We start from the raw sequence: 144,179 nt of genomic DNA on the forward strand, positions 1-144,179 counted from the left end.
TAAAAGACATTATGAGGAAACATCCTACTCTAGTATTGCCCTCAGTTTATTAACCATTAATGCTTTTTCTTGTAGGCAATGATGAAATTGCAATAAGGAATCCAAGGGCAATCAAAAGAGACTTCAGCACCTTGGGACCAACTGGTTAAGACATCACAAGCACATGTGTATTCTCCTCTGTCATTCCGGTTGCAAGGAATGATGAAGGAAGTTGGAAGACCCAGCAGATCAATATCTGACTCTGAGGCTGCTGTCACTTGCAGAATTTTGGGAGGTTTGATCATCAGGCCTGCTGCTGACAGATGGTGTGCACCTGTCTTAAAGGGAGGAATGCATCCTCACTCAGGAGTTAGCAGGGCTCATTAAAGGAGTTTTAAACCAGATTGGAAAGTGGAAAGGGATAAACCCAGTCTCACTAGAGATAAGCCTGGGAGCGGTATGCTAATATTCAAGGGGTGCCCTGCCAGTGAGGTCCTTCAGTCTACTCCACAGTGTGCTGACGAAATTTGAAATGCATTGAGGACACTGTAGCACCTTTGAATTGTCCTTGTACTAGTGCATGCAGTGGGGGTGGACGTTGAAATGTTGGAAGGCATGGAAGCATCTGAGGACAGTCACCCAGGAATTAGGGCTTCTTACCTTCTAAAGGTGGCAGGATTGATAGCCTAACTGAAATTCATCTACACCAAAGCATACAGCATGGGCAAAAAAACCTGACACAGTGGAAAATATTGTGCAGATGGAAAATTACAATGTGAGCAATCATGGAAACCTGGTGGGATAACTTACACTTCTGGAGTGCTGCAACAAGTGGCTACAAACTATTCAGAATCATCAAGGAAGGAGAGATGGTGGAGTAACCCCATAAAGTAGCGAGTGTTTCGACTGTCTAGAGCTTGACATGGTGATGAAAGGGTAAAATCAGCTTTCTTGCAATTTATTATGACTTTCCTTAAATGCACGTCTTGTCTCCAAACTAAGGACAACTCCAAACAGTAGGGACAACCTAATGACTCCCAGGCTTCAATAACCATGCTAGAGTTGGGAGGGCATCTACATGGAACAGTATAAAGACAATGGTGGTATAAAAAAGATTTTAAATGTTATTGCCCTTTAGCACACTCCTTTTTAGTAATTTGTGAGATGCTTTTCAATCTGTCTGAAAAATATAGACTCAAAATCCCCAGGATATAACAGTAATTTTTTTCTTTTTTTAAAAAATCACTGAGAACAAGTCACAAAATAGCCTGTTTCAACTGCAGTCAGTTTCTGTAACATTATATCAATGTGTGTTTCTTTTTTCTGAGTTTGATCTGTTAATGCACCTTAGGCACACTAGTGTCATTATGCTTCTCTTTTAGGAATAGAATTCGAACTGTAGCACTTTCAATATTCATTTGTCAATTTATAATCCAATTTCCATGAAGAAGATAGAGATTCTCCAATATCTTTTTCTCCATTACCGGCTTCACTTATCCCACACCTCTAAGGAAACAGTATAATTACATTCAGATGAATACAAATTATAAGTTAGTTAATAAATCAAATCAAGTAGAGAATATTAGGTACAATATTTCAGTTAAGATTGGTTACAAAATTTTCTTCAGACAATGGTTGAACTAATTATTGAATTAATAATTTATGAGTGGTATTATTAAATATTTTGGTCAACATTTTCTGGGTTTTGTTTTTTCTCTTTGTTTTAGAGGCTGTTAAGTTATAACAGTTCTTCATAATTATTAACTGATTTTCTTTGGTGTGGCTCTTTTTTTTTTCAATCACAGCTTCACTTCCCATGACATCACATGTCAATTTTGTCTCCACCTATTGTCTAATCTCTCATTTTACAAGGTTACTTACTCTGCCTTTTTTACTTCATTCTCTTAAATGATAACTTTAACATGTATTGCCATTAACATTGAAAAATTTGTACTTGCTGCATTCCCAGTTGGCTTAGGATAATTTGTTTAGTTTTTATTTAACCTGTCTTGCATCCCCTTTAACACCCGAGCATTGTTCATGCAGAGGGCATAATATATGGCTGTATCCCTTTGTAATAGGGATTTAAAATGCGTGTAAAGCGTAACGTGTGTTCTGAAAGGGTGATATGAACTAGTCTTCTTATGGTTGTTTGGTTACACTTTGGAGTACTTCAGAAGTATCCTTAAATGTTCTATTCTTTCTTATCATAATCAGCCTCAGTAAGATTTATATGGATGTTGAATATGACAAAATATTTTTAAATATTGTCTTTAAGGCAAAATTTAGAACTGGAATCACTGGTCCTCAGTGCACAACCTGGAAGAGCAAAACCATCATTTAAAAAAAGGAAATTTAAATTTAAGGTGAGAGGCAGCTGAAGCCTCTTTTCAAAGACTAGATTAGGAAAACAGTAAGTTTTATCCTTCTGAAAAAGGGAGAAACAAATGGTGAAACGTATTGCTTCAGAATAAGTAAGAAAATATTATTTCTTCTCCCCTGACAGCTGTGGTATGTGTAACCAAATCGTATAGATGTCACTGGAAAATTCATTGTAATGCCTAATTCACACAAACTGTACTCATGAATAGCGATAGCAAGGAAAACTGGAAAAGCTGTTGTATTCAGTTTGGATGGCCAAGTTTTTGTAGTGGGGGGACTACACGGATGATTTCTGTGAGAAGCTGCCAGAAGCTTCCCCCATATTTAACAGAGTCAATGCCATCCAGCTCAAAACTGGACCTGCCACTGGCCAAGGCTGAGCCCACGAGCAATGGCAGCAGCACCTCTGCCAGTTAAGAAGGGGGAAGAATGGCTGTGAAACAGAAGTTGGGAGAGGTGTTGAAAATATATGAGAGCAACAGCCCTGCAGACCAAGGTCAGCTGAGAGGGAGGGGGAACAGGTGCTCCAGGTGCTGGAGCTGAGATTCCCCTACAGCCCATGGTGCAGACCATGGCGAGGCAGGCTGTACACCTGCAGGAGGATCATGGGGCAGTAGAGATCCACCTGCAGCCCACGGAGGACCCCACAATAGAACAGGAAGATGTATCCAAAGGAGGCTGTGACCCTTTGGAAAGCTCACAAAGGAGCAGGCTTCTGGCAAGACTTGTGACCCTGTGGAGAGAGGACCCCATGGAACAGACCTGCTCTGGAGCAACTTATGAAAAACTGCCACTTACTGGAAGGACCCACATTTGAAAATTTTGTGGGGAACCATCTCCTGTGGGAGGGACCCCACTCTGGAGCAAGGAAAGAGTGTGGGGAGTCCTCCCCCTGCAGAAAAAGGAGTGTCAGAGACGCTGTATGATGAATTAATCACAGCCCCCACTACCTGTCCCACTGTGCCGCTGGGCAGAAGAGGCAAGGTCTTAATATAAATCATGATATTAGCTTTCTTTTTCAAAGAGGGCATTTGTGAGGCTGAACTTGCTTTTTAATGTAAGAAAGGACAAATCAAGGACAAAACTATCAAAATACTTCTGAGGCCTGTGGTCAGTGACAGCAAAGATGCTAAAATGAGATATTTTCAGAACAAGTCTGGTATTCCAGTTTGAGTTGTCACCAGGTCCACTGTTAATAACAGGTTGTATGCATCTAATTAATTTATTCAGACTTCATAGGTTAAGAGTAGGGAGGAGCACATCTGATGAAAACCAAAAGGGAACATAGAAATTACTTGGATGCTGCACAGGAGTTTGGCTATGCTTGTCTGTGCTAAGGTTACATTAAGTATACTTTGAACATTAAGTGAAGAAAATAAGGAAAAGAAATATGTTCAGTGCAACAACTTTCCTTCCCAATTTCTCTATCACAAGTAGCAATGTATATTTAGTTTAAAGGACATAAGTGGAAGACTCAGAGTAGGCATTAATAAGTCAGTTGAAAAATGCAGTTATGTAGTCTTAACAAACTAATTACAACAAGAAGCACTAGTGCTCTTCTGCCCTGAGGAAATGACATTAATCAAAAACTGCTGGCACTCGGTCACCTTTCTAACGCAGCATTATATTTCTTCCTATAGATATATGATTTCTAAGATTGTATCTGTACAGATGCCAACCTAACATTCTTGAAAAATTAGCTGTTACCATGGGGCACTCAGATATGTAGAAAAAAGGAAAGGAATGTCAAGTACATCTCTGTGATTGTGACACTAAAATCAAGTGAAGCAAGTTGCATTCAGGTACCTGTGTTAGTCTGTATAATAACTCCTTACATAAGATTAAATTAGCAACTGGTCTTTGCTATATTCTATGAATAACAGAACATGGAAGGTATGTATGTAATATCTACTTAACAAAAAATGACAAGTATGTATGTTGTAGTTCTGAATACCAGAATACTGAAAGTGTGCTAAAGTTGATCTTTAATGCAGAGGTGACTTCATTGTGATGATCTGTATAGATTATAGAAGTAATACATCAGGAAAAGGCAGTCTAAGTCCCAGGGAGTTTACAGTCTACCAAACAGTAATCTATACTTGCATTTGTATGGATTTGGTCACACAAATTATTTTTGTAACTGGTAACTCTGCCATTAGTATGAGTTAGCATCTGATCTTGGACTAGATAGACAGAGAGTTAGAGACAGGATTTTCAATCCCTTTATAGAGATGGATAATGGTGTAATAGAAGGATTTTATGACTTGCTAATGGATGCTTAGAAATTACAAAACCATTAATTTATTCATCTTTTCCACATTCCACTATGGTATCCATATTACATGAAAAGTTACTTTTTGATCTAATTATCATATATTGTTAATTTTCTTCTAGACAGCATATGCTCTATTATATATATTGTTATATTATATATATATTGTTATATATTTAAATTTTTTCCTTCTAGTTGCTGTGCAAGTTGGGATTTACCTGCCTTTTAAATCACCAGAATTGTGTCAAAAATTCCAACTATCATGTAAATGAATAGACTCATTCCTTCTTTCTCAGAAAGTTTATGTAAGCTACTGTTTGAGTGAAAAGTACTTATGAGATGGTTAAATATAGGCTATAGAACCACAAAATTGAAATCCCTGAGTTGAAAGGGACCCATGAGAGTCAATGAGTACAATTCCTACAGGACAATCTGAAGACAAGTCATCTCCTTCTTGAACACCAACAGACTTGGAGCCACGACCACTTCCCTGGGGTGCTTGTTCCAGTGTTTGACTATCCCCCCATTGAAAAACATTTTCGAATATTCAGCCTGACCTTCCCTGGACATTAAACCAATCCCTTGCATCCTATCACCTGACATCAGAACGAAGAAGTCAGCATCTCCCACTCCACTCCTTTGGTACCTGTACCTAAACATTATCTTCAATGTGCTTCAGGAATTTCCTGAACCAATTCGTGTCTGCTGTATGACAGTCCCAGCTAACATCTGTGAATTTCAAGACACCTAGAAAGACAAGAGTAGCAGCTCTGGAGACTTCCACTATTTCCATCTGGAATAACATATTGGTGCCATCATTCTGGCTGTGTGATCTATAGTAAACTCCCACAATAACATCTGCTTTATTTGCTTTTCCTCTAATCCTGGCACAGAGGCTCTCAATAACATCACTCCCAACCGCAAGCACTGTACAGTCCAACCCTTCCTTTACAGGGACTACCCCTCCTCCTTGCCTGCCCTGCCTGTCTCTCCTGAAGAGTCTATACCTCCCTTTCCAGCACTGCAGTCACAGGACTCTTCCCACTAAGTCTCACTTAGGCCAATCTTGTAGGTCTGGGACTGAGCCCAAACTTCCCGCTCCTCCTGTTTATTCCTCGTGCTGTGGGCATTATTGTACAAGCATTTGAAAAGCACTCCACTGCATTTGGTGCATGGTGGAGCAGAGGGAAAGCCCTCACTTGCACAGCCACTGAATCCTCACTATGCTGTCACAGAGTTTGTCACTGGTAACACTGTCCAGCCTCACAGCTCTGCAGGGTCACCTTCCCGAGCAATGGCCATGGCTTCTGCAGGAGGGAGTAGCCAGTGCCTCTGGCAGCAGAGGACTGTTATGCTTCAGTGCAACACTTCAAGCAACAGACCACAGCATGTGCCAGCTGAGTCCTCGGTCATTGGAAAGGAAAGCCAGGCTGAGGAGACAGGCTAGGCCCTTTATCAACCACCACCTTGCACCAGGCTGCAATGATGATGTCAGGCTCATTTTCTTTGGGGCTCCTGCTTGTCCCCATTGCACAAACACCTTAGAGCTCCTGCATGGAGAAGTCATGGGAAGGCCTCCTTCTTGTTTCCCATATGCTGTGATGGCATGTTAGGGAATCGTCTCAGAGCAGAGCAGGGAGTGCAGAGCAGAAAGAGGCGCAAGAACCTGATGTGGAGCAAGGTTTTCTCCACGCCCCTGGTGCACCACCCAAGTGCCTAAAAGGAGACCTGAATGGGAAGAAATTTGATTGCGCAGAGCACTAGGTGCTAAAGCAGCTCTTAGCACATCCCTCAGACTGAGTGGGAGTGGCCAGGTGGCAGTGACCAGACATTCCTTGCACTCCAGATGCAGAGACACCTTGACCCAGGCCAGGCTTGGGCAACCAGCCAAGCTCCCAGCTTTGTCAGGGCACTGCCAGGACTGTGGGAATGAGCAGGCATATCATTGCTGACAGCACAGCTACAGGACAAGGCTCCTGGACCAAGACCAGGACACACACAGCATGAACACAGACCTGGAGAAAACTGCACTTTTATTCACTGTGGGCACAAATGGAAAGTGTCAGATCCTGAGAGATGCAGGGTACCCGTGGTGTCTTTGTACTAAAAATACAGTGGGAAAGCCCTTAGGCAAAATGGCCCAGAGGAGCCCCAGCAAGGGGCAGGGCTCAGTGTGTGCAAGGAAGACAAAAAAGCCACATGGAAAACAAATCTTTCCAGATTCAAGCCCCCAGACAAAAATGGCATATTCATGATTCAAGAGCAGCTAGCACTTACTTAGCCACAATGGCCCAAAGAAACCATGAAAAGAAAAATCCTGCTGGGGATGAGTGCTAATCTATCCTGGGGAAAAATCCTTCCTGACCATAGACCCAAGGCACCCACATCATCTTCATGCTGAAAAAGAAGCATCTATTTGCTGCAAGGTCAGCAGGTAGGAACTTACTCAAAATGGCTCAGAGGAGCCCTGGCAAGTGGCCATGCTCAATGCTGAAGAGGAATACAAACCCCCCCTGGGGACCAGTCTTCCTCATGGGAAAATTCCTTCCTAACACCAGAGCTGGCTGTTCTCTGAGCATGTGAGCAAGATCTGTCAAGATCTTCTCCTTCTGTGCTGCAAACAGCCAGGTAGCCCATGAGTTATGGACAATGTTGCCTGTGCTCTCAGCCTGGAAGAGTCCAGCAAAGCTCTTCTCTGCTAGGACCTCAGGAGACTCCCTCAGCACAGGCCTTGGGCACTCCTGCAAGCCATGCTCCCTCCCCAAGGCTCATGTGAGCATCATCCAAGGACTTGCTGTGACTAAGTCCTGGTGGTCATCTCCTGCTCTGCTCATACTGTTCAAAAGGCATAGTGGCTGGACCAAGGACGATGGGAAACATTCTCCCTAGACTCACCAGTGTCCATCTACCCTGGGGAAAAATTTCCTCCCTGATCCCAGTCCCAGGGCACCCATGGGGTTTTGAGGCTATAAGAGCAGTGAGCAGGCACTTACCCAGAGTGTCATAGAATTCTATTCCTGTTTCTGAGTTACTACGATATAACTGTTGTACTTAGTAATCAGGTAGTCTCCAAATTAGGCCTGTAAAGAGACATTCTACATGTACATTACCTAGCAAGGAGGAAATGTTCATGGTTGATACTTAGGTTAATGATATCTGCAGATTGACACAGATTAGGTGAAAGATCTGGAACTTGGCCTGGTTGAACTTCATGAAGTTCACATGGGTCTACTCCTCAAGCCTGCCAAGGTCCCACTGGTTGGCATTCCTTCCGTCCAGTGACTCAACCACACCACCTAGCTTGGTGTCATCCATAGATTTGGTGAGGATGCACTCAATCCCACTGTCTAGGTCATTAATAAAGATACTGAATAGTACTCATCCTAACATGAAAGATTGTTGCTGATCTCCATTTGGAGGTGCAGTTGACTGCAAGCCTATGGATGCAAGTCTCTGGATGTGTCCATTCAGACAGCTCCTTATTCATTGATTAGTCCATCCATCAAAAACATACCTTAGATTCAGTGATAAGGATGTTTTCTTTGACTGTGTCAAAGGCCTTACAGAAGTCAAGACAGATGACAGCAGTTGCTCTTCTCTTATCCACCAGTGCAGTCATTCTGTTGTAGAAGGCTACTAGATTAAATAGGCATTGTTTGCTCTTGGTGAAGCTAGGTCATCTATCTCTAATTACCTACCTGTATACCTTGATATAGTCTCTAGGAAGATCTGTTCCATCTTCCCAAAATAAAGTTTGTTTTTCTTGTGATGGTAATTGGTGAGTGATCTTCCTGTCCTTACCTTGACTTGTGAGCTTTTTTGTCTTATTTGTCTCCCTGTCATGGTCTGGAGAGAGCAGCTGGGTAGGCATCCAGTAGCCAACCAATTTTAATCTGTCACAGAACTGTGTTCTTGAAGAATAAAGATTTTATTCATGATTTGAGAATTAAGGAATGAAGAAATGGCTGTTTATCTTTGCAACATTTTATCATAATGGAAGTGTAGAAAATTAGCATATAAGCAATGTTTATTATGTGACAGTTTTACTTGTGCTAATTTGGTGTCTGTGAGAAATGACCACAGGAATTCAGGATTTATTTCTGTTAATGCCATCAGTGCAGACTAGTGGTTTAAGTTGAAACTGTTTCCATTGGAGCACATCATACATAGATACATTTTCAGAAGTGGCATACTTAGCGCATTTTGCTTTCTGGATATCTCATTCAAAATACATTATTCATGAATGTTCTGTGGTGCTGCAAAGACAAGACTATCACTGATTTCATTTGATATTGTTCAACTATCCATAAGACAGAAACTTTTGAAAACATTTATCTGAATTGCCTCTCCCTTGGCTAGGCAATTACTCGCATTGTACAGGTTATTGTGCTTATGTTGACTAGACAATTACATAGTTATTATTTTTCACTGGTTTGGTATTGCAGTTTTTCCAAATACCCTCTTGGATTTTGATATTTTGTATCAAGTTGTCTTACACTACATCTGTGATACTGCTGGAAGGATGTCTTCCCAGTAATCTTTATAGAAAGCTTCTAAAATTCTGATCCAACTTCCGCTAAACATGTTGGAACTGTTACATGCCAACTGCATTCTCCTCAGAATGAGATTGTCCCATAATTATTTTACACATTTTTTAAAAAGTTATGTATGTTAATTTCACCACCATCCCCAGAAATTTTGTGCATCCTCTCTCACTGGTAAGGCAGAACCAAAGGCTTTCACTCCTTTGAGAACAAAGAATGAAATCCCCTGTGAGATACTCAAAGAAGAAAGTTCCTTTTCTTCCTGACTTTAACGCCTTTGGAGCTCAACAAATTTGTGTTCAATGAAGTCAATCTACAAGGACACAGAAAACAGGAGCTTGACTCAGTTGCCTATTTTGACCTCAAAGACCCCTTACTTCATTGGTGCAGATTAAAAGAACAGTTAAAATGCAACAGAATATGCAGCAATGAAACAACTGTGCTCTTTTTAACAACATAAAACACTTCTGAAAATTTGTACAGTTTGTAAAAATGAAATGAAGAATAGGCCAAATTATTTAATGCATTGTGCAGTCAGCTTTTCATCAAGTATCCAAAACTGGCTGCAAATTAACTTGTACGCTGGATTCAAGCACATGTTCCTTTCATGTCTCAGGAAAGCTCACCAGTGTGAGAAACAGAGGTGATAACCATATTTTAAGTGGCTATCAAAAAGAACTGCAGCAGACACAATTTGGACCCAATTTCTTTATCCTAGTCTAGTTAGGAAAAAAACCAGAAAGATTTGGAGGTGGAGTATTTTGAAAAAATGAACTAGCAGCAACAAATTCTTCATAGGTAAATGTGTGATATATATTTTCCTCCTCCAATTCATCAAGGAGTTATGCTCAGTGGTGTTCTCTGCAAAGAGCTTTTCAGCTGTCCTTAGGATTTCTGATGATTACAAAATTTCTCATAGGTAAGCAAAATGTAAATATTTCACATTTTTAAAGATTATTTCTCATAGTAGTTATTAGAATGTCATCATCTACTCAGTCTTCAAGAAATTCTAAAGGAAGCTGAAACAAAGGAGTATAAACATGTAACTCTTTATTTAGTGACCTTCCTGCAGCTGTAAAATGTGTATCTACAGTTATCAAGTTTCTTAATGTCTGTCAGATATGTTATTTCCCATACAGTTAAAATCAAACTGAAACAGATTTTTAGTGAAAGATTAGGTGTTACAAATATATTACCAACTTCTGGCCTTGTCAATTCCATCTGTAGTGTGCATACACACACAAGATGTTGCATGTGGGTGTCCGATTGATTCAATCCTATTGATAGTTTAGGACTTCATAAGGACACTATTTTTACATTGAGACTGGAGACCGAGAAGGAATATAAACAAATACTTCTGCACAGTTTTTAAATACGAATAGTAAAAATTGTACATCCTAAGTACCAGAAAAAGAACCCCCAACCAATAATTGCAGTTTCATAACATACATTGTGGCCTGCAATTAGTTTGAACAGTGTTTGTTAAAATTGTTATGGTGGTGAGTGCTTTCCTCCACTATCAGAATGATAATTTTCTTCTCTAAATACACATTTATAGGAATTGTAATATGATTAACTGTTGCTGAATTCAGAGACCAATCTTCATCTGATCTTTTATTTCAGTAAACTTGAATTATTGTTCTCTGGACTACTACTAGTAGTCAATAGGAAGAAAAGGAAGATATATTTTAGGGATAATTAGATTGAAATTAACTATCTTAATCCTCCTTCAATACACCATGACCATTCAAGGTAGTATTATTAATTGAAAAAACCCTAGTAAATAAATTCACACTACATGTGAGCCATTCTGAATTTTGTTAAAAATATTCTCCAATGTGTAAAATGATGGTGAACTATACTGCAAATGGCTACTGCTAAATATATTTTTAATGAGAAAAATAAAATCCAGGTAAACTGCTTAGATGAAATGCCTAGTCTAAACCCACAGAATGTTTCTGTAGGTATAATACAGTTTATCCAAGGCTTGCATGTTCTGCCTACAAACTTTTATAAATTACAAAAATGTGACTCAATTATGCTTTATCTGAGGCCTCCTTCTTCAACCACTGTTAGAAAGCATATATCATTTTTATTGGAACTACCTGAGATGGAAGTGTAAAATGTGGCCATTGTAATTATTATTCATGATAAAATGACCATGAATATTAACTGTTTAGATTTTTACAGTGTTGAACATCTAATGTGGCATGAGAATGCATGGAATCAGAGTTAGTTGTAGAACTACTGTAAATCAACCATAGTTGGTTGGGGTTTTTTTTCATTGGTATAAATTCCTAGATGTTTCAAAGAAGGATCTAGGTCCCTTTGTACAAAATATTGACATATATTAAAGGAAAAAGATGGTTTTTTGCTCTCTTCTCTATGAAGGAAAGCATATTAATTATCAACTATCTGTCAGGCATAGCACTCTTCTGAATCCTCACTTGACTGCAAGCCCAGAATAAGTGTTGGAGACTATTTAATGCAAATGACAGTGTTGATTTTTATGTTGTTACGGAATATTACATAACTGATTATGCTGCATGTTAATATTTTTACACTGCAAACAACTTACACTTGAAAACATAGGAACTTTGTCTTGCTAGTCATTATAATTCTTTTGAAGTGTTCTAGCCTGGATCATTCCTTTCTGCTCTTGCTTTCATAGCAGAATCAGAGTAACATTTTAAAGTCTTAAAACCTGTGGTTAGAATGGGCAGTGTACAAAAACTCAAAAAAATATAATTTATTTTTTAATATTTTACTCTTTTTTTCTATGTCTTCAGTATTCATGACATAAGGGATTTTAGTTTTGCCACTGCCTTCAATCTAAATGCTATCGGGTTATAAAAGTAATTTGTAAAAATCAATAGTACTCACTTACAGTTCCAGATAAGCAAAATTTAGCAGTGCCTGTATATTTAATTTTGCGTCCTCTAACCTTGAAAAAATTAGAATGAAGCAATTTGAATTATAATGGAATGCAGCCAGAATAACTAGAATGCAAAGGGCACTGCTCCCAAGAGATTAATTTTTAGTAATATACAGAGTTCTAAGAAGATGACTTCCATATCTTTCCACCTCTGGGGTGAATAAATATACTGAATGAATTTGCAAGTTAATATATTCTGCCTGTGTTAATATTTGTCAGGACCCAGCAATTTCTCTGCAGGAATTTAATAAGGCCTCCACGTCTGAACACCCCCCCCCCTCCCAGCCCCAAGATTTTCATATATTTATTTCAAATCCTACAATCTTTTATTAGTTGCTAATTCAAAAAGTATTTATAGGATGTTCTGGTGCTTGTTCTTTTCTTGGATAAGACTTCATTAGTAAAATGTGAATGATATACCAATGTAAAATAAAATAACATCTGAGACTCTAAAGTGACTGAAAACTTTTCTTGTACCATTAAAATGAAATATTTTTAAATCATAGAAGCAGATTCCTTTCCAGGTGTTTTATCACCTTTCCCCATCCCACCCCCAACCCCCACCTCCCACTCCCCCAATCTGTAGTTTTATATTTATAACAATCCTCTGAAAAAACAGAAATGGTGCTGGAAATATTTTTTTAAAAATCAGTAGGTTGGCAGAATATTTTTTTTCTAGTTTATTCCTCTGAAGAATGTGATGAAAATTTTCTTACTAGTGCTGTGTCGTCATCATCATGGCTAAGGCTTTGCCAACGAAGATTTGGGAAGGGCTCTACCCAAGTGGGTGTATCCTTTGAGCCTGCACAGTGGTTTTTTTTTTAGCTGGCAATAAAAATACTCAGGATTGTAGAGTATCAACACCATGTAGTTTTGCTTTTCCTGTTTTAAAACAGATAAATCACTCTCACATTAAGGATGGATCTCTTGACTAGAATAATCTACCTTTTAATTGCATGTAATCAAGGCTCCAAATAGGAATTTGGGGAGCTGAAGTCAAGCCCATTGTCACCGATCTGTGATGGACCCCAACCAAGGGATTAGATAAAATCACATGAATGCCTCAGAATCAAAGGCTGAAATGTATTAGTAAGAAGCATGTTTTGATGACAGAAGAAACATTGGAGAATTCTGATCTATGAGACAAAACTAAGACTGAAAAAGCAGTAATTTAAAAATGTTTCATTTTACTTTATACAGGTATTATTTAAATCTGGTTTATTTGCACTGGGTTTTTACTGTATTATATTCCGGGGACAATTTAATATGTTTTTGTGGTTTCCTAACACTAATAACTTTGTGCCTTGGATTTATCTTAAGAGATTTTTTCAACATGATAAAAATGATAATCCTCACCCCATCACAACTGAAAAATGTAAGCAGTCCTAGTGAAATCAACAGAATAATTCTCATGGAAGAAAAGCTATTTATATGCTTGGGAGTGTTCAGGTCTTAAATTTTTTGCATGACTTCCTTTCAATAGTGAGAATGCATATAACTTTACAATTGGCTCACAGTAATTCTACATGATAGAGAAATGTATATCCTCCAGATCCCAAAAACTGTTATACTGGGAAAGAAAATTATACTTGATGATTATTTCCCATTTTTGTTCCATGAGAAAAAAAATAATTACATACATTCCTGGAGAAAAAGAATTTTACATGAATAAAATAATTAATTTTCAAGTGAAATGCAGATTAAAGTATCAATCTGAATGTTTGTTAGCATCTCAACTTCCAACATTTTTCCATTGAAATGTAAAGGGGTTTTGCTTAGGACATTAATTAATTAATTCCAAATAAAGCTACTGCATTACTAACTCATGCAGTTCCATCTTCCTCTTTTTTGCCATAGAAATTCATGTGCAAGTATGGACTATATACTTTTTCTAAAGTTAACTTACAGATCTGTCTTTTTCTGATAGAGTTGGCAAGCAATATAACAATATAAACATAATCCTCATGAAGAAAATGGAGGGGTTTTTTCTTCCATGGTTTTCAGTAATATAGAATTTATCAACTGATATACCACTAAAAGCAAGGACAAGTTTTGGCCTATATGCCCAGTTACATGGCCATTGGAAATATTTTGGGAAAACATTAGGTGAGCATTGACTTGAATTAATGTAGGTGTAGTTTTGAGACAGGGAGTTGGAAATTATGATCTTGAAGGGTCTCTTAAAAATTTATTTTTTAATTTAACTGTGCCAAATTGTTACATACCTACAATACATGTATTGACAATTTAAAACCGATAATTTCAAGATTTAATTAGTTAATGATTTCAATAAATTACTCAACAAAGTTATGGACAGGAGGGGAATGATTCCTTTGAATAGCAGTACTGTTCAGATGGTGTACAAAAGAATGTTTAGTTCTTTCACCCTTTGGCTGAATGTTGAAAATACACTGTCTGAGCAACACTAATTTTGTCAACATTGTGTTTGGACACAAAAAGCAGTTCCTCTTGCTGTGATTGCTTGGGTTTTTTATTTGTTTGATTGTCTAAGTTTTTGTGCTTTTTTTACTTGTATGTTTGTTTGTTCACACAATCCCAATAACTGAAAAAGTAGTCTAATACAAGTTGCTATTAAAATTTTTACACTGGGCTACCTGAGAGGGGATAGCATATTAATGGAATAGCAGAATAAGGAAAGATTTAAAAGTTGCTATGAATTCTCAAGGTTCCACTATTGCTAGACTTGCCAGAGGAAAAAATAAAATACAAATAACTAGTGAAATAATTGAAAATTCCCTCTATAAAAATAAAACTATTGCAGCTCATATGAAAGTTTATCTATTCTAATCGCAGAGACAAAGTTATCAGGATAAATGTAAAATATATATTTATCAATATACAATATAGCTTATACTACAGCAGTGCTATAGCCTGTGGCTTGATAAGGATGCATAATAAATTTTATATATATTTAAAATGATATCTCTACAAGAGTATAGTGCATGAAATTGCTGTAATAGAAATAGCTGTAGAGAAATAATAGTGGAAAGATGTCTCAGAACATTTACATTGAAGTTGCTGAAAAATAAAGCATTATTGACAGATCTTACTAAAACTACAACTGAATAGAAAACTGAAATTATTTCTGCAGGATTTATGTTAGGAATCAACAGCCATAAAGTAGATTAGATCATAACACTTTGAGGACGTCATATCACAGGAGGGAACCACAGACATGCATACTGGAAAGATTAGAAAATATTAAAATATAAGGACATTATCTCCATGACCTTTTTCAAGGGTTGGCATGGTCCTTTTAATTCATTCTACTCTTTTACCTGCACCAATCTGATTTTTCAGATGATCTAATGCTAAAACTTTCTGGACAACACTACACCTTATAAGACCAAGTCACCAAGCAGCTGAAATCCCAGGTGAACTTCAAGACAAACAAACATGAAGTAATGGACCTAGGGCAAAACAATGTTTTGTTTTAAAAAAAAATATTTCATGCATAAAATGGTCAGCTGATCATAACTATGCCGAAGATTGACCTTAGCTTATGAAACATCTGTGCAAAACTTCAACGTAATGCTCTACAGAGGCCAAAAAAAAGAAATTGAAAGTTAGGAATTATTTGAAAACTAATATGAAAAAACCCTAGGAGGATAATTCTGATGCCTGTATCTCAGAAAATCTGTATTGGAACTAAAACAGATGCAGAGGAGGGTAAGAAGGATGGCCAATGCATGTAACAGCTTTCCACTTCTTTACAAGGAACAAAAGAATGAGATGAGATTTTTCAGTCTGAAAAAGAAAGAAGGAAAAGCAATTTATTATGCATTATAGCAGAGGCTACAAAATCACTGGTGGCATAAATTCAGTGGGACCTCTAACAAGAGATAAGGCCAGGAGGAGCCAGGTTCAAAAGAAGCAAAAGTCTTCAGGCAGTAGCTATATTTTCTGTGAATCTCCTCACCATAGGATGTTGTCAATGCAAAGACTTGGCCTGAGTTCAAAAAACGGAGCCTGGACTAGCATTGTAAAAGAGACCTATTGAAGTTTACTAAAGAGAAAAAGCAAAGGAATTCCCTGACCTGAAAGCAATTAGTCACTAGGTAAAGTATGCAGGGGCAGCCTCATATGTGATTGCTCTGTCCTTACTAATCACTGGGCTTTGATGGTTCAGGTCCTTCGGACAAATAACAAAGATCCTGTCGAATGCCAATTGCATTTGTTCTCATATAAAGGCCAAAGGCGGATTCCCAGAGATGCTGTAGGCTTCCAGTCTTGCTGGCTCAGGTGGAAATCACTTTGTATGCCTTTAAATCAGACTAGTATTATCCTACTGTGTTTCTTCAGATGGGATTGCTATGAATACAAAGCAGTTACAATGAATCTTATCGAAGTAATTTTCCTAGGGGAAAACTTAATTGGAAAGCTTGGTGAAAGTGAACTTTTTTTTTTCAAATGGAAATAAGAGCATGCAGTGTTAACTCTGAGCACTAACAGATCTTTGTCTTCAGAGGGGCAAACAACAGAAGTGAAATTAAGAACTACATGACATAGTCCATTCAGGGATACACTGGCTGCTATAAGAGTTATATTCCAGTGCCTTGATAGCTCATAGAAGGTATAAATCAGGATATATTTACCTTGCAGCCTTTAGAGACAGAGTACAACTAAGGACAAAATACGACACTTAGAGCCAGAAATTTGCTCCTGTAATTTCAGATTGACAAAAAAATTCTCTTTTCAGTTTAATTGATTTAGGTAATAACTATTACTGAGACACCACTGGCACCCAAAAAATCAATGAATGAACCAACCAAACAAAAACACCCTTGAAAAAAACCAAAGAAAACAAACAAAAACCCCAAACAGGATATCTGATTATTTATGTATAGCAATCTATTTGTGAAAACAAAAAGCTCACAATGTATTTATCTCTCTATCTTTCCCAAACAATCCTGTTTTTTCCTTTTCTTTTTCTTTTTGCCTGCCAGTACAGCAGCTGCCAGAATTTGTAGATTATAAATACAAGGATTTTCACAGAAAAACATTCATAGAAATGTCCTTGATCTTTTAATAGTAATCATCATCCCCTGAGCTTAGCATTTTTCTGAATATACTATTATTTTCATGAATAAAGAAGATGAAATCTGTGGAAATACCCATGTTTTCAGCACATCGTTAACAAGTTTCCAGAGAAAATGATATCATAGCAGCAATATAAAGCACATAAGCAGTCCTTAAAAGTAGACTTCTATTGAATTAATGAAAAGACAATGATGCGAAGGAAGCCAAGCTACTTCATCTCTTATGTTCCACCTCCTGGTATAAATGGTTTCTATTTCTGCATGGAGCAGGAAATCTTATTTTGTCCTCAAAATCCATGTGAATTCAATTGCCAAAAATTTAATACTCATTTCTTAAAAAGATACATAGGTCTTCTTTATTAGTGGAAGAAACTCTAGGAAATCAATAGTATAGATAGAAACATAGATAAGCCAAGAGTACCTCCTTCTGAATGTGATTTAGCAGCAAAGTTATTTTCTAGGGCCAGTCCTTCCTTGATTTCCTATCTGTGAAATATAGCCCATTGATCTCAATTTTCAGAGAAAATACAAAATACAGTGATTGTCTTAGTTTAGAAGAAACTAAGATATTTATATGGACCAGGAAACGAGGAGCTTCCCCAAAGAATCACCACTGCTTTGAAATTTAGGAGTTTTAATCAGAAAAATTTATAAAAGCGGAGGATAACAGTTCTTAACTACAAATACCTCTATTTGTAAGAAAATATAACCAAATATAACCAATATAGCTAAAACTAGGATAGAACAAACAACTACACAGTATGCCCAAAGAAAAGAACAACCCCTTAAATGAAATGGAGTATTTTGTCATTGCTCCTTAGGTGCAATTATGTTTACAGACAGCAGGGGTCGCTGTCAGGCCTAGGCTGGATGCCAAGTCACTGTCCTCCAGTAAAACAAAGATGAAGGAGTGGAAGTGACTCCTCCAATGACTCACATGGCAACAGCAGTCACACGGGGGCAGGAGGGCATCTGTCCTGCCACTTCATTTCCAGGAATTGGATCTCTTGGGCAAGTCCGTTAACCATACTCCGTTTGATGGCAACACTGGCTTCCAGCAGGATCTAGATGATTTTCTTTCTTTTCTCAAAAACTTCTTCTGCTGTGTCCCCCTATACAATGATGCTGTCAATGTACGGCAGATGCTCTGGAGCCTCACCCTTTTCTAGTGTAGCCTGAATCAGGCCGTGGCAAATGGAGGGACTGTGATTCCACCCCTGGGGCAGTCGGTTCCAGGTGTACTGCATGCCCCTCCAGGTGAAGGCGAATTGTGGCCTGCACTCCGGTGCCAGGAGGATGGAGAAGAATGCATTAGCAATGTCAATAGTGGCATACCACTTACTTGGCTGCCTTGGACTCCATCTCATACTGGAGCTCCAGCATGTCCAGCACAGCGGCACTCACCCCTTGGCCCTCCAAGGATCACAGTGTCACGATTCGTTCAGTATTGCCGACTGTGCACTGTTGTGGTGGCAATTGGCACCTGCTGTTCCTCAGCTTTCAACAGTCCAACAGCAGAAGGACTTTCTGAGAGACCCAGCAATGAATTCACTGTTCAATTCCTTCTGTCTCTACAGCAGTTATTCCAAAAGTCCATCTATGTCCTTTTGCGTCCTTGAAATATCCATTCCTGAGATAGTCAATTCCCAGGATACATGGGGCGGCTGGACCAGTCACAATGGGGTGTTTCTGCCAATCTCTCCCTGTCAAGCTCACTTCAGCCTCCAGCACAGTCAACTCTTGAGATCCCCGTGTCACCCCAGAAACAGAAATAGTTTCTGAGCCCACATGTCCTGATGGCATTAATGTGCATTGAGCAACCAAAGCTTTGTATTTCAGTGGGTCTGATGTGCCAGGCCATCGAATCCACACAGTTCAATAGACACGGTTATCCTGCACCTCTACCTGGCTAGAGGCAGGGCCTCTCTAACACTGGTCTTGCTCATAGTGGTCAGAATTTTTTCCCAATGAATACATCTGGGAGGTGCCCCCTCCACTGGATTGGGACTTTCCTTAATCTCCTAAGTTTCCTCTGCTCATCCTTTACCTTTGTAGTTAGTGTCTTGAGACTGTCAACCAATGTCTCTGCAGTAGAGATACGAGCCTGTACTGGGCTGTGGGGCACTCCTTCATATATCTGGAGTTTACTTGCTACAGAGCCCACTGTTTCTTGGTTCCCTTCTGTATACATGGACACCAGAAAATTAATATATTTAGCTGGTCCCTGGCGTGAAAGGCTCTGCTACATCTGTGATGTGCATCTGAACTTGTCAGGGTTGTTATTGGGTTGCCTGTCCCTTCCAAAAAGAACTTATAATAGTGTCATTTCCCTCAGACATAGAATTCCTTCTTCCATGGTCTTCCAAGTCTTTTAAGGTGATGTTCCTGCAGGATGTCTCTATAAACAAACTTCTCTTTTACACTCATTAGAAGACACGCCCAGAGTGAAAGGGGTTTTAAGTCCCTCAAAAACACCTGTTCAATAGCCACATCATGGGCAAAGAGCCCCCAAAAACCTGGCTTCAGCATCATCCAGTTGAAAGTTTCACCCATAAGGTCCCAAACTCGGATCAACCAAGTCAGGATGTGCTCACCTGTGTGTTGAGCAATGTCTTTCCGCAAACCATGGAGGCTGTCAAATGACAACGACTTAGTAAGGACCTCTGGCTCTGGGTCTGCTGGTAGTGAGGGTGCCACTACCCCCTCATCATCAACTGGACAGACTGATTTGGTCTTATACTTCCTTTTCTGGATAGGGGCAACCTCCATTGTCTTCGACTGTTCTTCTGGTTTAGCCACGTCCTGCATCACTGTGACATCAGGGGTGTTACTCTCTTCCTTTTCTCCCTGTGCTGGGCTGGGCTTGTGAGTGCATTCTCGAAAAGCCCTGGCCTTACCTTCAAACATAAGGGAGGCCATAATAACACAAACTTGCAGACAAAACACAAAGAGCAAGGTATCTCTGGCATCTAGAGAGAACTTAAGCCTCCCAAAAGTGGTTGTAGCAAACCTAAAGGGGGAATGGTATGATTGGATTTAAATGCCAAGACTGAGAAAACAGAAAACCTGCAGAATCTATTCTGCTTGTTTAATAAAGTGACACACTTGAGTATCTTCATCATTTCCATTAATCAAACAAACAGTTTTATAGAAAGGGCAAAATGGAAATGTACTCATATTCTGTAGAACAAGGCTGGAAAATGTCTCCTGGAATGTAAATAAGAAAAACAAATGATATAGCTTTTGGCATGTAAGGATAAAGGAGGAAAAGAATCCTTGTGATTTTGTGTATCAAAATTAGGCTATCCATAGACTTCAAAATATCCTTAAGGAAAACTGGCACACAGGGGGCTTGTGTTGAAATGGAGGGAGACCATGATGTGTGCAAGAAATCTGGTTTACAGAGATTACAGAATATATGTTCTCATACTAAATAACAGGATATTCTTGGTAATGTTATATTATATTGAAAGAAAAAGCATCAGCTTTGGGAAAGAACTGCAGTGAGTCAGAAAGGTAGTGTGCCTTCATCTGAGTACAGTTCTGCTATCCCGCATTCTCTCCATTTAAGTGATCTCCTACTGTACTTGGTGACATGGACCATACTCAGCACAATAGCACACAAATGAATGTGGTGTTATTATGAAATACTTTGTTTCATCTCTCAGACTGAGAGTGTCATGGGAAGCTGACAGAATACATGTAGATGGTGCTGAGATTTCCTTAGGAAAAGACTGAAGACCATCGTCTGACATGTGGAAAAGACAACAGCTCTAAGAAAGGGTGAGATGGAGGTAGAAACATCTATAGAAAAAAAGGAAAGAGTTTATTCTGCATTTTTACCAGCTGCTTCTAAGAAATAATTTTTTTGTTTTGTTTGGTGGTGGATTTTTTGGTTTTTTGTTTGGTTTTTTTTTTGGTTTGTTTTGTTTTTGTTTGTGTTTCTTGGTTGTTTTTTTCCCCTCCCTGCTTTGTTGCTTCAATAATCTGTTCTGGAAAGGACTGGGCAGCACAGTGGGTGAGCCAGTTACGGAGGAACAGCAGTTGGAACAATGCAGAAGAGTCCCCTTGTTAGTACTCTGTGCAGTAAGAATTAGTCCTTTGTGACTGTTTTATTGATTTTCTAAGGTAAAATTTAAACAATTAGTAAACTAGAGAACAGATTTGAGGGCAGTGTGTTGAGTGTAACAAGGGTAAAGATCTAGATTCAGTCAAAAGAATATTCATTTCTGTTCTTGAAGGGAAAGGATTAGGAAGAACTACAAATATTGGCAAAGACAAATCATGAACCACTTAGCAGCTGGCATAAAAATTAAGTCCAATTTCTAGCGTAGCTTGTGACATATTAGCAAATATAACATTTTAGAAACCCTGACACTAGACTTACTATTCTTATGAAAGGAAGCAGGAATATTGCAGAATAGCTTGAAGCATTCAGAGAGGTTATTTGTACTCCCTTACTGTCACATTGAGAGAGGAAAATAATCACAAAGATGCAGTGCTTGAAAAAGATTGAAAAAATTTGCTTCATAGCAGTATTTATTGTTTTGTGGATTTTTTGTTTGTTTGTTTTGGGGTTTTTTTGTTTTGTTTTGTTCTGTTTAAATTCATCTTCAAAATTATGGAGACGTTTCTAAGATACTGAAAACAGAAAATGGGATAAAGAGAATATAAGAAAACTTATACTATTGAAAAAGAAAAGTTACTCTTAAAAATACCTTCTTTATATTAATAAAAGAAAGCTCCATTTTAATTTTTTAAAATCAGCTTTAAATTAGAATAGTTACACTTGGAGTCATAGAATGAAAGCAAAGAAGCAGCTTTATAATGAAACCAATACATTTATTTCTAAATACTCTGAAAAAGGACCTAGTTTTATTTGCAGCAGTTACTGGGAAGCTGAGCCTTGTAAGTGCCTATGGGAAGGAAAACCTCAAGTGCCTCTGAAAATTTTTGCACAAAACTTTGCACCTCTGTTTTTCCTTTCCCTTAAACTTTGAGCTTTGATCATCTTCTTAAATGAAAATATATGGAATTTCTGTTCAACTTCTTGGATAAATGACAAAGTGATTAGCATTTGTTGAAGCAGGTCTGTGCTTAAAACAAACCAAATCCTCTCTGTACATGAAGCAGCCTTAAGTCAACAATCAAATCACTGATCTCTATCTCAAACTTGAAAATTCTAGCACTTTGCCAAAGTGCCTCTGTTTCTGTAACTCATCATGTGGTTCTTATGCATGTGGTGTTTTGAGCACTTTCTCGACATGACTTGTATCTTTCTTCATTATACAATTCAACAGGCTAATTCCTCAGTGGTATAGAAACAATTTTGATGCAGCTGAGGCATGACACCAGTAGAGGTGCCCATATTTTTTTTGTTGTTGTTGTTTTGTGCAACTCTAATTTCCACCAGCTTTTAAAAGCTCATTTTTATCCATTAGTATGGAGGGGATCAACCTGATCACGGAAATTTTGCCCCATCTTTTTTCTCATATAAGAGTATTCCTCCCAGGTTACAAGGATTTCTTCCAAAGAAAAATGGAGAGCAGCAAACTGCTGAAAAGCCAGCTCAACCATCAACTTCAGGATTGCGAAGAGAAAGCAGTATAGCTTGTATGTGGGTCAGATGACATAAATAGCCAAAGAATGTTTTTGCTTTTTTATTTATCATTCTATCAATTCTTATTATTGTATGATGTAAGAGGTTGATGTATTCCAGGAATTGTCAGACTGGGAATGCTTTTTGCCACAATCCTTAGCAATGGCAGCACTACACCAGGAATTGCACAGCTCCCAGTTTCTCTCACGTGGTATTGACAGATCTGTGTTCCTTGCTGTGCTCTCTACATTCAGAAGGAGGCTATAAAATACTCCTTGTGCTCCTAAAACTTTTGAATCTATCTACAAGTGGACTTCAATCTGCAAAGTCTGGCCACATATGGCTTCCTCCCTTACATCAGAATGCTGCCAAACTGGATGACCTTTAGAACAAATGGAAGGTACCCAGTATTGTTTGTTTGCTCTGCTTGTAGGCACACATTTACAGCAGCCAGCAGCAGAATCCCTCCCCCACCTCTCCACATAAGCCTAAAAGTTGGCTAAGTGCTGGCTCATGATGCTGTAGTTTACTATGTTGCAGTAATTTTTATTTCCCATACTGGGAAATTGTAGTCCAGAACAAAGAACTTAAGGTAAAGATTAGTCAAACAGAATTTGGATCATACATAAGCAAGAATTAATTTACTGCAACAGCTTATATTACTGCCTGATTAGCTCTATTTTTAGGTGTTGAGATCTTCTTAGGAGACAGATTAAGTTACAGGATCCTGAAAGGACAAAATTTGAAGGGACTGTGATTGAGCTACCCCAGTGAGAGCAATCATTTTAAATGAGCTTGACTGGCTTCGATCACATGGCAGTGGAGAAAAGAGCAATATTCAGAAATGAGTTTAAAACATAGGATGAAAGGAGGGTTTATACAATTATTTCTTCCACAAGTGTGAGATGAATGAAGATCTTAACAAGCTGGAAGAACTTATAAGTTGTCAAGGGAAAGCTGAACTCTAATACTTAAAAGCTAGGTGTTATGCCTGTGGATTTCCAGTGCAAGTACCCAATTTATTAACATCTAGTAATTAAATACTTTAACATCGCAAGGAGATATTAGTTCCTTAGAAAAACACAGCATGGATGAAATTGTGGAGGCTACTGGAAGGAGCTGTTAAAATACTCCAGAATGGTGAATATTAAAATGAAAATTGAAATAGTATAGTCAATGAACTATCATGTCACCTTTATAATACTTTAAGAAAAAAAAAAGTGTGTTGGAAAGTGAAGAGATATGGTATCTGGCAAACTGTGTCATTTTTTGGTGTGTGCAGGACTCTCCAAAGGATTTCATGAAGGCAATAATGCTCCATCTAAGATTAGATATTGGAAGTACTTTTTCCTTCACTTGGAACGGCATCCATGAATGTACATTGCAAAATGCATCACATTTTGTGATGGCCACATGATGGTTTTGGCTGGGATAGACTAGACTGTTTCCATAGTAGCTAGTATGGGGCTGTGTTTTGCATTTGTGCTGGAAACAGTGTTGATAACACCTGTATAATTTAGTTAATGCTGAACAGTGCTTGCAAGGAGTCAAAGCCTCCTCTGTCTGTTGCTCGTGGCTGTTTGGTTTCCTGCCTCTCAGTACAAATAGGCTGTGGGTACACATGGAGTTGGGATTGGACACAGCCAGAACAGCTGACCCCAGCTGACCACAGGGATATTCCTAATTACTCACATGGTGTCATGCTCAGCATATAAAGTTGGAAGAAGAAAGACTTGAGGGACATTTGGAGTGATGATGTTTGTCTTTCCAAGTCAGTGTTATGTGTGATGGGGCCCTGCTCTCCTGAAGAGGCTGAACACCTGTCTGCCCATGGGAAGCAGTGAATTGATTTCTTGTTTTGATTTGGGTGTGTGCGTGGCTTTTGCATTCCCTATTAAACTGTCTTTATCTCAGCCTAGTTTCCTAGATCTTATCCTCCTCTATCTCCCCAATCCCACCGGTGGGGAGGAGTGAGTGAGTAGCTATGGGGGGTTTGGTGGCTGGCAGAGATTAAACAACAATGTTACATAGTTGAAGCCACTGCATTCCTTTCCTATTTTATGTACTTGACATAGTACATGGTATGTCTCCATTGTTCTTAATGATTAAGATTGGAAACATATTTTACGTGTAGCAATCACCCACTTTCTTCACCACTGCAGCCAGGCTGTAATTCTAACTACCCCAAACAGATGCACTTTTTATTTAAAATTCTGAGATGTAGAGGACATCTTTCCCTTTTGCCTTATGTCCTTCACCTAAATCTTGGAATTACAGGTTATTAACTAAGCGATTGAGTTGAACTAAAGGACACTGACTTTTTTTTTTTAAGTCAGAACTTATAACTTAAATTTTGAATAAAAAATAAGTCTCCACCTGCAAGGTTATGACAGCCTATTTAGAAAAGATTGGGAAAGCCAGTAGTAGTACTTGCAAAAATGCATCCACTGATGCCACATTTCCTGTAGATGGAAAATTTGAGGTCAGATTCTACAAAAATGAATCTGGAATCACAGTAAAGCAAGACTTCTCTTTTTCTCTGCCTAGCTGCTTGTCAGTGGAATGTTTGTGCCTGTCAGTATCTTGCAGTACTAATTGGAACTAAGTATATGCTGTCTCCTCTTTGATTACGCTATCTATTACAGAGGGGAAACATTTAATGCAAAATAGCACAAACCTTTCTGCATTGTCCTAAGACTGCATCCCATATGATGCTAGAGAACAGCAGGTGAACTGTTGGAAGAAACATAGACGTTCTGATAGTGAGTTTATGCTCCACTGTTACACATTTCTGAGAATGAATGAGAATGATGTTCCTGAGACCTGCCTTATACACGAGCACACTGTGAAACAGCATAAATATAGGGCAATAATCAATGGGCCTAAATCGCAGGATTACAGTTAAACATCAGCTACATCTTTCTTAAGAGGAGTAACAGCATAAACAATAGAGGGCTTTTGACAAAATTCAGTTTAATAGACAAGGAATCAAAGTCTGAGCAAACGACTTCTGGAAGTCTCTTGCATCTACATTGCTTCTAATTCCTTGTTCTGCAAGGATTTCTGGAATGTTCTGGAAGATACCAACTTTACCTAAGTAATTATTTGAATGACCTATACTCCAATATCTGTCAGAACCTCCAACACTTATCCTTTGCGTTCTCTCTCTGCCATATTTATGACTGCAAACCAAGCTCTTAATAAACTTTTAAAGTTGTTTCTAAGCTTTCAAATGTAACAAGACATAATTCTTTTACTTAAAGCCTTAAATTCTCAGTGTCTTAAACGCCCCTCTCCTGACTGGAGAACAGAAGAAAGGGTCTGAAGATCTTTTCTTTTGCACGCGTGTTCGTACAAAGTTTATTTTATAGCATTTGTAAGTGTATTTTTGTTTTACAATAATTACATTTTGGCTCTTGCAGGCCCCAGGCGAGTTCCGGGTTCTGAAGGTCCCGTTTCCTGCACGGATCCAGGGAATGGAGGATCCCCGGAGTGCCTGGCATGGTGTGACATCTGCCGCTGGAATTGCAGTGCCAAACTACTGATCGCGAGCGCTCCCAGACTGGCAGCAGCACTTTTGGGAACCGCCATAGGCAGTCAGGGCGTCGCCGAAGGATGGGCATTTCGGGGGCAGGTACACAGCAGGGCATTAGAGAGCTGCGTTCCAAGCCGCGGCGGTCTGGCACTGCCCGGGCAATCCCTGGAAGTCAGCTCTTCCCATTTTAAACAAGCATCTTAGCCGCTGCTCAGAAGAGGCTTGAGGTGAGTGGGTTGCGGAGGCCCCACCCGGCCCGGCCCGGCCCTCCTTGCGCTCCGCGGGCAACGGCGCGGTCTGGACGCGCTCACCGACCCGTGCGGCGCGGCCCCGCCCACCGCGCCCTGATTGGCCTCCCGCTGATTGGCTGCGCCCTGATTGGCCGCCCGCTGATTGGGCGCGCCCTCATTGGTCTTCCGCTCCGCCCACGGGTGAGCCCCGCCCCCTGCCGCGGTGCGAGTGGCCGCGCCCGCCGTCAATCACGCGCTCAGGAGCGCGCGGCGCCTCTCGTCTCGCCCCGCTCCTCCTGGGGCGCCCCCGCTGCGCAGGGAGGAGCGAGCCCTCCGACCGGACCTGCCGCCAGCGCCGCTGCCGCCCGGCGCCCTCCCCCCTCCCTGCGCCCTGCGCCCTCCCTGCGCCCCGAGTGCCGCCCTCCCCCCTCCCTGCGCCCTCTTCCCTCCGCCCTCCCTCCGCTCCGAGTGCCGCCCTCCGCCCTTCGTGCGCCCTCCTCCCTCCGTGCACCCTCCCTCCCCCCCGAGTGTCGCTATCCGCCTTGCCTGCGCCCGGAGAGTCGACCTCCTCCCTGCGCCCTCCGCCATCCCTGCACCCTCTTCCCTCCTGCGGCGCCCTCCTCCCTCCCTGCGCCCTGGGCGCCGCCCCGGCCCCTCCTCGCAGCACCCTCCGCAGGGGCAGCGCGGGTCGGGCAGGGCAGCAGTGCCGGCGGTGAAAGGCCGCACGCCGAGCCTGTGCCCCGCTCCCCTCGGTCCCGGTAGGTCGCTGTCCGTGGGCGCCTCTCAGATCGGCGCTGGCCGTGGCGGCCGCAGCGCCTCTTCAGGCCGAGGCCTGGGACCGCCTCCCTCCCCCTTCGCCTGTCCTCGGGGCGGGCGCGGCCGGCGCTGGAAGGGCCCGGCGCTCCCGGAGGGCACACGCCATTCCCGGGAGAGCTCGGGCTGCCCGCCCGAGGGAGCGCTGCGCCGCGGGCACCGAGCCGGGCGTGTAGGAACAGACGAGCGAGTTCATTCCCTGGCTCCGCAGAGCAGGTTGTTGGAGTGCCATTGTGCCGGCTTAGCAGATTAGCAGGTTAGAGCTCCCAGCGCTCTTTTTATTTTGATTTTTAAAACGCTATTTACAAACACACTTTGAATATAGTGATTTTAAGTTTGTTTAATCTGTTTAATTAAAATACCGAGAAGACTCGGCATGGAACTTGCACAGAGCTTATTTTCAGGCATTCCTGTTGACTTTGCTGGTACAGCCTTACCGAGCATTAAAGTGACATGCAAAGTGTAAGGGAAGTGGGAATATAATCGAAATTTTTTTTCTTAGTTCGCTTCGTACATAAGAACTTTTGTAAGTACATACATAGTTAGCAGTATATACTGTGCAAAAATATTCTTTTCTTTTGCGTGTCCTTGAGCATGATCGTAAATGAAACAACTTCCCTGCTCCGTATACTCCCACTTTTCCTGAACACAAATAAATACCTTGTGTGTACAGTTTATCATGAGCTGCGTTGAGATGTTAAAATCCAGGATGGGAGTAATACAATTTCACTTTTAGAGTGAGAAGATGTTGTAGGAGGTTTCTTCTCTTGACCTCAACATCCTTTAGTCAGTTGCTTTTAAACTGAGGCGTTTCAACAGTAAAACAGTATTTGCATTGTAAATAAGTGGTATTTTATTGTGCTGTCCTGAAATGGAGAAATTACTTTAAAAGCAGCAGACTAGTTACAGCATCTGAGAATGACTTTCAGCTAATAAAATTAGTCTTTTTCTCTTGTCACTCTACTTTAGCATCAAATAGATATATTTTCTTATAAAATGTAAATGAATTTCAGAATCTAGAATACCAGTTCTCATACAGTGATGTATCACATTTTCTGTAGGGGATTTTTTATTATTTTCTTGGGCATGTTTAAGGTCAGTTAAGATATTCAGCCTCTCTGAAAGAATTAGAGGCCCTGTCCTAACCCATTTAAAGTTGTTCTTCCCTACAAAGAAAAGTGACTGAACCTACAAAGAGTTTTTCCTCATGCAGTTTAATTACTTACAATTAACAAGACTGAATTTACTTCCTGTGGTATTTTTTCAGTCTTTAATAGTTTTGTAATTAGATTAAGTGCATTTTTAAAGCTGAAACAGTATATTAAAACTTAGAGTCCCCACTGCATCTGCAAGGTTTGTCCCATGAAAATAAGGCTGTTCATGGTTCAGTAGTTATCATGCTAAATTGTTCTGTGATTAGAAGTATCAGAGTTACACACATTTGTAACATCTTTTGTCTTAAAAAATCGTTTAAAAATATTAAGATGTCTTCTGAGGTTGAAGATATATTTAGTTTAGTTATGTCTTTGAGACAACGATACGTGAAATGTGAAGAATAGGGATGTGACAATGGTTGCTTTTCTCCAATATCTTCTTATTATAAAAAAGAACTTTATAAGGAACTGATCAGCTCTACTAACTTCCTCTATTTAACTTTTCTGAAGTCAGTCCAGTTGAACATTTCAGTATCTTATAAACCAAACATACAGCTGCATCTTGTTCCTTAGTTTTTCTTTTTACTCTTAACTGATCTTTTGGAGTGTATGTAAAAGTAATGCTGTAATTAGAGGCATATGTAAACTACAGCAATAACAAAGTTGTAAAGGAGTTTGACATTCTGTTTCTTCAAAATTTAAGCTTACTGATGGCAGGAGTAATCAATCAATCCTTCATACTTCACCTGAGGTTGTATGAGCAAAATACCTGGCAGTGCTTAGGGGAGGAGTGGGACAATGCTTTTCAGTGGTGAACTGTGTTTAGATGATCTTGTGTATGGCCAGACTTGGCGAACACAGTTTTGGGAAGGGCTCTCCCCACGTGGGTGTGCCCTTCCAGCCTGTGCAGTGGATTTTTTAGGTGAGGCACAGCGTGAGCAGAACTGGCCCCACCGTTTCAGTCCCAAGGTCCATCTGCCACGGCCGAGCGAGCTTGGACAGTGACAGTGAAGTCTTCAGGCCTGTCACAGCACCCAGTACTAACGGGGGCTGAGCCTGCTGAGCATCCAAGATCTGATGGGACGGGATGGCAGGGAGGCATTTAACTGCCTGGTACGGTCTCCACTGAGACTCGAACTCAGGTCTTTGGGATTCAGAATCCAGAGTGCTCTCCTTTACACCACGGGACTGCCTTAGATGATCTTGAACTGATGATAATATCTGGGAATTGTTTAGTAACATAATGGAATGATATGTTCCCAACTAGTGCATCCTGGAAGACTGGGAACATGACTTGCTTTGCTTCTGGGCCTTTAGCACTCTTTCAAAATTGTTTTGAGACTTCTGTATAATTTTTTTCACATTCTATTAAAAGGCAAAAAAGTAACTTTGATACAATTGTTGTGTACTTTCTGAAAATCCTTAATTGGATTTTTTTTGTTGCTATGCAGGCATTTTAATGCTTCCTCAGTGCTGCTGCAAACCTGAGGAATTTTCTATATGCAGTGCTTTCAGGGGAAGTTCTGAAATTCTTACTAAGTAGTAAAGCATTGAGCTACATTTAAAAAATACCAAACCATGATTCATTTATTTTGGTGAGATTTAGTCACCTGTTATGTTTAGTTCTAGTGTTTTAGAGATGATATATTCATTGCCTTAGTACTAAGTAGGAGGATTCTTTCCCAGAAAAGGTGCCAAGAATATTTGTAAATATTAAATATGCAACACTTTGAGAATCTTATGGATGTGTTTATCAGCAGTGCTTTTGTCTAGGATGTTTATTGAATTTCATATTCCTTCATCTGTTACAGAGAGCATTTGTCACAGCATTTTTAAAACACCCACTCTTCCCTCTCGTTATTGCTTTATCTGTTGTTTTTGAGTCTGTTTAGAAAAGCTTTTATAATAGAGATAGATAAAATCTCTTCTCCGGGGACACCCCCTTGTCGCGGGGGAGAAGCTTGCGTGCCCTCATGAGGTTGAGAGCTATGCTGGAGGTGGTTTGTGCCGCCGGTAGGGTCTCCCATTCCAGACAGGTCTCAGCTGAAGGGTCAGACAAAGTGTGTCCATGGGCAGGATGGGCTCGCTAGCCGTCTGGCAACCATCCTAGGAGAAGGACAACTCCAACCCCAAATCCGGGCAGATGGATCTCGTTTAGCCCTGTAAGGCCATCCATCTAAGAGAAGGATACTCTAACCAAACCTACATCCTGAGGTATTCACTGTCACCGTCTGAGCTCTCTAGGCTGTGGCAGATGAACCTTGGGAGTAAAGGGTGGGGCCAGTTGTGCGCATGCTGTGCCTCACCTAAAAAATCCATTGCACAGGCTTGAAGGGTTCACCCACATTGCAAAGCCCTGTAGCGACAGGTGAGGGTTGAAAACGGCAGGTGATAGGAAGCAGCTGGAAGCCGCAGACCCAACCCTGCATGCAGGCGGTTCAGGATATGGGTCATTAGAGACTTGACCCCGGAAATGACAGTCTCTTGTGGCAGCATCCTGAATGACCAAGCAGCCTTTTCTAGGGACAGCACTGCTTGCTCCACACGGAGAGGGGCCTAGCAAAGGTGGCCTAAACAAAGCTCATCTCCACACCCGGTTGGATAACCATGGCCAACCGGCATCTTCCATGCGGTCAAACAAAAACAAAGAGATTTCAAAGGCATGCACCTGCCTGCAAAGGTGTGCTCAAACTAACACTCGCATGTTGGAACATCAGAACCATGCTTGATACTGGGGATAGTGGACGTCCTGAGCTTCGTTCTGCTCTAATTGCCCACGAACTGTCATGGCTCAACATTGACATTGCTGCTCTCAGTGAAGTTCATCTTCATGAGGAAGGCAGCCTTAAAGAACATGGTGCTGGCTACACACTCTACTGGTCAGGCAAACCCAAAACCAAAAGACACCTTTCAGGAGTTGGCTTCATGATTAAAAACTCCATTGCCTCCAAACTTGAAAATCTGCCAACAGGTCATTCTGATCGCATTATGTCCTTACGCCTTCCCCTACACAACAAGCAACATGTTGTTCTTTTTAGCGTATATGCCCCAACTCTCCAAGCTGACCCAGCGGAAAAAGACAAATTCTACACAGACCTGCGCCGCCTCACCCAAAATGTTCCTGCAGATGATAAGATCATAATCCTTGGCGACTTCAACGCCAGAGTAGGTAAGAATTCTGAAGCCTGGAAAGGAGTCCTGGGCAAGCATGGCGTTGGAAACTGCAATGACAACGGACACCTCCTGCTAGAGTTTTGCACAGAACGGCAGCTTGCCATCACCAACACTATCTTTCAACAGAAAGACAGCCTGAAGACAACCTGGATGTATCCTCGATCCAAACACTGGCACCTCATTGACTATATCTTAGTACAACAGAGAAATGTCAGTGATGTCCGTCATACTCAAGTGATGCCGAGTGCAGAATGTCAAACAGACCATCGCCTTGTGCGCTGCAAACTTAACCTCCACTTCAAGCCCAAACCTAAGAGAGGCGGCGTTCCAAGGAGGACGCTCCAAGTCAGCAATCTTCAAACAGCCACAGTGAGAGACAGCTTCCAGGTAAACCTTGAAACTAGACTTAAAGATAATCCCATAGATCCCTCTCCTGAAGCGCTTTGGCAACATATTAAAAGTTGCATCCTGCAGTCCTCTGAAGAGTCCCTAGGGTTCTCCTCCAAGAAAAACAAAGACTGGTTTGATGAGAACAATCAAGAGATCCAGGAATTGCTGAAGAAGAAGAGAACTGCTCACCAAGCACACCTTGCTCAGCCATTTTGCCATATAAAAAAAGCTGCCTTTCGTCTTGCATGCAGTAAGCTCCAACAGAAACTTTGAGACATCCAGAACAAATGGTGGCTCGACCTAACAGAAAAGACACAACTATGCGCAGATTTGGGTGACCAAAGAGGATTCTATGAGGCCCTGAAAGCAGTGTACGGACCCACACACCAGGTTCAAAGCCCCCTACTCAGTGCGGATGGTCAACTGCTTCTAACAGATAAAACCTCCATCCTGAACCGATGGTCTGAGCACTTTCAGACTCTCTTCAGTGCCAACCGTGTAGTCCAAGGCTCCACCATTCAGCACATTACACAACAACTGGTGAAACATAAATTGGATGCAGTCCCTACTATGGGAGAGATACTCAAGGCCATACAACAGGTGAAAACTGGCAAGGCAGCTGGGATTGATGAAATTCCACCTGAAATCTGGAAGCATGGAGGTCAAGCACTCCATGCCAAATTCCATGAGCTTGTTGTGCGTTGCTGGGAACAAGGGGAACTACCACCAGATCTCTGTGATGCAGTCATTATCACCCTGTACAAGAAGAAAGGAGAAAAATCAGACTGCTCAAATTACTGAGGTATTACTTTGCTCTCCATTGCTGGTAAAATCCTTGCAAGAATACTTCTGAACAGATTAGTACCCACTATTGCAGAAGATCTTCCACCTGAAAGCCAGTGTGGTTTCAGAGCCAATAGGAGCACCACAGACATGGTGTTTGTTCTCAGACAACTGCAAGAGAAGTGTAGGGAACAGAACAAAGGTCTCTATGTAACCTTCGTTGACCTCACCAAAGCTTTCGACACTGTGAGCAGAAAAGGCCTGTGGCAGATCTGGGAATGTTTAGGATGTCCCCCCAAGTTCCTCAATGATCATCCTGCTACATGAAGATCAGCGTGGACAAGTCAGATATGGCGATGCACTCTCTGAGCCCTTTCCTATAACCAATGGTGTGAAACAAAGTTGCGTTCTTGCACCAACTCTATTCACAATCTTCTTCAGCATGATGCTCCAAAAGGCCACAGCAGACCTCGATGAAGAAAACGGCATCTACATCCGATATCATACCGATGGAAGCCTATTCAACCTAAGGCGACTGAAGGCCCACACACAGACCCTAAATCACCTTGTCCATGAGCTGCTTTTTGCTGATGATGCCGCCCTCATTGCTCACACAGAAGCAGCTCTGCAGCGCTTAACATCCTGCTTTGCAGAGGCTGCTGAGCTTTTTGGGCTGGAAGTCAGCCTGAAGAAGATGGAAGTTCTCTACCAGCCTGCACCTCAAGAAGTCTTCCATCATCCTCACATCACCATAGGCAATTCAGAGCTTAAGTCAGTCCAGCAGTTCACCTATCTGGGAAGTATCATTTCCTCAGACGGTAACATTGAAAAAGAGATAGACAACAGGCTGGCAAAGGCATACAGAGCCTTCGGAAAACTCCATAAAAGAGTCTGGTCCAATAAACACCTGAAGAAAAGTACAAAGATTAGTGTCTACAGAGCCATTGTACTGTCTACTCTTTTATATGGGTCTGAATCCTGGGTCATCTACCGCCACCACCTGTGACTTCTCGAACGCTTCCATCAGCGCTGCCTCCGTTCAATCCTAAACATCCACTGGTCTGATTACGTGACCAATGTGTCTGTTCTTGAACAGGCAGGGGTCAGCAGTATCGAGGCCATGCTGATGAGAACGCAGCTGCACTGGGCAGGGCACGTCTCCAGGATGGAGGATCACCGCCTTCCGAAGATTGTGCTCTATGGTGAACTCGCCACCGGCTGCCGCAAGAGAGGAGCCCCAAAGAAGAGATACAAGGACTCCGTGAAACAACACCTCTGCCTTGGCCATATTGACTGCCACCAATGGTCCACTCTGGCCTCCAATTGGGATTCATGGAGACACACCATTCACGACGCTGCTGCTTCCTTTGAGAATGCACGGAGAGTCAGTCTTGAGGAGAAAAGACAATGCAGAAAGAACCGTTCCTTGCCAATGTCACCTAGGGAGACGTTCCGCTGTGCCTTCTGTGACCGGGTCTGCCTATCCCGTATCGGCCTTTTTAGCCACCAGCACGCTTGCAGCAAGCGTGGGTAGTGCCCTTCTCAAATCTTCGTTCGCGAAGCCTGGCCATGATGATGATGAGATAAAATCTACTTTAGGCTGTTCAAAGAAAGATGTTTTATGCAAAATAAATATAGGTATGGAAAACAGTCACATTTTCTTGCTATTTGTGTATCTGCTGTCCTGCCTTGTGCAGTGGGGTTAGGAATGGGAAGAGACAGATTGATCAGTCAGAACTGTCATTGCAAAAATGTTTACTCAGAAAGCTGTGGGTCACAGAAGTCCATGCCAGACACAGAGGTGAGATTTGCATATTGAACTGGGTTTATTTCTTAATCTGACTTTGTGTATTACATCCCTAATACATTTACAAGTGTTTTCCTGTGCTTTATGATCTCTGTAAGCTTTCTAGCCAGTTTAGCTTTTAACTTACCAAGACCATTTTAGTAACTGTTTTACTTAACTGAAATCTATTAGTAATTTAATGTAGTTTTCCTAGAAATATTTTTTCCCCCCAGATTACCTGGATGGTAGTTTATACCCTTCATCAACCACATGTTTAAATCTTGTTATTTTTGATTAAGACAGGATGTGGACTGTTACAGTGGAGGATGATGTCCTTTTCAGTAGTCCAGAAGTACTGAGATGTTTTATGACAGGCAGAGGACAGATTTCAGTTTGAAGTATGTAGTTTGTCACACTTTCTTATAGTCTCTGTAGTTACTCATTGGGTAATTTATGAGGTACCATGCTGTTTACTCAGTAAACCATGTGCAGTAACAGAATGTAGATGGAACAGATACCAGCAGCAGCGTTGTTAAAGGTGCTGTTTGAGTGCAGTTTGCCTGTGGAAGTCTCTGTGTGTGTTGTCCCTTAAGAGATGCCCTTGACTGTGGAGCGCCAGTCAGTCAGCTCTGTTCCAGGCTCTTAGGCTGTCCCTCTGTACTTGGAGGTGTTCCCCTGCTCCATTCCTGGCTGTGCAGTTTTGTGCACACTCTTGCTCTTCATCCTGTTGTTTGTGTCCTCCACTGAGTTGATTCAGGTTCTGTTCAGTATGAATTACTGTCAAGTGTGAGCTTTCTGTGGGGTTGGGAGGTGTGGTGACCTCACTGAGATGTTGGAGTGCTGAGGCCGGTAAGCAGCAGGAGCCACAGGTGGTGTGGCCACGGGCAGTAGCAGGAGAACGATTGTGCTAATCCCTTATATTGTCTAATTGCGTTTTTCAGGACAAAGTTTCAGACATGAGTTCTATTGTAGCCTTAAAACTGTTTTTTTTTTGGTTCAGTTTGTCTTTGAGTTTGAGGTGCTAATTACCTAAGAAATGTTGCATCTGTGGAATTCTGAAACCTGCATGGGCTGTATTTTTGTCTGAAAGGCTTTAGAAGTACAGGCTTCTTGGCAGGTTACCTCTGTGATGCTGGAAGCTGTGATTGAGTCCAAGGTAGGGCACACTTCTGTGGCACAAAAGAAAGTACTTTTTAAAATTCTACTGTTATGTGTAGAAAAATCCTGTGAATATTTGAGACACTAAGCATTTTCTGTTTTACATCTTTGAATTTAAATGAGACATCTAATATGACTTTGTAAAGACATGAAAGCCTTCATGTTTCAAGAGCTTTTTAATGTAATGACACCAAGCAATCTTAGAAAGGCATTCAGTGTTGCTTAAGGGGAGATCTGCTAGCTTAAAATGAAGTACATATTTAATTTCATATCCTGTTGATATTTTTGATGGCAGTATGTTGTCCATAAAAATCTATCTTAAATCCCAGGTAATTATGGAGTAATCGTGGGAAGATGAAGTAATCCTATAGAGGCTGGAATCAGACATGACTGCATTAAGGGTCATGTTTCACTCTAACCTCATCCACTAGTATTTTCTTAGTTATGCCTTGCAAATATTTTCTTCTGAAAACAAAGAAGTTCGGTATAAAACGTTTTTTTCTTTCTGTGGAAGATCACCTCAGTTGGTATTCATTAATTTCTTGCAATGTTCCAGGAGCAGGTTGCTCAGTGCATGAGGTTATGCATGTTTCTGTTTAACATTTGCTGCCAGTATGTTGGGCATCTGTAAATGTGGAGGAAAAACAGATGATGAAACTCGAATTTACAGGTAGCAGTAAAGAGGGATGGAACAATTTTTCCCTCAGACAGTAGGAAGACAGAATAACTGTATTTGTTCTTAAGCTTTTGTCAGACTGAGAGATAAATGTATTTGGCTTCCAGAAATGCTCTCTGAAGCGTTGAATTTGATTTGCTAACTTTGAGCTGTAAGGAAAATCTATTGATTGTACTTTAAATTTTCTTCTAAGAATAAAAGGTTTTTTTAAGAAGATAAGCTATTTTCTGCAGTTCTCTCATCTGCTGTGGAACTTCTTGGGTGGTTTTAACCAAGGTTAGATTGCCTGTGAAGACATGTTCCTATAAGCTTCATAAAATCAATTTAGAAAGTAGATATTTATTAGGTATCCCTAGTGATTCTTCATGTTATCTGTTCTGTGTGATAGTAGCTCAAGAGCTGTTCAGCCTGCAACTGTAGTACTAGGCAGGCTATAGTAGTACATCTCTCTTCACTGAGGGAGAAGGGAAGGTTTTATTGTGGGAAGAAACGAGGATTTTTGCAAAAAAAGAGAGCTCAGGATGTATCATAGAGAGGCCTGGGATTACTATGGAAACATGGAAAACATCCAACAAGCTGAAATTACTGCATTGAGTCTGTGTGGGCATTGAACACTAATCTGTAGACAGTTTAGCTGAGCTAATGTTGGTGCTTTTGAGGAATGATTTGCTTAGTCTGAATCTGTCGTAGCTTTCCTAAGTAGTACATTAGAAGTTTGCTACACAGTGCCCATGTCAAGATACTGACATTTTCTCATTTTGGTGCTTGAGAATTTTGTTTTTAACTAAAATCTGTGTAGTTAAGTAATTGCCACCAGACCATGGCAACACTGATGTCAATAGCATGAAATTTTTTTATTCTCAGAACTTTTAATTTACACCAGATCATATTCCGTATTGTTTGGTTTTGTGTAAAGTATTGGGAGACTTGTTTTCATCTCTGAGTTCCATAGGAAGTCATTGGTTTAAATATGTTTTATGTTCTACGACTGTTGATGAATCCAAGATCTTCACTGTGGCTAATGTTCTTCATTAAATTCATGTCACTGTGCACCTTACTTGCTCAGTATGAAGGCAGCAAGCATGATTCTAATTGGTGAGGTGTCTGAGATTTTATCCGTAGCGTTTTATTTCATATGAAACTGACAGAATGAGGTAAAAAAGTCTGTAGCCTTTTAGAGACTCTAGTGCTGTAGTTTGTTTGGTAGAGACATGTTACAAGGCAGTTAAATACCTCCCTGAAATCCGATCCCGTCAGATCTCAGAAGCTAAGCAGGGTCAGCCCCGGATTAGTACTTGGATGGGAGACCTCCTGGGAAATGCCGGGTGCTGTAGGTTCTAGGCCTGAGGACTTCACTGTCACTGTCCAAGCTCACTCGGCCATGGCAGATGAACCTCAGGACTTAAATGGTGGGGCCAGTTCTGCGCACGCTGAGCCTCACCTAAAATCCACTGCGCAGGCTGGAAGGGCACACCCACGTGGGGACAGCCCTTCCCAAATCTTCGTTGGTGAAGTCGAGCCAAACACACACACACAGACTTGTGAGGTATATATTGTGGTGAAAGCCATGCAAGTGAGGAGGGACTTGCAAGTATATTTCATAGTAAAGTACTTGGAATGGCTGTAGAAGTTGCCTATTTAGTTTGTGAAGCCTGTTAAGACAGCAGAATAATTTGATTGCCATGTAGTTTGTTATTGTCAGAAAACCTTGACAGATTTGTAGCTGCAAAACTTATTCTGGAGGCAATTTCTGTACTGTGGGTTATTCTTTTCCTTATGTGTGGGGCTTTTGAAGTAGAATCTGACCACATCAATACAGAGAAGTGAGAGGAGTTGTCTCAGTGAGTTAGAAATACTTTTATTTTAAAATATGTTTAATTTTGAGAAGTGACCTTACAGTCAATGTAGAATGCTAAAGCACACTATGTACTTTATCCTATCCAAATTGTAACCTAAAGACAGAATTATTGTCTTTTAGACTCTTAGAAAATGGTGTTGGTTTTTCTTTTTTTTTAATTTTTATTTCTTTTTTCCTTCCCTTTTTTTTTTCCTACGTAGCACTGGAAGGCTCACTGTGGTGATTAATTTTATCTTCAGATATAGTTATGGCATTAGAAAAAATGCAATGCTCTCTTTGCTTTGTTTTTTAACTTTTAGTTGTGTAAACTTTACAGATTCCCTTGCCTCGCTTGAAGATAATCTCTACCTGTAAGTTATTCTTCTGTGACAGTTTGAGTGCTGTGGGACAATGTTTGATGTAGAGAATGGAATCCTGCATTATGCAGCATTAGCCAGCTCAGCACTACCTTTCTGTCAGCTGTGGACAGTGTGGCCCATTTAAGTCTGTATGGGTGTGGAAAAGTGAAAAAACAAATGACTGAAATATTGGTTAACCATCATTTCTCTGCTCTGCAGTAAATCAGTGTTAATACTGTCTTTGTTATATTTTAATAATTATTCCTTGTGTTATGCTTCTTCTTTCTGAAAACTGGCTTTAACTTTTACTCTAAAGTCATGATTATTATGATGGTGCAAGAAGTATGCACGAACCGAAGTTAAGTAATCTCATTTTATTTGCATGGAATCCTAAAGTGAAGTTGGTGAGATTTTGTAGTGAAAGCCTCTGATGAAGTGAAATTTGTGGATTAGGGACGAACATGTTTTCAAGGTCAATGAGAACACAAATGTTTATGCCATGATCAGAGACAGCAATCTCTAGGTAATGTTCATTTTGAGTTAACAGAGATGAGGAGATTGCTTTGAGATTTTAATTGCTGCATAACTAGTCCAGTGCGTCATTTGGGTAAAATTGGGTTGAGTTAGGGTGACCCTGAGTACTTGTTTTGGTTTGAGGGGAAAAAACCCAAAATGTTTACCCACAAGCGGGGGAGGGGGCCTTCTCCACAATAATCATGCCACTCTTTATCAAATTTAAGGAAAAAGGAATTTAATACAAGAAGGATAACTGTTCTTATCTGCTGTATATAAACAGGCTAGTGCAAACCGCTTCCCGAACACCACAAGAGAAAGAAAAAAAAAACCAAAACAGCAACAAAACCCAGCAGGTTTTCCTCCAGGAGGAAAGTTATACTTAAGCAGTGTCAAATGTCACAGTCCGGCTGGCTGCGGAGTGAGTTCCCAGTAGTTCCCAGTCCCTCTCCAGCGAGACAGACGAGTGGTGAGCTCCCAGATGAACTCTGTGTCTCTTGTCCCAGATGAGGGAGAAAGAAAGCTGAAAGTGGGGAACCACCACGTGTCCTGCAAAAGCAGCTGCACACCTCTCTCTCCCGGGTCACGGCCCCAGCCGGGGCGGGCAGGCCGTGACGGTGCAGGCGGTGGTGAGGCTGGAACAGAGGCCTGGGATCCCAGATGCAGGAACCAGGAGAAACAGCCGCAGTGAGGAGAAAAACAGCGTCTCAGCCAGAAGCCCTAGCTGTAGCCAGCAGAGCAGCTTCCCTCCTTCTACTACTACTTTTGTTAACTGCTGGCATGGGCAGTTAGTGGCAGGGGAGAGAATTTACATAATAATCCCAAACTACAACAGTACTGTACATGTGTTCTGATGTGACAGTATTTTGACCAGAACTGGCAACTGGGTGGTGGAGAACAGTCAGGTCTGTTGGGGAGTAGCCTTTCAATGGGCAAAGTTAAACGTACAGAACAGATACTGAAGTCTGTTTATTGATAGTCCTCAGATTTGTTCCTGTGCCTTTAAACCTCGGTGCAAGAAAAACTACACTAACTTAAGTAGAATACACTTTTTAAACAAGCTTCAATAAAGATGAGCTATATTTTTGGTTAGTTTTTGTATGGGGGAAGGTTTGATTAAATGTGTTATAAAGCTGTTTTTCTGATAGATCTTGTGCATTAAAGGAGGATTGTATGTGGCCATTTGAGGTTTGCTGATGACCTGTCCTTAGGGAAACAGCTTTATGCATGCAAATTGAAAAGCTGCTTTTAGAATCTCAGACTAATTCTATGCATTGACAGTAGTGTGTGGCAGTTGATACTGTAAGTGATAGATGCAATTTTTGTTCTTCTTTATTATAATTTATAACTAGGGAGGAAAACATGACTTTAGAGAAGGCTTGGTTGTGTAAATTTTATTAATGAGAGAGCCACTTGGATTTATCTTGACATTTTCCATTAGGCTTTCTTCTTTGAGTGCATCTCATTCATACGTGTTTGTGGACTGACTGTGTGAGGACTTAGATTCAGTTACATAAAATTTGGTTTTGTTGGGAAAATCATACAAATCTGTAAGAGTAAACAAGTATTTTTTTAAGTTGTAATTTTCAGGCATGCTGACAATCTAATTTGTACACTAATGTTCATAAATTTCGTTCTTGTTCTGGTTTGCAAAACTATTATGCTACTCTAGAATGGCTTGATACTACAGATTGTACACGTGGAAGATGACTGGACACTGCCTGAACAGTACAGTTGTTTGAGCTATTCATAGAAAGTGAACTGAAGAATCTGTGAAAAACTTAGAAGTAAAAAAATGTGGTAATGGAGAAGGTTCTTGAGACACATTGTATTGTTGGAAGTTCTGGTAATGCAAACAGAGTTTATATGCACTTGAGACCTGTAAGTTGCCTTGGAGGGATGAAGAGCACAAATCAAAACAGAAGTGTTTTGAGGCCGTGCACACTGAGAAACAAATTGCAGTGCTGAGCTCCTGCATGATCTAAGGAGATTTCATTTGCCTTTGAAATTAGGGTATTATATTTGCTTTCTTAAATAAATATTTATGTCTTCTGAAGTGTGAAGAATTTAATGTGCATGTCATCAAGAAGCAGTGGTTGTTTTGTGTGTTTTCCTTCTTTTGCTGCTGAAACTCCAGGAAGGTTTTCCATCTTAGGAATATGTTACAAACTTGGTGGAATAAATGTGGCAAATGTGGGATCTGTGGTTCAGTATTTCAAAAGGAGAGCTGGCAGGGAAAGAAAGAAAGCGAGCAGTGGATTTTGATGGCCTGAATGTGGATGCTGCCAAAGGTCTCATTCCGGTGCATCATCACTCCTTGTACGTCCCACATGTTTATCATATTATTGTGGAGGCAGAACTCCTCCTATGTCCAACTATAAAAGCTCATCCTTGGATTTCTTGGATTAGTTCACATCTGCTGAAAAATATTGGTGTTTTTTAGGGAAAACGGTGTTCCTTGGAAGGATTTGCATGTTCCTTTTACAGTGCTTGCGAGGTAGTTGTTTACCTAACTGAAGTCAGAACAAATACTGAAGGAATGGGAGGGTGAAATATTCCTTGATGACTTAACCAAGATCTGAAAGTATGAAGGATTTTGAGGTGTGCTAGAGGTGGTAGAAAGGAAAGAGCGGATAGTGCCAAGCTATGTTTTGTTTTTTGTTAAATTTAAGAAACTTTAAAACCAGGCTGCGTTAGACTTGGAAGAGTAAGACTGAATTTCCCTGTGTTTATGAAGTGGGCAAAATGAGTTACTCATGAATAAGTTTTCATTATGTTAAGATTATGTTTAGAAAACATCTTCTAAGACGTGAAATGATTCAGTAACGAGCAGTTTTGATACAGGTTGTTTATAGCTGAAGAGAGAAATTGTGTCAGGAGAAATTTGTTTGGAAATGTTTTTTGTTTTTTCTAAGTTGATACTGTCAATATGTAACATCTGTGAAAATTTTATGTAATGAATATTTAATTTAAGCACGCTCATTCCGTCTTTGGTTTTGACTGAGATGCTAATGATTTTGCTTTTTTTTTCTGCTTCTGAAATCTGAAAAATGATGAAAAAATATTTTTGTTACATTTAATTGAGTTATGCAATGAATCTTTTAACAACTTCTTATTTTGGACTTTCTCTAGGAAAGTATTATGCAAAAAATAAATCCACAGACATATTTATTTGTGACTTAAATTGTTGGAATAGCAACTCAGGTCTTTTGGGTCACATGAAGACTACATGAAGGCCTGAATTTCTCTCATTGGACTAAAGTTAAAATAATTGAATATTTAATGATTAAAGAGTGGATTTATTTGTATGAAAAAATTGGATCTGACTAAATAATATACAGTTTTAGAACTATTTCCCAATTCAAATTCTATCCCAAGAGTTATTCAAGGCTTAGAAACTGCTGTCCTAAAGTTTGAAGGACCCTCTAATTGTGAACCTTTTTGCTGTGGATTTGGAATTTCATAGGTGTCTTCTGTTGCATGGAGATGTATAAAAATGAAGGAAAATTATGCAGTCATTTAGAGCTAGGATGGAACAGCTTAATCTTTCCATAAGGCATGCAAAGCCAACAGATATAGTTAACTAAATATTTAAACTGTATATTGCTGATCTCACAATAAATCCCTCATTCTTGAGCTTAGTTTCAGATTTGTAAGTATGAATTGCAGATATTCTGCTGTTAAATACATCAGAAGAAACTCTGTTGGATAAAATCCTGTAGCAGTCCAAATGTATTTGTAACATTCAAATAAATATTGGAAGGTGAATGTGCTATTCTCCATCTCCAGCAAGGGCTTTTTAGTAGATGAAATATTCCATACAAATTGTGTGTAATGCTAGTGAAGGGTTCTTGGAAATCTATGGTAGAGGCACTGGAAAGTTTCTTTGAACTCTTCTAGAAGGTGTAAGGAGAAGCTGTGCTGCCAGATTAATGTCAGTGCCAAAAATCATGAGACCTTGGGAGTAAAGTATGTGAACAAAGACACTTGAAGGGTGGGAAGAACTGCAGAGGTATGAAAATGCCAGGACCCTGAGTGAATTTTGCTTAAGCCTTGTGCTTAAACCAAGGATGTTTTATTCTCTTTCACAGAATGATAAAATACTCTTGAGTTGGAAGGGACCCACAAGGTCATCAAAAGTCCAGTTCTGGGTCCTGCACAAGACAGCCCCAGTAATCACACACCATGTGCCTGAGTGTGTTGTCCAAGTGCTTCTTGAACTCAGAGTCTTGAGGCCCTTCATGATTTTCATTGCCCTCCTTTGAACGCTCTCTAGTAGCTAGTAGCTCCCTATCCTTCTTGTGCCAAAAACTGTACACAGGACTTGAGGTGAGTCTGCCCCAGTGCAGAGCAGAGTGGGACAATCCCCTCTCCTGACCAGCTAGTGATGCTGTGCCTAATGCCCCCCAGGACACGGTTGGCCCTCCTGGCTGCCAGGGCACTGCTGACTCAGATTCAACCTGCTATCAGCCAGAACCCCCTGCCTCCTTCCACAGGGCTACTCTGCAGCCTCTCATGCCTCAGTCTGCACATACATCCAGGGTTGCCCTGTTCAGGTCTGGAATCTGGCACTTGCCTTTGTTAAACTTAGTGACTTCATGCAGCTGGTGATTGCTCAGCCATTTGTTGAAGTCTCTCTTCAGGACCTGCCTGCCATTGAGGGAGTCAAGAACTTCTCCCAATTCAGTATTGTCAGCAAACATACATAGTATTCCTTCCAGTCCTTTTGTTCAAGTTGTTTATGAAGACGAAGAGAATGGGCCGAGGATGCAGCCCTGTGGAGCCCCACTAATGACTGAACGCCAGTCTGATGTTAACCCACTCACTGTAACTCTTTGTGCCCAACCTGTGAGCCAGTTGGTCACATGATATATTTATTTTGTTGTAGGAGAAGGGTCTTGGGAGAGACACTACCAAAAACTTCACTGAAATCTGAAAAGATTATATCAGCCAGCTGCCCTTGGTGAGCTAGATGGGTTACCTTGTCCTAAAAGGACAGTAAGTTTTTCAAGCAGGGCTTTGCTCTCATGAATCTGTGCTGGCTGTAACTCATCACTGCATTGTCTCTCAGGTGTTTCTCAATATCTCTCAGTATAATCTTCTCCATAATTTTACCAAGCACTGAAGTGAGACTGACAGGCCTGTAATTCCCATGGTCATCCTTTTTGCCATTCTTGAAAACTGAGACAATGTTAGCCAGCTTCCAGGCACCTGGGACCTCTTCAGATTCCAAAGAACATTTAAAAATGGTCAAGAAAGGCCTTGTGGTAACATCAAACATCTCTTTTAATATTATCAGATGAGTCCCATCAAGCCTCATAGGTTTGTAGTGATCTTTTTGGAACAGCAGATCCTGCACACGTTCAGAGTCAACTGGGAGTTTATCATTCTCACTAATATGACTGCTAACATATTTTAAAAGCCTTCTTTTATTGTCCCACACAGTTCTGACCAGCTTCAACTCCAGTTGAGCTTTGGACACACAAATTTTCCTCCTGCAATAGCAAGCATCATGCCTGTATTCCTCCCATGTCACCTGACCGTGCTTCCACTGGGCATGCATCCTCCTTTTCTGCCTTCTCTCCAAAAGAAGATCCATGCTGAACCAAGCTGGTCTTGTGTCTCACCTGCTTGACTTGTGACAGTTTGAAATTGCCTGCTCCTGTGCTCTTAGGAGGTGGTAGTTTAAAATGATCATCACTGATGGACATCGGAACCTTCAAAAACATGTTCTCTTGGGACCTTAATAATTGGTTTCCTCAGCAGCCTGAAGGTGGCTCTTCTTCTGTTCAGTGTTGAGGTTTTGCTAGCACTTTTCCACCTGACAAGAAAGATTTTAAATTCGATGGCTTTGTGGTTGCTGTGGCAAAGACGGCCACCAATCTCTCATGAGACCCACTCTGCTGACAAGCTGCAAATCAAGGAGGGCACCTTTCCTGGTTGGCTCCCTTAGCACCTGTATTATGCAGTTATCATCCAGGTGTTTCAGGAATCTTCTGGACCTGTTTGTGCCAGCTGTGTGATGCTCCCACATAACATCTAGCAAGTTGAAGTCCCTCATAAGAACAAGGGCAGTTGTTTTGGAGATGTCTCGCGGTGCCTTGAAGAGTCATTCACTGGCATCATCGTCCTGGTTGGGAGATGTATAGCGGACTCTCGTGATAACATTTGCATTATTTGTTTGCCCCTTGATTCTCACACAGAGGCTCCCAACTGTGCCATTGCCAGCTGTCAGCTTCATGCATTCCAGCCTCTCAATTTCATACAGTTCCACACTCCCGGGTCACCTGCCCTGCCTGTCCCTCCTGAAGATCCAACATGGCACACTGGGCACAGGACATCACACCAGGTTTCATTTATGTCCGTGATGTCAAATCTCTGGGACTCAGCCAGGCTTTGAGCTCCCCTTGCTTGTTCCGCACGCTGAGTGTGTTGGTATAGAAACATTTCAGGTGTGGTTCGATGTAGCTGACGCTGTGTGGAGCAAATTAAGGATCTCAGTAGTGCTCAGTTCCTCAATTTTGACATTCCGTGTCATTGCTTAGCACTGGCAAGCCTGTTTATGTCCTTTTTCCTTCTGCCAATCTGGTTTAAATATCTATAATTTTTTTTGCTTTCCTGCATAGATGTTCTGCTACTCTGTGCTTTACTTAAGAGTAGAGAAAAATGCTAGTGTACTGCTACTAGTGGTGATACAAGATTTTGTAATTAAACTGTGAAAAGTAATGCATATGATACCTAAGGGAGCAGTTATTGTTGCGTGTTTCGTTTGTCTCTCCTGACAGTGGAATGCTTTATTTAGTAGCTTTGATATTCTTTTAAACAGTTTATTTAGGAGTCTATCTGGAACGTGAAAAAGGAATGAAGTAGGTAGTAAATTTTTATATTAAAGGTTACTCGCATATTTGAATTGTTGTGACAACATCTTGGAATATTGAAACTTGCATATAATTACAGTTGTGCTGTTGCTGCAACTTAGGCATTTGAGAAATGTCAGAATAAAGAAGGTGATTAAATGAGTTACTCTTTTACTATGTCTTATACAGCATCTTAGAGAGTCTTTGTTGGTACAGAATAGGGTTCTTGTGCTGCGTATAGTCTTTGTTGTTAAATGGGACATTTTCAACTGAGATTTAGAGAGATGTGTAGCTTTATATCTCTCAAGAGATGTCTGAAATATTTTTCAGCAGTAGTTGTGAGAGAGATTGTGGTTGAGTGGGTGTGTGTGATCTTTGGCAGTGATGTAATCTAAAGAGCTGGCTGTTGTTGCCAGGGCAATTGAAACAGGGAGCTTTAATATGAATATGATTTCATGGTTTGATCAAATTCTTGCATCCCTCTAAGAGTTTTTCTTATAGCTACTGTTGCACTCACGATTTGGTTTTGAATACTGTAGCAGCATGTGTTTCCTTATATAATGTGTTCTTTTGGATGATGTGTGAACTTGGGACAATAGCAGCAAAGCTGTTGACTATACCAAATGTATAATGGAACAGAAGACAGAACAGAGCATGTTTTTCTAACCTGTTTATTCACCATGTATATAATATTAGGGTTTCTCTTCAGTGCGTTAAATGAGTTTCCTTTATGTCTATTTCTGTATGGATTTCTTAGGACAATTTCAGTGTTCCAAGTTCTTCAGGATGATATAACTGCACAACATGAATTGTTATGTAAAAAAATAGGTTGAATATACTGGTAAATTGAAGAAATATTTTTATTTTCACACCTGTGTAGTTCCATTAAAACTCATTCAGTTGCTCTCTATGTAGAATTTTATTCATCGGTGAGACTGAAACACAAACACTCGAAGCAGGCTGGATTTTCTCCATTGGGGAGTTTGTCTGTTAAGAAACTTTGTGTGCAGATCATCAATGTGTAAAACATCAGACTAAAAATGTCTCCTTGAGAAAATAGTTGTCTGTTTGTCCTCTTCAGATATCACGAATTGCTTATCCAATCTCTAGGCAATACAGGTCTTTAGGGAATGATTCCTTTAGTACTTGCATTGACTTGAAGTACTGAAGTATTTAGTCATGTTGTGATGCAGGACAAACATTATTGGAGTTGTGAGGTCAAGTGCCTGAAAGTTTCAAAGTTCTATTGCATGCAAATGAATTCCAACATTCATGTAATGGAGAGGAGAACTGAGCAAACTCTCCCGAGCTGGGAATAGCTGCTGTGATTCTGGAGCTAGCAGTCTACCCACACCAGTGTGTTGGTGAATCCAAAGTAGTAAGTTTTGCCTTTTGACTTCTGACATCAAACGTTGTAGAACCAGTACTGGCAGAAATGGTTAATTCTCTGTGTACCCCATAAATACAGCTAATCTCAGGTGTTTCTTCACTGTAAATTATTTGTTTTGGGATGGTATCACTGTAGTTTTGTGGCTAAATTTACTTCAGTTAATTTGAGTATATTCTGTTATAAGTCGTGTCAACATGGATCAGTAGCCTTGGCTGTCTTTGCCATCGATTTTAATTGGTGTTTCTAAAACTGAGCCAGAGATTCTTTTTGGACTTGTGCAGGTGTTAGTTGTGTGACTGTTGGCAGTGACCTGAAACATTGTGTTGCTTTTCTTACTTGTCTTCACAGCTTCTTTCCTTGCTTTTCAGGCAGTCTCCCTATGGTGGGAAAGTCTACCAAATTGCTTTAAAAAATAAAACCTCTAGTAGCTGATGTTAAATGTGCTTCTCAGTTACTCTAATGTTACTTCCTTTTTTACAGGTCTTCCAGGCTTGCTTCACTCTTATTCTCAGTCTATATGGATTTTAGAATAATTTCTAATTAAGATCTAACTACTTTTCCTGCTATATAATACTTTTCTGACTTCTTTCATTGCTTCGTTTACTGTTACAGCCCTGATTTTGGTGGGTCTGAATGACCACCTTACAAGTTTCATTTTCACCTTAAAAGGACATGTTTCCAGCCTCAACCAATTGGAGTCAGACCTTCGCACCTAGGGCGGGGTCACTTGAGGTCATATATGACCTGTGTTTTTGAATAAACTTGGGATTTGCTTGAACATCATATTGGTGTGTGCGATCTCACTAGCGCATGGTCGGCAACAATTGGTGGAGCCTCGACGTGATTTGAGGACATGGAAGCCATCTGCAGACCTGCCTAGAACCTTAAGTGGCAGCCCCTGAGAGCTGCTGTGCCCCAAATTTTTCTGGGTGCTTTGTGGAGAAGCCTCCAAGAGCTTCTGTCTCCCGTAAACTTGGGAGTTTTTTGTAGTGGCCTAGAGAGCTGCTGGAAGTACGTGACTGAAGGAAACACGACCTTCGAACCGGTGAGTTAAAGAAACATGGGAAATTCCAGCTCGACTAAAACGAACTTACCGCTTGATAAATTTGAAAAACTAGCTCGTGTTACAAAAACAAACATTGAAAGACAAGCATTACAGGAATTTTTGGACTGGTGCTTTAGTTGAGGGCATTTAACCGATGCCAATTCCACGTTTTCCATAGAACTGTGTGATAACATTGGGGCAGATTTGCGGAATTTAGTGCAAACTGCACCCGAAGAATTTTTGCTGCTTATTCCGTCATATGCAGCTATAAGGAAAATGCTGTTAGAGGTAGAACGAGCCTGTAAAAACCTCGAGCTACCGGAGAGAAAGGAAAAAAGCCTGCTTCTGCAGGGCAGTTTTTCCCCTAAGCATCCTTCTGCACCGCCGTGGGCGCTGCCGCCCGCGGGACCCCCGCCGCGGTACCCCTCTGCCACACCGCTTCTGCCTGTGCCGCTCGCGGAACCCCCGCTGCGGTACCCTTCGGCATCGCCCGTGCCGTCCGTCGGACTCCCGCTGCCGTTCTCTTCGGCATCTCAGCCGCCCTATCCACAAGAGCGGAGCCCGGAGCCGAGCCGCGGAGCCAGCACTGTGCCGTTCCCGCACCCACACGCGGCACCGCCCTCTCCCTCTCCGGAAAACCCAACGGAATCACAGCAACCATGGAATCAAAGCTTTTCCGCGCCGTTCGTCGCCACGAAAAGCCAAGAAGTCGTCTTTGCACCGCCTTATAACTACCAAGAAACAGCCTATGCACAGCAAAGGAGCCCAGAGCCCACCTTTTACCTGCCTGTACCACCGACTGCCGCTGTAGGAGCGGCCGGACCTCAGCAGCAACCTTGGAACCCCAAGAGACACGCCGCAGAAAACATCCAGCCATTCCAAACCGTGAGTGACTTTTATTTATATCCTGAATCCGAGAAAAGGCGATGGGAGGTGCCCTCAGCCGAGAGAGAGATGAGGGAAAGCGGTTTTCCCTGTCCGTCCACCTTCGGCGCCGCCACCGCCAATGCCCTGCGGGTACCCCGGGGCTGGGATCGCCTCGCCGCCGCGCTCCCCGCCACCCCACGGGTACGCCGGAGTCGCTCCGTTGTGGCAGGAAACTGCCGCGGGATACATTTCAGCGGAGCTGGAAACCGCGTGGCCAGGAAAACAAAGAGACCACGTGATTGAAAAGCCCGCTAAAGGTCACCACGCAGCTGAGCCAAACAAAGAGGCTGCGCGCGCGTTCAGCAACGAGGCGCCAGGACCGCCCAACCCCCTTCCCTACTGCCTGCCAATCACAGTGCATGCGCCAGGTGCGAGTACCCCGCAGCCCGCAGAGGCCGGGGTCGGCTCCCAATTCACCTGCCCCTGGAGCGGATCAGTTCCCGCGCCACCCCCACCTCCTCCTGCGTGGATTGACTGCGTCATGGAGAGGGGAGAGACTCCTCCCCAGTGGAGCGGAGCCAGCGGAGCTCCCCCTGGGCGTTCCCTTCACTGCGTGCCATCAGCAGTGCAAGTGTTCCAGGAACGAGTTCCCACAGCGCCGGTCGCGCAAGACACAAGCTCTGCAGCACCAGCGGGGACCCTCGCCCCGATAGCCATGCGCTGCCTGCAGCCGCCAACACCGGCACTGGAACCCCCAGCGCTGGCAGGGACTTTCCCTGCGCCGGCAACCTGGTACCTGCAGCCTTCATCACCGACAGCCACACCCACCGGCTGTATCCCAGAATGGAGAGCAACATCACAGCCGTTTAAAGGCATGGCACCAAAAGAAAAAGAAGCCTCTGTTTGGGGCATGCTGGGGGGAGCTGGGAATCATGATGTAGTAAAAAAGGGATTTGAAAGATCCAAGAATGCTGCTTTAGCTGTTTTTTCTAACCTTCCTAGAACAGGGAAGCCTCTGGTAACTCAAAAGACCATTTCAGAAGCCTTCACAGCTATGGTCAAGCCAGATGAAAAGCATCTAGCCACCATAATTCAAAGGGTAGTTAAATCCAGAATATCTAAGTGTATCTCTTGCATTTGTGACTTGTCTTGTTGCTGTTACTAATCAAAATGTATGGATAATGCTTTCTCAACAGGCAAATCTAGAAAATTTCTGCTCAGATAACATGGTTAAAGCAGGAGAACCAAACAAAGTGTGCCTTATAGGAATACCTTACCATAACATCAAAGATTTCATTCCTTTTGGTATTGAGGAAGCAAAAGTGTCCTATCGTAGTACTGGAGAAACCATAGCAGATATCATATGGCAATTGAATACTTCCTTAGAGAGAGATCCGCAAGAGCTAAAGCTAGCAGGAGCTCTCCCTGGAAATGAGTCATGTGTTGAATTTCACCCTGTGCATTCTAGTGTATCAGAATGGTCAAACAAACTCTGGTCACAGCAATATTTTCCTGTGGGAAGCACAGATGTCACTCCTCATAATAAGAGTTACACCAATAGCAGTTGGTGTTAGAATGTTGTTGGTTCACAAAATACAAGCTACACAAAAACAAGATTGGTTCATACAAAAGGTAACCAGAGAAGAGCGTTGCCTCCTGGATATTTCTTAATTTGTGGTAATAGAGCATGGCCTGGAATACCTGCCCAGGTAAAAAGTGGACCCTGTTACTTAGGCCAGCTGACCAAATTTACACAATCAATACAAGAGCATGTTAAGTGGTCTAGTCCTCAAGCTGAGGAAAACACCATAGAACATTGGAGTGATACAAGAAATTTGCTAGCAGCAGTTCTTTCCCCAGTTGGTGTAGACAGAGCATTATGTTTAGTGCAAATGCTTAACTACTGGGTGCTGGAACAACTAAACATCATTGCCAAAATGCTTAATGATTTTTCAACAGATGCTGATAAGATAGAACAAGCAGTATTACAAAACAGAGAAGCCCTAAGATTCTTGTTGAGGATTTATGGTTACCAATGTGATGAGTTTAAAGGAATATGTTCCACAGAATTAAGCAAACACTCCAAAGAAGCACAAGCAGTGAAAAATAATCCTGACAAGCTAACAGTTAACATTTCTCCTTTAAAGAAATGGGTTCATTCCCTGAGCCTAATAAGTTGGCAAGAAGCAGCGCTGATACAAGGAGTATTGATCCTGGTTGTTACTATGATTTGTTTGATTGTTCTTATTTGCAAGACTAGTCGTTAACTGTCCAATCAAACAAGAACAGTCCAGTTCAAGAGCATGTTGTTTAGCCTGTATTTTGAAATTCTGTTAATTTTCAGTTAAAGTGCAGTTTTGAGCTTATTGCACTGCAAGTTGCCCAGCAGGCTGTAAGGGTAAAGACACCTGTCCCCTCAGCTGCTGAACATTTTCTGCAGAATGTAAGTAGTTATGTTTAGCCTTTGTGAGTTTTCTTTGTGAATTCACACTTGTTTACTGCTTTACCAAGAATGTGTAAAGTGACTGAGACTCGAAGCTATTCTCAAACCTCTGTGATGGCCACACAGAAGTTCTGAGAATGGATCTTGAACATAAGGAGACTTAGCTCAGCTGGACTGAACTTGCTTCTTTGCTAAGTGAAGTCACTCTGCACTCTTGGACACTTTGCACAAAATTTAATAAAATTTGTAGTTTGTTTACAGTGGTCTGTGCGGTGACGACTGCTCAAAAAGACCACAATTTCATGCATGAAAGAAAAGTTTCTTGTTTTGCACTAGTTGTAAGTTTGTAAATTCCAAGCATACATGTCTTAGTCATGTATTAGTTTGTGTTAGTTTACAAAGGTTACTGTACCTCCTTCCAAAGGTCTATTTTGAAAAGAGAGGGGGAGGTAGGGATGTGTAACCTGCAAAATACCCTGTTAAGTCTTGAAGCAAAATCTAAAATCTTCAAAATGTTATTTCTCAATTTTCAAAATTTTCAGCCTTTCTGTTCAAGTTGCAATATGCATGATCCTGATGGTAACAATTTCCCCATTGGATAAGTTAGCTAAGGAGTTATGTGTATTATGTTGTTTGCATTTTTGCTTTGTTCTTTGAAACAAAAGGGGGAGATGTTGCAGCCCTGATTTTGGTGGGTCTGAATGACCACCTTACAAGTTTCATTTTCACCTTAAAAGGACATGTTTCCAGCCTCAACCAATTGGAGTCAGACCTTCGCACCTAGGGTGGGGTCACTTGAGGTCATATATTACCTGTGTTTTTGAATAAACTTGGGATTTGCTTGAACATCATATTGGTGTGTGTGGTCTCACTAGCGCATGGTCGGCAACACTTTACCTTCTCTTTCTCTTTACACTTGAACGTAAATAGTCATGTCACTCCTATGACATCAATTTGTTAACTTGGCTTTGATGGTGTGTTTGCCGTTATACTGATGTTTAGTCATACATTTTTTTAACCAAGAATGAGTGTTTAAATCCTAAATTCTGGGGTGAAGTTTATTGTTCAACTGTGCCATTTATGTTAGCAGAGATGAAAAATGAAAACTAAGCAGTAAATCGAGCTGTGAAATGAGAATGAGGAGGACAATTTTTTTGGTAGATTGCCCATACTGCCCATAGAGGTAGCACATAGCAAGAAAAGGGTTTTGCAAGTAAGTTGGAATGCTTACACTGTATGTGTTACTTTCTCACTTTAGGTGATGCACACTTTTGAATGATATCTGACTTCTGAGCCTTCTAAATTATGGTCAGTCTTTGAAAAAAAAATCTGCTGGATCTTCCTTAACAGTCTAGGAAAACTGATGCAATTCCAATAACTTGTTTCTTACTTGCATTTTGTATCAGAATTTTTTGCATGCCAAGTAATCACAAATCCTACAGGTATGTATATCTTTGTCTTTTAGTGCTTTTCTGCTCGAATGTGGACATTATGGTGAAGAAAAGGTACTGCCATCAACAGTATAACATTGTCCTAGGTAAGAGCAGTAAATAAATGAAAATCTTTTGTATTATTAAGGTAAATTCATCATAAAATGTACAGGAACTTCAGCATGAAAAAAGTCATAATTGCTGTCCTTATGTGAAGTTAGTTGCAGATTAGATTGTTAGGAAATGTTGTAAAAGAACCCTTGTGTCCGGGAGAAGCTGTGAGAGGAATGTTTGCATGTCTTCTTTTTTGATTTGCAATGTGGGGAAAATGTATGTGACTTATGATGTTTGTTTAGCAGGCATCTTATAAAAGGTAGTAATTTCAGTTTACGGAAGAAAGCATACCCATAATGTAACTGGAGTATCTCTTGGTTCAACAGCAGAAAAGGAAAGGACATAAACTACTGTTTAATAGATTTGCCCATGTAATAGATTTATTTCTGGAAATTGAAATTTATGTTGTTCATAATGTATTTGGTGCACTAAAAATTCTCGGATTTCTTACTGTTAGTTCTCAGTGAAGAAGCGGTAAAATATGGAGCATAAGTATTTTTTCTTCAGTACTTAAGACATATGCATTCTGTTGCTGATCCTCTAAGTACTGAGTGGTGCCCTGGAAGTTCTACCTCCACATGCTTAATGACTAGTTTTTTTACTTCTTCCCTATTTTTTGTGACATAGTGGGTAAGCAAAAATTACCTCTTGCTTCCCATTGAGTCTGTTCCTCTGAGACCTCTGGTTTGGAAAGTGACTTTAGAGTATCTAGTGATGGTGCTTCAACCTGCAAGGTTATGTAGTAGCCTAATGTGGTTTTTCTCTTAAATGCCTCTGTCTATACTATGGCCCACCACTGCATTTACCCTTACTGCTGAAATCCTTTTCCCTTGCACTAAGCAAGTCATCTTGGACTGGAACCTGTATTATTTGTGTTTTTTGATTGCTCTCAGGACAAGTATTTCATTCCCCCTTTTGCAGTATTGTGGTAATATTTCTTTGCCAAACAAATTTCCATATACTTCATTGTTCCAGTGATAGGTTATTCACCTGCTGATAACTGATGTTTAAGTATCATCTAGTTATAATCGTACTGTCCCTATGTGTGAGTCAACAGATTAAATTATTTAGGGGGCTGTTGATATTGGTATATTTTCTCTACTAGCTCTTTGATTTTTTGCAATGTAGCAAGCTATGCTGCAAGCAGTAATTTTACTTTGTGAGAAACGCGTTTCAGAACTGAAAGTGTCTTCAGCTCAAAGTGTTTAAAATAAGCTTCTGGTTACTGTCTTTAAAATAGGCTGTAGCACATGAAATATGTCTTTTTTCAGAGGATGTTTTCTTTTACAACAGTGTATACCCAACACTGAAGCAAATGTAGCAAAATAATTTTGGGCAGGTATTTAACTTATCCTGAAATTTTACTTAGTAGATGCCAACTACCTTCTGGATTATGAGTTTTAACACTACTGTCATTAAATAGAAAACAATATCCATTCTTCTTATAGCAGAGATTTTTAAAAAAAGAAAAAAAGTATTGTTGGGGTTCTTTGTGTCAGTAATAAGATAACATTATTTTTACTGAAATCTCTGTAGGAATTGGCATCTGGTCAGTGATGCCAAACAGTGAAGAAAGGTGCTGGGTTAGCAAATTTGGGATGTAAGTGTGGTAGGGGAGAATAAGTAAGTATATTTTAGTTTTAGATTCTAGGAGTTACTGAAAGAACTGAAGTGTCCTTGTCATGGGTGTATAAATTGTGCATCAGAAATTATAATTTGGAAAAGATAATGTATAATTTACATAACTATGGAGTGTGAGCATGTCCTTAAAACAACTGTTAACTACTTGAGGGGGAAAAAAATTAAATGAAATGTTTTCTTTTGCAGAGCTGATGTAAGATAGAGTGAGAGTCTAAGTGTTGGTCTTGTGTGTTTATCGATTCAGGAAGTAGTTTTTAGGGTGTTTTTCTTTTTTAAAATATCTGTTGCATAACGTATTGAGATTTTTAACACATTTCAGTCGCACCAATGTCTCTTGCCTTTACATACTAAAATCAGAGGTTTTAACCTTAAAGTAGTGCCCTTCATAGATCTGTAAAGAAAATATAATTGTTATGTCTTAACTGTATGAAGGGAAAGATAATTTTGTACAAGAATCTTGCTATCTTGGAAGAACTTTTTTTTTTTTTCAGATTTCCTGTAAATACTGGTAAATCTTGCTGCTGTTGTGCATTCTGGAGATACATTTTTACTGCAGATACTACCAAGGCTTCACAAAGAGAAGGAACATGCTGCTGTTGACTGCTTAGTGATAGTAACAAAATGGGCTTTGACTTGGGGTGTTCTCCTTCATATATTGTCCCATTGGAGTTTGCTTATAGTGATTTTTAAAAAGAGGAAGAAATCAAAGTGGAGTACTGTAAACTTGACATGGAGCATAAAAAGAAAGACAAAGACAAGCCAGATGAAAAAATGGCACGGCCTACTGGGAGATCAGGCCATAATCCATGTGGAACTGGTTCTTCAAATTCTGGAGTGTTAATGGTTGGGCCGAACTTCAGAGTTGGTAAAAAAATTGGATGCGGCAATTTTGGAGAACTACGGTTAGGTAAGATCCTTGTTTCTCTATTTCAGTTTATATTATTCCAGGGTCTTCGTGCAGTGTAAGCATGAACATTTCTGTATAAATACATCATGCAATTTTTCAAACTGTTTTAAACCTTCAGGTGTGCAAGGTGACTTTAACCCGTCTTTTGTGACTTTACCCTAGTCAGTGCAAGCTCAGTGGCATATGAGGAATCCCTGTAGCTGGAGACTTTCTGGTACTAAAAATGTTTGGTAACTGTGCGGCGTGCTGTCCTGAATTCAGTCAGTTGTGTCTTTCAAAATGCTGGAAGTTACTTTATGGTTTTTGGAGTTTGCTGTTTTCTGACCTCCTGAAGCAGTTTATTCAGATGTATTTGGGCCTAAATGCATGTGAGACTCATTCCTGTCCTATAGGTCCAGTTTATAGTACTGTGGTCTTGCAGATCTCTTGGAGCAGTTTTAGTAGCAGGAAGCACTTGGATTCCTTCATTTCCTTTCTAGTGTAGCAAGGCTTAACAGTGAGCTGCTGTTACACTGGGGCAGTGAGAATCCATCTGTAGAGGAAATCTGGGAGATGGATAATTCAGTCACCTTAGTTCCCTACTGAACAGATGGCTGAAAATCAAATGGTGAAGGCAAAGAATTTGGGCAGCAAATCTGGAAATAATACCTTATTGTTTGTTAAAATTGATGCGAAGTGATGGCTGCGTGCTTTTGGAAGACTGGATATTTATGGAGGCTTGGATTTTCAGGACAGAATGATTAGCCAGGGTTTTCAAGATAATGTGAATTCTGTGTGTATTAACAAATGTAACTTGACATTTAATGGCAAGAATTTATTTTACAGTGTTCTTGGAAGGCTTGAGTTAATGCAATGCTTCACACTTTAAAAAGAGATGGGTTTCAAAGTTTTTGAGAGTACAGTGCGCTGTTATGTAGGTATTGTTTCTGTTGATCTTTGCCTATGGTAGAACTACTACTCATTGCTTTTCAGGCAGTATTTGTAATGTAGTGCTTGCATGAAATATAACATGTTTTTAATATAGTGCATTCTGGAGACTGTTAGGATGTAAACAAAGTTAGCAAATTGATATGGTTGGGGGTCTAAAGACAATGCTGTTGCAGTTCTGACAAAGGACACTGAATTTAACAATCTCAGTAACAGGTACTCTTGTTACTCCTATTGATAGCTAAACAAGACTGGTACATATGTGCCTTTGCAGTCCACAAGTCAAGCTGAAACTGTCTTCCACTCTTCTAAAACTTTTGTATACTGGTTTGAAGGATAATTTTTGTTTCAGACCTCTCAATGGACTAAATCAAACCTGTGGAATTATTATTACATAAAAGCAACTGCAAACTAGTAAAGTTATTTTTTTGCCCGATTCGTCTTGGTCACACAACATACAGAGTTGATTAAAAATTAGTATCAGATTAACTCATTTGCTTACAGCTGGTACAGAGGAAAATAATCTTTCATTTTAAATACAAGATGAAATTAGTTTGACATAGTCTGATAGTAGTGAAATAAAACAGAAAAAGCAAGTAAAAGAAATAGGAGGAAGGTAATAGAGTGGTGTACTGACCTGCAACAGTCACTGTTGGCAAGTGCAGCCTTTTCTTTTAACGTCTCTGCGTTTTGCATATATACTAGATGTTTCAAATCATTATTTACTGTTGTTTGTGAGGTTAGGTGTTTTAAATGTGAGTTACTGAAAGCAGAAGTTAAGATGGGTATTATAGATTCTGATTTAAATTTGTTATTTTTGCATTTGCAGTACTACAGTGAAGTAATTAGTGAGCACCCTTTCTACAAAGATGCACACAAGCACTTTGTTTTATGTACCTCTTCAAGTAGGAATATATTTTAAATATATTCTGGAGTCAAATTTGAAAGACTTGACAGAGGAATAAAGTTGTTAGAGTGGTGAGGTTGCACTCAGGAGACAGAAATTCAGTTACGAATTGGTGGCTGCTGTAGTTCTTCCACCTGAGAAGAGAGCAGTCCTCAGATTTCAGTAGGGACTTGTGGATCAAATGGTAGTAATAAAAATGTAGCAAGTGACTGTGATGTGCAGCCATTAGGAAAGGACTAAGTTGTTTTGAATACTGAACTGTTAGTTTTAAGGTTGTTCTGAGTGTTATTTAAGGTGAACTGATGGGTTAGTAATGGAAAGTTTATTGCTGTTGCACGTGATGCATTACTCAATACCTGCTGTGTGTTTGGAGGCAGATCAGCAGTGGTGTCAAATCTGCCATATTTTAAAGCGACAATTGTCTTGACTCACCACATGGGAAGTTAGTGTCCCTTCTCATGTTACTTCAGAACAAGCCTGTCACTACAGCATTTGGCTACTGGAATCCTGTATCCAGTTACTTAAATGTAACGGGATTTGTTACCTACTCCAGGTAGCTGCTTTATGTATGTAATAGAGCGACCAGGGCTCCTGCATGAGTTTCTTTTGGTTTCTTATGTTGTGTAATATACCATGCAGAGGCACAGAAGCAACTTCAAAGTATGCTTTTTATCAAAAATGTAACTGAAATGATCATGAGATAAGAAATAACTATTGAAGATGCCTGAATTTCCACTCTAGTCCCTGGGTAGGTCTTGGAATTACGCATTCTAATGGTGTTCCAATTAACACATGCTGCTCATATTGATTGTGTCTGTTACTGTGCAGCCCTCAGGTAAATTGCTTTTAAAAAGCTGATCCTTTAACAGACACATGATTTTAATGCATCTTGTTTCAGCTTTGTACTCTATTTTTTAAAATAAGAATTAGAGATGAAATTGCAGTCTTTGACAGTGTAACTCGGTTAGAGGATGGTGCTACTAACAGCAAGTTTGTAGGTTCAGTCCCTGTATGGACCAATCACTTAAGAGTTGTGACTGTCTTCACTAGGAACTTTCTTGTCTTGGTCCTTGCCTTTTCTCTGTTTGAGTTCTTTAGCAAAACTGAGCTAAACATGGGAAATTCAGATCTGAAAAAAGTACTATTGCCATTAAAATAATATAGAGTAAATGCATTTGAAGATTGTAAAGAACAAGAAGTTCTGGAAGTGACATCTTTATCCTTTATCTTCTCTTTTTAATTTTACATCTATAAAGCTTGCTTAGCATTTGAGTCATTGCATGCAGTTTGAAGTAATGCTTTTTGAAATATGCTTATCCAGTTACAGAATCACTTTTAAAGCAGCAGATGCATTTTCTGAATGGAGTAAGCATATTGGTAATGTTCTTGTTCTGTCCTAACTTAGCTTAGTAATTTACAGAATTGAGGGAAAAAATAATTCTAGTTGATTCTAACTGTACTTAGTGTCGGGTGTTTCAAAATCAAATGATAACTTTAAAATAAATTTCACATATTTTTCAGCAGTAAATGTGAAAACATAGAGTATCACATTCCATTTATTGTAATTTACCAATTTTCAAGCTTTTTTAGTACATAAAAATTTGACAAACTTGGTGACATAGCTGAAATTCTCAGTGAATTTTCCACTTCTTACACTACTCAAGAAGAAAGTTCTCTATTGTATTGAACACATTTTTAAGTTGCTACCGAAACTACCTTTTTAAGTCACTACCTAGCATGTTAAATGAAAAATGTTTCAAAGATTTTCTTGATGTTAAAATGCATTTTACTTGAACAGAAAAGTCAATGTCTCACATACTTGTTTCTATTCTTTTTCCAAGGAAAAAATTTATACACAAATGACTATGTGGCAATTAAACTGGTAAGTTAATATTTTTTAAAGGATTTGGGATAAGAAACTAATCAGAGTTTTTCTTTTATATATATAATAATTTGATTTCTTTAATGGAAATATTTAATAGTCTTGAATGATTTCATTGAACTAGATAAAAGCAGTTAGTGATAGATGCAATTGTATACTTAGGTCGTATTTAACAAAACCAGTGTGTTTAGTTATTGTCACTGTTCTCAAGACTAAGTCTGTGCTTGCAAAGTCAATGATGATTTACTGCTGCTTCAAGGATGTACTGTCTGTCATCTTAGTAGATTCCTTTGTTGTCCAACAAGAAGACGGACAAAAAAATTGAATATGAATCTGACATCAGGTGACTATAGTGAAACTCCAGAAATTCTGCAAACTGCGAGTAATTTAGTGCCCTTACTCCTGCCGCAAACTGTTTTTATCCATTGGTATTTGCACATCACTTTTCACAGATGTATTTTATTTTCAATCTTTTGTAATGTTTCTTTCACTTGCAAATATGGTAAATTTAGATATTTTGTTAATAAGTTACTGTTCTGCTTTTTCTCAGTCTTTCTTCACAACTACGCTTGTAATGTCACATTTTCCTTCTGGATACTTTTAACTTCTTGGTAAATTACTGTTTTCATAACCACATTATTTCACAATGAAATTCAGTTTACTTTTTATCATTGAAGGAATTTTACAACTCCATTTAATTTCTTGTTGCTGAAGTAGAAAAGATCTGTGGTAACAGAATTGCGTGGCTTTAGAAGAGAAATCAAAAAATCATTACAAAGATAATAAATATCGATGGATGAAAAAGCTCCTAAATCAGGAACACGGGTCTTCTGCTTTGAGAGGCACGGTGGCCGTAGGTTTGCAGCTCTTTTAGGCTGCCTCTCGAAGGCTGGGATGGCTCCCTCCACACCCAGCCCGGCGCAGCCTCCCCAAGGAAGGACCACACTTGAGGCCAGGTGGCAACAGAAGAAGCAAGCTTTATTGGGGTGCCTGGCTTATAAAGGGTTCGGGGGGATAGTTCCAGAAAATGGGAGGAGGAAGGGGAAGGGTCAAGCATCCTATTGGTCAAAACATGAGCAAAGGGGAGGTACAGAGAAAGGACCAATAGGGAACAATGAGCCATAAAAGGAGAACTACTGCAATGCACCAAACTGGGGCCAATCAGGGTAGGGTTGGCGGGAAAAACTTAAGGGCGTTCTGGGAAGAAGAACTTGAACAGGGACTCCTATAGGGAAACATTATGGGTAGACCTGATGACCAACGCCATTACCAGGGGAGAAATCAATATATGAAAAGCTCAAGCCCACAGCCTCAGGCTCTCCAATTTCTGCATCTTCATCGACTCATCGCTTGTAGTACTTCTGCCACTTGATAAAGTCCTGGTCTATCCCGACAAATAAACTCCTGAAAAATACTTTTATCACTGTCTTTGCTTTGTAAAATATTTACTTCCGGAGGAAGTTGTGGTTTGAAACAGCAACATTGGATACAGTTTTAAGGGTTATTGTGCATTATATCAGATTTAAGCTCTTTTTGTTTTAACATATTGTGAACTTACTCTCTGTCTGGTAAAACTTCAAAATAATCTGAGAATTCTCCTAGATAAAACCTGTACTACAAAGCATGCTCAGAAATTCTTCGCAAGATAGTAATGTTTTTTATTTTTAAGCACTAGTTACTTGATGATGAAGAGCAAGAGAACCTTTTTATCTGATCAGTTTTGGTAACACTATTTTATTATATGCAACTTAATAAACTTGGCTACCTTTTCCACCCATTTCAGCTGTCAAAGATACTGTTCAGTAGCATAAGTTACTTTATTGTTTCCAAATAGCTCAATCGTATGTCTGTTTATTTGCAGCTGTTGTGACAGGTAGGTTGTGTTTGCTGGTGGCATGCCATCCTTACCCTTCTGAAATGTCTTACAGTTTTTCCTTGGTACTTACTAGCTTTGTACTTTGAGAGCAGTCATTAGGCCTAAGCATGTTCTTAGTTTTGTTATCCTAAATGAGGCAAACTTAGTTTCTTCTCTGTTTTGCAATTGTTGTAGTTCAAGTTTAGCCTTTCTGAATGGGGTCACTTAAATTATGTATGTATTACAGTTTGAGCAGTTACCCTTGGCAGTTGTGGTTGTGGTAATCTCTCCTGCAGTACCCTAAAATTGTGTTTGAATTCCTGATGATAGCATTCTGTTGCTGACCTACTGATGTCTTGCTGCTCACAAGACAACTCCTGTGCCAGATGTGTTTATCAATGGTAACCATATATGCCTGAGCAGGAGTACCTGTGTGGGTTTCTTCTCAAGGGCAATGAGTGGCTTGCAGGAGTACTTCTCATGTTAAAAGTAAGGAGATTTTATAACTACTGTTTTGACTTAAGTTTTTCATTATGTTGAGTTATTATTTCCCTCATGAACCATATTATATAAGCATGTTCCTGTTATGATGATTATGGCAACTTCAGGACCTGTGTAACAAAAAAATTTAAAAAATTCTTCTGTACGAGCTCGAAGGGCCATACAATGTATGCATTTTAATGTATAGTGTTTATATGTAAGTGCATATTTATTTTGGTAAAACAGCTATGGCTCCAGAATCTGAATCTGGCTTCTTTCATTATGGCCTGTCCTGGTTGGGTAGATACTCAAGTTTGAAAGGTTAAAACAGACTTTAAGAACTAGAATGAGACTCTTAAGAAACAGGGCTTAATCAGTTGTGCACTGTGTAGTGTTGTGTGTTTGTTTCTGCTGGTCTGTTAGTGTACAAATTGATTTCTTGTGGTCAGATAGCTCTTTAGCAAGTACTGTTTGGTATGTGTGAGCTCTACCTTCCCTGCTTACCTCTTAATTTATTGTTAGATTTACTACTTTTATAAAATGACCCTGTACTTGACTTAAACCTCCTATTCCCTATTCAGCTTTTCCTTCTTGTTCATTCTTCATCCCCTTCTCTTTGACATTTTCTTCATTGCCCAAACTTGCCTCCTATGCAGGACACTTAAACACTAACAAAATACCAACTAAAGCAATTTCTGCATGATTGTGCCATGACGCACTGGTAGAGACTGTGATGTTTGTTGTAAATCCTCCTCAAGCTGAACAAAGACAGAAGACCACATGTCAGGGAGCTCTTGTGCTTTATTGTACAGTTGCCTTAACTGTGGCAACCAGCCCACTGCTTAGACTCAAAAGATGCTGGCTAACAAATGCTTAATTTCTTACAATAGATTTCTCAACAATGGTGTCTCACAAGCCCTTAATCTTTACAGAACACTTCAATAAGCTGTGAACTCCCACAAAGCACCACTAGCCAAAGGTGCTGCATCACAAACAGCAACACACTTCCATAGCTCTTCACTCCCAACAAACTTCTATATGGAGTAGAATATGAGAGTTATTGTTTTGCCCAAGCAAAGCAAGGGAGGAAAGAAGTAAAGGTGGAAAAGAGAGAAAGAGAACAAAATATCATCAGTCTGTAGATCCTGCATTGATCTGCTGCTTGGATCTTCCAGATCTGGCATAGCTGGACAAAGAGAATGAAAGAAAAGGAGGGAAAAAAAGAGCAAGGAGGCCTGGTCTGCTTCCTTTTATAGTTTAATGTGGTAAAGAGATTTTTTTTGCACATGCACAGCCAGCCCTTTGAGCCTTCCTGTGGGGGGGAGTGAGTTGAGGATGAGGAGTGAGCACAAGTCTCAAAGAGGAGCAGGAGGTGGCTCAGAACAGCAGTACCCCTGGTCTGCAGGACCAGACCATCTCTTCCACAACTTTCCTGCTGCAACAATCAGAATGTTTGAGACAAAACATATTTATGCCTGGTCCTCCACACCACCTTGTGTTTCACACATTCCTTAACGGTTGGGCATGTGGCTCATCATTGGCTGCAGTGATCTTTACATTGTTGACAGAGGGAGAGAATAGTAGAAGATAGTAAACAGCTAATTCTTCAGAAAGTAAGGATTGTGCTCATCATCAAAACTAGAAATCTGACCAATGTTGTAATCTTGATTGGTGCGAACCACTTTTTCAATCTGTGATTTCAAAACAGAAGGAATCTGAGTTCCAAGGCTTGTTTCATTGAACCAATCCTTTGGTTGCAGTGATGGGAATAGTTCAGCCCTCTGGTGAGCAATATCCTTCATCTTTGCTCAGGCCTCCTCCACTGGAGTTATAGCATTGTAGGTGATACAGCATTCCCTGCTGGTGCGTCTGAGCATCCCACATGTAAGAGTCTAAAACTAATGATCCCAGTCTGGGGGTAAAAACTGGAATACTTTATTGAACACGCGGCATGCAGTTTAAGGATCTCGGCCGTAATATGCTAATAGGGAGGACGGATTATGGTAACATATGTTAACTAGGGGATTATACAAGTTTTGGTTAGGTTGCACAATTAGTTAATATTTTCTATAATAGGGATTTACATGGGGGGAAGAAAACAAAGAGTTTCAGTATGGTCTGATGACATTCATCTTACAGTCCATCTTTTCATCCTGCAGCAGGAGACAGACTAATCTCATGATAGAGCATCTACAGGCCTTGTCTGGTCCCCAGTGATGGGATTTGTCTCAGCGTCTGTTGACCAAGGTTTGCTGCTTAAGCCCATCAGGCTCCTCACTGCTAGAAGCTGAACTTCAATCCCTACACCCACATGCCGCTTGTTCAGTACTTGGTTGTACAGTGGTGTGTCCAACTCTGAGGGGTTGTACAACTGAACACTTTGATAGGACATAGGGAAGGAGTTTCAACACTGCATTTCAGTACAGCATGGTATTCTAGTGTCAAACAGGAATAAGATTTTCCATCTGAACACCTGCAAGCCAGTGCCAAAGGAGCTGTGTGTTTTGGCATTCTGCAATTATGGGTGTCAGTAAGATTTAGCATAATTATTTGTGACTGTGTGCAGGCCAATTCCTTTCATGGGGTACCAAACTGAGAAATGTATGGGGTGTTGGTTTCAATTGTAATAAACACACATATTTTTATTCAAAGTTCTAATACCACAATGAACCCTATTTCAGGAGATGTCTTGAGGTCAAGTGTTAAAAGTAATAAACATCACAACAGAAAAACTTACAGGCCACAGAAGGAGTCTTGACTTCTGTTTGTGCAAACCAGGGCCTGGCAAGACAAAGCCCTTGGCTATGAGGTCCCCCTATTCTTAATTGTAGTGGCTCTCAAGCTGAGTTTGGATTGTTGTTACAACAGTTATTTAACAATAAGAAGGTATGAGACACATTGCCAGAACATCTCGAACAACAGCAATAGGTACAAATTATAAATAAACACCAACACACAGTCAAAAGTCCTGACATTAACGTCTGTCATTGCACTGTTGTAGTTCCTGTAGAAAAAGAAAAAGGGAAAATGCCTGGTCCTACACTGGTGCTTAACAAGAAGGTACCATCCATTTGATGTGAATACCATATTCTTTATCGTAAGTATTGGTAGCTACCCACGAGTAACTGCCCAAAGGCATCTTAGGTCACTGCTCCAATAGTGAGTAAATTCACTGAAACTGGTTGTCCTGCTTGGTGCTTAAGCTTAATTGGATCTTTACCTTTTCTTTTGTGAAATTAATTTCTTTTCACCAGGCCCATTCCTGTACTACCCCAGCATTAAAGTGGCTTCCCATTGTCTTTTGGATGGAATTGGGCTTGGGGAGATAACTGAACTACTGTTTTAGAACTCTTTGTGTGCTTCTACCTGTGCCTGGGCTAACGGTTTCCCCTGGGTTTAGTCCAGACACAACCTCCACATTCGAGGTGGGCATCCTTACAGGGTCTCCCATCTCCTTATTTAACTGATCCTGCAATAGCTTTGATATCTTGGTCGCTGTGTACAGCCAGCACTGTTTTGGTAGCAGTTTGCTGACCTTGACCATCATCTCTGGTTTCAGTTTTAACTTCTACATCCTGCAGTTCCTCCTGTAAGTTTCTCTCTTTCTGACACACCTCAGAGCCCTCCCTGATGTCTCTCTAAGATGATCATGCTTGACAGCAAGCAGTCCCTCTGCCTGCAGCCTCTTTTCCTGATCACACTCAGCAATGAGCAACATCTGCTGAGGTCTGCTCTCCCTCTCTGGGGACCTAAACCCTCTGACCAATAGGCAGCCCTCTGGGTGATGGACCAGGGTTTACAAGGCTCATTTATCCTTAGGAAAACCCTCATTTCCAGTGTCCCTGGGCCTCATCTTCTGCAGCTTAGTCATGCTCCAGAGTAGCTGCTGCCTGCACTTCTGTATCTTCTACAGCCAGTTCTCTGGCTTCAAGCTCTTCCCCAGCTTCCTTTGCTTCCTTGTCCAGTACTCCTGTTCTCTCTTTCTCCTCAGCCTTTTGACCCCCAGTACTTCTGATTCCTTTACTGAATCAGTTACTCCTTTTGTTTCTAAAAGTTTAGCAGCCTGGTCTTATCTTTTCCTTTCACATGCTAATCCTTACCTGAGCTACTGAGTCTGTGTACTCCCAAAGTCAGCCTGCCTTTGATGCCTGAGCCCCTAATACGTCTCAATATTTTCTCCCACTCCACAGCCTTATCGAGCTCAAGGTGCAGTTGTTGGATAAGGTCCCTTTCTATATGCAGCAGAGATGCCAATTTTGCTGTCTATCTAAAAATTTTTGTAAGCAGTCAGCCTACTCTTGTGGATGTTTTTGTAAGGAGTCAACCAAAACTTGTAAATGTGTTTGTCAAGAGTCAACCAAATTTCGTAGAAATTTGTCTCTCTTTGTTTTAGTAAGGAGTCATGAATTTTTGCCTTCTTTTTTGCTATCATCAGCATGAGACGCTAAACTCTACCTATGAAGTTGAGTATAGGGCAAGCGTTGTTCATAGAGGGAAGAGGACCAAGGCTTGACATTTTCTGGTCCACCATATCCTGCTCCTCCCTCTTCCTCCTCCTTCCTGCACCCACTTGGGGATGGAGAGATCTGAGCCCATTCCAGCTATAAATAGGTCAAGAACTGTTCAGTCTCTCTGAGTCTCATGAGAATCCTATCCATGCCATTAATTTATTGTCATGACAATCGATGGAGGTGTGGTATTCATTGTAAATTCTTGTCAGCATGAACAGACCCCAGATCATGTGTCAGGGAGCTCTAGTGTGCTTTACTGTACAGTTACCATAACTCTGGCAACCTCCCAACTGTTCAGACTTGAAAGGTGTTGGTTTACAAGCCCTTAAATTCTTAAAATACATTTCTCAAAAGTGGTGGGCTAGCAAGCCCCTATTTTGTACAATACACTTCAGTAAGCTCTGCTCCTACAGCAAACATCTCAAGGGTGATGGCTTACAAACCACAGCACACCATTTCACTTCTCAAAGGTGCTGGTAGTGAGTCACAACACACTTCCATGACTCACTGCTCTTACAACAAACTCCAGAATGGGGTGGAATATGATCTCTCTGCTTTGCCCACGCAAAGCAAGGGAGAGAGAAGTAAAGGTGGCAAAGAGAGCAAAGAAATCCACTGGTCTGGAGATTCCACGTTGATTCTTCTGTGTGGTGGTCTGGAGGTGGGGTAGCGAGACAAAGAAATAGGAGAGTTAAAAAGAGAGCAAGGGGACCCAGTCTACCCCCCTTTTATAGTTAACATTGTGCAGGCTCTTGTGACAAATAGACTTTTCCTGCCATTTTGCTCGCACAGGTAGCCCTTTGAGCCCTCCTCCGGGGAGGGAGTGGGTTGAAGCTGAGGGCCAAGCACAAGTCTTAAAGTGGAGCAGGAGGTTGTCTCAGGACAGCGCTCCCTCCCTCTGCAGGAGCCCTCTCTTCCAATCGCATTATTCCTCTCCTTCCAGGCAGAATGTTTGAGACAAAACATGCTTATACCTCGTCCACAGAGCTGCTTCTGGATATAAGTCAATTTTTCTTTCATTGTGTGAAAGATAGCAAGTTACAAAGTAGTCACTGCTGCCTTTAAACTGTAATTCACTTATTCGTTAGTCCACTGTTAAGATTTGAATTGCTCACGTAAATGAGGTGTATGTGGAAAGAAGATTGTGTTGGATTTCAAGGTTGAAATGATTTTTTCCCCTCTTTTTGTTTTTTTTTCTTAAAGAATTACTGCAGTCTAGAATGATGCCTTTTCACCATCCTTCTAGAAGGTTGTACTAAATCCAGATCCTAGTGCAAGTCTTTTTAAGAGACTGGTCTTTTCCTGTACCAAAAGCCCTATCTATTAAAAACCTTTTTACCTGAAAATGGCTTTTGTTTGCTGTTGCTTGTGAAAGTGTGAGGTAGAAACAGAAGCTATTCTGACAAGGAGTTCCCACTGATTTACTAAAAACATAAAAAGTGGGTAATAGCTGAATATTGATATCATGCTTTGGGTTACCATAGTTCTTGAAAATTTCTAACCATGCAGTTCAAGTAGACTGTTTTTTTTTCAAAGCTCTTGAAAATTGTATAGTAGTTTAAATATATGGGACAAAAATAATTGTGAAATAAATACATAAAGAACTTGAATTAGATTTGACATTTCAGTTGTCTTTATCCTTTTCTTTGAATGTATAAGCATCCTACCAAAGAAGAAAATGAGGGAAAAGCAGTGAAGGAAAGATCGTTTACTGAAAATTGCAAATCCCAATGTAGTTCTTCCAGGATACTTTAGTGAAGACCAGACCTTAATTAAGTAAAACAGAATACCATAGTTTCTTTTGGTAAGAGGAGAAGTTGGCTATAAAGTCCTCTGGGACTGACATGATGTTTGATGATTTATGTGTTCCCAAGCTTATTTTTAGGTGCTGAAATGTACCAAAACACAAAATAAATAATCATGATTTGCCATCTCCTTTTTCCTTCTTGCAGGAAAAAAAAGTATGTGAAGAGCTTATTGTGCTTCCACTTTCACAAGTTTTGTTGAACAAAATGCTTTATTTCCTTTGCATGTATCGAGTTACAGGAAGGTATCTAAGCATCCTTAGTAAGGCAGTTCCTAAAAACTGTCATTTAATAGATGGCCTACAAGTGCATATTGCCACATTTTGTTCAACTTTACTGGAGGAAGTAAAAGTATTTAATTGTCTTTCAAGGTTTAACTCCAGTCTTTGACTGGTATGTAATTGTGAAGTAGACCTGTTTGACAAGCAGCATTCATGAAAAAGTAGATATGTATATAAAAAATGGGAACCTGTTTCTCTTCCCTAAAACAACTGTTAGTTCATGTACATTTATTCACATAAATTTAATACATGCAAGCTATTTTTCATCCTTTTTATGGGAGCATCTTACAGCATTGAGAGGTTATTAAGTTGTTAATGTACTACTGAATCAGGCAATATTGTGTAATTGAGCTAAATTAAACTTAATTAAGCCAGTGTCTTGTGTTATAATCAGTAGACATGCAGGATTTTGTGGACTAAAATATTTTCCTCTTAGCAAGCAGAATTATAAGTTTTAATTAGACACTATGTAGAGAGTAATGTATTTTGTAACTAACAAACTTGTAAAATACTATTGCAGGCAAACTAGTGGCTAAATTTGTGTAGTTTTGTAAAAGATTAAAATGTTTAAATAAATGTTTCATACTGAATTTACTTGTGCCTCTGAAAGCTGAGTACCAGAGGTTGATAGTTGCACTAATTTGCTTAGGCTCATGTTTACAGTCAAGTGGTTTTTTTTAGGCAATATCTGTCTTCAATACTTGATCATAAATTTCATGTGTACTTCTCATAAACTGTAACTAGAATTGTCTGGTGGCCAAGTTATCCTTGCTTAGTAATTCTTTGAAGAATAAACACTTTCTTTTTTTGAGAATTCTTTCTCACTTCTTTTCAAAGAATGACAATGTTCAGCTATGATGAATGCACTGGAGCATAAAAAGCATATAGTAAATTCTGTTTTGGTTTTTTTTTTTTTCACAAACTGTTACATTGGTCCTTCTTTACTTTTGAGCATCAACCTTTGCCATCCTCGTAATATCAAATCTCTGGCAGGGACTTTAGCAGGAATTGAAAACACCTGAGTGTTGGAGGGAGATGAGTTGAGGAAGAGGACTAAGTTTCTAATAATTGCACATGGGTTCATAGTTTTTATGCCCTGGATGTGGCAGCAGGAAACAACACAGGTTAATAAACTTGTAGTTTCTGGAGAAGATGGTGCAAGGAAAAAGACTAGCACTTTGCCCAAACTTTTCCAGAAAACTGAAATCCAGGAGTCATTGCTGCTAACTGTATTAATAGACTTTGTAAGTATGTTCTAGTAACATACTGTGTAGTTATAACACGCAGTTGTCCAAATTATCACAGATGCATTGGAAGATCACAGAATCAGTTAGACTGGAAAAGATCTCTGAGGCTGAGTCCAGCCTATGACCGAACACTGCAATGTCAAGTAGACCTGGCACTGGCACCAAGTGCCACATCCAATCTTTCCTTAAACGCTTCCGGGGATGGTGACTCCCCCACCCTGGAAAGCCCTTTCCACTATAATCACCCTTTCAGTGAACAAATTCTTCCTGATGTCCAACCTAAACCTTCCCTGGTACAGATAACCTTAAGAGTATGTTACATATCAGGCATATCTTCTAAAAAAAATGCCCTAGGAAATTACTTCAAGAATCCTGTGGCAAGGCACCTTTACTTTGCAAAGGGAGGTACTCAAGAAGTTAGGGCTTTCTTTTAGGCTCCTTGTGTGTTCCTGTGCTTGATCTCATGTCACTTCATTCATTCTGTAAGACCATGACACACTAGCATGTCAAACGCAGAACTAAGAGTTCATTAATATACATAAATTATGTTGATAAAGATTTAAACTATAGACTTGCTCTGGGGCTTTTCTTTATTTTGCATTTATAGTTTAGGATGGTGATAATTTCTGCTAAGCCCGTGCTATTTGATGGAAGGATTTGATATTTTTTGTTAAGATCCTAGGATAAAACTTTTTTTATAAAGATACGTTTACTGTGTAATAGGTGTTTGGAGAGTCTTTTCAATCTGTTAAGTTGCATATCAATGCCACTTTCTGAGAACTGCAAGACATATGGGACCAGACAGGATCCATCCCAGGGTGATGAGGGAGCTGGCAGAAGAGCTTGCCAAACCTCTCTCCATCATCTTCCAGCAGTCCTGGCTCTCTGGGGAGATCCCAGATGATTGGACGTTGGTGAATGTCACCCCAATCCACAAAAGGGGCTGCAAGCAGGACCCTGGCAACTACAGGCCTTGTCAGCCTGACCTCTGTGCCTGGCAGGGTTATGGAGCAGTTCATCCTGAGTGCAATCACACGGCACCTTCAGGATGAACAAGGGATTAGACCCAGCCAGCAGGGATTTAGGAGGGGCAGGTCCTGCCTGACCAACCTGATCTCTTTTTACGATCAGGTGACCCAGCTGGTGGATGAGGGGAAGGCTGTGGATGTGGTCTATCTGGACTTCAGCAAGGCCTTTGATACTGTCTCCCATAATATACTCCTGGAAAAGCTGGTAGCCCATGGCTTGGACAAGTGTACCTTCTCCTGGATTAGGAGCTGGCTGGAGGGTCGGGCCCAGAGAGTGCTGGTGAATGGAGCTGCATCCAGCTGGCGGCCAGTCACCAGTGATGTTCCCCAGGGTTCTGTGTTGGGTCCAGTCCTGTTTAACATCTTTATTGATGATTTAGATGAGGGGATTGAGTTCATCATCAGCAAATTTGCTGATGACACCAAGTTGGGGGGAAGTGTCGACCTGCTGGAAGGCAGGAGGGCTCTGCAGAGGGATCTGGATAGACTTGAGAGATGGGCTGATTCCAATGGGATGAAGTTCAACAAGGCCGAGTGCCGGGTCCTGCACTTTGGCCACAACAACCCCCTGCAGCACTACAGGCTGGGGACAGAGTGGCTGGAGAGCAGCCAGGCAGAAAGGGACCTTGGGGTACTAATTGACAGGAAGCTCAACGTGAGCCAACAGTGTGCCCAGGTGGCCAAGAAGGCCAATGGGATCCTGTCCTGTATCAAAAATAGCGTGACCAGCAGGACCAGGGAAGTGATCCTTCCCCTGTACTCTGTGCTGGTGAGGCCACACCCTGAGTACTGTGTTCAGTTCTGGGCCCCTCAGTTCAGAAAGGATATTGAGGTGCTGGAGTGAGTCCAGAGAAGAGCAACAAGGCTGGTGAAGGGACTGGAGCACAAGCCCTATGGGGAGAGGCTGAGGTAGCTGGGGCTGTTTAGCCTGGAGAAGAGGAGGCTCAGAGGTGACCTCATCAGTGTCTATAACTACCTGAAGGGAAGTTCTAGCCATGTGGGGGTTGGTCTCTTCTCCCAGACACTCAGCAATAGGACAAGGGGGCACAGGCTTAAGCTCTGCCAGGGGAAATTTAAGTTGGATATCAGAAAACAATTCTTTCCAGAGAGAGTAATCAGGCATTGGAATGGGCTGCCGAGAGAGGTGGTGGATTCACCATCCCTAGAGATTTTTAAACTGAGATGGACATGGCACTGAGTGCCATGATCTAGTAATGGGACTGGAGTTGGACCAAGGTTTGGACTTGATGATCTTGGAGGTCTTTTCCAACCCAATTGATTCTATGATAGTATGTCACCCACATGCTTTGGAGAACCATGCTATTTTTTAGCCGTCACATTGTGGGTCTGTGATTTGGTTTGCACACTGGACCCTGGACTGAGGGAGGCTTAGTTTTCTTGGTTTCTTAATTGCCAGTCATTTTGGAAGAAACAAACTTTCTGTGTGGCTTGGAAGCAGTAGGGCTACTTTGGATGGTAGTAGGTTAGTGTATTAGTTTTTAGGCTTTATTTTAAATGTTGTTTTTGTTTTTAAATCAGGAGCCAATGAAGTCGAGAGCACCACAGCTGCATTTGGAATACAGATTCTACAAGCAGCTAGGATCTGGAGGTAAAAAGGAGTGTTATGCATTTTACTGTGATGTAATCCAAGATAAATTTTTGACAGAAGATTTTTGATTTAGGGATTTAAATCTATTTAATGAAGTGTTCTTAGTTACTTAAAGCAGAAAAAAGGCCCATGAGTGGGCAAATTAATGTATAAGTTTTTTCTAGTATTGTAACTTCTTTGTTCTACTCTCGATTTTAAACCGTGTTTATGAAATTGTGACTGTTGAATTAAGTCTTAGCTATGACAGTGTTTGCATATGGATATACCTTTGACTAAGTAGTCTTATGCTATTGCTAGTGTGTTCTCTTGGAATAAACACTGTGGATCTCCAAACCACTAATTACTATTCATGTATATTTATTTAAAGTGGCTGTGATACTTAAATAGCTTCAGCCTCAGTTTACCTTTGCTTCACTTTCTTTGATACAGTATATTTTGATGCTTGCTTGTTTTAAGCCTCTTAAATACTTTTATAATTAAATGCAGTTTAATATTTGAATTTCTCATTTCACTTCCCTTGGTGCTTTTATACCCAGAAATACTCTTATGATGGTCGCCTGAGTGATCCAATTGTCACCTTTTGCTTTTATAGGTGAGCAATACCTAAAACTTATCACATATTTTTGTGCCTTTCACAAAACTGCAAATAATCAGTTAGCAAGATGTGAAGCTTCATAAACTAGGAAAGTGAGTACAGATATTCCCTAAATCAGTTATAACCAAGGAAAAAAACAATCTTATGGTATCTTTTCCTTGAAAATCTTCCTTCAATTCCTACAGTAGGTCACATAGTTACCTATTTTCTCATTTTTTAATAATGTAGAAGTTTATAGTATAAATGGACTACTGACTGGTTGGGTTTTTTTCTACATGCATGCTCAGGTGTTTTTTTAGCAAAGGCAGCCTGGACTAACAGTGATTTTCGTTGTGCTTAAACCAGTATAAAATCCTGTTTAAGATGAAAAGTCATCTCTGAAACTCAGGGAATACGAAATGAACATGCCTGTACCACTTTAATTTTGTTGTCTTGAATGTGTGTGCATTATGATAAGTTTTAATACTTTTTAAGTACTACTTTTACTTTTTTAATTAAAATGCAGGAGTGTATGTTCATTACTGCATGGACTCAATAGTGTTTTTCAGTTAGTTATTTTGTGAGTCTATTTAAAGACTCACTCTGGTGAAACATTCCTTCCAATATGTTCAATTAATGTAGAAATCCTTTTTGATGCTGTAGGATGAATGCTGTGCAACCAGGAATCTTTGGAGGTAACTCTTTGCAAGACATCATAACATTGTCTACTCCTCTTCAGAAATCAAAGATAAAATTGCAGATGTCTAGTCAAAATGTTGAATCTTAAATGCTTGCTTATTGGAAAATGTCATCAGAATATGATGTCTGGGGGTTTTTTTGTAAGTAGTTATAAATTGTCAGCATACGCTAGACTAGCATTGCAAAATAGCTGGTAAGTGAAAAACTGAGATCTTAAGTGCTTAACCAATGGATAGTGGCAGTCCACAAGTTAGAGACTGTACGCAGCTGTGAAGACTAAGGGATAACTGTCTAAAATTGGAAAGGAGCTGGGTGGTGGAGGTAAGAATAAAGCTATGATTTCAGAAATTAGAATTATGATTTCAGACTTCAGAAATTAGGCAGTGCTTCTCAGAGATAGGAACCATAATGAGAATATTTCTTGGGGAAAAAAAGTCTTAGTGAATGTAACTTTGTTTACCTTTTTGTTTACTGAATAAGATTGGGAGACTGTTTATGAACATAGACAAGTTAAAGTTATTCTCCTTTACTTCAGATATTTACTTCAGTCTTTGTAACTGATTTTGTTGGTTGCTCCAATTTGATCGCTTTCTCTGATGGCTTATTGAAGTATTGTAAGGAACAGTGATCTCAGTGATCACATGAAGATGAGGAGACCTTTGGAGTGAAAACACAAAGATAAAGCTGCCGGCTTAGTAAGCTTGATCAATATTTATGAAGGACATTGGTTTAGACCTCTTTTGTTTTTGCAGTTACCTGGTTTTTATTCAGAAATGAAAGCCTCCAACAGCACATATAGAACCCTGAAATGAAAGCTCTTTTCTGAGCCTTTCTCAAGTACTCACTTGAGGCTCATTTTAATGGATTTTGTGGTGAAGGCTTATTGTGAAGAAATTAATATTCTTGTTCCTATCACTTTAAAAGTTAAAAATCTTCCTGACTCCTTACCTTCCTGCAGCAGTCTCTTTTTCCATCTTTGTGGGAGTGGGGCCCTCACGCCCAGTAATGTATGCAGTCTTACGGTTCTTCAAGAAAAAATATTTCAGTATTATGTAGTTTTTGTTCTCATGTAGTCTGTCCCAGTTGGTTTATTGATTTTTTTATGACGTGCTTGTTTAATGTCAAGCATAGATTTAAGACATTTTGTCACATAAACAGTTGGAAAACATAGTGGTGAAAAGTTGATAGACCAAGGGAAAAATTCAGGAAGCAGCTAATCCATTCTACGTAGAGCAGGAGATATTAAAAAATCTTATGCTGGGTCTATCCATGTGGGCAGTATTTCTTTGTGAGGAATGGCTGTACTTTTGTCAGACCGAGAGTAGATTAAAGGAAGTGATCTTCAGTGTGCACATTGCAGAATAGTCTATCAAAGGAAGTAATAAATAATTGTTACTGCTTGGTGAAATTTTGAGCATAGTAATTGAGAGCAGATAGAAGGTTTCTCTTATGTGTAATTACTCATGGTTCTGGCAATTACAGTTATCTGAAGCGTGGCTTTCAAGTTTCTAAAAACCCACATTTGCAGGCTTTCTTAATCACAATGGAGTAGTCTTTTCCTTAGCAGTTTTTGTTTATTCACACAAACTTTTTCTGCTTTGGCTGATAGCTTTATAACTGCATCCATTGCGTATTTTGCTTTTAATTGTACTGGATTATGTGTCTCTATCTTACGTTTGCATGTTTACATCTGTATTAATAGCAAGTGAGTACTAAACTGTGGTTTAGTAACTGGTGAAAAGGGAGTTGTACTCCCTTTCTTTCCCACTCTTGTAAGCAGAGCCATTATTTTCTGTAGAAAACCCTTCATTTTCACCAGTAAGAACTTTGAAGTCCACGGTTCATGCTGCAAATTGACTTGTGCTCGTGCTAGTGTGAAATAATCTGAAGTTTAAGGGATAAAATTCCTGTAGCCCCTGTGAAATCTCACCTTGCTTGGAGTTGGCATGGGAAGGAGGGAGAGGCATTAACATACCCATGGATAACTCTGGAAGAAAATGAAGTTATTTTCCTGCAATATCTTCCTGAAAGCAAGTAGAGAAAGTGTTAGGAGGATTACAGACTATTTTACTTTCCAGTCCGTTTCAACAAAGCTGCTTTTTGATTCCTCTCATCTTGTAGACCTCCTTGATGGAAAGAGTGATAAGTAGAAATTTTATGTTTTCTTGGTATTTTCTTATCTCAAGCCAGTATTTGACTACTACAAATCTGCTATTTATTTTTATGATAGCCCTTTGTATTTCTTTTCTGATGACGTTGTGACTTATGTTTTTTAATATATAATTTTATTAATTTCTGTGGAAAGTCTTGCTATTCTGTGTCTTGAATGCCATGAAGATGGAAGACGTGCTTGAGTGGAAAAAGTTTGGTGGGATCTTTTACAGTTCTGCCCCTGAGAGAACAAGAGGAAAAGTAGGCATGAAGTATTATAGAGATGCAGTTTTTATATACAGGACTTTTGACCTGTGTTAATTCTTTGTATTTAATAAATAAGTGCTTTTGACTTGCATGAATAATTGTTAAGATTTCAATGTATTCCTTTGAAGGGAATCTGCTCATAAAGAAGGCTTAGGTTTACTCTTAAATATACTTTTTATTGATATGCCTGTGACTGTGCAGTAACATGTAGGTGTTTGTCAAGAAAAAAGATGTGAAGAATCTTGCTTAAACGGGAAACATTTTATGAACTTTTGGAGTTTTTTGAAATATTTTTAATTATTCAGGGAAATGAACCTAAAACTTACTAAAAATAGTTTGTAAATTAGTCTAAAGATGTGGCTTATTTTAGTCATGTTGTTATTTAGCTTTCATTTAGGTTTTACATAAGAATAGAGATTTTTATGAAAATTGCTTTTTTTTCCTGCCATAATTTTGCCATTCAGTAACCATAAACATGTCTTCCTCATGAAATTTGAGATCATACAGTCAGTATGCAGAAATTTCTAGCCAATTGAATGACTGGCATACTGATGGAATTTAAAATATCTTCTAATAAAATGTATTAAATGTGTATTTTCTTTATATTCAAATATGAATTACAAGAAAAAATTATTATCATAAGTGCAGTACTGCAAATACAACTTCTGCTGCTTTATGTATCGTGGTAGAGCTTCTGTCTGTGTGCTGCTGTTAGAACAGACTTACTGTAGTACCTGTCTATAGCAATGAGGGGTATCCATTTCTAGATTTTATTTTTTTCATTTTGGGCCATTTTTGAAAGAGGTAAAGTTCTGTTCAACTGTGGATTGTCCTACTGGTGAAATGCTGGTTTTGTTGTGAGACTGGGGAAGAAGCTGACTGTTTTGAGATTGTTGCTGCTTGATTGTTCCTTGAGTAGGCAGGTTGAGCTGCTCAGTTACTGATGTGAATGTGCTAATTATCATGTTTATGTGAATGAACCATGATGATAATAGCAAATTTATTTTTTAAGTTAGTCCAACAAAAAGTATAAGAAATGTTGCTGGTACTTTTTGTTGTTTTATACTAGTCTTTTTCTAGCATTTGACTTAAGGAAATTTACAGAAGTTTCTCAATTTAGAGTAAGTTCTTTCCCCTGGAATGAGTGCAAGAGATCTGGTAAAAATGGCAGCTGCATAATAGATTCACATGATAATGTTTCTGAAAAACAGTGATTATTGGTCTTGGATTGTGACATCACACACAGATTTCAGAGATTAATTGTGGGGTTTGTGTCGCATACAATAGATAGCTGTAATTGTGAAAGGTGTCTTGATAACACAGTTCACAAGACATAGTGGATGTCAGATAAATTTAATTTGATAAATTTGATGTAATAAGGAGGACAATAAAAATACAAATCTAATTCAGTTTCATTAATGTAAATAACTAATTACAGAAGATTTTTCCTTGAAAGTAGAACTAACCATTACACTACTATTTCTTATTTTTGTAAACATATTCTTATATTTGTAAAAAAAGAAATGTAGTGTAAGTGTTGCTAAAGTCAAATTTCTAATGCAGTGTCTCATCCATGCTTAGGGTTTTACAGTTTGTGGGCAATCATGGTTTCAGTAGCTTTAAAGTGCTGTGTTTCCAGAGATTGTATGGCCTGCTGTATATGCTGCTTTGGTTCAAGTCAGAACATACATATGGCACTACCCTGGATTTTATAATCACTTCCTTTGACATGACTCCGTCCAGATTCTCTAGACTAAGTGCAGAATATTTGTGTTTGTGGCAGTTTGTTGAATTGTGTCCTTGACAGAATACCAGTATGAGTGTGCCATGTAAGATAACTTAACTGCAAATCTTCTGCCTACTTCATGGTATTTTGCTTGTCTCTAATGAGTAGCCACATAGGAAAATTAAAAATTCAGGTACAAGGCAATGGTGTATAGGAAGCTGAAAACAGAACACCTTGTTCTGCAAGAGCAGTGTTGTGTATTTGACTGGCATTTTTGGATCTGCTTTGATGGACAGTCTAAGCAAAAGGATATAATGCAGATCACATCAATGTGTTTCATGATTGGCTTAGAGAAAACTCTAAAAGGAAAGTAATACTGCAAGAAAAGGAAAAGCACTGAAAAGCCACTTACTAGCTTAAAAGTTTTACAAATTTAAATTTCATTTTATAGAGATGTTTTACCAAAGTATGGCTTAAAATGAAGTCAGTGGTGGTTAAGGTTAAGTACAAGTAGTATTGCCATTGACCGGTGGGTTATATACTTCTTTTGCCGTCATCTCTGCTGCTTGTTTATCAAGTTAATTGTACTCACATGCAATAATTGAAGCTACAATGTAGTATTTGTGTTATGGTAAGTAGCTGGAATTTTTTTCTTTAAGATACAGATCTGTGCTAGCCGTTATGTATATTGCTTTAGATAATTGGAGTGAATAGCATGTAGCCTCAAGCTTAAATCAGGCTTGATGATGATCTTGAAAAATGCAGCAGCCAAGATGTATAATGTTAACAAAGTAGAAATCACTTCTTTTCTTTATTTTAAAGGTGTTTGACAGCTACAGTTTAATCTACTAATACATTCTAATGCTTTTATCCTTTCATCATTATGGAGGAAGTCAAGTCTATCAACTTACAAAATTCTCTGAACATCATGTACATAAACAGAGTAGCCTAAAGTATTTAAATGAAAATGAGACAATAAAATCCATAAATCCACACAGCTGGGCACACAAATCTGCAGTAAGCCAAAAATGAGTGAACAAATGAGTACACTACAGTCACCATTTCTGCATTTCTGCTTACCTGCCAGGATTTCTCCTGTGTATACTGTGATACAACCAACTGACCAAGTGAGAGCTCCAGTGTCAATCCATACATTTAATATTAGCAAAACTTAGGTTTTTAGTTTTAGATAAAAAGTAAATAGAAAATTCTCTCTGCCCCCGCCATCCCCAGCACTGCAGTGGATACTCATGCACTTTTGGGGTGTTTGTCCTCTGTTTTGGAGACCAGTGGGGTACAGCAGCAAAGTTTTAGGTGGATGGCTAACAAAAGTTCACTTTTCTAGAAAAAGAAACTGGAATCGAGGTAGTAGTCAAATAGTTAATTTCCACATCAAGACTTTCTTGATTTTTGTCATGAGTAAAATGGGATTGAAAGTCACACTGGTTTAAAATGGATTTGCAATTTTATGACAGAGAGTCACGTAAAGTAATGTAGATAGCTTTAGTAAATTGAGTCCCTTCAAATGAAAGTGTTTTACTTGTGAGCAAGTATAAATATCTAGGGATAAGCAAATACAAGGATGCTATATTCAGATTTTTCAACCTAGAAAGAAGTCAATATTTAAGTGTTAAAATAGTTTTTAGTGGGAGTATGTGAATCTATTCTTTTGACTACAGGTAAGTTTCTTCTTTGTTGGAAGAGCTGGAAGTTACTTATAAGTTTTCGTGACAATTGTGTGACAAGCATTGAGTTCTGTACATAATTGGGAAGGGTTACTTCTTTTGGAAAAGGATGTTTGAGAACGGGGCAAAAGATCTGTCAAGGTAATAGAAATGGTTGAATAGTAATCAAATTAGTTATTGAGCAAGAAACCTAAGAACAATGACTTTATTTTACAGCAAGAAGACTGGGATGTGTCTTAAGAGTTTTGAGTATTTCCTGCCTGTAGTCCTTAGTGGTTGAAGCCAGACTAATGAAAAATGCAAATAAATGCATCCTCTTTGTTGGTAATATGTATTGGAATATCCTGTTGACAAAATAGGGAATTCTTCATTTTCTAAAAAACAGTTTCTTTGGTTTTCTAACTCAATCAATATCTCTTAAAGTTTTATATAGAAGAGATTATTTATCTCTCTATAGGGGGGAAAAAGCCTCAGATACTTTTACAATATGTTATGGCATGTTACTTTCTGCCTTCTCTTCTGGAGATCTAGAGATGGGAAGAAATAATGCAAGTAGCAGAATGATATAAACTTACTGTTTCTAAGAAAAAGCAGTAAGACTTTTTGATTAAGAACCAAACCCCCTAACTTCTTGTACTTTGAACAGTTAATATCAAATATTTTATGAACTTGGGCAATTTTAGACAGAATGCTCCATATGTGCCTTGGAAAAGTTACAGCATGTCAGACACGATTTTGGGGTTTTCTGGAGTTTTCATCTAATCAGAAGGTCAAGTCTATTAGGTATCTATCTGGTAATCAGGGGTGATTTTTCTTACAATGAAGAACTTTGTAATGTACCATGTTCTGATACAGTATGTGATATGGTCTGTGCTTCTTCATTAGGAACAGTTAAGTTACTCCTATGAAGTCTCCTTGAAATACGAATGATTATGCATGTTAAGTGTATTAGTATAGAGATGGATATGATCATACTTACTGAAGAACAAATTAAAAGTCTGGTCTTCAAAGAATTGAACAGTCGGACTGGATTTTTAGGGGTTATCCTTTCATTATTCTCACTTGTTGGAAAGAGATCAGTGAAAATGCTTCTAAAAACACTGCATTCATTTGATTTTAGTTTTGCTAAACCAGTAATTTTTTAATTTTTTATTTTTACCCAAAGCTGTAGTGGATACAATTATAAATCTGTGCCCTCACTGTAAGTGGCACTGGATTAAGGTATGAAAAATCAAAGACACTATGTACCTCAAAAAACACACAGAGAAAAAGATGTTTATGTTTGGCCTAGAGATAACGAAGGTGAAATCCAGTGTTTCATTAAGGTATTCTAAAAATATGTTTAGTACTTGTGTATAGTACAGTAGTGTAACAGTGGACACTGTAGAAAAAGGAAGAATGGACTTTTAGAGTATTGAATATTTTGGATGAGTCAGACGTGGAGGATATATACTGAAGAGCAAAAAAAATCTGGAATAATTGGCTCTAGCTTCCTTAAATAAACAAAATGTATTCTACTGAATAAGTAAGATGTCCTGTGCATGCAAGATGAGTAGAAGCAATGGCATCATTATTTTTAAGTAAATAGTCACACAATACATAGGTACAAAAAGGTGTAAATAAAATTGGATCATAAGGCTTTAACTGTTGATAATTTTAAACTTCTGGATTGCCTGCCTTCCTCAGGCAGGTATTCATATAGAGCTGTAAAGTCCAGACTTAAGGTACCATCAAACTCTCTGGTTCAGTAATGCCTTTTGGATTTTTAAGTGATTTCTGTAGATTATAATGTGATTTTATTCCTAAATGTAGGTTTCTCATAGCCTTAAGTGAAAAGATTTAATTTAAATGTATAATGTGGTTTGTTTTTTGTTTGTTTTGTTTTGTTTGTTTTGTTTTGTTAGTTTTTTGATGTTTTGTTGTTTTGTTTTTTTCTGAAAAGAACTTCTTTAAGCCTCTCTTCATACCTTCTTAAAATGTTTCAATTTATCATTAGAAAACTGTTAGGTTCTAATTTTTGGGTTTTTTTATAAAAAATATCTCTCAAAACTCAAATATATAATAGTCACAAAATATTTAATGCAAATGGTACTATCTTTATTTTTCCTGTTTTATCTTTTACTTGTAGTTTTTAATGAGGTTTTATTTTTGATTTTAGGTGAAAAATATGTTTTTAACTTCACTTCCACTTCGAATTTGATAGGAATTCTATTGGTACGTTTGTTAATCTTTACTTAACCCCTTGTAATTACTTTGTATTTTCATTTTACAGATGGAATACCTCAGGTTTATTATTTTGGTCCATGTGGCAAATATAATGCTATGGTGCTAGAACTACTTGGACCTAGTCTGGAAGATTTATTTGACTTGTGTGGTAGGACATTTTCTCTTAAAACCGTTCTTATGATAGCCATACAGTTGGTAAGTAGAATAGATGTTAATTTGAGTGTTCGCTAGAATAACTAATTCAGTCTGCAATGGGTTAAATGTTTATGTCGCTTAAGAGATTTGCGCTTCTCCTGTTTTGAATTGGTGTGGGTGGTCTTTAGAGAGCACGTGATACAGTTTTAGCAGGAAAAGCATCTTATGTTACTCTCATTTACTTTGTTCCAGTTTTTCAAGAGTCATTGCATGAATGTAGCTACATTATGTCTTCTGAGTTCTCACAGTCACAACCTGGTATTATGAGTTTTAGTCTGATGTGCTGTTGTAAAAAGAAAAAATAATTAAATAAACATAATTTAAACTCACAAAAGCAGTTGGATTATGGGACTCCTAAATAGCATAAATATTTTTCCTGGACATTTTTTTAAGAATTACTGTCTTTTTTTTAGGTTTCCTCATTAGTTTTGGACCTAAGGGTGTGTGGAAGTGGAAAGCAAGACAGTTAAGGCCTAATCATGTTTAGCTTGGTGATACGATGAGTTTTAAATAAGTACTTATGAAATATTACTGATCCCACAAACCTCCACTTCCCTAAATATTACTCATGAAGGGTTAAAGTAGCTGTTTAAAACTTAACTCTAATTATATAACAGGCCTCCAACTACAGACATACAGACACACTGAGCTTATTTACAGCTGAAATGACCAAGTTCTTTTTTTGAAATGCCCAAGTCATTACAGGCCCAAAGATCAGTTTTATTTGATACTTCCTGTTCTTTTCTGAATGCAGAAATTTTGATAGAAAGCAATCCAGCTAGAATGTAGTTATATGCATAGTGATGACCTTTCAGTGCTTCTCTCATTTATACCTTTAACATGTAATAAATCAACATGAAACTGCTGCTCACTGCTTGATGACATTGTTTCTGGTTTTAGTTTTAATGTGCACTTGTGCCCACTGTTTTTAAAGAAGAAAATGTCTGTTAAATGCATGTTTCATGACTAATGTCCACCATCTGGTGTATCTGCTTAGGGAAAGTGTACAATTTTCATTGATCTTAGCTGGCAGGTAGCTTGTTAAGAACAATATCCCTTTGGTTTTAAGATGGATGTGATTTCTTCTAAATATAAGGCCAATGTAAGATGCTTAGCTTCAAACATGCTTTGATGTGGTAACCTGAAGCCTAAACTAAACTTTCTGTTTCTTTTTTTGTTTTAAATTTTTTAATTTTTTAATTTTTCTTTTATTAAAGATTTCCCGTATGGAGTATGTCCATTCAAAGAACTTGATATACAGAGATGTAAAACCTGAGAACTTCTTAATAGGACGACCAGGAAACAAAACCCAGCAAATTATTTACGTTATAGATTTTGGTTTAGCAAAGGAGTATGTAGATCCAGAAACAAAGAAGCACATACCATATCGAGAACACAAGAGCCTTACAGGAACGGCTAGATACATGAGTATAAATACCCATTTAGGAAAAGGTACGTGTGCTTTTTTAGGTGCAGAAACAAAATTTCATCAACAGCTGTGATTTGTCATAACCCATCTTATTTTGTAGTTGTAATTTTTCTCAGTCTGTAGACATAAAGATCTACAAGTTTGTGTACTTTGCAAAATACAGTTTATCCCTATGGAGGTACTATTTATGGAATAATATTTTCTGAGTCTGTACTCATCATGATCATGGCTTGGGAGTTGTTATGTTTGTTAGATATCCATAAAAGAAAGACGAGGCGTGTCTTCTTGTTTTATAACATCTCTTAACATTAGAAGTATACCATGGCAGAGTGGAGTGTCCAGGAAGTAGATACGCTTATTAAAGATAATAAAGCAAATAAGTTGCAACAACATAGGTTTTCAATGCTATCTTGCTAGTTTTCTGGTCTCTTTAAAACGCACCATAAAGTAGCTTATATATGATGCTGATTTTTTGATTTTTTTTTCAGTGCTTACGCTGTTAATAAGGCTTTGTCAGAGTAGTTAAAGGTTATGTTAACAAGTTAATGAAAGAAAGAATATATATAAAAATGACAGTTGTTGTTATTTAATGAATAAAATTACCTGGAAAAAGGTAAGAGCACTCAGATCTTTGTTTATTTCAGTTCTCTAGGGGTTTTCTAGTGAAAAGATGTTGGACCCCTTTGAATTCGTGTAACCCAGTTGCTTATTTACTGCATGGTAATCCCTAATTAGATTGCTCTCTGAGTTGGTCATAAAAATGTTGCAGAATACTTACAGTTCAGCTGTAAGTGTAACTGTAAATATAGCAAATGAGAAACTATTCTTATAGGTTGAAGATACCCTTAAGATCAGAGTCCAGCCATTAACCCAGGACTGCCAAGTCCATCCATCACTAAGCCACATCCCTAAGCACCACATCTACAGATCTTTTAAAATACCTCTCAGGATGGTGAGTCAGCCACTTCCCTGGGCAGTCCATTCCAGAGCTTGAGAACCATATTGGTGAAGAAAATTTTCCCAATCTAGACTTGTCTGTGGCACATGAGGCTGTTTCCTCCTGTCCTATCACTTGTTAGCTGGGAGAAGAGGCTGCCTCCCACCCAGCTGCAGCCTCCTTTCAGGTATAGAGCAATAAGGTCACCCCTGAGGCTCCTTTTCTCCAGGCTAAACAACCCCAGCTCCCTCCTCACAGGACCTGTGCACCAGTCCCTTCGCCAGATCCATTGCTCTTGTGCAGACATGCTTCAGCACCTCAGTTGTAAGGGTTTAGCTTTCTGGACCTAGCTTTTGTAACTCTATTGCCTCAGATAAAGGAAACATTCGCTGTATTTTTCAGGCATGAATGTTGATGTCAGCTTAAGGTGATTTAAATTCCTTCTTAAATAAGAAGATCCCACTATGTCATTTAAGAAAATAAATCAAAACATAAAACTAATAATAACTTGAAAAACACAACTGAATTTTGATCACATCTCTGATATTGACACAGGAACCTAGTAAATGACATTTTATCCTCCTTCAAGGGTGAGTTTTCCACTCTTTAGTTAGAGTCTTAATCTCTGGTTGGATGTGTTTATTGTTGTTTAATCATAAAATGGTTTGGGTTGGAAAGAACCTTAAAGATCATCTAGTTCCAACCACCCTGCTGCAGGCAGAAACACCTTGCCCTAGAACAGGTTCCTCAAAGCCCCATCAGACCTGCCTTGATTACTTCCAGGCTGTGGCATCCATGGCTTCTCTGGGCAACTGTTCCAGTGTCTTGCTGCCTACGCAATAAAGAATTTCCTCCTGTTATCTTAACTTAAACCCACTGTCTTTCAGGATGAAGCTGCTACCCCTTGTCCTTATAAAAAGTCCCTGTTCATCTTTCATGCAGGCCCCCTTTAGGTTCTGGAAGATGCCGTAATGTCTTCCTGGAGCCCTCTCTTCTCCAGACTGAATAGCCTCAACTCTCTGCGTGTCTTCATAGAAGAGAGACATTCTCCGATCATCGTTATGGCCTCTCTTTGAAATCGCTCCATCAGGTTAATTTCCTTCTCATATTGGGGACCCCAGAACTGGATGCAGCATTCCAGATGTGATCTCACCAGAGCAGAGCAGAGGGGCAGAATCCCCTCCCTTGACCTGCTGCCCATGCTGCTTTTGATGCAGCCCAGGATATGATTTCTGGACTGCAGGTGCACTTTGCTGGGTCACCTCCAGCCTCTCATCCATCTGCACCCCCAAATCCTTCTCAGGGTTGCTCTTCATTCTCTTCCCAACCTGTACTTGTGCCTGAGGTTGTCCCAACTCAGGTGGAGGTCCTTGCACTTTTCCTTACTGAACTTCATGAAGTTTGCACAGGCCCATCTCACAAGTCGGTCCAGGTCCCACGGAATGACATCCATTCCATTCAGCATGGTCACCACGCCACACAGCTTGGTCTCATGGGCAAACTTGCTGACGGTGCACTCCACCCTACTCTCCCTGTCACCAATAGAGTTACTACCCATCACCAGTCCTGATACTGAACCCTGAGGAATGCTGCTCATCATTGGTCTCCACTTGAACATTGAGTTGTTGCCCACAACTTAGAGTGCAATCACTCAGTCAATTCCTTGTCCACTTGTTCCATCTGTCAAGTCAGTGTCTCTCCAGTTCAGAGACAAGGATGTACTATATTAGTGTCAAAGACTTTGCACAAGTTTAGGTAGATGGTGTCGGTTGGTCTTCCATCATGCACCAATGCTCTAACTGTGTTGAAAGCCACCAAATTTGGCAGGCATGATTTGCCTGTGTTGGCTGTCAGTAGTCACCTCCTTGTTTTCCGTGTCCCGTAGCATAGTTTTCAGGAGGATCTACTCCAGATCATGGTGGGCACTGAGGGGAAACTAACTGGCTTGTAGTTCCTGATGTCTTGCTTTTCTTGCCTTTTTAATAATGGGGATGATGTTTCTTCTCTTTCAGTCTGTGGGAACTTCACTGAACTGTAACTGTAACAACTGTAACAAATGTAATGGATGTAATGGATAGTGGCTTAGCCTGATGTTCTCTCAGGACTCGTAGATGCTTCCATGGACTTGTGCACCTTCAGGTTCCTGAGATGGGCTCCAACCTGATCTACAGTTGGTGGTTATTCTTTCGCCCTGACTTTGCCTTCTGTGACATGGGTGATTTGACTGGAACAAATAATTTTTTGCCTCAGTTTTTTCCATATCTCGGGTAACCAGTGCTTCTCCCATTCCTTTCTGGAAAGGTCCCACATTTTTCTAGTCTTCCTTTCATTACTAGCATACCTGTAGAAGGTTTTCTTGTTGCCCTTGACATCCTTGGCCACATTTAATACTATCAGTGCTTCAGCTTTCCTAAGCTGGTCTCTGGCTGCTCAGACTGTGTCTCTATACCTCACAGACCACCTGTCATTGCTTCCACCCTCTATATGCTTCCTTTTTTTTGTCTTTGGATGCATCCAGGAGCTCCCCATTCTTCCATGCAGGCCTCCTGACAGCTTTTGGTTGACTTTATCTTTGTTGGAAGGCATTGCTCCTGGGCTTAGAGGAATTCATGCTGGAATATTGACCAACTTTCTTTGGGCCCTTTTCACTCCAGACCTTTTTTCTCGTGGTACTCTACCAAGCAGATCCCTGGAGAGGCCAAGTCATGTCTTTTGAAGTCCAGGGTAGTGAGCTTACTTCGATCCCTCCTCACTGCCCTCAGGATCAGAAACTCCAGCATTGCCATGGTGTGTAAAACTGTCACAATAAATGCACAGTAACTGGAAAGACTAAATGTTTAGTCAAACTTGCACAAAACTGCCAAAGCCCACTCTTCTGTGGTGTATATCAATAATGTATAGTTACTGAACATTATGTAGCCAGTAATCACTTGTTTCGGAATGGACATTTCATCAAGGATTTCCAGTAGTTTTGTGCCAAGCTGTGAGTTTGTTTCTGGAATAGAAGTTATTTTATCTCTGTGAAAAATATTGTGGATTTATTCAGATAGCTATTTGAAAGAAATATTCTGCAGCCCTTATCAGCATGTAACTGGTGCCCTATCTTCTGTAAGGTAATTTCTCCTACAGATAAACTTATTCTTTTCTTCTTTTCCATTTTCTTTCATTTTCAGGAAGGGAAAGTGAGGTGCCAGAGAATATAGATTCTGACTGGGAGCTTAAGAAAGATCAAAATCTTTGTAAAAATCCTGCAATTTTCTTTATTTGCTGGAAATGTAAATTGGTAGTTGTTTTGTGATTTCCCAAAATTCTGAAAAACAATGTGCTGAAGTATTATTTAAGTTATTGGCTACAGGAAGTCTAGTTACCAGTAGTTGTGTGGCTATATGTGGGAACAACACATATCCTTGATTGTATCGGTCTTTTCTTGGTAGTGTTTAATTATTGAAGAGGCAGAGTTTAGTTGTCTTACAGTGAATGCCTGAGATGCTTTTGGGAATGAAGCAACTCTGCTGTTAATGCAAATAGAAAGGCCAATGAAGCCAATTTCTTTAAACAGTACTTATCTTCTAGAACAACCAGGAGAATGCCATCCTTACCTCCATATACATCTCTTGTATCCAAGCTGACGTATGTTCTAGATGTAAAATCTGTTGTCTGTGGCTCAGACTCCTTTGTCATCTAAACCATCAACAAATAATTCTACAGTGCATCAATTCAATGCACTTCTTATTGCAAGAACTATAAACATTTGGTCCTGACATTTTTTTAAGCCTAAATCCTGGAGTTTTCCAGTAGCTTAACAAAAAAAGGAATTATTTTCTGCAGTTAGGGACTGTTATTTTGTGGTGAGAGCTCTATAGGAGTCCCAACAACCTTCTCGTGTCACTGAGCCAGTGGTGCAGGGTGAAGTCCCTTCCCAGACCTGGGTTCCTCCCTAGGAAGTTCAGTCTTTTCCTTCTCATACACACCGAATTATCATTTGACCTCAGGAGCAGGATTTTATCTTAGAGAAATACCTTTGCTGTGTAAACTTATAAATCTATAGTTGTATGAAACAATGCGTCTAACACAAACTGAGATAAATAAGCCCTTGCACCCTTAATTAAATGTGTAAATGAAAATAGGATTTTTTTTTGGCATAATGTCTACATTATCCTTACGACAACAGTGTGCCACACAATGTGTGCTTGGCATGCAACTTCATTTTTATGAAGTAGAATCATCAACTTCAGGATGCATGGGTTTTTTCAGAAAAGAATACTGTTCTGTCCCTCATACTGTTGTATGAAAGCCTATCATTTTTAGTGAGATGACAAATTCTGGGTTTCAAATTTATTTTTGCTAAACTGTATGGATTGACAGTTCAAGGTAAATAGAGTATAACTTTCCATCTCTATATCTAACCTTGTAATCTTCCTGGTAGCTAATAATGTGTTTTCTGATCCAAATGGATAGTATGTTTCTACTGTTAGAGCATTCCTAAACTTTATTTAGGGAGAAATGCAGTGTTTATTAATAGATTATTACTAAAGACCAAATGTCATTTAAACTGTGTTATGATTACATTATTGTGTATGCTAAAAGAATATGATTTCTGGGGATAGCCTGCTTAATGAGTGTCTAGTTTTTATTTGAATCAACCTAATTGAATTAATTGTCAGTAATTTATGAACTAAATAACAGGTGCTAGTTTCTTACTAATTTAGCTAACTTCAGGTGACCTTTTTGAGAGAGAGGAAACCACGTTCCCTAAAGCTTTGTTGTGTGTTTGTCATCTTATGATTGTGTTACCTTTTAGGCAACATATCTTCTCAATCTCATTAAATTGTGATAAGCTTTGATCTGTATGCATCAGCAGCCCTTCCTCCAGCTGATGCTTGAAATCCTTTTGTCTTCTGCTAGTCTACTGCCAGTTTATTCTAGTTTTCAGAGGTTCTTCTGAATAATAGCAGTATAAACTTTGAGTTTCCTGTTTCTCAGGATCATCTTGAAGATTTCCATCCATAAGAAAGCATATTTGATTACTATTTATTAATTACTCCAAAATGGACAGTGAAGGACTCAAATGGATTCTGAATGACAGTCTCTGTCCCCAAAGTTAAAATGAACAAAAAATCTTGTCTTATAGCAGGGTTTTGAGGGCATTGAGAATTTGAGTGATGTATCCTACAAGTTCCCAAAGAACTTTCCTACAGAAATATCACAAACAGTACAAAGGTCGTTTTAAAAAGAAAGACACCCCCAAACACCCAAATCCTCTCTCTTTGAAATCATTTCAGGGTAAAGGTTGAAAATTTCACCTTTCATAGACAGGAGTTTCTGTGAAGGAGCCATTGCCTCCACAAAATAGTTTTATCTTGTTTTTTCTCAAAAGAGGTTAATTTTTCATCAGCATAAGTTGCAGAAATTAATGTGAAAGAGAGGGATTACTGTCCTGTAGCGAAGACCAAATAGAACTTTCCAGTGAGTTTTTTTGGACTGCGCCTTAGTGTTGCCCAACTGAGAGACTTCCATTGCATGCTTGTAACATTCTCTTATGCTTTGCTACTGTCTTACCACTGATCTGTCTTACATAAAACACACTGCATTGCAGAAAACATTTGTCAGGGGCAAAGCTCCTGATGTTCTCACTTTCAACATGCTCTCATAAAGATCACAGGATTTCTGCCAGCAACTGAAGCCAACATTTCTTTCATGTACTGAAACCTGCCAGGCATAGAAATCTACAGCATGGAACTCTGTAACTTATTCCTGCTTTCTTCTTGATCTGTGAGATTTCATCAGGATAGCGTGTGGTCAGCAAAATGGATGTTGGGTAGCAGAGAAATTCAGATAGGACCAAATTGTCTCTAGGGCACTCACTGAGAAGTGGCAGCAGTGGGCAGCAAGAGTGGAGGAGTGAAAACTAGAAAAGTGTTGGCAACGGAATTAGAAATGAGTGAAGGAAAAATTGCTGTGAAAGAGCCTTGTGCGGCTGGCAGATGTGTGATGAAGGGACTAGATGTAGAATTATTGTACTTTTTTTTTTGTATTTTCCTACTTGTTTGCTAGTATATGTTTTCTCAGTGAAGATAGGGATAGAAAACAGAGTACTGAGTACATTGTTCTATTTATATGAAGACTAATAATTGTTCTTCAGATACAGTATATTTATGACAATATTATGTGTTGATCAGATTGGAGCCAGGTTGACTTTGTCAACTTTGCTATATGCAAAAAATCAAACATGCTTTTCTTCCATTTGCTTTCCTGATCCATTTTTCTTGTTGGAAAAGCATAGCATTTTTGGCTTGCGAAGTAATGACTGGAAACAATTTTAAAATTTTGTTTTCTACCTTTTGTCACGGAGGAAATCAAATTTAGAATTAAATACTGCCTTTTACTTAAATACATAACACAATGTGTAACATTAGTTTCAACAGCAAATAGAATGAAATCATGTGGAAATACATAATTCTGGTTTTTATCAGTGATTTAAAGACTCACTATTCTCTAGTACTTTCACTTTTCCTACAAATAATGGATTTAATCTAAAAACTATATGAAATATGCTTTGAAAACTTCAAATGCACTTTGTTTTACTTTCCTTTTCCTTTAACCTTCTTTGAACTTTTTGAAGGACTTTATTCCAGATGAAAAATTGTGGCCTTGTCAGACAGTGTGTCCTGTAAAAGCTTATGTATCACCTAGACTTGAGAGCAGGCTCTGTGTATGTGCATCTGCGTGCTGCTTTCTGTTAAAATAATAATACTTCGGAGCCTTCTTCAGTCCACCTTTGACTCACTCAAATTCCATAATGGGTCCCTGAGGAAAATACTGTCTTCATGGTTTTATAGAGGAAAAGAATGTATCGAATAAAGTTTTTTAAAAGGGTTTCAAGTTCACAAGTAATGGAGCAAAAAATATTGTATTTAAAATATAATTTTAAGAGTAAAACTAAAATAATTTTAAATAATATTTTAAAATAAGAGCAATATTTTACAGCAAGGTAATTTGCTTAAAGTACTGTTGAGATGAATATGCCTCTGGTCTGCATCTGCTTTTTTTTTTATTTTAGCTGTGTTCGTAATGCAATCTATAGTACAGCAGAACCCTACAACATACTCAGTTTAATTTCAAGTACTCTACACCTACCAACTATTTTTACATAATATGCAAACTGACCTTTTAAATACAAAATTACACAGATTGAGTTTTCTAATAATATTTGCATTTTGTTTCAGAGCAAAGTAGAAGAGATGATTTAGAAGCTTTGGGTCATATGTTTATGTATTTTCTCAGAGGAAGTCTTCCATGGCAAGGTTTAAAGGTAGTGACTTTTGATATCTTCTTCTGTCCTATTTTCAGATCATCACCTTTTATTGACTTTTTTTTTCATTTTGAATGTTTGTCTGCAAGCTGTGTGGCTTCAGATGCTTGTTTTGTTCTTGTATCATAGGCTGATACATTAAAAGAACGTTACCAGAAAATTGGAGACACAAAACGAGCAACCCCTATAGAAGTATTGTGTGAAAACTTCCCAGGTAACATCTGCTGCTTATAAAGCAAAGCCGGGATAGGTAATTGCTTTATATCTAGCTTTAAAAATAAATAATTTTTCCAAATACATATATTGTGTACTATGATAATAGATTACAGAATGGGGGTCAGGTTGGAAGGGACCACAGTGGGTCATCTGATCCAACCTCCCTGCTAAGCAAGGTCGTCTTAGAGCACATTGCACAGAATTGCATCCAGAAGATTTTTTAATATCTCTGGTGAAGGAGACTCTACAGGCTTTCTAGGCATCTGTTCCAGTGCTTGGTCACCCACACAGTAAAGTAGTTCTTCCTTATGTTCAGGTGGGACTTCCTGTCCATCAGTTTCTGTCCATTGCCTCTTGACCTGTTGCTTGGCACCACTGAGAAGAGCCTGACTCTTTCCACTTGACACCCCACCTTTAGATATTTACACAGATTAATGAGGTCCTCTTGAAGTTACCTTTTCTGAAGGCTCAACAGGCCCAGCTCCCTCAGTCTTTGCTTAAAAGAGGGCCACTGCTCCCAGCTTTGTGTCATTGGTGAACTTGCTGAGGAGGCACCTGCCCCTTCATCCAGGTCATTGGATAAGTTAGACACTACTAAGCCCAGAAGAATTATCCTTTTGAAGCAACAGTAAGCTAATGCTGTTCTTTTTAAAATACAGATCCTTCTAAAGGAAACATTAAAAAAATATATGTATGCATACAGTGATCAACTAGTCTGCACTTGTATCTGCAGCCTTTTGCAAACCTTTTCAGCTCAAATCTTGGTTTCATATTCCTATGAAAAACAAGCTGCATTGGAAACAGCTTGAAGTAATATTTAAATAACTTGCAAGTTTTAGGTGTCACTTCTAGTTCTCTTTTAGTGCAAGGAGAATCAATGAGGTATTGGAAAATTGGAGAGAAGCAAATATGACATTTTTAAAAAGTTGGACTAAAGTGTTTGCATGACATGGGCATGATTTTGTCAAAATATAAATGAACACCTTGAAAGGTAATCACAATATCATTGACAGGCAAAATAGATTTCCTGAGAATAACTCCTGACAAACTGATTTGATTTGCTCTTACGAAAGGAAGTCCTGTCCACAGCAGGCCTTGTGGACAGGAGGCGGATGCTTTATGTCATACACCCTTTTCTTTACCTTTCTTTAATCTTGTCTCTTTAAAATTAATTGGAGGTGGGGGTGGGAAAGTAGGAGCATTTCTTTCCACACTTTTTAGGTATACTATGCATTAGAATCGGAAGGCTGAATGGAAAACCTCAACAGGTAATGCAAAGGGAAAATTAATGGGGAGTCACTTGATAGGGTGTGCTTAGTATATGGCAGTATGTCTCAAAGACTATCATTGCTAATAAGTAATTTTTATTCCTGGTAATCTACAGCTTCATGGTGAACAACTGTTCAGGTTTTATGCTGAGAGGTAGAAGTTGCTTTAAAATGAAATTATTTTTTTTTGAGTCCATTAAAAGAGATAATGAAAGTTATGTCAATTTCTTATTTATATAGAGGAAATGGCTACATACCTACGTTATGTAAGAAGGTTAGAGTTTTTTGAAAAGCCAGACTATGACTACTTAAGAAAGCTCTTCACAGACTTACTTGATCGGAAAGGCTATATGTTTGATTATGAATATGACTGGATTGGCAAACAGTTGGTGAGTACAGTTAAGCTATTAGTAATGTAATGGGGATGTTTGGTTTTGAGCCAGTGTTTCAGAATTGAGTTTCAGAAAACATACATGTCTCAAGGCTGCCATTAGAGTGTGAACAGCTGCTTTTACAAACCCGTTTTCATATGCATCTTCTGACATTATCTTTTGGCTTGAGTGTTTCGTGTTCTGTCTCTTTCCAAACGTAATCTCAGTAACAAAGTGCATTTCTGCTCAACCCAAAATGAGATTGCATTAAAAATTACTTTATCCCTTTCATCAGGTTTCATCAGAATGTCCTGACTTCCAAATGAAGAAACTATCAGCCTAAAGTATTTCAGAAAATCAATGTACAATAATACTTAGAATTGCTACTTCATTAAATTGTGTAATTCTTGTTTTGCCTTTTTTATTGTTGATATTACTAAATATCTAGTGAAACTTCTGCTTTAATTTGGTAATTTTGTGTTATTGGAAATTGTCAGATTCAAAGATTTTTTTTCTATTAGATACGAGTAACCTTTGATGAGACTTAGAAATTTATTCTTTTACCAGTTGCTACATATTATTTATATTTGTAGCCTACTCCAGTTGGTTCGGTACATTCAGACCCTGCAATGTCATCAAACAGAGAAGCATATCAGCACAGAGACAGAATGCAACAATCCAAAAATCAGGTAAACTGCTCGTGAAAGATTATTAGCATTAGTATGTCTTTTCTCTAATGATTTGTCTTATGTTATTGATTATATTAGAAATCTGAAATAAGATTGAGTCCAGGTTTTCTTTGTTTTTACTTGGATTTAGGTAGATCCTTGTCAAAGTCTGCAGGTGCAGAAATACATTAAAATGTCCTGAAAGCTTGCTTGTTTGAAGCTACCGTAAAATGTAGCTTACATCAGTAGTGAATTTTTGTCTTTGATATTTCCTTAATCACTGTCTCTTCTCCTTATGCTTTATCATGCATTTGAGTTCTAAGATGTATGTATAACATTTTCACCTTATTTTTTAAATAATAAAATTAATGACCAAGGTGGTAGGAATAGTAGGAATTCAGAGTTGTGTCCATTTACCTTAGCAAAGTTACAGGGTTGAGTTTTCTTCCTATGAATTTTGAGTTTTGGCTGCCTCCACCTCTCTGTGAAAATGTATGTGTAGGCATGTCTGAGTATGTTGATAGTATGGAAGTGCAATCTGTATAGGAATTGAGTGTATAGTGCTTCTGTGCTTTAAAAACATAGCATACAATAATTAATAACAAATTGTTTATATTTGTATTTTTTTTTCTTTTGCATAAACTCCTAATGCATTAAAAAATTGATAGTCAACAGAACATAGGGCAGCTTGGGACTCACAGCAAGCCAATCCACATCATTTGAGGGCTCACCTGGCAGCTGACAGACATGGTGGCTCGGTACAGGTATTTTCTGCTTCTTTGCATGACTTAAATCAGTCACTTTATCTTATATAATACTAGTCTCCTGTAGTGTAGGACATGATTCGTGTTTTCATACTAAAACTGCTTTCCAGTAACGCTCAAAATGTTGCTATTATTCCTTAGTTCGCAGTTACCAAACAGAAATTTAAGCAGGTGCAGAAACTGAGGAAGGTTTTGTTTGTGAATTTTTGCTATGTGTTTCTCAAAGGAAGTCTAAAACAATTGAATTATCTTACTGATGGAATATACACTTGTATTAGTGCAAGCAACTGAAGTTTAGACTTTTGATGTGTTGTTCAAGTCATGTTTTTAGTTCATTAAGCAAATTTCAAATTAAAATGTTAATTAGTGATGTTTACTTAAACTTTACTATTTTTGCTCAGACAGTAGTTAGCTAGAAGAATGTTTCCTAGGGCAGTACTTCACACATATCAGCCAAAATATTTGTAGAAACTAACATTTTTTCCTTTATTATTTGTTTGTTTCATCTTTGAAGCACTTTTTTCCTGACTTATTTTCCATTTTTAATTTATTTTTTTAAATGTTTGGTGTTTTGCTCTTTGAATATATTTAGGTGTGTGATAGTTGGAATAATACATAAGGAATTGCAACTTTAATATAGAAGGATTCAAAATGCCAGCTGCAAAGTCTGTGTGAGGTTTTGAGCTTTGAGTCTAAAATGAAAATAATTTAGCTTGTCTGAGCGGAAAATAAATTGTCTAGTGCATTTTTGATTCTGACAATCTGAGTTGCATGTATTTCTTCTGAAGTTTTGGGTTGGAAAAATCCAAAAAACATTGTTACAGTCTTGCCAGTGTGATAATTCCATGTCTTCTTTAAATACCTGGAAACTCAATTAAAACTAAATAATCTCTACATTTTGCTGCCTTAGAAACAACTGTCATGTGTCATGTAACAAATCTAGTAGATGATAATTATCACTATGTATTAAGAGAAATTTAGAAGTCATTTTGTCTTCCCATTAACAAATGTTTTAAAACCTTTATGCTGTATTTAACTTGATTTGGTGTAGTTCTCTCAATAACATCAGTATTAATGGTACTAATTTATCTTCTGAGAACATTGGGAATCAAAATTGGATTTGAAGTTGTCTTCCAAAAGTATTACTTTGTAAAAATATTTTCTTATGTTAGGAAAAACGTATTTAACTTACTAAGTTACAGTCAGTAGAGCTTTCAATTTGTACACCATACAAACCATTTGTTTGGCAATCGTAGCACTTTAGAATCCTTTTTTTCTTTGTCAGGGAAAATGTAACAATTGCAAGAGAGTTTTCCCCATTGTCAAAGATGCTAAATACCCTCTGGGGATAGGGAGAACATTTTCAAGGAAATAACAGTGGTATTCCGTACTTTTAGAATAGTGTTCCATTTTTTTTCTCGAAAGATTCAGGCATTCTGAATTCAGATCACTTAGATCACCTGAGGTTAAGCAATTGTCATGTGACTAAAGCACTGTGCAAAACTGCAGCCATTTGGTCCGTGCCTCTGAAGATCAAGTGTTTTACAGCAGGGTGTTTTCATGCAAGCTTTATTGAGTTGCTTTTTATTGTGGAGTGCTCATGCTTTCTCATTAAAGCCACTTCTAAATCACATAATATCTTCAGGGTTTTTTTGAAGTTTGAACTGTTAACTGTTGCCAAATACTTGTTTGGTGAGGTGGCAACAACTGAAGCATGCTATTTGTTACGTTGGATGATTATTTAGTTGAATTCCTACTTGTTCCTAAGGAGACAAGTTCTAAAAATGCCACATAAAATTTTTCAAAAGAAAGTTGAGCCAGAAGTAATGAAATTAAAAGTGTATTTATTTTTTCTATGAAATTAGTGAGCCATTGCTCATCTTTGAGATCAGTTTTATGCTGAATTACCAATTTTTCTGCAAGATACGAAAATCTGTCATTACTATAAAGTGACAGTGGAATGCTTTTAGGTCACTGCTGTTCATCATCTGTAATATTACTGCTGATGTCATCTCTGAGATTCTGTTTTAAGAATGTGTTTATTTGAAATGTGTTAGTGATTCTTGTGTGTGACACATTAGCCCCAAGAAGACTGGATGTTGGTATGTGTGTGTAAGTATGTTAGCATAACTTTTTATGCTCCTAGTGATGGTAAGTTCAAGTAGGAAACATTGGTGTTCAGAATGGTTTGTTTATTAATACATATTGTTCTGATTCTTGTGTTAATTTGAATTATCCCAGAGCCTGTGTTTGAGAGATCCTAAAGTCCTTAATCATGTCTAATTTTGCCATGTAGCATCAGTTTAATGTTCAGATATTATTAGGAAAATGAGTTGTAAAGGGAAGACATCCCTTCTTCCACTTATCTCAGTCCATCTTTCTAGTTTGTGTAGCCTTATTATTGATCAACTTGTACCTCCCACCAGTTCATTCATCAACTTCTGTGCCGTTTGTTTCAGTTCTCAAAATGTCAGTTGTAAACACTGAATTATTTCCTTCTCTGTGTGAACTGCAATCTGCTTATACATTCGTAAACACTGTATTAATGTATTTCATTACCTTTTTTTCATTACTTGCTAGCTGATCTTTTTTCTCTTATCCTTTCTGTTTTCCCATGGGGAAATTCTTTAGAAGGAGATTAGATTTCAAGGTTGGGTTAAAGAGTTCCCAGTAAAGTACTTAGGAACTGCTTGAGAGATTATTATATTCCATATAGGCAGTTTTGGGTTGCAAGACACTTCTTGACAAGAAGTCAAGATAGTAATGTGTTAGATGAGACAAATCAATTTTCCTGAACTTTGGTAAATTCAAACTGGATTTTTTTGTTACTGTTTTGTGTAGGTAAAATAAAGCATTGTGTAGTATCGCCACTGAATTGCTTAGGCATGTATATTAACCTTTATTTTTGAAGAGTGGATAATTCAGTTACTTAGATTCTTAATGGAATGAAGGATTATTTTCTATGTCTCGTTCAGATTTTTGCAATTCGTTACTGTGATTAAAGTAATGGAAATCAGCAAATTTTTTTTTCGTGGCAGACTTTCTAACAGAATTTTGAACATGGCAATAAAAGATTAGTTTATGTACTAGTAAGAAACAAAGTATGGAGCTAGCCTGAAGATTTACTCTTCCCATTTGGGGAATTGATATTCAGGCTTGACTTGGTCTTTTTATAATTGACCCTAATCAAGCTTCTAAATGACCATGCATCTAAGAAATGGGTCTGTTCCACAACTAATATCTGTCATTAATGTGTAGTGGGGTCTGATATTTTGTTTGCTCACGTTATGGCATAGAGGGCAGCAAGAAACAGCCATTGTGATGCATATGCTTCTTTGTATAGTTGCTCTTCAAGTTAAAATTTTAAAGAACTGATTAAATTTGAAGGAATAAATTTAAGCCAGGTGTTTTAGTTTGAGTGCTATGGCAAAATGCCAAGTATAAACCAAAGTGACAAAGCTCTCTCTTCCTGCTCCTCACTGAGAAAAGGGAGGAAAGAAACCCCTGTAAAACTTGAACTTAACTAGTTTATCTATTTACATGAAAAAGGGAAAATTAAAAGTATAATATAACACACACCCGGAAAAGTTAGAACTAACAATAACTCCCCACTCCCCATCGAACACAAATCCCGCCATTCTAGCTACAAATCACCCAAGAGAACTCAATTCCTCCAGGGACAGACCCAAGCAGAGAGAAAGACTAAAAACTAAACTTTTTACTTCTCTAAGATAACATGGTGGTGAGCTGGTGCTGGGCCTGGGCCTCCTGTCCCTCCCAGGACAGCACAGTGCATCCTGCCAGGGCCGCAGCCATGAAGAAATTGACCAAGCACCTCCTACATCCACTTTTATATTTGAGATGATGTCGGAATATGGTGTGGAATACCACTGGCCAGTAGCAGTCAGTGTCAGCTGGCTGACCCAGGTCCAGTCAGCTGAAAATCCAAGCCCTGCTCTAAAATCAAGACATAAATCTAGGCCTAAATTTGAACCCAGGATAAGATCTGTTACAAAGATCTTAAGTTGGTTTAGATTTTCAGTTTAGCTGCTATTCTCCAACTTGTATACAGGTGAGTAGCTTAAGTTATTCTTCAATATTGCGATACGTCTAATTTGAAACATTCAAAGTCATTGTTCTCAAAAACCTAATTCTGTGACTGTTCAGGGAAAAATGTTCATGTGCATTTTCTTAATAGGATTTTTAGACCCATAACTTCTATATCCTCATTTTTTTTCACTGTATTTATATTCAAATTATTAGCAGATTAATTGTGCCTCCCGTTTTTCATCAGGCTAATGATTTCATCAGGGGAAATCTAGTCCAACTTGAGTCATAAGTAAAGAAACTAAATTAAAATTTCTCTTAAAGCACTGTTAGTTTTGTGTATCAGTGCTTCTCTCTCCCATTAGCTTTTTATGTGGATCCACTATGATAAGTCTTCATTGTGGCTTATTTGTGGTACAGAATTTGGGGTGCCACTCCTTCAGTGCATGCACTGTCTTTCAGGTTGCTTGTTCAATTCTGTTATATTCCCATATGTTTCAATTTGATTTTTGAGCTGCTTGGCATGTAGTTGGAGGGAGAAGTCTAATGACTGGTCTAAATTAAGCCCATGTAATTCAGGATTAGGAGTGTGTAAGTGTTAACACTGAATTATCAGTCTTTGACCTAAGGCTCTTTTGAATCACATTGCAAAGTACTTTATGGATGGAACACGAAATTAAATTCATGCAGCTGTAGCCCTACTGACAGTGGAATTGAAGCATTACTGCCCATCTTGTGTGCTCCTTTGGATGAGTCCTTGTTTCTTTTCTTTAATGTTGAATATTTTGCTCCATTGTAGGTGAATTAGTCCTTGTTTCTTCTTCCTAGTGATGAGCTTCTAGAGTTGTTTCAGCAGTAGTAGCTTAGAGTGAAACTCAAGGCTTTTGTGATTCTGCAGAAGCATGACTGATGCTGTTTTTCAGACTTCTGGGACCCTTTGGTTCACTTATGCTTTTGGTGGTCATAACTCTCTCCAGAAAGAAGAACTCAATTTTCCTACCATCTGAACTAAGTCATGCAACAGACAGTTATACTTGATAGTCTTTGTATATTTAGTCGATGTGTCTGGTGTGTATGTACTAGGGAAGGACTATGGAGATTATCAACCAGAGCAAGGCAGGACAGTCTGCTGCTGTCTGGTGTGAGGTTTTTCACAGTTTGTTTCAAATTCTTAAAGTAAATAGATTAGTAAAAGAAACCACCTTAGAACAAACACTGTCTTGAAAAGGTAGACTTCTCCTGCTAAAAGGAGTCAGTCTCAAGAAATACTAAGAAATTTTGAAATCAGTTTGAAGAATAAGATGAAATAAGCTTTCTTGTTGTTACTGAATAGTAGTGCATTGACCCAAGCTGAGAATGATTGTTTCTCCTTTAAAGATGCAGACAGCTTGGATGACACGTACATAACATGCATAACACATACATTATACATACAATATTATATTATAGTAGGAAGGACTTTTAGATACCTACTTTCATGTTTTCCAATCCAAATGAGGGGTGTGTTCATCCTTGAGTTTGATGCCTTTTTTAAATCTGCTGTCCAAAAAGATAGACATGAATAATTAAACAGGGGCTCCTGAGAAAGAAGGAGAATGCAATGTGAAAGCTCCACAGGTGCTAGAGCTGGGCAGTGTGTTTGATACAGGTGTAAAAGTCATGCATTTTTTCAATTGCTTTCTGTAGGAGAAGAGATGAAAATAGGAATTCTTGCAAATGCCTGTGCAAACTGTCACCTGTTCTTTGTAATAGTCAGGAATGCTATTGTATTGTTTTTGCTTCCCATCCAGAAAGTGAACATAAACTTGTCTTATTTGTTAATATGCCCTACTCGATTAAACTAAAGACTAAGACTTCTGTTTCTGATCAACCACTGTTATGAAACCTTGATCACTGATCTGAGGATCTCTATAGAAAAGTTTGTTTCAGATCTAGATCACAGAGCAGAAATCCTGAACTACTAGGACTGCAGGCAAGGTTGACTACAATATTAATTGGGTGGCATTGCTTTATAAGGGTTAGCACAGGCTGTAGTTGTCGTTAGTTATGTAGTTATGCACAGGAAGTTCCATGCAAACAAGAGGAAGAATTTCCTTAATGTGAGTGTGGCCAGGCACTCAAGCAGTCTGCCCAGAGAGATTGTGGAGTCTCCTTCCCTGCAGACATTCAGAAGCTGTCTGGACACAGACCCGAGTAACATGCTTAAGGGAACCCTCCTTGAGCAGGGAGGTTGGACCAGATGACACCACCAGTGGTCCCTTCCAACCATAAGCATTCTGTGTTTCTGTGCTTACTTTGAATCCAAAACTCATCTGGTGGACAAGTTGAGCACCTTTTTTTAAACCTTATGTCTTCAGGAATGCTCCTGTCTTATTTAGCAAGTACTTCTGATGCATTTTCCACACTGCTTATCACTGTTACAACTGGATATTTCACAGGAAGCAGTGAAATTATCTGCACAGTAAGATACCTGGTGAAGGTGGTTGGGATCATAATGTATCCTTTTCCCAGTAAATACGAACAATGATGACAACAAATACTAAGATACTTCTAAAAAAACCCCCAACAACACAAAATCCCCAAAAAACCAAAAAATTAATCTATTAACCCAGGGTATTTGGTTCAAAATGCCTCACCTACCATCTTAAGATTTGTTAAAGTGCAGTTACCACCTATTTCTGTCACTGAATACCAAGTGCTTCTGTCTTCTCCAGTGATATGAAACTAAGCTTAAGCCATCTTGTTGAAAACCCACTTACGTACCTATCATCACAGAAGTCAAGTCCAATCTCTCAGAATTCCTTTAGTTATATTGACTAAACTTTAAGTAATTAGATCTTGCAATTTCAGACATATTTTCTTTTGTTTTATTTCTGGGCAACAGTTTTTGTTTGGCAGTGGTTCCTATTTTAGTGAAACCTGAAAAAGAAGACGACTCAGTCTGATGTAGGCATATGGCATGGAAAATGCCTTAAGTGAAGCTCTGTACTTAGTTACAAAAGGAACCACAAAACAAACCTCAATAGGCTAGGCTATTAGCTCTCATTGTAAGTAGAGGAGACATAGCTGCTTCATTAGGAGGAGAATTTTGAAGGATGAGTGGAATAAATAATACTGTGGTGATGGCTTTCCTTCCTGCTACTTCCGTCTACCATGATCTCTCACCATCAGCTGGTAATAATCTTGAACTACTATTGGTCTCTGTAGCTGATAAATTACAGATGTTTTGTGCAAACTCTTATATTAGTTGACCAGAGTGATATTTTTGGGCTTGTTGGTCAGCCAAGCATTTGCTTCTGCTTAGTAGCTAGTTGCCTTCTTGATGGGATCAGTCAACTCTTTAATGCGTGAGTTAGCACTGTCAGCTGTCCTGACCATATAGGCACTTGTCTGTATCTAGTTAACCGTCTTCCTGTCAGATTCAGTGAGATGAACAAAGGAGAGGCCTCTGGAATGGCTCCATTTGTCATACAGGAAAGCTGACAAGAACTGGGACAGAGAGTATTTGGTTCCACTTGGTTTAAAGTCAAAACAATTGTTCACAGAGAACCATGGGTATCCTACTGAGTTGAAGAATTTACAAAGGAATTTCAGAGTCAATTAATAGGAATGAATATTAATTTTTATAATTTTTTTGTCAGTAAGTGTGTTTGTGTTCTATAGATCAGACACATCCTATACTCTTAAGTCTAGAAAATGTCTTATTTTTCCCCTTTTCTGATGATTACTCTTTGAGATACAACTGAATTAGACTGTACAAGGTGGAAACTAAGGAGCATAAATACACTAAAGAAGCAGAGATGGTTAGACTGATAGAATTGATATCAGAAGAGTGCTTAGTGCTTGCCCTTCAGACTCTGAAGAGATGTGAGGGAGATCAGCAAACTTGATCCACAGAGTTGCTTTGCTTAGTCCACTCACTGAGTCTGTCCTGTGATGTCAGTTCCACTAATAGATGCCAGAGGAAATTACCAGACCACAGGGATGCTGGAATAAAACCTGAAGAAGGTACTGTAATTGGAATAAAAAGAATTATGGAATTAACAAAAACTGTTTTTCTAAGGTGTATTGTAGATTTAGAGGTTAACAAATGTATGTCTGACACTAACATAATTTCAGGTCTTTCTGGTGATTTCAGGTAGTAAGTTCAATAAATGGAGAACTCAACACAGATGACCCAACTGCAGGCCGTTCAAATGCACCCATCACAGCTCCTGCAGAAGTAGAAGTAATGGATGAAACAAAGTATGTCTTTCTTTTTGCATTCTTTATATCTTGTGTGCTCAGGTCCTTCAATATTTTTCTCATATAGTGATTAAAAAGATTTTGTCTAAACTAACAGCCACTGAAGGGCAAAACTCTAGTGCTATATCTAGTTTTGTCTTTAAATTTTTGAATAAAAATCTTTCTATAGCTTGTACTTCTACACTAAGTCTCCAGTAACACATCCTGCTATGCTAGAGAAGTGCATGCTTTTTTGATATTTCAACTAATTTTGAAATATTTAAGACCATCTTCTGACTACCAAAAGACACGTGAAATTGTAAAATTCTTCATCTATGTGGTATTCTGATTCTTTTTTTCCTTACTCTCTTTCTGTATAGCTGCCAGAAAGTGTTGAACATGTGGTGAGTTATACAGCATAAGCAGGCAGAAATAGCCCCAGAAGCTTTGTTCTTCTTATTGGATTAAAAACTAATTTCAGATAACTTTAAAATAAAATGTCCATTTGGAAATCACAAAATATGTTTTAATTCTGTGAAACAATCAACTGTTTTTACAAACAGCTGCCTACAGGAGCTATTTTGCCTGCTTCAGATCCTGCTTGCTTTTAAGTTGTGTAGCCTGTGATGTACTTTATTTCACCCTTTTTAATGGACATTAGAATATTTTTTTCTTGCTTGCTATTCTATTTTAAAGGGGAAAATGTTCTTTTCAGGTGTTGTAGCATTTAGCCAGTATTTTAACGTCTAGAAAATAACTCACTTATATGAATAAGAAATAGATACCAGCCAATGTTTGAACTTTTTTTGAACTCATACTTTACCAGAGTATGAGTCTTTAACAACCTGCTAACTAATCATTAAAACATAACTTCAAGGTTCCTTAAAGTTACAATGTAATGAAAGGAAGAAATATTTTAATGTCTTTTTACACGGAATGGACAACTAATTATGTATTTGAGTAGTAAAATCAGATTTGCAAAATAGTACAGAAAAATATTATTGATAGCTAAAGACAGTAAAATTTTCAACATGATTTATTTTATAATTGTATTTGGAATAGGATTTTACAAGGATATCGATCAAGTTTATCATCACATAGAGTCACTCAAGTATGAAGGATACCTTAGTAGCAGAGCAATCCAGTAGGCATTCCTTCATAGCAATGAGTTTCGTAGGGCCCATTTTCCTAACTTTTAGAAAAAGGGAATTTTCTCAAAAGGCAGATTTTGAGGTTCTTATGTAAGGTTCATGTGCACGTGTAGGTAATAATTGTGGGTGGAGGTGTGTGTTGTGCCACATTTCTCCACCAACTTTCTGTAAGCACTAAGTTCTTAATCTCCCATCTTCATAGAGTACTGTGTTTTTATTTTACTGTCAAGAATGCAGTTTTCTTACATATATTTAAAACAAAAAAAAAATCCTAAAGAACAAGGATGTTGGTAGGTTGCTCATGGGTAAAGTCCCTGTCCTCTGTCTTTGGGTGAGCTTTATGCTCAGTTTCTGTACACACAGGAAAAGATTAAATTTCTTGCGTTTTGAATAAACCCATAGTTATCTACTTAGTTATCTGCAGAAAGTTAGGAGAATTCTCATAAGCCAAGATACTCAGCTGCCTTAGAAGCATAGAAGTTCATTTTCTCTAATGTAAATACGTGATGGAGAAATATACTTGACCTTTTTGGCCTAGTCTTCACTGGTTTCATTGCAGACAAAATTACTAGTCTCAATACCCTACTCTTTGGATAGAGCTTTTTTTTTGAGTAGGAAACAGCCAAATTAGTTTTTCAGCACTGTGTATTTAAATTGCATTTTCCTCAGTCTCTGAAATTTTGGAGAGAGGTAGAATTTATCTTTTATTTTGACAGTAATAAAGATCACCCACACCCACTCACCCACACCTACTCCTCAGCATTTCTGTTAAACATCAATGCATAAATACACATATTTTTTCAGAAACAACGCTTTGGAACATTTCAATATAATAGTTACAATATTGATATCAAAAAGTATTGTGAGGTTTAAATATCTGTTTATGGATTTTTACACTGCTGAAGAATGAAGGGAAATGCAGTAATCACTGTCTTTCATGTGTATGATATAGACATTCTTGGTTTTAAGGCGACATTATTTTCTCAGAAGACTACCTTTGTGCATCTTTCATAATCTTCTCCATCTGAAAATAGGAACAAAAGCTATCCTCATTTGCTGTTTATAACACAAATATAGTTTATTAGATATTCTGTCACTATTTCAGTGGAATACTTTTCAGTATTCAGTATATTCAGGTGGGATTTTTTCAGTTAGCATTTTATTGTTTTGGGACATTTGTTCAATCCTTTTGTTGTTTCATAAATATTTATGCCCTCAGAGTATACATTCTAAATCTAATGCCATGTCATTTTCATTGTGTTGCTGTACAGCAAGCATGACATAGCAGTGAATGTCAGCTTTTGGACATTTTGCTGGTTTTGTTTTATTTTGTTTTATTTGTTTGGGCGTTGGTTTTGTTTGTTTTTTGGTGGTGTTGGTTTGGTTTTTTTGTTTGGGTTCTAAGAAAAGTAGCTTTCAGCCCTATTTCAGTTGTTACTTACTGGAGCTGTGCACCAAGGAGGAAACTAACCTGATCACTGTTCTGCCTTGACATTTGCAGATTATAGATTTGTCTATAATCTACAGGTAGACTTTTAGTTATCACTGAGTGATTAACCTCCCTTTCCTTTACTATTTGCTACCCATCAGAACAGTTGCTTCTGTGAAACATGTGTGATTTGGATAACCAAAAGGCTCTGCCATGGGAGGACAGGGAAGGGCAAACAGGAAATGATGATGTGATCTGTACTTTTTGTGTCTGGCATCCTTTTTGCCACTGTAAACACTTGTTACTAATCCTGCAGTAAAGTGCTGCCACACATTAGATGGCAAATACAAAACCGCAGCTATCTAAACACAAATGAGAAATTAAGTTGCTTTAACATATTGGGGGAAGGGGATGCTCAAGTGGTAGAAAGGAGGATATTTAATAGGAACAAAGGTATGTTTTAAGAAGGAGAAGAGATGTTTTGTAGCTATAATGCTGAGAGTGCTGGTATTAGATAATAGATAATATCTCAAAGCTCACTGTAGATTGTACAGGACAAGTGCAGTGTTTTTTGGGTTTTATAGATTGTTATTTTATTGCCTACTCTAGAAATGTTCTATAAACTACAGGTAAAGAGGTTAGCAGTCATTAATGCTTTATGTAAAAAAAAACTTTCCTAGAATTAGAGATCTTTAAAAAATATCTAATCTATTTTGCCTGCATATTGAATAATATATATATGTGGTTTAATGCTCTTTAATAATACTTTATTCTGTAGCTCTAAATATGGCTTCAGGCAATGTATTACATGTATTATATATAAGTGATAATAACACCCTCTAGTGACAGTATCCTTAGCAACATGTCTGCATTTCTGTTATGAATTATACTAGTTGAGAAATTAAGTATTATGGATCTCTAATTTCAGGGTTATGTTTCTTTCATAACATTTATTGTTGGGCAATGCAGTCTGACCGATCTTATTCCCACATAAAGGTGCATATATTTTAACATGACATTTATTTGGCCGTGGAAGGTTTGATAGTTCTAACAGTTTTAGACCTAAAAATACACATTTCAGTGTACTTCAGTTCATATCTCCAAGACAGTCCTGAGGTTTGCAATTCTCTATGGAATTTGCATTCCTTTAACCTTTTTAAATATATTATTAATATATTAATAAGGCATTTCTTTTCCTGCACCAAATAACAGTCTTCCGCATTTAGTGACTCTCCCTGAAGTGGAATACACTTGAATAGTTCTTAAAATTGAAAAATAACCCCACCTGTTAACAGGAAATTGTAGTATTTGTAGTATTATGCAAACTACAGAAAACTAGGATTAAAAAAAGAAGTGTCTTATGTTAGTTTAAGACAGAACTCTTGAATTCCCATTGTATGTTGTCCTTCTTCTCTGGTTGACAGAGAAATCGCAAACTAAATAGGCTATGCAGAAGGAATAAAGGACAGTATGAGATTTGCAGCAATGATTGGTTAAAAATTTCTGATAAGGAAAGCAAGAAAATCTCAAGTGTCCTTGAACTACACAGAGCATCCAAGCAGTCTTAAACATTCAAGCAGTGTGATGTGCTTGAGATGTGCTGCATATAAGCAATACTCAATTAAAGAGTGAAGAGTTAAAATTCTAGATTGTCTTTCTGGAATACAAAGTGTCTGCCACACTTTCATCTTTTTACAGTTAATTCTGTAACTTGGGTTCTGATATGCTAAAATTACGAATCAAGACAAAATTTTTCTGTAGGCTTTCCTTGAGGCCACATAATTTCAAACAGGTATAAAAGTGATTTATCACAGGTGAGGGTAGGATTTCCTCATTCACAGGATCATAGGATACTCATGTTGAAAGGGAGGGAGGAGTGTAAAATGCCTTTTTTTTTGTGGGTATATACATGTATTAAATACTTGTCAAAAGGTTGGGGTGAAAGAAAAATTAAACTAAATTGCTGTCCATTCGTCAATACAAATTTAAAACTTAAGTAATAATGGATGTCAGCGGTTACAGGCAGGTGCTAAAAAAGAGGCTTAGCGGTTGTGAGGGAATTACAGTTACAGTCAGTGGCTACTAGCCTTTGAAACCAATTATGTCCCTTCTTTTGCAAGTACTTTCAAGTTAGTAAATAAAGTATGATACTTTTGCTAGCTGTAAAAATACTTGCCTATGTAGTTTCCCCTACTGAATTTTAATTTTGGGTTTCCTCTTCATCAATAACCAATGTTTTTTTCTACTGAAAGTTATGTAACTCTCAGAGCAGTTCTGGTCTGCCTCTGCCCACTGCTACTTTTTCAGTGACTGAGCGACAGGGGCCTTGGATATTTTGAGAAGGTAACTTCTGTCTCCCTTTACTTTGGATGTTGTTCTCACCCCCTGTAGAACCTTATTTTTAGACCCTAATTCTCCCTGATTTTCAAATGCTTTCCCCATTACCCATATTCAGACTAAGTCATCTGGATTTCTTTTGAATCTTACTGATAAAAAGATGCTTGGTGAACTTAATGATTTACTGATAGGCTATTGATGCAGGACATTTATTTTCATCTCTGTTGTACTTTGTAGTTTAAGACCCTTCAGTGTACAGCACTGCAAATGAGAATTCACTAACCAAACTACAAAGTGGGGCAAGCTCTACTGAACAGCTTGCATGTTCGCTTTTGATTGCACATTGTGAATGCTTTAGTAAGTGGAAGCTTTATTTTTAAAGGTGGTGTCCAGGAGATGGGTGTTGCTTAAAATAATAAGGTTAACAGTACATTCAGGTCAATTAATTTTCTTTGTGTTATTTGTTGCTTTCCTCTTTAGTTTATTTTCAGAAGTATTTTCTGGACTTACGCAGTCCTCCTCTATGTTGTCTGTCTCTATCTCGCTCCAATTCATTTTCATTTTTTAGTGTTCTTTCAGGTGCTTTCAGATTGTCTCTATTTGCTAAGTGAAATTCACAGTATTTGTCAGTTTTAGTTTCTTCCATGTAGTATGCAATAAAGTGGAAGAAAGAATGTCGGTGTACTTAAGCTGTGATTCTTCACTGTAGTAGTATTATCTCAGCACTGGACCAGAACATTCATTTTATATGTTCATGAATATTGTGTTCTAAAACATTTTGGGGGATAGCCTTGGGGAAGGTTTTTCCATGTTGTAGTTGACAAAGGAAGCTCAAGTTGTTTTCTTTTATTAGCAACAATAGTGTCTTAAGAGCACAGTTCAGGTGACACAATCTGAAGTGCAAGCTTCAGATTATCAGTTAATATGAAAGAGTATGTGGGTAATGGAATATCCTTTATTCGTACAAACACATTTTTAAGTGAGCCTATAATGCTTATGCTTTTGAATGCTCTCATCAGTACTCTAAACTTAACAGCTACTTCCATTATGGCTTTTAAAATTTGATGCATTTTTCAAAAAAAAAGATGAAATGTGTCAAAACCATCTCTACTTCAGTTTCTTTCACTAATAAATCAATCAAAAGCAATAGAGCTAAATGTGTATCTTGTGGTGCTGTCTATACCAACTGCATACTTAAGTGAAATGTACTGTAAATCAAGTTCAGCTTTGTGGTTTCTTTTTATATCATTTGTAATTTGTATCACACTTGCAGGTGCTGCTGTTTATTCAAGCGGAGGAAAAGGAAAACCATTCAGCGCAACAAATGACTAGAATCAAACAGAACATGGAAAAATGCTTATTTGTTCAACTGTTGTCTTGTGATCTTAAGAAAAGAATGAGAACAAAACCCAAAGCAAAAACCTCCTTAGTGAACACTTTTTCCAAGGACTTCCTGGGAAACAATGTCATGCCTGCGTGCTTTGATTTGGTTCTTCTGCCTTTTTTTTTTTTAATTCATGTATTCTGAAAGCTTTAAAGTATCGTCAAATAGGAATGCTTCTTTGACCATCAACATATGGACCAGTGAAATGAACAGTATGTTGAGCAAAACTGAACTTGAGAAGTATTTTTTCTTTTCTAGGAAGTAGTAGCAGTGTCATAGATCAAGACAGATGTCATGAATCTTTTATTTGAGTTTTTAGCAGTGTATCAAAAGCAGTTCTCTTCAAAAATGCAGAAGAAAAATACAGGTGCATAACCATATTGAAAAATAATAAAATCTTGATATTTATTTTATGACACCTGCATTGTTTTTCTTCTTTTGTTCCAGTATTACTGCCGATATTTTTGCCAAATGGTCACTGTCTAGAGATATTTGGGAGGCTGATTTAACAATTGACAGTTGTCTAAATAAATGCTGGACATAGTGATGAACAGAAAGTATTTCCAATACCCTCTTGGTTTGAAAGCCATGAGGATATTGTTATGTCTACAGTGAAAATTGCAGTAAAGTAGAAAGTACAAGAGCATTTATACAAATACAGAAGCTTGTGTAATTTAAGCTGTACTTCCAGTCATGTTAGCAAGATTAAAGTACCTTCAAAGGAGATTTACAGAGCAATTATAGAAGACATAGAAGTGAATCTGGTTAAAGTGTAATCACTATTATACTCTCTGTGTTCACAAAGTTAACTGATGATTGACATCATCTTTAACTTGAAGATATGGATGTGCCATGTAAAGTTAGACATGTATTTGTAAATTATTTTGCTCTTTAATTTAGAACACAAATGCAATGGAAGTGAGTTAGACTTCTCTCCATATTAGCCCATAACACCCACAGTTTCCCATGATTGTTTTCCTGTAATTTTCTTGTCTTGCAGTGTGAGGTCATTGCTGTAGTAGGAGGGTAAGGATGTGTTAGGTACTTCTCTACTACAGTCTCTTAAAGTGTGTGTAATATGAGCAAATCAACAGATCTGTAGACAAGACAGCCTCTTTTCTATTTTCGTCCTCAGAAAATATATGCGTCTTTTAAAGCCACAATGGCAGAGTTGTGCTTTTGACATGTTTAGCTGCCAATTATTAAAGAAGGAGAGGGAAAGATGGAAGTGACTAGACAGATTCATTGACCAAAAGTCAGATTATCTCTGTTTTTTTATAGTTCTTCTAGAGCTAATAAGATTTTTTTTTAAATCCACACATGTCTTTTGGCATACTTATTTATTTTTAATCTGTTTTGTGTTAGCATTTTAAATGTGTATTAAAATAAAGCACACCTTTGAATTAATTATCGCATTTACAAGAATTGTATTTTATAATTTATTTTTCCTAAAGAGCCAAAAGTGTATTTTATTGTTTGGATTATGTGTTCATATGTGTACTTTGATCTTCATTGTTATTAGTGTTCATGATCTTAAGTTTTTGTTTTAGAAAACCTGAACTTGGTCTACAAAAACACACTGTATAACAGGTTGTAAGTTTCCACTCCAGCAGTTTATTTCAAACTCATGAAGCTACTTATTTCTCCAAAAAGTAGGTTACTTGACCACTGTCATATGGAAACACATCCTATTTTGTAGTATTTGACCTAATTTGTTCCTTTCTACATGTGTTATGTACACCTGAAGAGTTTTATTCTCACAGTTTCTTGATCTGTACAAGTGTTTGTATTATCTGAACTCCGTGCACATAACAAGAAAGTGAATATTATGGACTTAAAATAGTGAAATATATAAAAGCTGTTTATTAGCTGAAATGACTAGTATCTAGGCACTTGCTTTTCAGCAATTTTTTAAGTGCTTGATTTTAATGCTGAAGAAGGTTTTCTTGTAGCAAAGCAGTTGGCACTAATGTAGGTATGCCGCCAATATGTTTTGCATTTATATCCTGTTTTTTCCTGTCTAAACTAATGAAGTTAATGTTGGCTGGATGTCTAAAGATGAAATACATCCCTGTTTAAATGTAAGAAAAAAATAAAAATAGTTTTTTTAAATTTGCCTTTTCCCCCCCTTTACTACAGTCCTGGATGAAATAACGGTGGCTGTTCTTTTAAGGCTTGCTGAACAGATCTACTCTTTTGGATGGCAAAGAATTTGAAAGTGTGATACTCATAATGCCACCTTAACTTGCAGTTACAGTTAGGTTTCTTTATTTAAGAGGCGTTACTGTTATGTGTTTAATATAACAATAGAGTGAAGAGACTTCAATGCACACATTTGAAATCTACTCAGAGATTAAAGACTATGCTGTCTGTGCCACCTAGTACAAGACCTGAAGAGGTCTAGGAAATTCATCAAAGAATGATGTTTTGGATTAGAAGAGACCCTTAAATAACACCTAGTCTAAACACAAAACACCACCCCTCTCGTTCAGACATGGGTATGGAAATTTTTCACTAGATCAGGTACCTCAGAGCCCCATCCAACCTGATTTTGGATGTTTTCAGGGATGGGACATCCAAAACTTCTTCAGACAACCTGCCCCAGTGTCTCACCACCCCCATGGCAAAAAATACTTTCCTTACATTCAATCTAAATTCACCCTCTTTCGATCTAATTTATAATTTCTTGTTCTATCACTACAGGCCTTACTTAATAAATCCCTGTTTCTTTAACCTCCCTGTAATTATTGAAAGGTCACAATAAGGTATTGCTAGAATCTCCTTTTCTTTATGCTGAACTACCCCAACTCTCTCAGCTTTTCCTCAGGGGAGAGGTGTTCCCATCCTCATAGTTTTTGTTGCCAACTCTGCACCTACTTTAACAGGTCCAAGTGTTTTCTCATGCTGGGGACCCCAGAGCTGGATTCAGCACTCCAGGTGAGGTCTCACCAGAGCAGAGTAGAGGGGCAGAATCCCCTCTCTCATCCTGCTGTCCATGCTTCCTTTGATGCAGCCCAGAATAAGCTTGGCTTTTTTTGCACCCTGGAAGCGCATGTTGCTCGTCCAATTTTTCATCCACCACTATCCCCAAATCCTTCTCTGATCTCAAACCCTTCATTCCCCAGTCTGTTCTGATATGGGGATTTTGCCCAGAGCCAGATCCAGGATGCTGAACTTGTCCTTTCTGTCCTTCAGAAGGTTTGCATGGGCCCAGTCCAGAAGCCTGACAAGGTCCTGAAGCACACAGAAGATGACTTTTGATAAAAATGCTAAGGAAACTGAATGCGTAATGATGGTCTCATGGGTGAAGTGATGACTGGTGACTGTCTTGGCCATAGTGATCATCAAATTGTTCAGTTTAAGATACTTGGCACTATGAAAAAAACTGTCAACGGAGATGCTACCCTGGATTATGGAAGAGCAGACTTGTGGCTGCTTTCAAGCATATTTGGGTCCAGACACCCTGCTGAATCTGTTGATTATGTACAGAGAAGGACTTGTGGGTTATGTGGTGGTTGGAGACTATCTTGGGCACAATGATCACAAAATAATTCAGTTTTCAAATCTCAGAGAAGTAAGGAAGGGGTTCGACAGAACCTGCCACCTTGGGCTTCCACAGGGCAGACTGTTGCCTGATTGAGACTGATTGAGACAGTCCCTTGGAAGGCAGTCCTAAGTGCCAAAGGAGCCCAAGAAGCCTGTATATTCTTCAAGAAAGAAATCCTAAAGATGCAGGAGCAGGCTGTCTCCATCTGCTGAACAACGAGCCAGTGGAGAGTAAGATCAGCTTGGGTGAATAGAGAGCTTTGTCTGGAACTCAGGAGTAAAAGGGAGAGTTCATGACTGTAGGAAGAAAATGGAAGGCAACTCAGGAGGGCTACAAGAATGTTTTGAGAATGTGCAGGGAGAAAATTAGAAGAGCTAAAACAACAGAACATGATCTGGCTACTGCCAAAAAAGACAATAAAAATATTTCCATAAATACAGGAACAGCAGGAGGGCTAAGGAGAATCTCCGTCCTTTATTGGATGTACGGGGAAACATACAAAAAAATGAAAAAGCTGAGATAGTGCTTTCCTTGCCTCAGACTTTATCAGCAACACCAGTTTTTCCCTGAGTACCCAGCACTCTGAACTGGAAGTGGAAGACAGGGATGGGGAATAGAATGAAGACTCCATAGTAATTTTTCCCTCATAAGAGAAAACTGGTCAGTGACCTGCTACATCCCTTAGACACACACAAGTCTGTGGGGTCAGATGGGATCCACAGCTTTCTGTGCTGCTTTCAATTTTTTATCAGCAGTCCTGGCTAACTGGGGAGGTCCCAGTTAACTGGAGGTTAATAATGTGATGGATTAACCTTGGGTGAATGCCAGTTGCTCACCAAGCTGTTCCTCTTGTCAGCATGATAGGGAAAGAAAGTAAAATGTGAAAACCTTGTAATTTGAAAGAAGACAGCTAACTAATGCAAAAGTGAAAGTTCCTGTGCAATCAAAGAGAAAAAACCAAAGATTTTAGTCTTTATTTCCTATCAGTAAGTAATGTCTGTCTGCTTCCTCGGACGCAATGCTTTGGCATGCGTAATGCTTGCTCTGGAAGATAAACGTAAGTAATAAATGCTTCCCTTTCCTTCTTTTTTAAATTTTTATCAGGGCAGACATGATAAGGTCCCTTTGGTCAGTTTGGGTAGGTTGTTCTGTTTATATTTCCTTCCAAGATTTTGCCTGCTGGTGTGAGTAGGACAGAATGTTGGGGAGACAGGCTTGTGCTGTGGGAGCACTGCTAAGGGTTTGCCAAAGCACTAGGGAGTTAGTTGCCAGGCTTTGGAGACACCAAGACAGGAGAACTGGGCCTTGTGCTGTTAAAAAACAACGTGAGTCTTGAAGAGGTTTACTGGACATTTGAAACCTAAACCTTAGGCTAACTAAAAGGTCTGTTAAGTACTGGCCACCCTTGTGTTTTTAGCTGAGAAAGAATTGAATGTCTGAACATTACCTACCCTCCTCATCCTCTCGTTCATTGCCAGTGCAATGCAATGTTCCTGCTCTCCTCACCGCCAGGCTTAGGCTGCAGCCCTACCTGTCACTCAAAGTACCTGATGGCTTTGCAAGTCTTCCCAGAAGTTTTAAATTTTTGGAATTAGACTTAAAAGGGTGTTATCTTCCAAAAGAATTTTATATAAGGAAGTGTGACACTTTTTTGTCTGAGAACTGCCTGTCATGCTGATGGACATTGTCTCAGCTGCTGAAGGATCAAGGCTGGGGCTGAAATCCAGCAGAAACAATGTGGCTGTATTGGATTTATGTGGCAAAGAGGGGCTACAGGGGTGGGTTTTGTGAGAAGCTGCCAGAGTGTCTCACAGAACTAGTGCCAGCAGGCTCCAAGACAGACCCGTCTTGGCCAAGGCTGAGCCTCCCCGTGACAATGATAATGCCTCTGAGGTAACAAATTTAGGAAGGGGAAGAACTTATGCCTGAGAGCAATTGCAACAGAGAAGGAAAGTGTGAGAATCTGCAGGACAAACAACCCTGCAGACACCAAGGTCAGTGAAGAAGGAGGCAGGGACATGTTCCAGGCACCAGAGCAGATTCACCTGCAGCCTGTGGTGTAGACCATGGTGGGGCAGCTGTGCCCCTGCAGCTCATGGGGACCCATGGTGGAGCAGAGATTCACCTGTGGTGTGGGGAGGATCCCACACTGGGGCTGGTAGATGCCGAAGGAGGCCTTGACCCCAATGGAAGCCTGTGCTGGAGCAGGGTCCTGGCAGGACTTGTGGCCCACTGGACAGAGAAGCCCATGCTGGAGCAGGTTTGCTGTCAGTACTTGTGACCCCATGGGGAACTAACACTGGAGCAGTTCATGAAGAACTGGAGCCCTGGAAGGACTCGGAGAAGTTCAAGGAGGACAGTCTCCCATGGGAGGGACCCCACACTGAAGCAGCTGAAGAGTGTGAGGAGCTCCCTCCCTGCAGAGGAAGGAGAAGCAGAGACAATGTGTGATGAACTGGCCATGGACCCTATTTTCTGTCCCCCTGTGGTGGAGGAGGTACAGAAATTGGCAGTGAAACTGAGTCCAGGAAAGAAGGTGGTTTAAGTACACTTAGTACCACTTGTACAGACTCAAAACTCACATTACTGCTGAATTAGTTTTTACATGGTATGTTTGGGTTTTTTTAACAGATTTCCTTCTATAGGTGCCAAAATACTGTATTTCAGTTGTACTGCAATGCTGCCACTTAGAGTGAATATTTGAAAGTTCTTACTCTATATGCTTTGTAACTGAAATTATTATTTTCAAATAAAATGCGCTTCAGAAAATGCTCTATTTTGCAGCTAAAATGCATAGCTAAAAAACCCCAAACAAATAACATGCACACAACCCCAACTGAACTGCTGATCTTGTGTTAAATATGGTAAACTGTTGTAAATGTTGACACCCTGGTGAAGTTTAATAGGTGTCTCATTGCACTGGTCTACAAAAAAGACTTCACCTTTGTTTTCAGGAACTATTCTGTAAATATTTTTCTGATTTACAAAATTTTGATATTGTTTTAAATGATAAAACATATTCTATACATTAAAGTGTGGAAACATGCTTACAGAACAGAAACAATATCTGCATATTTTTAAATACATTTATCTGCTTAAAGGAAAAGCAATTGATATTTCTAAATAGAAAAATGCACTCAAGTTTTCAGTAGCTGTTTTTTCATGACAGCAATATCTAAGGTTCTGAGCCTTCCAATAACTTTGGGAGTTTAATGTACCAATGTGTAATAATGCAGAAATCAGCACAGTAGCCACAGTTAATCTGTAATGGTGAGCAGGTAGGAACTGAGGCACTAGTGTGCAGATAAAACTGAACTAAAAATCAACCACATCTTTCATCATGGAACTAGAGCCATGTAGTTGTTTTTACTAATCTGGTTTAATAAGAACATGAAGCTTAACAGCTTATAGATCTCTTTGGGATCCTTTCTTTGCATACTTCAAGAATGTAAGAATTTGTCAATGGGATAAGAATACATGAATAAAGCTCAGGCACAGACAGGCCTCACTCTCATTGTTTTGGTCTGGTTTTTGTCTTTTTGTTTTTAACTATATTGTTCAGTACATTTTGAATCTGTTATTTGGTAATTTTTCCCCTATATGGCAAAGTGGTGCCATATACATAAACTATTTTTCTGACATAAAAAAAAAAAAGCAGGTTGGGGGAAAAAAGAAATTTGCAGAAATTTTCTACTACAGATGATAATAACAATGAATTTAAAACCTGTGCCACAACTGAAAATCATGAAGCATTACATTTCCTTTCATGTGAGGCTTGTATGACCTTCTTTGTCAGAAATAGCAGGAAGTATTATTTCTACAATAAGTATACTACATTTTCAGCCCAGTAGCTGAGAAGCAGAAAGCTTAGCATGAATAAATACAGATATAAATTGTCAGATCACATTTCATGAGAGTTCATGTTAAGCAGTAATATAAATGTAAGAGCTTACAATGAAATAAAATTCATAATGTAAAGATCAAACCTGCCTATGAGAGTCTTTTAAGGAGAGCTGTTGGACTGAAAAGATTATAATTTTATTTTAATAGACAGAAATATAGTACAGCAAAACTAGGGCATTTCTGATGGCTAAATGTGATATGAATTAGGAATTGATTCAGCAGAAAAATGACATCTACTTCCATGTGCATCATCTTACTGTACAAGAAAAAATTTCTCTTTAAACTAAACATGAATGTTGCTCTTAGACAAAAACAAAAGCATAAATAGTCAGGTGTTATAATTTTTAACTATAAAAATACTCATGCACCAAACTTCATGTTTGCTGAAGTGTTTTAGTGATTTAAATTCAAATATTCTGATTTAGCAGAGGTAAAGTGTTAGTTTATGGACATCACTGATACTGTGCTTGTTTGTACCTACCTTTCCTTCAGGAAGCACTCTAACATAAAAGCGGTGTAGCAGTGAGACATCATAACCAGTGAAAGAGGGTTCAGAGCTAAAAGCACAAAGTCAGTATAAATGGGAACTAACAGATCACTTCTAGTCAGTGTTTCAGGTGAAGATACAAAGTTGTATGACTCAACAGCTGTGAAGCTTTAAATGAACTATATTTAAACTAAAATGACTTATCAGAAATCACAAGCAGTCTCAGTACAGACAGGTGATTGCAAGGACTTTTTAAATGAATTGTGATTTTTCCAAACACATTTTCCCAAATATGCTGAATTTAAATTGAGTGAAAACAGATAAGGTTTTGAAAGTCATATTGCAAGAACAGCTGTGCTGCAGCACACTGACTGTATATTCAGTAGAGCAGTCTGTCACTATTAGTGTTCACCATTAGATACCTAAGAAAGAATATTAGAAAATGAAAGATTACATTAATACTTCTAGAACTCACCTCTCTCAGCATTGCACAGCTCAGGAAATTTCTCAGTCCCAAGCCGTGTTCGTCAGTTTAAAAACCTCACTGAATTTTATTTTTATTTCCATTAAATTGCCTGATTGCTTTGTGAACTTGAACTTCTACAGCTGTTCAGAGCATACTGGACATCAGCTTTCATGGTCTGCACTGTTAACTTGCACCTACCTCTATTTTAGACTTCAGATGCTTATGAAGTCTTGTTCTTAACCTTTCCAGATTAGTTCAGCAGAGGTTATCCAAAACTTAGTTTGGGTTTGTTGGTGTTTTCTTTTTTTGTTTAGACTTTTTTTGAGTATTTTGGGGGGGGTTGTGATTGTTGGTAGTTTATTTGTTTTGGTTGGTTGGTTGGTTGGTTGGTTGGTTGGCTGGTTGGTTGGTTGGTTGGTGGTTTTTGTTGGTTGTTTTGTTTTAAGGTTCTGGAAATGTACACTAGCTCTACTGTGGGAAAGCACTGGTAATTCTGTGCAATAATTGTAGAATTCCAGGGGCTGATGATCAGAAATTCAAGATCATAAAATGCTACCCCTTTACCAGGGTAGTTTTGTTGACTGTAAAACATCCATCTCTACTTGTCAGTGTGCTGACGTTACCATGATTTTTTGAAACTTACCTTGGAATGTCACTGAACAACTTTAGCAATGATTGGTCAAAATGCTAGCGACTGAGTTCACAGATGTCTTCCCTATTGTTGTGGCATGACACTGATATGGAAATTCAGAAACAGTCGCAACATTAGTTGAATTGGCAGATTTTGTAGTCTTGGTTGCCCTGGCACATTAACTATTCCTACCATAAAGTTCTGAATACTTTTTAATGTTTGTTTTATGTTCTAGGCTTTGGTGTATTTTTTGTTAATTCGTTTATTTGTCTCATAATGCATTGCAGTATTTCATGATGTCAAGGAAAATAATCTGAAATGAATGATTACTGCCCTTTTCTTGTATACTTTGTCTGCACTTACTTTCTAATTTTTCTTCTCACACTGTGGAAACCAGATAGATTTGTCTGAAATGATCATGTTTTGGAAATTTCAATAAACAATGAAGGATTTGATTTTTGAACAAATAATAAATGAAAATATGTAGTCTGTTCAGCTGCCTTCTAATTATATGCATCTCTGTTTAAAAGTCCTCCAGGCAGAAATTATAAATATCAGTGTGACATCAGTTGTAATCTCAGAACACATGAAAGGAGGAATACTAATGCTACACCATATGTACCACATTTGCAGGGAGTTTGGGTTTTTTTGTAATGTTCATTCAGTGTTTAGCCACAGGCATCCTAAACTGCACTTTTATTTTGGGCCATTATTTTCCAGTGTGTATTCTTGGTTTAAGTCTTGAGAAAACTTTTCAAATATATTTTTTCATCATCTAAAAAATGCATCCACTATTTCCTTTTAAATAATAACATAAATTTACACTGTAGTTAGATAAAGTGCTATTAACTACCATTATGCATATGTATTTGTATCTAATTCTAACTGTTTTATTTAATTATTATTTGTTTGGTTGATTGTGTGGTTTTGTTTTTTCTTTTTGTTTTGTTTTGTTTTGTTTTAATTTTGTCTGTCTTTATGATACTATTTTCCCTTAGCTTTCCAATTCTATTTCAGTAGTGATTTTAGCCTATGTATTCATTGACCCAAGGAATACCTGCAGTGTGAAGTACTATACTGCAGCACGAATATCTACAGACGAAATACTATCTTCTGAGACTATATGTACAAAATCTTGATAATATCAGATAGAATACAAGTTTTTTGCCCACTGTCCTAACATCATAACTTGCCATCTATGAACTACAACATTAGGAATGTGAAAGTTAACCTCTGCAATCATGATAGCTGGCTTCAGCAAACCCAGTCTGTTAACACAGAGCAGTTGGCTGCTTTAAGTTTCTGGTTGTAAAACTCCAGAGAGCACCTGGTAATAATGTAGCTTCATAAATGTTGTATTGCCTGCTGGCTTATTATATATTTGCCATTGACTGTGTATGATCCTTTCATGGATAACTCTTGTAACAGTCTGGCTGGTGATAGGTAAAATTGCAGGTTTATGCAAAATAGCTGATTTAAACCATCTTTTCCTGAAGGGCAAGATACACTTTTTGCAAGCTGTTCACTCAGAAGTGTTGCACAGAGAAAAGTATCACTGAACTCACATAGAAAATCTGACTCTTTCACAGGCAAACCAAGTAAATAAAACAGCTCTTTCCTCCAGTAACTTCACTAATAGAAAAACAGAGGCTTTTGGTCAATCTACATATTTCTCATTAGGTAAAAGCTGTATTTTTTTTTCCAGTAAACTGGCCTTCTAGATTTTGGTTATTCTGTACTACCTAGCTCACAGGAATATTGTGAGCAGCCTTGCCTGTAGATTTTTTCATACATTCCCATGATGAGTGTTGAGGGTCCTTGTAACTCTCTGACACCTGAGACTTGGGCAGTATATATAATAATTTATGTGCCCAATAAAACTACAAAGTGTTTACCTTTTTAATTTCCTTTCACCCTGGGTAGTATGTGCAAGCAAGCTTATTTCAAAAAGTGGCAGGAGGATGAAACATATTTAATAGATGTTTTGAGTGACTTGAAATGTATGATGGACAGAGGCCGTGGTCCAAGACACACTGAAGGAATCAATAACATTTCCTGGTCTTTCTTTTCTTTGAGACAAGACTTGTCTGGTTTCAATTGTCACGGCGTGTCTGCTGCTTTTTGATACACCTCTGCCTGCAGTAGATGGATCGCGTTTTGGGTGCCTAACAGACCTGAGGCAGCTTGGGCAGCAGCGTCTGCACGATGGAAGAGCTGCTCTGACAGGTGAATCCGCAGGACAAAGGTGGAGTTGAGCAAAGGAATCCTGCATCCCTGTCATCTCATTCCCGTATCCCTCCCTCTCTTTGCCTGCGTGCGCAGCAGGAAGAGAGTGCGGGGGTGTGGGTCAGGGTCTGCGGAGCGGAGCCAGCGCTGGATGTGCCACTGGATGGCAGCATTAACTGTGTGTTGGCACCGGACGGGCTGGGCTCTGGCTCAGCCTCGTTAAACATCAGCCGGGTAAAAGATTGATTGCAATGCAAATGTATTTATAACCACTAGAGATAGTCACCTTCCACCCCAATTAGCCTTTGAATTGATTCAGCGAGAAAAACATCTATTATGGAATAAAAGTCTTAGAGATTAGTGTTGCATTATTTCACTACATTTGAAATAGCTGTAGGTAAAAGAGGGTCTTACAGGCATCAATAAGCTTTAATAACAAAAAGTGCTTTTAGGCTACATCAGAAGCAAATTGGAAGTCGAAGGTTTGTTTGCTGAGTAAAATGTAACTACAGGTACATTGGATGTGCTGAGATTCTGTGGCATTTCCAAAATTTAGCTTTATGCATTCTTTTATTCTTTTATTTTTGAAAAGGGATTAGTTCACTGATTACAAAACGGTGCTTCTTTCTGCAACCTAACAGAAATCAATTTTGTTTTGAAGCTGTCTGATTTTATTTTTCCTCTTTTCCCTTCTTCCCAAATAGCCTGGAGTGACAGCAGTGGTGATGGTTCTCTGGAGAATGAATCCTAGGTACACCCTCATTTCCTGCTAGTACTGCTAGGAAAGGATCCAGGAAAGATGAGGCTTTCTACTTGGCTTAATATTATTGTAACGGGCAAGTATGGTTTGATGCTTCTGATTTAAAGACCTAATTTATGTCACACTGAGTTTCAGTTACAGGGGAGAAGTGTTATTTCTTTGAGAGGCAAAATTTCCCTGATATTTTATAATATTGCACAGTTTTGCTGCTTTGATGTAAATATTCTTCATTGCTGAGTAGTACAATATGGATGAACAGCCTTTGAAAGCAGAACTGGAGCTGTAGCTGGATGCTTCTCGATTCAGATTCTGCATCCCCCCCACCTCCTCCTTCCACTCTGTAAAATCTATGCATGTCTGCTTTCTATTTATGTATTCATTTGTGTTTATATAAAGGATGAAGCTTAATGAAGTCTGTGCAGTCACAGCAGGATAAACCTCACTGAGATCAGATGTGGCTCTCTGCTATGTGTGAGAGCAAGACCTTTGAGCTGTGAGTGTTCTTACTCTCTGCTTTATTCCTCAATCCATCTTTATTTAATACATAGCTTATATGGTTAACACCATTTAAACATAGATAATTTCAAAATATATTGCTTGCATTTTTATCTTTTGGGAAAAATTATTGCTTATTGTGTTTTTTATGACAATAGAAAAATATTTTGAGGAATCCAGCATTTTGGTTTTGATAGTTCAAACCACAAAGATCACCTCTTCCACTCCCCACAACATCTATTGTGACTGATTCAAAGTCTAGTCTGAAATTTACCTGAATTCATAATGAATGCCTGTATACAAATAGCAAAATATTTTTATTGATGCTAAGCAAAACCACCTTCCCTGGTATGAAATTTTAAATACAAATATTTTAGATATTTGTATTTATGGTTTGCTTTCTGACATTTAAAAAAAGAGTATGAGGACAAAGAAAAATGATAAGAGACAAACTAGCAATGTTTGCTGAGTATGTCTTTGAATGCAGAACAAGGCTGAAACGTTTAAAAATCTAGAATGCCCTATAAAAATTGGAAGGAAAAATAAAGTAAAGTGAATAACTTCTACGTTCAGTTTCTTTTGTATCCCTGTTTTGGATATCTACAGTGTACTGCAGCATTGATACCAGATAATACAATGATATCACACTTAGTCATGGTGAAGCATGCTTGACAATCAATCAAAAATCATCTGGAAGCAAAATCTCCTGAAGGCAGCCTAGATCTGATGGGATTTGTCTTTGTGTGTGTGTACATAAGTGCAAGAGATGCAAGCTTTAAACATAAATGACATGCATGCAAACTACACTGGGATTTAACTTACATTGTATGTTCTGCAAAATATTTGCTCCTGCATATCTCCAATTCTAAAGAAGTAAGCAGTCTGATAAAAGGAGGATACAGGGAGCTAATATTGGCATTGATTTTTAATTTACACAGAAGTTATTGCAAATATGTATCAGTGTCAATTAAAGCAGTTTAATTGCTTACAACATATAGGAAATCAGATTCCATAATTACATTTGCCATGCTGATGGTAGTACTGTTTCCAAGGTTCAAAGATCACTGACAATTAGCATAAGATTTAAAATTAAATTACGCTAAATATTGTTCACTATAATTGCTTGAAAATTTGACAGGAGAGTGTGAATGTTAAATACAAAGAATATATTCTGGCAGCAAACCTCAGCTGTCTTTTCCCCTAAGGTTTTAATTTTTAGAGGTTTAATTTTGTATTTGGTTCATAGGAAGTAGTTTATATTGTGCCTAGGTAACCAGATAGAGCTTATTTACCATGTGGACAAGACTACATGCAATATTTGTGGTCGTCTGGGAAGACAACAGTGCAGTTAAGATTAATAAAAAGGCAAATATAATAATCTGGCACTGGTTAAACATTTCAGTAGATAGCAACAAAAAAAGTCAATTCAGTCATAACTGTAGGGTTGTATTTGTATTTGTTAGACTTCATGGTCTGATTTTGCCCTACAGAATTTTTCAGTTCAATTTATTTTCAAATTGTATTATATTTTCAGTCATTAAAATATATGTGTGTGTGTGAGTTCCAAGTTTAGTGGATACTTTTCCCAGAAAGGAAATAGTAAAATGTGGAAGGTTCTTCTGCAAGGATATAATTTTAAAGCAGGTATTCTGACAGAAGAAAGTAGATGCAAAGAGGAGACACTATTTCAATTTTCTCTGTAGATATAATTTGAACATATATATAGAACAGTTTCTGCAGCAACTAAATTCATGGAGACAGGAGTATGACACTGAGGAATCTACCCTGACTGTGCTTTGTCTTGTGCCCTGATTGGCAGTCTCAGGTGCTCTAAGAAGGTCTGCACAGCTAGCTGAATATGTGATCTGTGCCCTTTATATAACTGTGGAAAAGAGGTGGAATAGACCTAGACCTATTGTTGGAAGGCATTGCTATTGCTTCTTTAAATGAGGCCAAGCTGTCAGCTGTTGTCAGGGATGTGATGTTTCAGCCTCTCCTGGTCTGTGAAACTGTTGTTTGATGCTAATATCCTCTTTAATTGTTGTCTGCTGTCTAAGAGATTGGAAAATCTTAGTCTATGGTATTTCCCATGCATTGGCTAAAGTTACTTCCTTCTAGTGGAAAACAGGGATAAAACTGGAAATTAGTTAGCTTAAAATTAGCCTAAACACAAAAGGCAGTTTTCAGAAGATGGAAACATACAGAAGTGCACTTGAGTGAAATTTTCAGACTGTACATGAGATTGAAAAAAAATATATCCCATGTCCAAACTTTTGAGAGAGGGAAAGTGTCACAAAACATGAAAACCATAGGTCCCTTAGAATTTTTTTTTTATTCTTAACAGGTGAGAGTGTTATAACAGATGTGCTATCTTTTACATACACATGTTGTTAGAAAGCTTTGGTTAAAATTTAAAAGTGCATGGGAATTTTCCATGTTACAGAACGTAATCAAACAAGTCTTAAGGAACAAGGCAACACAACATGGTCTGAGCTAGTCTACTGAATATTTCTAGGGGTGTGCATAAGGAAAGTATTAGTGAATTCTGTAAGGAAGAATTTACACTTTATAAACACAGTGTAGGAGAGTCTGTGTCCTTCACACACTTTTGATATGAGGGGAACATGGGTTAATAATATAATGCTTTTAGCCCAGGTTACTATATTAATGAGAAACCAAACTATTTTTCAACTTTTGGTTAAAGATAAAATGTGCATTATTTACGGAATAAGGTGTTTTTCTATTTCCAATATTGGAAAGAAGGATTATTGTAGAAAGTGTTCAACTACCATCAGGGAATGATTTTAATGTCCTAAAAAATGGACTATTTGAAATCACTGTGAGGTGTTTCTGAATAACCTTTGTGGTAAAATTAACATGTGTGACTCTTAGCAAAGATGTTATTTCTACCAGACAAGTAAATGAGTTTGAAGCAAAGTTGAAGCAAACTCAGAAGAAACACTGTAATGTTGCAGAGTGATGATGATATTACATGTGAAGATCAGTTTGAAGTAACATCACGATCGTAGTCCAGAAATGTCAAAGATTTGTTTGTTAGACCATCAAAGTCTGTGTTGAGTCTAGATGATCATTCTAGAATCACAAAAGTAGCATTGTAGATGTCCATGTATACTGATTGCTAGACAGTATGTTGATTGTCAGTGCAGATAATGGGACACAATATGAATGACTTAAAATGAGTTGCTAAAACATATCACTTTTAGTGTTGGTTACAGTGTATCTGCACTCTATTTCTGTGTGAAAAAAACAGGTTCAAAAAGCAGCAACACTTTACAAATCGTATGGTAGTCAGTTTATAAAAGCCAGTATCATAGCAGGTTTTCTTATTTCTCTTTTGCTTTACAGAAGATGCAGAAAAAACACATGTTGAGATCCCAGCCTGAGAGGGAGAACATGTGATCAAACCATATTAGAAAAATGGACTTGAGTACAATACTAAGGTGTTGTAAAGATTTAAAAATTCATGAAGATTGAATCAGAGACTGATTTTTTTTTCATTTATTAGAATTACTGCATCCTCTTTTAGCAGACAGAGAAGAAAAGTTATTTTTCTCCCTCAAGCTTTGGCTGACAGAGAATATTTTGATTTAGATGGTATTATTTAATCAGGGTACTCTGTGCCGCATTTCTTGAGAAACACACAATTCTCTGTTGCTCCCTCTCCTCTCTTTTATTTAGTATCCATTATTTTTTCTTTTATCATGATAAAAACTTTTACTTATAAGCTGTCTCAGACTTTTCTTAAATGAGAGAAACAGTAACTAATCTGAAGGTAAAAGAATGTCTTAAACCCACATAAACACCTAATTTTTTCTCATTTGAAAATATTGAAATGTATGTCTAAATAAGAAAAGTGAATTTCTATACTACGCTCACAGTCCTAGAAAATTGGATGAAATGTGTGATTATAGTGGATATTTATAAAGCCAAAAATAGGATATAGCATTTTTGTAAACTTGCATTTTTATAGCAAATGTAGCATATACCTTCTTGATTTTCCTCTGGAGAAAGTTTTTTAGAACAAAAAACCCCTCTATTTAACAATGGGTTTAATTTTACTACCTGCCACTTAGAAGAGTTTGAAATAGTTTTATTGTTTGCACTGAAACAGCATGGAAGAATAATACTGAGGATTTAAGATTTCCCACTGTAGCTACACTTATTTTTAAGGAGAACTGGAAAATGTTAGTCTGCCCCTAATACAAATTACTGTACACAAATTCAATCCCCATAATATTTATGCATTTTATTTTAAGTAAAGAGATTTACAGATTCTTTAGATATTTGCTGTCTATTGTAGCTTTATTGTTTCAGACTTGAAGCTGGAGAAAATACTTGTTTTATGGAAAGATTTCTAAACTATGAGAAGTAAAGAATAGTAAGAAAAAACTAGAATGAGAAATGAGATGACTTTTTTTCCTTTTTCTTTTTTCTTTTTTCTTTTTTTTTTTTTCTGATGCAGGCAGGGTAGCACTATAATGAATTCTGAAGATCTGTTGACTCCTTGTCAACTCCTGATTTTAACCTTTGTCAGTTTATATGGCTCTTAGTTCAAACTCCTTAGTTTAAAATGCCTGATAAATAGCTTGCCATATTTCAAAGATCTTTTAGAAATAACTACTGAAATAAAGGCCAAAGAAACTTTGTGTTTTTTAAATTTCACTAATTTTAAGAGCAGTTACTATCTGATGTCCTTCAATGTCATTAGTACTTTGAAACTGGTTTGTAATTGACAGGGATTCACAATATAAGCCATTATCAGGACTGTCACATCATTGACATTCTCAGAAGACAACATTTAGGATCAATACAGTGACTAAACAAGATTAAAATGAATGATGAGAATTTAGAGGATAAATTCCATGAGACCAGTGTTTGAGCTATCTAGTCTAGTGAGAGGTGTCCCTGACTATGGCAGGGTGATTTGAACTAGATTATCTTTTAGGTCACCTCCAGCCCAGGTCATTCTATGGTCCTATGAAATAAGATGTCAAACTGAACAGGAGGATGAGGCACCCCAGTGTTGGACATATTGATGGTAATATCACCTAAAAACAGGAGACCCTGCAGGCAAATTGATATAAGTATAATTTCTGATTACTTTTATATCATATGGATAAAAAAAGGACTTCTGCAGTAAGAGAAATTCCAGTACTAATTTATCCAGTCATAGAAATTCCTTTGACTTAGGTAAAGCAGAGGTTGCTGATCCCCAGGTGTTCATGTTCTTGACTTCAGCACTTGTGTTTTGATTTTTCATATATTTTTACGTCATGTATAATCTGCAAAGTGTTAGACCTTGTTATAAAATAGATATCAGGAGTTACATCTGTTCACCTCTATGGACATAATAGATGACCTTGGGAGTTACAGCTGCTTTGTATTGCCTGAGGTTACAGATAATCATGGAATATAAACAGAGCACAATATGGCATTTGTATGATATTGTATGACATGCAGATAAACATTAAGCAGTACCTTTCCCAAGTATTATCTGCTATTACAAGCTATGCCATAGCCATTTTATAGATAGTAAAGAAATTACATGAGAGATTATATCTCTCTGTAATTTTCTGATGTAGGCCACAGTTTGAGTATACACTGCTTGGATCTAAAGCTTCAGCCAGCAGTTCTGCCTCCACTTATTTCACAGGATAATTTGTGCTTTAGTGACACTCTTACACATTAGCAGTTAAAATGGCATGTTGTAAATGCATTATTAAATATGCTTCTTTGAAAGAAACACTAGTTTATTTTTTCCTTTATTTTTTAAAGATGGTTTTATGAAAGCCATGGTACTTTGAATCCCTCATTGATTTATTAATTAATTCATGAGAGTATCACACTCATTGTTTCTGACTGTTCAAAAGCTGGTTGGTCATTGCCTTCTTTATATTTAGAATAAGGCATAGTTAGCAATGAGTTAATATTTTTTGTTTTGTTTTGTTTTTAACTGGTACTTCCAATTTGTGGAAATCCAGAATTTGTTTCCATGGTAACTTTCAGACTTCAGGGCTGGTGGGAAGAAGACTGGTAAGTGTATGATTTAGATTATACTTACTGAGTTTTATTGTGTTTTAAATGTGGTTAAGTTGGAACAGTTTAGGGTAGTGAGATTTGATAAGTCTATATTTTGGTAAGTTAATATTTTGTTAATGTCTTTATTATTCTTAGGTACAAATAATTCTAACAAAAAATTTACTCAGACTAGGTTTTGCGGTTTTGTTTGATAGTTTTAAATATTTAGTGAAGTGAGCTTTTGATGCAATACTTGCATTTGTGGACTGAAATGTTATTTGCATCCAGCTATTTCTGAAAAAAATCTGACTTTATTTTAGGAAAACTGAACTTTTTGTAAGTAAATATTGACCCTGAGGCCTAATTAAATTCCTTGAATTTGTTGTTATTAGTTCTATATATAAGGTGTTTATTTCTATATTATTAATTCAATTGCCTTAGTTGCCAACCCTCCACTCCTGAAATATTCTTTTACCATTTCCTTTCAAGGTGAAAGTAATCAAATGGAAGTTCTTGAAATCTGAAAGTCGTGCTGCAGCATTGACCTACAGACTTGTGATTTCAGTATTATCAAATACAAATGTGAACATGTTTTTGATGTTTTTGATTGAGGTTCCAACCATAGTCTACATATAATGTGAGTATGATTACTATCTTCTTAAACTTGACTTTCTTTTCTTGTATGCACTATTAATCCAAAAACCACCAGTGGTCATCAAGATCATGTGTGTATATTTATGTACAGCTGTTTTTCAAGCCTGGCTTCACTTCATTTTAGAAAACATCTTACACCTCTTATGTTTTGATGTTAAAAATAAAATAGCAATTTAGAGAGCTAAAAGGGATCCAGAATGCAAAAAGTTAAGGAACCCATGATGCATGTTGAGTATTGGTTATTTTTAATGTTCTTAATGTAAAAGATTATCTTTGACCAAATAACTTGTTTGGAGCCAAACAAGCATTTGAACTGTTGTAGTGAAAGAAGTGCTAGTTTTTCTTTAGCTTACTTTTCTTTGGTTAGGCTAATTTCAATGGTTTTCTTTAACTTTCATAAGAAAAAAACTTGCACTTAAACGTGTCTGTTTTGTGGTATGGAAAACATTTATTATTCATAAAACTGAAAGCCTTACGAGAAGTAAGAAAACATAACACAGTAAGATCTTGGAAGAGAAATCATTCTGCTGGGGAGGATTTGGCATTGCCTGGAGGTAATGAGTCAATATCATTCAATTTTACTTCTAATTTTTTTTCTTAGATCCTCTCCATAGAATATCTTTGCTTTCCGAGGTTTTTATGGTTGTGAATATGCATTTGAATCTACAGAATGGATACCAAATCAATCTACTTGCTACAGAAATGTACCAGATTAGGACAGCTACTTAGACAGGATTAAATATGCCTAATTGTATTTTATAGTTGATCTTGGCTGGATGACAAGTGCCCACCAAAGCTGGGCAAAAGAGACTGGACTTGAGAAAATTGATTAATTGATTAATTGATTTATTGACAATCAACTCAGTGTAGAACAATTAGAAATAAACCCAAATCTTAAATATCTTCTCCCCACCCCTCCCTTTATCCCCGGACTCAGCTTCATTCCCATTTTCTCTACCTCCTCTTCTACAGCAGTGCTGAGGGACAGTGGAAGGGGTCTGTTGTCAGTTCATCACATGTTGTCTTTGCCACTTCTTCCTCCACAGGGGGAGGACTTCTCACACTCTTTCCCTGTTGCAGTGTGGGTCCCTTCCAGCAGGTGCAGTTCTTCAGCAACAGGCTGCTTCAGTGTGGTTCCCCACGGGGTCACAAGTCCTGCGGAAGTCTTCCAGCACAGGCATTCCACAGGGTCACAGCCTTCTTTCAGGCATTCACCTGTTCTGGAGTGGTGACCTCCACATGCTGCAGGTGGATCTCCATTCTCCCATGGATGTCCATGAGCTGCAGGAACACATCCTGCTTCACCATGGTCTTCACCACAGGCTGCAAGAGAATCTCTGCTCAGACCCCTGGAGTACCTTCTGTCTCTTCATGGCACTTTGGGATATGTTTTAGTGGGCATGGGGTTATGACATTAAGAGTAGGACTTGATGATCTTGCAGGTATTTTCCAACCTTGATGATTCTAAAACTCTGTGGTTCACTGACCTTGGTGTCTGCAGAGTCATTTCTCTCTCAATCCTCTCTTGACTAGCTGCAATTGCTTCTGCAGGACAAATTCTTCCCTTTCCTAAATCTGTTATCCCAAAGGTGCTACTGCAGTCCATGATGGGCTCAGTGTGTCCAGTGATGGGTCTGTCTTGCACCCTCCTGGCATGGGACATAAGGGAAGCTTCTAGCAGCTTCTGGAGCTCACCTGCTACTAAGTCTTGCTATACAAATCCAATACATATGCACTTGAAAATGTTATGCTTATTTTTCTCATCTTTTCCAATTTAGTGATTATATTGAGGTACATTTTTAATTTTTTTTTATTTGGTCATTTTTTGTTGGTGCTATCTGGCTTCCTTTACAGTTCAAATACGAGAACAGTGTTGGTCAGTTGTTCCTCAGATAGTGCTATTCTTGAGAATTTCTTCTACAATACATATTATTTGAATGTTGTACTGGTTTTGACTGGGGTAGCATTATTTTTTTTTTCACAGTGTCTAGTATGGAGTTCTGTGTGGGGCTTGGTTGGCAGCTGAACTTAAACCATAAAAAATTTATCAAATATTTTAAAAACACCTGAACACATAGTATTATGTGCATATTTTGAAATCCAAAAACATGAACTGAATGCCTTTTTTTTATTTTTGTAGTGTACATATAATGAAGTTGAATCATATTCTTTAGGTATGCAGTTATGGAGGTGCTGTTGCTCATAAATTTTTGAAATAGAATGCTTGATTTTTAATTAAAAATCAGGGCTAGCTAACTAAATAATTTCATGCCTTCAAGTAGTGGTAGCAGAAGTTGTATCTTAGAGTAGTTGACAGCCTGGGTACTCTGAGCACTCAAACTGGGAATCCAAGAATAGCCATACTTCTTCACCACTTCATCACTATGTACACATCTGTCAAAAGATGTAGAAGGTAAAAGGAAGACATTTGTTCGCCAGTTTCCTTCATCTCCTCTGAAAAATTGGTCAGTTTTCAAGCAAATTTAAAAAGAAAGTTTGACTTTTCAAAGATAATTAAATTAATTCAAAATCCATGAAGATCAATGCAAAGAGAGCGCTGGCAGGAACAGCAGAAAGAACTCAACTATTAGCCATTCATTTGGTACTGACTTCAGCAACCACATGCTTCTCACTACTGCAAGTAAAATGTGGAGACTAGAAGGAAGATCAGCCCTACTGTTGGTAAAGAAAGATCAGAGAAAACTGCAGGAAAATGTCTCAAAAATTTTGGTTGTTACAGGATTTCTTGTTTTTAGATAAGGCTAAACAATGGACTTTTGAAAATACTCTCCTGACAAAACTGTCACATTTGAGTAGTTTATTCACCTTTACCCTTTTTGCTATGTTCCCTCAAATTGATCCATGATTTGGCACTTTAAAGTTGTAGAGTTACCAATAAATACTTTCTTTGTAGTTTATCATTTGCATTCATATCTGAGCTATTTGCATCAATATTTTCACTAAGGAATCCTCTTTCGTTCTGTTTGCATTTCAATCTGTCTGAAATAGAATGCAGGCTAATCTGAAAGGTCGATGCTTTGTTATGTTTTAAGGTCTTTTGATACCATATCTGATATATGCAGATGAATACCAAGGAAAAGTTTCTACAGGTAATTCTCATATTGTTGAGTCAGAAGCTGAAATAAGGATTGTATGCTGGCTGGACAGACTAAAGAAGTTCACTGGCAGATGCAGCACTTGTCCAGAAGAGAAACTATAACTCTAACTCTCTTGGCGCACAGTCATGAGTTCAAGTTGGTTTTGAATGTTTAAATCATGAAAGTTCTTGAATATTTTATAGTATGGTCACAGGTAGTGAAGATATTAGGTACAGAAGTGGAATTTTAAATGCAGTAATTTGAAAAAAAGGTAACAGACCTTTAATTTGTTGGGGTTTCCTTGGTGCAAATCAGAAACATCAGTGATGTTCTTTCAAGTTCTGTTCAAATTCTTTAGACTTGAGAAATAAGTATTACGATAAACATGTGATTTGTTGTCCTCTTTGCTGTTTGAGTAGTTTTTCATGGTTTGTCAGTCTTATGCATCTTAAATGTGGATTGTAATTTTAGAGGAAGGGGAATAAAGATAATTTGCCATAACAGTCTATACAGTGCGTCAACATCAGTAGCTCTCTGAACGAAATCTCTGAATTTTCAGGTCTCACCTGATCCAGTATTCTTACCACTCTACTACCTTCTTCTTTTTTCCTCTTCTCAATATAACATTAACTTTTAAGGCACTAATTTTCATTTTACTGTTCAAGTAGATGGAAAAAGCAACTAAAAGAAATGAATGGTTTACTATCGAACAGTAAAGTAACTGTCAAACTCAGTTCCTTCATGTCATTTGCTTAACTAGATGCAAAAATATACACACAATTAAGAGAAAGAATTCTGTGAGAGAAATGGCTCATTACAGAGGTTTCCAATTTAGTTTCACATCAGTGAATAGTATTATTTTGTGGTTGTGGACAATCCTGGTGGATGTGACTTTTCAGGTGGATAGTCATATTAATTTATTGAACACTAAAGGGAAATTCAGGATTGAATGTCAGTTCTGCAGTGTTGTTTACTGGGTTTATTTCTTCCTGCTGATATTCTATTTTTATTGATGGATTACATGGCTTGGAGAAAGGAGGTTTCAAGATAAGTAGTGGATTCTTTCAAATTGAAAAATATGAAATGTGGTAAGAGTTTCTGGGGACCCAACTGTGAATAATCAGTAGTAGAAGCTTTGCCTGTCTGTAAGACCCAGATTTGCTTCCCTGTAAGAGTCTATTTGTCCATAGGGCCTAAAAGAAGCAAATGTTGACAGCAGTGCTTAAATAAGTGCGGTAGTTTTTTACAGCAGGCGTTCTTTTTGCTTTGCAGAGGCATAATGGTAATTTTCTTGTATGGGTTTTTTGTTCTTGTCATACATTAGACTTTCTATGTGAACAGGACTTTAGGCACTCAATTGACACAACATTTGTCCAAGAGATTACAAGAGCAAGTTGGAATCTTCTTCGAATAATTGCAAAATAAACTCACTTTGTCAATAAAAGCTTGCTACCAGTAAACACTTCCATGCTATTGTTGCACAAACAGTAATGGATCATGCTGTCCAAGTTTATGTCATGTTGCTGGCAGATGGCACGTAATAAACAACCCACTGTTTGATTTCTGCATGCTTTGATTGTTTGTCCAAATGAGCAATAAATGTAGCTAAGGTTTAGGGTCCAAAATATCTTTGACTGTGAGTGGAGAATGCTTCACTTGTTCTGCTGAAGCAGGTATTCTGCATTCTTGGTTTCTTAGAGTCCACAGAACAGCTGTACCCTTGAAATAGCTGTGATATTTGTTTCTCTGACCACTTGACATTATATTTGATATGTGCTAATAAAGTATTCAGTGTGTTCTGGGAAGAATAGAGGGAAGGATTATGTCAAGAGGACTTATTTTGCTTAGTGTGCTATTTCATTCTTTTCTCCTCCTTCTTGCTTTTAATCAAGAAAAAAATGTTAAAATTACATTTTATTCTTGTTCTTTCTAAAATAATAACCAAATCCATATTTTAAAATGTCTTTGGATTATCCTGTTCCATTTTTTCTCTTTCTTCTTCTTTATTCCAAAATAAACCAACAGGGAAATTTAATTGTACTATTATTTGCCTTCTGAATAAAAAATTACCTTGTAAAAGCCAATTCCAATTGGTGGTGATGTGTTTGCTTTTTGAAATATCGAACATCTGAATGCTGGATTGCTCAGGAACAGATTGGATGTAATTTCTACAGTTTTCTTTGATCTCTAAAGACAGCAGGAGTCTACCTTTTTAAATGGCACTTGAATGTAGGTTAAAAAAGGAAAAAGAAAAGTAGCATGTGTGAATATCAGGGAAAATTATATCATTATATCCTGAATGACATGTCTCGAAATTACAATGCTAAGCATATCTTGCTCTGTCCTCAATAAAGAGAATTATTTAATTCAAATATGTGTATGAAAATTGCCATTTGTATGATTTAAGTCATGACCATTTAACTATTATAATTGGAATTGATTGTCCAAGTCTTTGTAACTTGGTTCCATGGTAACAGTTTGGCTATTAGTGTGCTGCAATAAAATTACCATGGCTACACTGACTGCAACCTTGATCTTGAAATGAACTTCACATGGAAACAGAGGCTTATACTTGTCCAAACACTGGCATTTTCACATCCTGTTGAAATCAGCTTCCAAAATACTTGGGCATGAGCAGGAAAGATTGCTGGTCTGAAATACTTTAATCTTAATCTCTCTGCTGTAGGGTCAGAGTAATACTTTTTTGGAGTAGTTTTCTAACAAATTAAGAAATTTAGTAATAGCTGAATAGGGTCTGGGCATCGGGCTGGTGTTTGTATCTGTGATAATGAATGACTGCAAGCTAAACAGGGCAAACCTTTTTTCCTAGTATGAATGAGCAAGAATTTTGAAATCCATTGACTCCCACAGACTTCACCTGGCCATTGGTTGGGTCTTCCCATAGCAAAAGATGGACTTACTGTTTTCCTGAGCAGCCACCACAGGTTGCAGAGTCCTCAGAGATCTAGTACTTCTGAAGTTCAGCCCAGTTTTACCTGACTTAGAAGGTGATAGGTCAGTTAGGGATGATGAATAGACAAAATTAAATAATTAGAATCTATTAGGAGTTGGAGGCAAGGAAGTCCTCTGAAGTGACAGTTAGGAGAGTTCCCAAAGAAGGCAGTTACTGTCTGGAATGTTGACATCACTTCTTCATAACCATCATAGGAGATCTCATAATTGCTGGTGTCAGCATTTGGTATAGGAGCTTGTGCATGACAGGCTGGCATCTGACAACCTTAAATGGATATGGGATGTATTTTAAGAACAGAGAGAGGGATCCAGCTTTTAAGAGAGTAATATTTCTAAAATCCTGCTTGAGCAGCCTGAGAATTTGATTCCTTCAAATAAAGAGTCTGGGAAGCTCCTGTTTGTAAGAGCTCTGGTTGGAAGAGAAGGACCAGTAGAAAGGCTCTGGTGTGTTTGTATTGTGTATTTGTGACTGTGATGTTATGATGGACAATTCAGTGTGGTGTTATGCAAATATAAGTGAGCTAATCAAAGTCCTGAAAGCTGTGTGTCTACATCAAGAGTATTTCATCAGTACTGTGGAACCAGTTAATCCCGATTCTCAGAGTGAATACAATTACTGCAAACTGAGCTACCATTTCTGCCTACCAGTATTCTGTGCCTTGGAGATACAGTAGTCTGGCATGTGAGTATACTTTTGCATGGTATAAACTGGCCTGAAAAATTGCATTTCCTTGACAAGGACAAAAAGACCTTGTCAATAAGACTAAATGTTGAGAACCTAAACTGTATTTTTCTAACTGGAACTACTATAAGAGAAGCAAAGCATTGTGTGCAGTTCTCAAGGTGCTCAGAATAAAGAGAAGACAGGACAATTTACATCCCATTTTTGTACCCACCCTAACTCGGAAGAGATGAGCAAGGAGAGACTATGCATCTTTTTTAGCTGTTCAACTGAAGAAAGGTTCTCCCATCCCATCATGTGAAAACCTTGTTTTTTGTGAAAAGACACTCCTAAGAGATTGCACATAAGTTTCTGAAAATTGACTTGTTTCCTTTTTTCTGACTACTTAATTCTAATGCAAACATCCTCCAAGTTTTATTTGGTTGAAATAATATCCTTTTAATCTGAATTATGCAATTTATTAGTTTGTTAACCAGATTTGCTTTTCTGGAAATTTCCAGTTGAACTTAAATCAGAGTCACCATTTGAAGTGATATAACATTGCATATGAAATGACATTTTAGATACCCCAATGCACTGGAAGCTTTATTGTTAAATGTCTTGATAGCTGGCGTATAGTTGCTTGTAATACTTCTGGACCTCCTGTCAATTTTTAGTTGCTACCCTTACTAACATGTAAAAGAAAAGGATTTTAAAAAAAATTACTTGGTTCAGAAGTAGTTGGTGAAGTGTTGAGAAGCTGATAACAAATTTTCACTCTTTACCAACTGAGGAAAAGTTTCTTTAAAATCCTGCTTTTTCACTATTATCTAGAAAACAGCACTATTGTTTTCTAGGCATCAATATTAATCTTTATGTGGTTCAACACAACAAAGTGCTTGCCAGGAGTACCAGCAGGTCAAGGCATTGACTGTAATTAAAAGGAAATATTTAATCTTTGTGAGTAAAACCCTGGACACTCTTTGCAACACAGTGTGAGATTGTGCATCTCATTGACATGTTATTGTGAAGCGAAACTTAAGTGGCTTTATCTTTTCAAGTATTAAGGTGCTGTTTATTCAGAGTCTGAAATCTTTCTTGATTACAGGGTTAGCTGTTTTGTGCTGTCCAATGCATTGAATGAGAGATGAAACCAAGCTATTCCCTTTGGTGGGGTGGCATCATGCAAATCTCTATGTTTAGACTACAGGAAAGAGGAGAGGAAGTCTTCTACACCTAAAACTTCTCATGTTTCTTGCTAACTCACACAGCTTCTACTGGGCAAAGTCCTTTTCCCTATTCAAGGTGTAAGAATACACATTTGTTCAAGAGAAGGGATTTTTTTTGGAAGACAATGAGCTTACATGTCCCATAAACAGGAATCCTTCAGCTTTCTTTCATAATGAGAACTGAGATGAATATTTACCCTTCTGGTTAGTCTTAACTTCAGAAGGCTGTATTTGGGCCTAATTATTTTCTCTACCCCTTCCAAAAGCCAATTAATTTATTTTGCAGTCAGATGTATTTTGTTAAGTCAAAACTACAAATGTCTGGTGGTTCAAAAGTAATAGAATTAAAGGAAAAGCTGACCCAGACCTTTCAAAATCAAGGATTCCTTATTATTCTATCACAAGTTATAAGTATTTAGCAGAGAGGGGGGAGGATTTCTTCTGAGGCAAGCAGAAACGATTTGTCAAGATGTTAGATTAGCGCAACAGTTCACAACAGCAAGGTCAGACAGAGTAATAGCACCTCACCAAGTGGGTCTGCATCTACTATGACTGAAAATAAGTGACAAATTATAGAAACTAGTAATGCAAAACCTGATGTCCTCAGTGTGTAAATATACTTCTTTTCAAGATAAGATAGGATGTGAATATACAATGTAAAACTAGCTCAAGATGAATAGAAATATTCAAATATTTAGTTTATAAAGAGGAACAGGAATAAGGAATAGAATATTTCTTATAAGGAATATTAATTAAGAAAAAGAAAACAAGAAATTAATAAGGAATGGAAAGGAATAGAAATAAGGGATCTTAATAAGGAATAGAAAATCAAACATTGTTTTGTATCTCACTATACAGCAAAGTTATATGTTCCATTCCTATTTGTGAATGTAAACACTTTCAGTGCTAGAGATTTGACAATGATTTTCTCCTTAAATTGTGGTTCTTTATTTTATCAGTATTTTGAACATAGGAAAGTCTGATTTAAATCTTATCAGTAATTTTTTTTGAATATCAGGTTTGACAACTCAATTTTCTTTTTACTGGTTTACTCTAAGAACTTTCAAATCATCAAAGCAATGTTTGTTTTTTCTGTGTTTCTTTTGACCCACATTTTAATTTTAGTTGTCAGAATGCAAACAGATTCACAGTCTTAGTTACATTTCAACACAGTAACTGCTAAATTGTTTAGGAAGGAAAAAACAAAAAAGTCATGTAAGCATTAGTTATTATGAAGTGTATTTTTAATAGCTGATTTTCAGCATAAATTTAGATTACAATGCAGGTTAATTTTCTCTTGCTGATTTATAAGTATAATGTAAACGCTAGTCTCAGCTAATGATACTGCAATATAAAACTGTTCAGTTGCAAAGTAAAGACCTTGCTTAGCACTGCAAAGCTTGGGGTTCATTTCAATGTGATCATTCAGGCACTATGGAGGGATTATGCTTTCATTGTATTTTTTTTTTTCATGAATACATGTGTGCTGGTTTAAAGGCAAACCAGCAGGGGAAATGAACTCACCACGAGAGAGACTATAAGTCAGACCTAAAATTTAATAATAATATTACAATATCAACACTGACATAAAAGGGAAATTGCTTTCAACTCACAAAACCGCAGCAGTATAACCCAGTGTCCTGGGGCACAAACCCAAGGGGGTTTGTTTGCCCTTGTGCTGAGACCCCTGTGGTTCCCCCAAGTCCAGAGCAAAAGGAAAAGAAAAACCTGTTGGTGCAGGCGAGGGCTGTGGTCTGGGCGAGAGCGGTGATCTCCTCCTGTCGAGGTCCTGCTGCTGCTCTGGATCCCACGAGAAGTTCCCAAGGTCTTCTTACCCACCACTTATGTACCCTCAGGGAGCTCTCAGTCCCTCCCCCTGGGCGGGGACTCACACAATGGGTGATTAACTCTGGGAGCCAGGGGGTATTGAACTGTTGATGGCCCCTTAGCAGCTCTGCCCCCCTCAGGCTGGGTGTGAAGGTGATAATGGCTCCCTGGGCAGCTGCTGCTAATGGCCCATTGACCTTGGGGAATGAATAGAGGGGGTAGAATACACAGCTTTGATCACCCCCACACAGGGTTAGCTGGTCCCTCCTGCTGAACTAGGACAACATGAATGAATAATAAGTTCAACAAACAAGAGTTCCCTACTGGCTGTGTCAAAGAAATCATTTTGTAACATGTTATGAATTTCAATCAATTATCCTCAACAGTCCTTGTCCTGCCGAGGTTTGTGCATTAATAAAGTAAGCATTTTTGAATTATTGCAAATAGTCTTGAGTCTTGATCAGAATGTGCAAGATCAGGAAATTGAAAAGGAGTGCTAAAGAGGAAGCACCCTTTGTGTATTCATATATATTTTTGTTGCACCTACCTTTCCACGGTGTACAAGTGTTGATTGTGTTGTATTTGCACTAGGACATGTGCTTGTTCTGTGTGCCTTCTCTTTCAATGTGTTATTTCCTTAAGAAAGAACTAAAAGAGTAATGCTAAACCTACAAATACATATAAATGCATACATATACACACGAAAGCTTGAGCTTCAGGAAAAATAGGTTGGAAATGCACATGACTGGGGACTATTTGACCCTGGGATTAACTTAGTTGTTTAGAACCTGGTGCTAATGACACCAGGGTTGTGGGTTTGATCCTTGGATGGGCCATTTACTTCAGAGTTCATATGGGCCCCTTCCAACTCAGAATGTTCTATGTGTGTGGCTCAGCTTTGTGAACGAAGATTTGGGAAGGGCTGTCCCCACGTGGGTGTGCCCTTCCAGCCTGAGCAGTGGATTTTTAGGTGAGGCTCAGTGTGCGCAGAACTGGCCCCACCATTTAAGTCCTGAGGTTCATCTGCGACGGCCAAGTGAGCTTGGACGGTGACAGTGAAGTCCTCAGGACTAGAACCTACAGCACCCAGCATTTCCCAGGAGGTCTCCCATCCGAGTACTAATCCGGGGCTGACCCTGCTTAGCTTCCAAGATCTGACGGGATCGGATGTCAGGGAGGCATTTAACTGCCTAAGAATGTTCTATGATTCTGTATTGTAAACCCCCTGCCATGGACAGGAACACTTTTCACTTGACCAGATTTCCCAAAGCCCTGTCCAACCTCACCCTGAATGTTCCAGGGGTGGGGCAACCACAGTTTCTCTGGACAGAGTGTTCCAGTGCCTCATCAACCTCATAGTAAAGAATTTCTTAACAATACCTAATCTAGACCTGCTCTGGAACTAGGTTTAAAACTGTTTAAAATAAAAAAATAAAAAAATAAAAAAAACAACAAAAAAACCCCAAAAAACCAACCAACCAAACAAATCAATTTAAAGTCATTCCTCTTTGTCCTGTCTCTAAATGACCTTGCAAAAGATCTCTCCCCATCTTTCTTGTAGGATCCCTTTATTACAAGGCCACAATTAGGTCAGCTCGAAGCCTTCTCCTGAACAATCCCAATTCTCTCAGCCTTTCCTCATAGCAGAGATGGTCCATCCCTCTAGTCATCTTCCTAACCTTCCTCTGGACTTGCTCAAACACCTTGGTGTCCTGTGCTGCGGATCCCAGAGATGGATGCAGCACTCCAGGTGGTATCTTACCAGAGCAGAGGAGAGGAACAGGCTCCTCTCCCTCACGCTGCTGGCCACACTGCTTTGGATGCAGCCCAGGATATAATTGGCTTTCTGGGCTGCAAGTGCATATTGTCAGTCATATCCAGCCTCTCACCCACCACCACCCTCAAGTCCTTCTCAGAATGCCTCTTCATCCACCAGCCTGTCTGTCTCAGTACCTTAGATAAAGGGTAACTCCATTGTGCTCTGCAGAGGAAGCCACTATGTTAAAGAGCTCACAGCACTGTAGGTATGACAGTGAACAGAGTACAAGGATTAATGTTATATGGAGGAGAAAGAAGCTGAGAAAAAAGGAGAATCAATAATTCACAGAAAGAAATCTGTAATAAAATTGTTTAAACTGGATAAAAATCTTCCTGAATACAGCAATGTTAAAAGTCCCAATATGCTTTCAACTGTTTTCCTTTAGAAAAAAGTAACAAAATACTTGTTGCCTATAGGCTCCCCTTTTAACCAGTTGATATAACAGTTGCTTCTGGATAATGCCCCTCTGGCTTAATGCAGGTGACTTTTTTTGCAAGGTGCCTAGGGCATACCGTATTAATTTACCAGCATACAGCGTTATATAGAAATGCCTTTTTGCACTGATCATTTTCCAATTCATCTTCAGGTTCAATGAATTACATATTTGTTTGGTTTGGTGGTTTGAGAAATCCTTCTATTCTTTTTCATGTCTGAAATGGTTCATGTTAAAGCTTTCATAATACCCTTCAGTTTCTGTGTTAAATTGATGTTTAAATTGAAATGAAAGTTGGAATCTTGGCAGTTTAGATAATTCACTTCATCTGGTGGCCAGCTATGTTAACAATCACGTCATATGCCAGCACTTACACTAGATGAAAGGAGTCCCTGGGGCACTAGAACTGCATTTTAGAAGCAGAGGGAAAATACAGTTATGGTCTTCGTTTCATTGTTTTATTCTGTAAAATGGAAAATTATTTTAACTGGAATTTTTAAGTGTTAAAAGAATAATTTAAAGGTTATGTTGAGGGGTATTTGGGGTTTATTTGCCTTGGAAGCTGAATAAAAATTGATCAGTATTCTGGCCAGGAAGTGTTCAACACAATGTCAGCAAATTATGTCTCTTTATTCCAGTGTATTGAGCACTTGGAGGAAATGGTATATTGTTAGCATATGAATAACATCAAAGCCCTACATTGCAAGATGTATTTCAGCCTTCTGGAATAAAATGCATGGCCTCCCCTTCGTGTATTTAAGTGCCTCCCCTTGTAATACAGTGCATTCTTGAACCCAAAAGCTTTTTCTTCTCTAACATGAACAAACTGAATTTCAGGATTCAATTGCTGGTGAATGACTGCATGTTCCATCTCTTAGCAAAAACATTTGCAATATCAAATTGGCTTCCTGCTTGAAGAGTAAAATGTTTTTGATTAAAAATAAGATTCTTGTGGGAAAAGTGGTTGTGGGTTTTTTGTTCCTTTTTTTTTTCTTACAAATAGCATTTATGCCATCTGTATTTCCCTGATAATAGTAGTGACTAAAACTACCATGTATGAAAAATACGAATTTAAACAGTACATTACATCTGAGATTATTCTGATTTGGCCTTCATTGCTGTCTGCCCTGATTACACTTGTGAAATTGAACAAAATGAAAAAATAACCAAAAGCAAATCCCAGAGATTAACTGAGCTACTGTCCTTAAGAAATATGCTTTCCTCTCTTTTATTCTCCCCTAATAAATACAAGCAAGCACTCTTCAACTTATTTTTGTTGGATTTTTTGTTGTTTTTGGTTTTTTGGTTTTTTTTTAGATCTGAGACACTAAGCACAAGAAGAAATTCTTCTAACATGAAAATCTCAGCTACAATGAGTCTCTGGGATGAGTGCTTGTTTGCTAATCTATCACAGACAAGGAAATTCCAAATGTTTAAATTATTTAGTCCATTAGTTTAAAGGCTCAGGGTAAGAAAGTTTGCTTGCACTAACCATCAACTACTTATTTGTAGGTTTGGCTCATGATTTCACTATTTTTCCATAGTAACTTTATTTACTGGCTGAATAGAAAGGTCCTTGTAATTGAGGGTCATTAGAAATTAAAGTATTTAACACTAATATGAGGCTGATGGAAATTGGATGCTTAGCAGTGAGCAGGAAATTTCCAGTATTCTGAATCTATTCCAATTCACACCACGGATGTGTCTGGCCAAGATAACTTTGTGTATCAAATAGGTGTTGGTTTCTGTGCTTTTTAACATCAGTTGTGATGATTTTCCTTTTATTTTAATGACACTTTTAAAAACAGCAACATGATATATTTCACAATTCCTTTTGCATTCAAATCTATTGTTAAAAAATTCAAAAGCCATTGTATCTGAAAAGCTGTACTATTACTATGCACTAAAGGCTCTGACTAATTCTGCTTTGCCACCCTTGCTCACCAATACTCTGATCCACCAGAAACTCTTGAGTACTTTTCTCTTTGGCACCATGGATAATAGCACTGTTGAAGACAGGGAGACTAGTAATGATTAAGTGCTTTGCTGGACAGGGGACAAAGGGTTCTTCATATGACAGTACAGACTGAGGAAGAGGGGACTGATTTGTCTCTTGGCTGATAAAAATGTTGTTCCTTACTCTCCCACCTAATTACTGATATGAAATACTATGCAGGTACTTACAAAATACTTATCAAATTACTATTCTGAAAGAATTATTTTTTTCTAAAAGAATTACTTGAAGATACACATTTTAAGCTCACAGCTACACATTCATAAAACTAAACAACTCATACTGCCTCACACTAAAACATTTCTTGTTTCATGCAAGGCAAAGAGAGTTAAAGAAAAGAAAATTAATACCATTTACTGTCCACACATGGACTTGCTTTAAAATAAAGTTTTAAAAATTACTTTTGCCTTCCCAAGTATTTCTCCACCACTTAACTAATCAATATGCAACAAACTATTTTTATTTCTTGAAAGGACACTTGGGAAAAGTAGTTCTTGAATCTGTAACTTTAAAGTATGAATCAGCCAATAGTGTTGCAACTGCATGTTTAGGAATTGCTGGTCCTGCTGCAGTTAAACATATGCTGAAGATTTAAAGACATCTCAGGTGGTCCAAAACTCTTACCACCCACTCTGATTTTGGTTTTAGTATACTCAAAAAAAAAAAGTCAAAACCCACACATTGTTGTTAAGCAGTGCTGCAGTAACTCTTAGAATTGTAAATAACTGAATAAATAATTGGAAATGGTGTGTTAAAATGAATGAAAATAAGACTAATACACTTATGTTTTTAACAGAATAACTCCCCATCACAGTACCTCAGCTCTACCCCTATACATCATTTGTTTATGAAAGAGGATATTAAAGATTATGCTAACTGACTGTCAAGCGTATATGAAAGCAACAAATGAAAACCCACAAGATACAGTCCTCTTTAGAGGTAGAAACATTTAATAATAGTATTTGCATTGATGTTCAGATCATCAGTTTTGTGACAAAGTGCCTCTGCAAGAAATGCACAGGTATTTTCAACAAGATCTTGAAATACTTTAGAGGCATTTTTGACTTTAAAAGGGTCAAAATAGTAATTTTTCCTAACAAATCCCAGTCCCAGGAACATGTGTGCAAAAGAGGAGCATGTTGATCTGCTGTGAAAACTGGCAGAATACTCCAGCATTTGCTGAATAAAACTGGAATGTAAATCTTTCCAACGAGTTCTTAAGACAATCTATTTAAGGTACTATGCAATCATTCTACCTTTTCAGTATTTGATAAATGGAAATTAAAAAACTCGCCATAGCTGAGTTACTGACAAAGTGAATGAAGTGGGATGAAAAGGAAGCTAAGGATTTCTCTGCCAAGGAAATACAATTAATTGTGTGGATTCATTATGCATATTTAGTATATTTCAGAGATAGACAAAGCAAGAGTTATGGATTAGAGAAGATGCATA

General features: G+C 38.4%; 1 protein-coding gene across 9 annotated transcripts; it reads left to right on the top strand.

Annotated features, from left to right (window-relative positions):
* The first annotated feature begins 27,515 nt into the window (after window positions 1–27,515).
* On the top strand, window positions 27,516–110,880 carry CSNK1G3 (casein kinase 1 gamma 3). 9 transcript variants are annotated; one of them, XM_071581601.1, is made up of 16 exons: window positions 27,516–27,605; window positions 53,247–53,318; window positions 55,458–55,873; window positions 59,549–59,589; window positions 72,336–72,405; window positions 81,780–81,928; window positions 83,146–83,380; window positions 91,521–91,606; window positions 91,736–91,820; window positions 93,331–93,479; window positions 94,055–94,150; window positions 94,798–94,893; window positions 103,079–103,185; window positions 103,545–103,568; window positions 107,997–108,087; window positions 109,355–109,430. In XM_071581601.1, exons 3-15 carry the CDS (start codon window positions 55,696–55,698, stop codon window positions 108,052–108,054), a joined length of 1,374 nt encoding a protein of 457 aa, XP_071437702.1. In that variant the 5' UTR covers window positions 27,516–27,605; window positions 53,247–53,318; window positions 55,458–55,695; the 3' UTR covers window positions 108,055–108,087; window positions 109,355–109,430. The 9 variants fall into 9 exon arrangements, 8 of the variants coding, with proteins under 8 accessions (XP_071437702.1, XP_071437704.1, XP_071437703.1 ...); XM_071581603.1 differs by having other exon boundaries at window positions 94,798–94,887; XM_071581602.1 differs by lacking the exon at window positions 107,997–108,087 and having other exon boundaries at window positions 109,355–109,510.
* Window positions 110,881–144,179: the final 33,299 nt, after the last annotated feature.

This window comes from Pithys albifrons, chromosome Z (genome assembly GCF_047495875.1).
Source record: "Pithys albifrons albifrons isolate INPA30051 chromosome Z, PitAlb_v1, whole genome shotgun sequence".
Lineage (NCBI taxonomy): Eukaryota > Metazoa > Chordata > Aves > Passeriformes > Thamnophilidae > Pithys > Pithys albifrons.

Coding starts and splice junctions, on each gene's coding strand:
- CSNK1G3 (XM_071581600.1), top strand. CDS start 55,696: ATGGAGCATAAAAAGAAAGACAAAGACAAGCCAGATGAAAAAATGGCA. Junction 55,874..59,548: donor TTTTGGAGAACTACGGTTAG/GTAAGATCCTTG, acceptor TCTTTTTCCAAG/GAAAAAATTTATACACAAAT. Junction 72,406..81,779: donor CAAGCAGCTAGGATCTGGAG/GTAAAAAGGAGT, acceptor TTCATTTTACAG/ATGGAATACCTCAGGTTTAT.